General features: G+C 48.5%; 3 protein-coding genes across 3 annotated transcripts; 1 reads left to right on the forward strand and 2 right to left on the reverse strand.

The window, feature by feature from the left end:
• Positions 1–14,691: 14,691 nt before the first annotated feature.
• NCR3LG1 (natural killer cell cytotoxicity receptor 3 ligand 1) lies at positions 14,692–26,281 on the forward strand (the record flags this gene model as incomplete). The annotated part of the gene is made up of 5 exons (XM_061203741.1): positions 14,692–15,020; positions 16,256–16,603; positions 21,361–21,687; positions 24,113–24,218; positions 26,224–26,281. Coding segments are annotated over exons 1-5 (963 nt in total), but the record flags the coding sequence as incomplete, so codon positions are not given.
• Positions 26,282–29,102: 2,821 nt separating this feature from the next.
• Positions 29,103–32,322, reverse strand: KCNJ11 (potassium inwardly rectifying channel subfamily J member 11). Its single transcript, XM_061203092.1, has one exon. It carries the CDS (start codon positions 31,976–31,978, stop codon positions 30,812–30,814), a length of 1,167 nt encoding a protein of 388 aa, XP_061059075.1. The 5' UTR covers positions 31,979–32,322; the 3' UTR covers positions 29,103–30,811.
• A 4,109-nt stretch (positions 32,323–36,431) lies between these two features.
• On the reverse strand, positions 36,432–111,612 carry ABCC8 (ATP binding cassette subfamily C member 8). Its single transcript, XM_061203093.1, has 39 exons — positions 111,416–111,612; positions 109,982–110,123; positions 105,586–105,707; positions 99,907–100,073; positions 98,055–98,297; positions 96,976–97,164; positions 89,783–89,947; positions 86,500–86,655; positions 81,693–81,827; positions 81,201–81,363; positions 72,075–72,115; positions 70,738–70,883; positions 68,551–68,656; positions 68,260–68,376; positions 67,792–67,867; positions 66,931–67,036; positions 58,358–58,393; positions 57,003–57,038; positions 56,165–56,263; positions 55,010–55,094; positions 54,266–54,346; positions 52,839–52,976; positions 51,218–51,343; positions 50,197–50,296; positions 49,729–49,970; positions 49,463–49,635; positions 48,284–48,353; positions 47,631–47,788; positions 45,836–45,928; positions 41,828–41,930; positions 41,173–41,286; positions 40,702–40,822; positions 40,421–40,551; positions 39,486–39,564; positions 39,171–39,279; positions 38,656–38,759; positions 37,751–37,884; positions 37,224–37,286; positions 36,432–36,675 (listed from the first exon to the last, which is right to left on the reverse strand). Exons 1-39 carry the CDS (start codon positions 111,561–111,563, stop codon positions 36,538–36,540), a joined length of 4,755 nt encoding a protein of 1,584 aa, XP_061059076.1. The 5' UTR covers positions 111,564–111,612; the 3' UTR covers positions 36,432–36,537.
• Between the last annotated feature and the right edge of the window lie 5,072 nt (positions 111,613–116,684).

Genomic DNA, 116,684 nt, shown 5'->3' on the forward strand with positions numbered 1-116,684 from the left:
AAATCAACCTTTTAGAAAAGGGGAAAACAGGAAACATAGCAGTCATCTTTCCATAACAATTTAAAAAATACTGCTTGGCAAAAATAGCAAGGTCTCTCTGCTCTGTCCATAAATATATTCTTTGGTTTTTCTATTAGGCAACCCCTGCTTCACCTTTCTGGGAGGAACTCCCTTGTCTAATGTCCTCAGGGGCCCTTGGCATTGCCCTCTAGGATGTTTTTATTGCCCATTAACCTTCAAGGACACAAGTGGGCATTGGGAAATGTCCTCTTCTTGAAGGCTGGACAGTCTTCGCACTTCACTTCCTGTTATTGTGGGTTTGGGGCCTTGGGATTGTTTCAGATAGTTACAAGCTGTTTCAGGCCAGGTTTAGGGTTTTTATTTGTTTTTGTTTTGTTTTGCTTTTTGGCAAAACAGTTCCCTAAAAAGTTGTAAGTTTCTGGTCTGTTTTCTTCAATTATTACCACGAGAAACCACAAAGATCTTGTCAAGACATATTTAACAAAGAACCTCATCTTTTACTTGCTGACCTCTGTGTTCTTTTCTCCCGTTGGGTCTTAAATGAATGGTATCCACTTGGGATTGTTTTAAACTATAGGCTTGGATGGGATAACAGCAGTCTTAATCTGATCTTTTTCCTTAGGATGGCTCCCATTACTTGGCAGAAAATTCTTAAGGGAAGGTTCTTGGAAAGGTTGTGAAAGCTTTAGCAGCTTCCTCAGAACCTTTACTTAGAACTGTTTCAGTTTGGAGTACGTTAGTACAGTAGTTGACTTTTTCAATTCTTCAGGGCTCCAGATTTGGGACTTTATCAATTTATTTGGTAGATAGCAGTTCTCTCAGCAAAGCTATATTGCCTTCCATCTCTGCAGACTTGCTCACCTTAGCCCGAGCCACATCTCTCCTGTAGGACTTTTCTGAAAGAGGCAAGACGCAGCCCACACATGCTAGCATTCTGAAATTCTACCACCGTTTTCTCTGATACCTTAACCTCAGTTGGCATGAGGTATCACTGCCCCAAACCCTACCTTCTTAACTAAGCCAATTCCATTTTTCAGATCCTTTTACTTGCTGCACCTTACTTCTAGCTACCAAATTCTGTATAGGTTAAGATTCTTCATTGTAAGTAATAGAATCATCTTCAGCTACTAAACAGAATGGGATTGATGGGGGGGCAGTGTATAGATAGCTCACAGAATCTTTGGGAGGGTTGAAAGAACGGAACTTAGGCTGAGCTTCTAGGAACTGCATCATGAGACTGGGCTGCCAAAGAAGCTGCTGCTTTTGGAACAATCAAGAAGCTGCCTGCTAAATCAGGAAGCCACCTGCCAGATTAGGAAGTCATGAAGTTGCCAGCTCCAGAACCACACCACTTCTGCCTTGCTTTGTGTCAGCAAAAAATGGATATTTCATGTCCTGCTTCTCTCCCCATGTAACTCAGTTCTGAGTAAAAGTTTCAAGTGAGTACATCTGATTGTTTGGACCAATCATATCTGGAACCCTAGCTGCAAGGGAGGTTGGGAAATAATATTTAATTTCCTACTCCTGTAGTACAGGAATGCATGTTTAAAGCTGTTGAGTGAACAAATCCACTGTAATACCTCAAAAATTTACATTGTTTCTTTTAACATTAATAATTTTTAAAACTCTTAGTTCTCATTTTACAAATTTTAAAATAATCATTGCATACTCCTCCAAACACTTCAGATTTTTTTCCTTAAATCATGGATCCCAAAATTAAATATAGCAGTCTAGAAAAGTTCTGCTTATATGTAGCTTTAAAAAACCCACAGAAATCACTCAGCAGCGTAATGCTATGTTTCTTTAGAGATGGAGAAGAATTCCTATCTCTGTTGTTTAAATTGTAGGAAATATTTTTAAATGATCTGGGATATCCTTTTGTTGATGACTCTATCTGTAAGCGGTATTGTGGTAAGACAGGGATTCACCTAGGATAAATTTTTTTAGATGGTGGACTGGGGTCAAGTCAGAAAGTAATTGGAGACAATAATATTGTACTTTTATGAAATGTGACAAATATCAATACAACAGCAGTCATATTACAATATATTTAATATATCAAAGTAACACATCTTGCACCTTAAATTTACACAGTGGTATATGTCAAATATATTCAAGTAAAAAAATAGTAATTGGAGGAGAACTTAGAGAAATTTTTTAAAATGCTTTTTTGGCGTGAGTAGATAACGGACGGATTTTAATGTAGACATACCTCACAGTTTCCAGCAAATTATTAATTTATATTATTAAAAAAAGAATTATTAGCCTAAGATTATTTATGGACATAAGGAGTCCCAGTTCTTATGAGTATTGGGCATTTATGAGTAAAGATTGTTTCTTAAAGAGTTGCTAATAGTATTTTTTCCAGCTCTGTTAGAAAGTATTAAAAAAAAAAAAAAAAGAAAGTATTCATCCTGTGTTTGATTTATCCCATTCTTCTTCATATTCTTAGATATTAAGAAGTCTTTGGTTTAGTTGACTTAGTGATATGTATAAGTAATTTGGAACTTTGTTTCACATATGAATTTTCATGAAGCATGTACATTTTATAGTATACTTAGATATATATAATTAAAATTATATTTTAAAAGACAGTGGTCCTCTAGAATATTTGACTCTCACTAAAGGAAACTGCAATTTAGAAGTAGTGGTAAAAAATCCTTTGAGATATGGCTCTACTTTTTTTTTTTAACCAAGATCTGTTTACAATGGCATTTTTTCATGCTAATTGAACAGATTTGTATTACCATAAGCCTAAATGCAAATCTGTTTTTCACATGAGGAAAAATATAAAGGAAATTTTAATATTTGTGATAATATGACTTTTAAGATAGTCTAGCTAATAAAAGAGGGGGTAAGAAATGTATTTTCTTTAGGGAGAAATATTGACAAGTCTAGTTCTGGTTAGTGCCTAAAGTTTAATTTTTGTTTTATAGCTGTGCAATAAATCAAGAAGAAATTGATAAAGAGGCAGAGTTAGATGATGACCTTCATCATTTTCATGCAAGATTTTTGTCGCCTGAAAAAGCTGCTAGAGAAGATCATCTTTACCCTTAACCACTGCTGTCTCAACTTGATACTTGAATAATTCATTTGTTTTTTGTTGGAATTGAGAAACTAAGGTATATTAGGTAAAATGCAGAGTTCCTATGGGTGATACAATGGAAGACAGTAATTACAGCTTGTTTTCAAGGTATGAGATTTGAAGGAAATTGGATCTTTTCCTTGCTTTTTGTTTTTTTTAACACAATATCATTAGCAGGATTTCAGTCTTTCCCTACCCATGTTTTAATTAGTTAATTAATCAATTAATTAATTAAAATCTAACAATTTAGATCTAATAGGTGACTTTTTTCAGTTTTTAAAATTTTGTATTGAACTATAGTTAATTAACAATATTATGTTAGTGTACAGTAAAGTAATTCATACATATTTATATATGTATATATACTTTTCAGATTCTTTTTCATTATAGGTTATTATAAGATATTGAATATAGTTCCCTGTGCTATACAGTAAATCCTTGCTGTTTATCTATTTTGTACATAGTGTTGTATCTTTTAATCCCATATTCCTAGTTTATCCCTCTACCCCCCTTTTCCCTTTGATAACCATGTTTGTTTTCTATGTCTGTGAGTCTTTCTGTTTTGTGAATAAATTTATTTGTATTATTTTTTAGATTCCACATATAAGTGATATCATATAATATTTTCTCTGACTTATTTCACTTATTATGATAATCTCTAGGTCCATCCATGTTGCTGCAAATGGCAATATTTCCTTCTTTTTTATGACTGAGTAATAGTCCATTGTAGTGTATATATACCACATCTTCTTTATCCATTCATCTGTTAATGGACACCTAGGTTGCTTGGCTATTATAAATAGTGATGCCAAAAATCTTGGCTGTCTGTGCATCAATGCCGGAAAGAAATACGGAGACAGAGTTTTGGAGGAACAAGAAAAATGGCTTTAATCTTTGCCTGACAAAGGGGAAAACACAGCAGGCTAGTGCCTCCAGAACTGTGCACCCCTTCCCTGGGGAGTAGGGAAAGGTTATATAGCCTGGGGCTCGAAGTCTGGGATAGGTGATAAGGCTCAAAGTAATTAAGGTCTTGCATTTCTTTTCTTCTGCAAATTCATGGCCAAAGCTGGCATCTGGCAGCTCAGCAACCAGGTCTGGTGTCCCTGAAGTTATCAGCCCGTGATGTTCTTTTTGAAATGAAGAGTGCTACAAGGGAGTGTAGGGGGAGAAGAAATGCTAGGTGCAAAGGGTAATTCATATGGAATCAGAGTAATCAGCTTTGTGAAGAACAGGTCTAGCTACAAGTGTTTGTTAGTAGTAACAGCTAAAGAATAACCAAGACTGCTTAACTCTTTCAGGCCTGTTTATGTTGTTTCCCCAGCCTGTTCATTGTTTACTTATTTTCCTTGCTTATCAGAAAAGAAAAGTCTCATTTCTGTTTTGTTTTTGTAAGTTTATTTATTTATCTTGGCTGCGTTGGGTCTTTGTTGCTGCATGCGGGCTTTCTCTAATTGTGGCAAGTGGGGGCTACTCTTCGTTGCAGTGCATGGGCTTGTCATTGCAGTGGCTTCTCTTGTTGCAGAGCACAGGCTCTAGGCACACGGGCTTCAGTAGTTGTGGCACACGGGCTCAGTAGTTGTGACTAGCGGGCTCTAGAGTGCAGGCTCAGTAGTTGTGGTGCACGGGCTTAGTTGCTCTGCGGCATGTGGGATCTTCCCGGACCAGGGCTCAAATCCGTGTCCCCCGCATTGGCAGGCAGATCCTTAACCACTGCACCACCAGGGAATTCCCTCATTTCTATTTTTGCTGCAACAAATTCCCCACTGCTAGTTCATTCCCTCCATATCAATGGAGGAAGGGAAACGGGCGTCATTCTTGTCTGGCTGAGGAGAAAACTTCAGCTTTGCTCCATTTGATAAAACACCAGCTGTCCAGCCCAGGGGCCCATCTATTTCCTACTTCAATAGTGCTATAATTTATTTATTTCATTTTTTAAAAAATATTTTTATTGGAGTATAGTTGACTTACAGTGTTGTGTTAGTTTCAGGTGTACAGCAAAGTGAATCAGTTATATACATATACATATATCCACTCTTTTTTAGATTCTTTTCCCATATAGGCCATTACAGAGTACTGAGTAGAGTTCCCTGTGCTACACAGTAGGTCCTGATTAGTTATCTATTTTATATATAGTAGTGTGTATATGTCAATCCCAATCTCCCAATTTATCCCTCCCCCCACTTACCCCCGATAACCATAGTTTGTTTTCTACATCTGTAAATACTTGTGTTTTGTAGATAAGTTCATTTGTACCCTTTTTTTAGATCCCACATATAAGTGATAATCATATATTTGCCTTTCTCTCTCTGACTTACTTCTCTTAGTATGACAATCTCTAGGTCCATCCATGTTGCTGCATATGGCATTATTTTGTTCTTTTTTATGGCTGAGTAGTTAGTTATGCATTAGTAACCGTGCTTAAAAAAATTTAAGAACTGAGCCAGAACAAGCATCAGCAGCAAGTGGTGAAGACACCAAATTGAAAAATTTGGATTTATGGTTACCCGCACTACCAAACTGTTTAGTGAGATAAAAGCAAAGCAAAACAAAACCAATAAAACCTTTTATTTAATTTCAGAAATTCAGGGATTTTTCCAAATATTGCCTATAGAGTTATGTAGAAAAAAATTTACATTTCATGTTTACAGATATCTACAAATTTAGTTTATATTTTAATTGATATTTGACATGTTCTTGATGATGAATGCCATGTACCATCTTGGTTGTCAGTCAGCCCTTGACAGTGCATTTTTACTTATAGGCTTGCCCTTCCAGTTGCCTCCAAGCTCTGCCTGCCTGTAAACAAGTTGTTTTGTTTTGTTTTTTAACAATTTTTTAACTAGTTTTGTTTATAATTTGTTTACAATCTATTGTGAGCAATAGATATGACTTTTGCTGTGCAAATTTTCTTACCTCTTTTTTTTTTTGGCCACACCACACAGCTTGTGGGATCTTAGTTCCCCCACCAGGGATCAAATCCAGGCCCATGGCAGTGAAAGCACCGAGTCCTAACCACTGGCCTGCCAGGGAATTCCCGCTCCTTTTGTTTTATCCTTAGTAATAAGTATGTTTCCTAAGACTGTCCAGGATTATGAATATATATCTTGCAATTAAAGTGTTAAAATATTTCATTTTACAATTCTTATAATTTTGCTACTCCATGAAATTTTTTAATGAATAATGATTTATTTTTATGAATAATGATTTTAAAGTTATAACTTGTCTGAGTGTTTTAAAAATAAGGGAGGAAAAAATAAAATTCCATCTACTAGCTCTCTTTGCCATCTCCCATGAATCATTGTATTAAAATGTTATTTTTTAATTTTAGTCCATTTAACATCTCCTTTTTAGTGATATGAAAATATGTCATTTAATTAAATCCTCACCCTCACTTTAGATTCCCTGTGTATGGAGTAAGTAACACATGTACAGCTTATGCCATTCTATATTTGTTTTGTACCATGTGACTTTACCTATTTTGCTGTCCACTATTGCTCTTCACTTGTTAAAGTGATTTGAGTTTGCTTTACTTTTGAACTTTATCCTTTCTTTTCTTGGTGTTGCTACTTCGTAAATATTTCCTTATTAGAGTAGTGTTGTCTTATAGATTATTTCTTTTTTGAGACATATTTGCCATGCCCCTTAATGTTTTAAACATTTTTATGGTAGTATTGAAGCATTTTCCTCAAACACAACCATTTAAAACTCCTATATCTTTGTGTAGTGATTCCTTCTTGTTCTATAGCATTGAGTAATGTGTATTAGAATTTGTATTTTAACTTTTTCCTGACTAAATCTCAGTTCTAATCCTGTATTCATTTCTTGTTTCCTTTGATGTGTATGTGTTTTCACTCTCTTGATATTTCTAGTATGTTTCATTGAGAGTCAAGGTTAATCTTGGGGAAAAGAAAACTATGTCTGCAGAAAAGTCAGGTTTTCTAGAGCTCGTTAGGCAAGAAGGCAGTCCTTCCTAGAGTGGTTTCTGAGCACTGTGGAGAGTGCTTCTAACCCTGAAAAAAGCTTCTGACTCATGAGTAGAGATTTCCTGAGTCCTTCCCTTTAACAGAGTGAAACAGCTTACAGAGCAAAAGCGTCCAGATTGTGGTGAATGTCCGTTGTCCAATTCTTTAGCTGTTTTATACCCTCCTTAAATAATAATAGTATTTAAAAATACTTTGTGCATCCCAACAGACATTTTCCATCTTACAGTTGTTAATAAAGGAAAGTAAGTATTTTTTGGAACAGAAAGACCAGGACATGAATTTGGCAATCTCTGATTAGAAGAGAAGTAGCATATTTTATTGTTTCATCATGACTTTTGCCTGGATGATCTGAGTTTTAATTAAGTTCCTCTCTAAGTACTCTCCCATTTTTCTACTGTTGTATTGACTTTTCCACTATTGTATTTCTAATGCACCTCCTTAATCATTGGAGAGTTTCGAGGGATGTAGAATGTTGTAGCACCATTGTTAGAGGTCTTAAGGTTTCATAGCCACCAGCTTCATGGGGCTTATTATCCAGACTTTCAAATGAATTCTCCTCTTCCCTCACAATCCCAAATAATAATCTTTTCTCTAAGGAAGTCTGTTACTAATTAAGATTTAGAGGTGATTTTATTAAAACAGGATTAATTTCCAAAAGGTTTATATAAAAGGTAAAATAGAGGCTAAATCTTTTATTTTAAGGACAACAATTTGAAGCCAGTTAATGCTCAAGAGTGACTGTTTCATACATTTGGAATGTTTCTGGTGACTTCCAGGTAGTTTGGTCTGCCCCTCTCTATCTAGTTTAAGGGCCTAAGAATGGAAGAGCCCTGGAGGCTGAAGTACTGTAGCCAAGGGGGAGGAAGGAGCCCCCATTCTGCTGAAGGTGTTTCTTTCTCTGAAGCAGTTAGTCCAGGATCTATTAGCAAGTGAAAGTTCTAAGCCCTTGCAACTTTCAAAGTATCCGTCTGTGTACCAATTTATGTAGCCTCTAATTGAAAGATCATATTTTTGGAAGGAATATGTGTTTATATATAAGCTTGTGCCTAAAACAGGTCTGAAGGGAAGACCATTATTTATCCTGTGTTTTTTGAAAAAAATTGTCTTCTGAAATTAAAACATAAAAAACATTTTTTCATTATTGCTTTTCTTTCTCATGAAGGAAACCTGTGTTGCATAATCCATACTTTGTCAATATTTATTATGTTTTAAAAACCATTTAATAATGATGGTTTATATATCCTATTTTGTCAGAATTTTTTTATTAATTAATTAGTTTATTTTTGGCTACGTTGGGTCTTCGTTGCTGTGTGCGGGCTTTCTCTAGTTGCGGCGAGCTGGGGCTACTCTTTGTTGCAGTGTGCCGGCTTCTCATTGCAGTGGCTTCTCTTGTTGCGGAGCATGGGCTCCAGTTGCACAGGCTTCAGGAGTTGTGGCACACGGGCTCAGTAGTTGTGGCTTGCGGGCTCTAGAGCGCAGGCTCAGTAGCTGTGGCACATGGGCTTAGTTGCTCCGCGGCATGTGGGATCCTCCTGGACCAGGGCTCGAACCTGCATCCTCTGCATTGGCAGGTGGACTCTTAACCACTGCGCCACCAGGGAAGCCCTGAGGTCAGAATTTTAAATATCTTTTATTTGTTATTACTAATTCTGGGGGATTTTGAAAAGTTTTCAATTTAAATGAGTTAAAAAAGTAAGCGTTTATAAATATGTGGCCAGACATGTTCTGTTGATTTTAAACTTTGGAAAGAAATTTTATTAGTTTGAAGTATCCTCAGTTTAATTCTTCTTGGCTTATTTAGATATTTTGGACTATTTTTAAAACTACAAATAAATAATTGGATTTCAATTTGATAATTAGGAAGACAGAGAGTTTATACAACTTTGTTATTTTTTAAAATAAATTTATTTATTTTTATTTTTACTTTTGGCTGCGTTGGGTCTTTGTTGCTACACGTGGGCTTTCTCTAGTTGTGGTGAGCGGGGGCTACTCTTCGTTGCAGTGCACGTTGCAGTGGCTTCTCTTGTTGCGGAGCACAGGCTCTAGGCATGCAGGCTTCCGTAGTTGTGGCTCATGGGCTCAGTAGTTGTGGCTCATGGGCTCTAGAGTACAGGCTCAGTAGTTGTGGTGCATGGGCTTAGTTGCTGTGCGGCATGTGGGATCTTCCCGGACCAGGGCTCGAACCCATGTCCCCTGCATTGGCAGACAGATTCTTAACCACTGGGCCACCAGGGAAGCTCAACTTTGTTATATTTGAATTTGTCTTTTGACTATATGTTGTAAGAATTCTTCCAGTGCAATATTTGTTGGAAAATATTATTCTAGTCATCATTTGTATAGGTTTATATTTAATTATATTAAATGTAAAATCAGAAAAATATGTAATATTTGTTGTAATTTTCTGGGGAAAAAGACAAATTTGGCAATGTTGAAAGAATGGATTGTTTGCAAAACACTAATGTTGTACATTTTGGCTAGAATATTAAAATTTGTAATTTGTACATATCCTACATTGTTATTTTAATAGTATCACTAGCATACTTATTTTCTACACTAGATATTGAGCAAAAACATTTCTTTTGTGTGTGTGTTTCCAACTATCATGATAGATGCTTATATGCATGTATGTAAATGTAACATGGCTGAGCCTTTTTCTTTTACCTCAGTTTAAAAAATGCCAAACAGCACAATAGCCATAACTTAATTATCTACGGAGTGTTTACTTTGGAGGTGAAATAAGTTAGCTAACAAAAATACTTGAGAATAAACATAATGAAGCAACTTTTATACAGGGAAATATATTTCCACTTTTCAGAGTGCTTCATATATTCATAGAAACATTAGAAAATGTAACTCTGCCTAAATAATGCCATATTCTTATAATATAATTTAAGATGTTAAATTCAAATGAAGTGATTTATCATTTCTAAAAACAAACAAACAAGAAACACTAACGTTGCAGAGTCATAGAGCCTCAGGGTCTTAAGAGATCATTTACCTGGAAGGGACCTCTTCTCCAGCATTTCCTAGTAGACTTTTATCCAGCCCTGCTTCCAGTGATAGTATTGAAGTGGAAATCACAGTAGTTTCCAGGCTTGTCTCCAATATTGGAATCACCTAAGGGCTTCAAAAAATACTGATTCCTGTGTCCCACCTCCAGAGATTGTGATTTCATTCTTCTGGAGTACAGTCTGGGCTATGAAATTTTTAAAAGATCTTCAGGTGATTCTAATGTGCAGACAAGTTTGGGAACTGCTGGTAAATCATGTGGAAAACCAATCAACATTAGAGAATCTATGCTGGGGAGGAAACCTGACTGATGTTATGAAGGCTCTGTAAGCATTTAAATGTTACTTCAGTTACATGCACGCACACACCAGTGTTTGTAATGTGTAGGAAACATTTCCACTTAAATTCAAGAACCATTTAATAGCAAGATATCACAGTGACAAAGAATCCATGATAATGGGATAGTGGAAAGTACTGGGGGCTGGGTGTTAGGACCCTGGCTCTGTCATTCTCCAACTATATGATTTTTTTTTTCCTCCTAGTGTCTGGAGAAAAAACTCTAAAAGTTATAGACTGTGAGCTTTTACTAACTTTACTAACTAAAATTTCCTAACTTTTCCATTTGAAATCATTTCAGATTTGCAAAAAGCATGCAAAAATAGTACAAAGAATTCCCATAAGCCCTTCACCTAGCTTCCCCAAGTGTTAACATCTTACAGTTATTAAAATCAGGAAATCAACATTAATACAATTTTACTAACTAATCTGCAAATTTTGCCAATTATCCCACTAATACACTTTTTCTAGGCTAAGAACAAATCCAGGATCTCACATTGCATTTAGTTGTGTGTACATGTGTGTGTTTGTTAACTTTGACAAAAAATTATCAAGCCTATCCAAAAAGGTTGCAACAATTGTACAGCTAATTCTAGTGTGCCCTTCCCCTAGATATATCAGTTCTTAGCAGCTTGCCACATTTGCCTTCAAGCTTTCTCTCTGTATAATTCAGTTTTTTTACTGAAGCATTTCAGAAGTTTCAGACATTGTGAGCCTTACCATAAATATGTGAGTGAGCATCTCCTAAAAACAAGGACATTCTTTTATAATAATCGTCTTATAAAAATTATCCTCTTATCGAATTCAGGAAATTTAACTTTGTTACTATGGGCAAAGGATGTGGTCTGCCATTTCAATAAAGAAAGGATGTTGCTACCCTCAAGCCATCAGCCACCAAAGCTGCCCACAAGAGTGCACCCTGAAGGGAACTCAGGATGGAGATAAACAGGATACTAGTCCTTAGAGAGTCGAAGTGCATATCAAAGGCATGATTTCAGTGAGCCCAGATTCTTGCATCTTCCCATACATAGAAAAGTGCTAAATTCATTAACCTGAGATGTCTGGTTTTCTTTAATTAACGGTAATCTTTTAATGTTCTGACTACCTGTTTTTGTTTTTTTTGTTTTTTCACAAAAACTCCTGTACAGTATATCCTGGTTCCTCCCTCACCTCTTTGGAACAGCCCCTTGGAGCTATCTGAGAGGCTGTCTCCCGGGCTTCAGTCCTCAGTAAGTCCACTGAATAAAACATAATTCTCAACTCTTAGGTTATGTGTTTTTTTTCAGTTGACATTCTAATACTATTGATCTGTTATAACATCTGGTCCATATTCAGATTTCACCAGTTGTCTGAATACTGTCCTTCATAGTAATTTTTTTTTTTTTTGTCATCTAGGATTTAATCCAGAATCAAGCTTTGCATTTACTTGTCATGTCTCTTTTATTTCCCTTAAGCTGAAATAGCTCTTCAGCCTTTCTTTGTCTTGCATGACATTGACATTTTTGAAAAGTACAGGCCAGTTATTTTATAGAATGGCCCTCACCTTGCATTTGTCTAGATCAGTGTTTCTCAAAGTATGTTCTGTGACTGTTGCTGGTCTATACACCAGTGTCACCCAACAATGAGGGGTCAACATAGAAACTGAAATTAGTTATGCCTTTGAAAATAATTTTATGTCTGTTTTATAATAAAAATGGGAGCTTATATTTTTATGTCTTGATTTCCTTTTTCTAAGAATTCATTTTTGTTGTATTTTATAAAATATCAGTCCTCAATGGGTTGGATATTTTCTTTAAAAAGGTCCTTTGTCACAGCTACTTTGAGCAGCACTGGTCTAGATGAGCTTTTTGAAGCTAAAGACTGTGCTTTAGTCACCTGAATCCATTACATTCAGACCGTACCTGGCAGAGTTCAGTGAATGGTTGCCTGCGGGATGACTTAAAATGGCCATTCCTTTATTAGAGACACTTATGCTGAGTTCAAATCTGTCTCTCCATAAATTCTACATAGGAACCTTCCTTCTGCCTTCAAAAACGTATAACATGTCTACGCCTACGCTTATGTGTTAGCTTTTCAGAGATTTAAAAACTGATAATAAGTCTTAAAGCCCCAGTCTACTCCAGGCAAAAGTAGCTCCATTTCTTTTACCATTTGTAGTGATTAGGATTAAGTTTTGCTGAAAATAAGAACACCTCAAATAAGAATGGCTTATTGACTTCGTTTCTTATGTTCTGCAAGCTCAGAGGTGTCATTCTAGGGCTGGTAGGGAAGTTTCCCAAATCATCAGGGACCCAGCACCCCTCTATTTTGCTGTCCCATTGTCCCCAATGTGTGACTTTTACACTATAGTCCAAGATGTCTGCTGATGCTCTAGCTATTACATCTGCATTCCTGCCAGCAGATGGAGGAAAGGGTAAAGAGCTTATCCCTCCCTTTAAAGACATTTCCCAGAAAGCACAAAAAACACTTCCATTTATATTAATTGGGTCAGAACTTGGTCACATGGCCACAGTGAGCTTGTTCTGCAGATAAGGGAGAATGTAAATATTTGTTTAGTTACTGACAGTACCACTAACTCAAAATTCACTGTGCCAATAAGACTACTCTTTATTGGGATTTGATCCACAGCCCACAGGATACCGTAATTCTTAACAACAGTCCTGCAGGGAAGATTTTATGACCTGAATTTTAGAGAAGTGGAAATCGAGGCTGTCGGGGTAGAGGGGGTGAGGTAACTTGCCTTTTGTCCTGCAAAGAGCAGCTGCTGTAGCTGGCATTTGAGTCCAGGTCTGCCTGTGAGTTTCTGTAGGTTACACTCTTTTTAAAGATGTGAGAAAAATAATTAAATAGGATCAATGAGACTACTGGAATGCAAGATGCTGGAGAAAGAGATACGTGCATTTATAACAACAGCAAATGCCACTTGTGTTCTGAACTTGGCAGTTAAATTGATTTTAAAGGTGGTCTAGAGATTGTAAAACTAGATCACTGAGCATTTTGTTTTGCTTGGAGAGGTCAGAAGCCACGTTTTGGTTAGTAAGGGGAAATGGGCTGCTTTTAGACATTTGACTGAAGCATCCTGGAGATATAAATTTAGCTTTAGGTTTCAGTAATATAAGATTTTTTTTTTAAAAAGAAATGTAAGTTGGAGCTGGTAGCAGATGTTCCTATTCTATAATTTTGCTTTACAACAATATGAAAATAAGTGACATTCTTTACAGGTTGAAGGGTTTATTTTTTGTATTGTCGACTGAAAAAATACACACAACCTAAAAGTTATGTTTTTTTTTAACATCTTTATTGGAGTATAATTGCTTTACAATGGTGTGTTAGTTTCTGCTGTATCACAAAGTGAATCAGCTATGCATATACATATATCCCCATATCTCCTCCCTCTTGCGGTTCCCTCCCACCCTCCCTATCCCACCCCTCTAGGTGGTCACAAAGCACCGAGCTGATCTCCCTGTGCTATGCGGCTGCTTCCTACTAGCTATCTATTTTACATTTGGTAGTATATGTAAGTCAATGCCACTCTCTGAGTTATGTTTTATTCGGCGGGAATTTTTAGGACTTCAAGCCCGGGAGGCAGCATCTCAAGTAACCCTGAGAAAACTGCTCAGGGGCGGGTTTTGCAACAAAGGGCAGGTAGTCGGGAACATCAAAAGATTGTTAATTAAAGAAAACCAGATACCCCAAGTTAAGGAATTAAGCCCATTTCTATGTATGGGAAGATGCAAGAGTCTGGGCTCACTGAAATCATTCCTTTGATATGTACCTCAACTATCTGGGGCCAGTGTCCTGTGTTTTTGAAGGGAGTGGCTGCAGTCTGACGGCTGCTAGATGGCAGGTATTCTTTCCTTCCTGAGTTGCCTCAGGGCTCACCAGCTTACCTTCTGGTGGTGGCTACAATCCCCGGTGACTGTGACAGCCTCTGTTTACTGATATGGCAGGAAATAATCCATTTCTCAGTATCAAAATAAAGAATGACTTTTCAGAACCTAAAAAAAAAATAATAATAATAATGTTAGTTTATCATGCTGATGGTAAGAACAATTGCCCCCAATGCGCTCCTGCATAGTGGATCTTCCTTAGAGCAGCGCCCAGGCGATCGGATCCTGGCCTCAGTTTACAAAGCGAACGTAGAGGCTGACGCGAACCCCGTGCCCCTGCCGGCCGGCGCGCTCGGAGGCGGGGACTGCCTGCCCACTGCCCGCCTCTCCCACTCCCGGGCGCACGCGCGCAGCCGGTGGAGGTGTGACTGGGCAAGGCGCTGGCGGTAACTTTCCTTCTCTGTGAACGGAGCAACCAAAACGACTTCTCGCAGAGTTGCAGAAGGTGCAAATGCGCCATTAACTAATTCTGCATAAAGTTCCAGTCACCGCGCAAGAGATGTTCCGTCCACCCACTCCTTAGGTGCTGCCCACTCCTAAGAGGAAGAAAGCAACTAAGAGGAAGTTCGAGGATGCCGGTTCCGGGAGCCTGTGGCCATGGCTCAGAGGGCGGCCGGCCCCATGTGGTGGGGCTCCGTGCGGCGCTCCCGGTCCTGGTGCTGGTCCTGGTCCTGAGGCTCACGCTGCTCACCGCAGGTAGGGCAGGAGGGAGAGAAGGAAGGAGGCAGGGAGGGAGGAGGCGTGGCTTTCGCTACGCTGTGAGGTCCGAGTCCGGCTGGGGCTAAATATCTTAAAAAGCCCCAACCAACCCTGAACTCTCTATTGTGAAATGCGGATTCATTTACTGATTCAACAGTTGTATACTGACGCCTACTATGTGCAGAGTCGGCACTTGTACGAGCCTGTGAGCACGCGCTCTGATGTTCTGTAAACCTCTGCCTCTCTTGCATTATGCCAGTTGCTGGAACGGAGGGGCGTGAAATAAATTTACTCTGGGACTTCCCTGGCGGTCCAGTGGTTGAGACTCCACGCTTCCACTGCAGGGGGCACGGGTTTGATCCCTGGTTGGGGAACTAAGATCCCTCATGCATGCTGCCAAAACAAGAAGTTTATTTCCCACAGTTCTGGAAGCTGGGAAGTCCATGATCAAGGTGCTGACTGATTTGGTTCCTGGTGAGGGACCCCTTCCTGGCTTGTAGATGAACACTTTCTTACTATATCCTCAGGTTTGGAGAGATATCTCATATTTCTCATGTCTCTTATTTTTTATTTTTATTTATTTATTTTTTGGCTGCGTGGCATGTGGGATCTTAATTCCCCGATCAGGGACCAAACCCATGCCCCCTGCAGTGGAAGCACAGAGTCTAAACCACTGGACGGCCAGGAAATTCCCTCTCATGTCTCTTATAAGAGCACTAATCTGATTCATGAGGGCTCACCCTCATGACCTAATTATCTCCCAAAGGCCCCTCCTCTAAATACCATCACACTGGGGATTAGGCCACAACATATGAATTTGGTGGGGACACAAACAGTCCATAACACATCCCCCAAACACATTTGTGGATTAGAAGCAACATTGCTAAGATGGCAATACTTGCCAAATTGATTTACAGATTCAGTTCAATTCCTATTAGAAACTTAGCTGACTTCTTTGTAGAAATTGATAAACTGATTCTCAAATTCCTCTGAAATTGCAAGGCACCCAGCATAGCCAAAACAATCTTGGAAAAAAAAAAAAAAAGAACAAAGTTGAAGGATTTTATGTGGATTAATGAGGGGCCATGAACTAAGGTCCTTTGTATCTGAAGACCCCTCCCCCCGCCCCCACAAAAAGGGAAGTTGTTTCCAATTATATGGCAGTGTTTTAGAGCCCCAGGCCTATGTTTCTTCCAAGGGTCTTCCATAACAGAATTCTCATATTGCCCCAGGTTTTCTGGAAGTGGAGATGGCAGGGAGGACTCAGATGGTTTTCCTGAATGAAAATGCGACTATCTTTTGCAAGATCCCTGGTTTCCCACACCTGGACATCAACAGTATGGGTATCACCTGGTTTTGGAAGGCTCAGGTGTCTGAAACAGAGATCAAACTGTTTGAATTTTTTGGAGACCACAAAGTGGCATTCCGACCTGGAGCCAACGTGTCTCCATGGAGTCTGAAGAGGGGGGATGCCTCACTGCAGCTGCCTGGGGTCCAACTGTGGGAAGCAGGAGAGTACCGATGTGAGTTGGTGGTCACTCCTCAGAAGGCACAGGGGAGAGTCTGGCTGGAGGTTGTAGGTGAGTGCCTGAGGGCAGTGCCCTGTGATTCCCATGGTGATGGGGCTTGGGGTGGTGATGTAGGTGGGCCGAGTGGAGCAGAGCATGGGCCTAGGAGTCAAATAGACGTGGGTTTGAGTCCTGGGCTTCCATGGACTTCTAGACAACTTTGGACAAGTTATTAATCACGCTGAATCTCAATGCCCTTCCCTCTAAACAAATGTAATAGTACTTTTCTAAGAGGATTGATTGTAGGGAAGAGGCTATAAAAAATGCAAGGAAGATGCTTAGAATAGTGTTTGGCCCATTTTAAGTACGCAGTAAAAGATAGTCAAATTAATTATATAATTTCCCTGGTGTGTGGACAGTTAGTCTTAAATGAAGAGGTAACTCTGAAAGGTAGCTGGGGAAGGAGAGAGACTGCACTCTGGTTCCATGGATCTGAATCCTATTCTATCTAACTTTGTTGCTTCCAAACTGAGTGATTGGGTCAGCCATTTAACATTGTTACACGTGAATTTTCCCATGTGCAAATGAATTTTCCCTCATTTTGCATGTGCAAAATGAGGTGATAAGTCATAGCTGCCTCATAGTGTTCTGAGGATTACACAAGATCATGTATGAAAACGCTCAGCCAGTGCTGTTGTGAGGTAGGTGCTCAGTCAAGATTTATAACAACACTTTTCCCTAAATACGTTTTTGAGCTCCACTTTCTTCTATTATAAATAGGTCAGATACTCTGTGGATGAGCTTGGGGCTGCCATAACAAAACGCCACTGACTGGGTGGCTTAAACAACAGAAATTTATTTTCTCACAATTCTGGAGTCTAGAAGTCTGAGATCAAGGTGACAGCAGGGTTGGTTTCTTCAGAGGCCTCTCTCCTTGGTTTGTAGGTGCTTGTCTTCTCCCTGTGTCTTCACCCCCTCTTCCCTCTGTGTTTGTGTATCCTAATCTCCTCTTCTTATAAAGACATCAGTCATATTAGATGAGGACTCAACCTAATGATCTCATTTAACTTACCAACCTCAATAAAAACCCTACCTTCAAACATAGTCACAGTCTGAGGGACTAGGATTAGGACTTCAACATATGAATTTGGGGGGGGCGTACAATTCAGCCTGTAACTGAGGGGCAGTGTCTGTGAGCCCTCCATAATTGTACTTAAGACTTTGAATGTTTTGTACATATTAATTTTGGTAATGGGCATGTATATTAGAATTCATTTCCTCTGCAACTGACAGAAAGCCTAAAATAAAAGGTATTTTTTTCCAAAAATTAGATACACTTTATTTTTTAGAAGAGTTTTAGATTTACAGAGAAATTGGAAAGATAGTACCGAGTTCCCATATTACTCTTGCCTCCGCACCCCACTTGCCCCATTAGTAGCATTTTGTATTTATGGTATATTTGTTATAATTAATGAACCAATATTGATACATTATTATTCATTAAAGTCCATAGTTTATTCAGATTTCCTTAGTTTTTTTTCCCCTGATAATTTTCCTTGTTCTGAAGGCTACTTTGAAATTCATATAGCTACTCAAGTTCTCTTTGGGTTAGTATTAGTATGGTATATCTTTCTCAATCCTTTTACTTTTAATCTATTTGGGTCCTCATATTTAAAGTGGGTTTCTTGTAGAAAGCACATGTTTGAGGCTTTTTTTATCCACTCTGACAATCTCTGTCTTTTACTTGATGTAGTTAGACCATTCATTTAAAGTGATTGCATATATAGTTGGACTGATATGTATCGTGTTTGTATCTGTTTTCTATTTGGTGCCCTTTGTTTTTAAAATTTTTTAAATTTAATTTTCCCCCTCTTTTTATGCCTTCTCTGGTTTTAATTGAATATTTTATATGATACCATTTTCTCTCTTTTCTCTGTATATCAATTATACTTATTTAAAATTTATTTTAATGGTTGTCCTAGAGTTTGCAGTGTACATTTACAACTAATTTAAGTCTGCTTTCAAATAACACTGTATTGCTCCATGGGTAGTACAGGTACTTAATAACAGTATTTCCAGTTCTTCTCTCCCATCTCTTATAACATTACTGTCATTCATTTAACTTTTTCATATGCTATAACCACCCAGTACATTGTTGCTATTATTATTTTGAATGAACACAATGATCTGTTAGATCAGTTAAGCATAAGAAAAATAAATGTTTTATTTTGCCTTCATTTATTCCTTCTCTGACACTCTTCCTTTCTTTTTGTAGATTCTAGTTTCTGACCTATATCATTCTCCGTCTCTCTGAAGAACTTCTTTTAACATGTAGCAAAGCAGGTCTACTGGTGACAGATTTCCTCAGTTTTTGTCTATCTGAGAAAGTATACTTCATTTTTGAAGGGTAATTCTTCTGGATATAGGAGTCTAGATTGGTGGGGTTTTCTTTCTTCGAATACTTTAAATATTTCACTCCACTCTCTTCTTGCTTGCATTTAAGAAGTCCCATGTCATCCTTATCCTTGTTCCTCTATAGGTAAGTTATTTTTTTCCTCTGGCTTCTTTCAAGATTTTCTCTTTGTTTTTTTGCATTTTGAATACGGTATACCTAGGTATAGATTTTTTTTTTCTTTTTTTGGTATTTTTCTGCTTGGTGTTGTCTGAGCTTCCTGGATCTGTGCTTTGGTGTCTGTCATTAATTTTGGAAAATTCTCAGCCATTATTTTTCAAAATGTTTCTTCTGCTCCTTTCTCTTTTCTTCTTCTGGTATTCCTATTACATATGTTACCTTTTGCAGTCATCGCACAGTTCTTGGATATTCTGTTCCCTTCTGGTTTTTTTCCCCATTCTTTTTTCTCTTTGCATTTCAGTTTGGGAAGTTTCTATTGACATTTTTAAGCTAGCTGATTCTTTCCTTGGCACTGTGAAGTTTACTGATGAGCCCATCAGAGGCATTCTTCATTTCTTTTATAATGTTTCTGATTTCTAGCATTTCCTTTTGATTCTTTCTTAAAGTTTCCATCTCTCTATTTACATTATCCATCTGTTCTTGCATGTTGTCTGCTTTTTCCATTAGTGCTCATAACATTTTAATCATTATTTAGAATTCTCTATCTGATAATTCTAAAATCTGTGTCATACGAGAGTCTGGTTCTGAGGCTTGCTTTGTCTTTTCATACTTTTCAGCATGTCTTGTAATTTTTTGTTGAAAACCAGATATTATGTATCAGGTAGTAAGAACTGAGGTGAATAGGCTTTTGGTGTGAGAGTCTGTGTTGCTTTGGCTAGGTGTTAGGCTGTGTTTAGTGTTAATGCTGTACCTGTAGGTGCCAGAGTTTTCCCCCTTCCTTGTTTTGTTTTAATTTCCCTATGAACACCTTAAACAGAGCCTGTTTTTAACAGCTCTCTCAGTTGTAATCTACTGTTATCATTCTGGAGCTCTGTTGATGTAGTGGTAAGGTGTTGTGGAGGAGAAGCAGTCTATAATCTTATGGTTAAATCTTATTCTTTGAGTTGCCTGAACCCCTAGGCTGTCTCACCTTCAGAAGTGTTTCTAGGTGAGGCGGGCAGGCTAGAGGGGGCTGGAGTTGGCCAATCATCACTATCCCAGGTCAGGCAAGACTCTGGCAAAGTCTTTTCCCTTGAGAGCATCCTTTATTATGGAGAATGCACTGGGTATATTTTTAAATAGTTACTTTTCCTCTCCCCACTGCTCAAAATAGGAGGGAATTTTTCTTGGATCTTCACAGTGAGAGCATGGTGGGATTCTGGGAGGTAAAACTCATGAAAGTGTTGTGACTCCCCCCTAAGACTGGGCCTTTAGGAGTTTTTAATTCTCAATCTTGTCCACACTTATCCTTTAGCAATTTGTCAGAGTTACTGCTTAAGTGTGTCGACCAGTTTATTACTCCAGTACCTTCTGCTTAAGGTTTTATGATCTCGGCTGTAATTCTCTCAATCTGCCTGTCTTTTTTCAGGGTGGTGGTTTGCCCTGTCACCTCAATTCTCTGATGGATGTAAGAAAAGCTGTGGATTTGCAGTTTGTTCAGCTCAGCTTTTTTTTCCTGTTATGAGGATAGAAGTGATGAATTTAGGTCTTTACATGTCAGAGGGAAGCCAGAAGTCAATAGTGCTTTTAAGAAGGTAGTTTATTTTCCTTTCACAAAAATGTAGCCAACCCAGGGCATGTATGGCAGTTCTGTGATCATCTAGGACCCAGGATCCTTTTGTCTCGTCACTTTGCCATCCTCAACCTGCATTTCCACCTTGTGCTTGGAAATGGCTTCTCCATCTCCAGCCATGACGTGGTATTGCAGCCATTCTGCAGGAAGGAAGAAGTGGAGGGGGAGAGACACTGTTCTTTTCTTTAAGATACCCTTGTTATTTCAGGAGACTTCTTAGAAGCTGCTCTCACTACTTCTGAATACATCCAAACTTCCAGACCCTTAGTTCACATGCCTACACCCAGCTGCAGAGGAGGGTGGGAGAAGTAGCTTTAACTTGGAGGTGTCATTGAAGAATGGAGATTCGCAGCAATTAGCAGTCTCTGCCACAACACTGTTCCAAGGCTTTCCTCAGATTCTCAACGGTGTCTATGACACAGAGGTGCTTAAGAAACTCTGCTTTATAAAATTGTGGTGAGTTTCGGGGTCACAGCATATCAGCACCCTGCCAGCACTGGGACCAGCATACCCAGAACATTTAGCCTAGGCAGAATACCATTCAGTTTACTCACCTTTCCTGAAGGCTTGCTGTGGGTCTGACATTGGGCTGATAATAAGCAAGTCCCTACCTACCCTCAAGGCATGATTTCTCTCCCCTGGCAGCTCACCCAGTCAGTAGCTTGTTTCTGGAGCAAGCCATGGTGAAAGATAATGAAGACAAACATATTTTGTGTAAGTCAAGTGGATTCTACCCAGAGGATATTAGCATAACGTGGAAAAGGTGGACCCAGAAGGATCCCCAGTTCCAGGAGATTTCTGAGGACATCATCACTGGCCCCACCATCAAGAATGAGGATGGTACATTTAATATCACTAGCTACTTGAGGCTGAAGCCCTCTCTGGAAGACAATGTGACCATCTACCAGTGTGTGGTATGGCATGTATCCTCACTCATGTGCCAGAGTTTCAACTTCACCCTGATTCTGATAGGTAAGCATCCCCCTAGACATTTCCCCAACTTTTCTTCTTGAGGGGAGTATAATATCAACTTTGGTTCCCACACAGTCTAGGGGAATATGGGGGCCAATAGGGAAGGAGAGAAAGCTTGGTCTGGTTTAACTCAGCCCCAGAGTCAGCGGTCCAGATTAGGACCTTAAGCTGGGACAGATGGTCTAATAGGTAGAGAGTGGTGATGACCTGGCTTCCAGGGTCATGGCTCTGGTCCTGCTGGTCCAATGCATCTGCCTAGAGCTGAGGGAGGTAAGGAAGGCAGAGGCTAACTAGTGGCCCTGGGGAATGTGGTCAGGGTGTGCCAGATGGGGCTTGGGATGGCCCTGAAGGGAGAGAGAAATTGTTCCTGGAAGTAAGGACTAGGGATTGTGTGGGTGGGTGGTGTGTGCAGGGATGTGTTTAGGATATGTGTGGGGCATGGGGAATATGAAATTGAAATATGCTTTGTGTGTATGGTATAAGGGATTTGTCTGGGTGATATGTATATGTGTTAGTCCATATGGGCTGCTATTGGGTTGGCCAAAAGGTTCATTCGTTTTTTTCCATAAGATGGCTCTACTAGCACTTAGTTGTCTTTAACTTCATTCAAAACAATTTTGTTAGATTGTACGTGACAGCATTTAAAAAAAGACATCAAAATTGGTGAATTTTTGTGTAGCCATTTTAATACTGAAGATGGAAGAAAAAAAGCAACATTTTTGGCATATTATGCTTTATTATTTCAAGAAAAGTAAAAATGCAACCGAAATGTAAAAGAGATTTGTGCAGTGTATGGAGAAGGTGCTGTGACTGATCAAACGTGTCGAAAGTGGTTTGCGAAGTTTCGTGCTGGAGATTTCTTGCTGGACGATGCTCCACGGTCAGGTAGACCAGTTGAAGTTGATAGCGATCAAATCAAGATATTAATTGAGAACAATCAACATTATACCACGCGGGAGATAGCCAACATACTCAAAATATCCAAATCAAGCATTGAAAATCATTTGCACCAGCTTGGTTGTGTTCATCTCTTTGATGTTTGGGTTGCACATAAGTTAAGCGAAAAAAACCTTCTTGACCGTATTTCTGCATGCAATTCTCTACTTAAACATAATGAAAATGTTCTGTTTTTAAAACAAATTGTGACGGGCGATGAAAAGTGGGTACTGTATAATAACGTGAAACGGAAGAGATCGTAGGCAAGCGAAATGAACCACCACCAACCACACGAAAGGCCAGTCTTCATCCAAAGAAGGTGATGTGTATATGGTGGGATTGGAAGGGAGTCCTCTATTATGAGCTCCTTCCGGAAAACCAAACGATTAATTCCAACAAGTACTGCTCCCAGTTAGACCAACTGAAAGCAGTACTCGACGAAAAGCGTCCAGGATTAGTCAACAGAAAACACATAATCTTCCCTCAGGATAATGTAAGACCACATGTTTCTTTGATGACCAGGCAAAAACTGTTACAGCTTGGCTGGGAAGTTCTGATTCATCTGCCGTATTCACCAGACATTGCACCTTTGGATTTCCATTTATTTAGGTCTTTACAAAATTCTCTTAATGGAAAAAATTTCAATTCCCTGGAAGACTATAAAAGGCACCTGGAACAGTTATTTGCTCAAAAAGATAAAAAGTTTTGGGAAGATGGAATTATGAAGTTGCCTGAAAAACGGCAGAAGATAGTGGAACAAAAGGGTGAATACGTTGTTCAATAAGTTCTTGGTGAAAATGAAAAATGTGTCTTTTATTTTTACTTAAAAATCGAAGGCACTTTTTGGCCAACCCAATACAACAAATTGCCACAGACTGGGTCACTTATAAACAACAGAACTTTATTTTTCACAGTTCTGGAGGCTGGAATTCTGAGATTAGTGTGTCACCATGGCTAAGTGAGAGCCCTTTTCCAGGTTTCAGACTTCTCATGGTGTCCTCACATTGTGGAAGGGGCAAGGGATCTCTCAAGGGCCTCCTTTATAAGGCACTAATCTGACTCATGAGGGCTCCACCCTGATGACCTAAAGCTCCCCAAATCCCCACCTCCTAATACCATCATATTGGGCATTAGGATTTCAACATAAGAATTTTGAGGGGAGATAGACATTCAGTCTATAGCAGTATACAAGTGATATAGGGTAGTGTAGTAGTATGGAAGCTTTGAACGTGTGCATGGCATGTGTATATTGTATGTGGTGTTTGATATTGCGGTGTTTTTCTGGCAAGTGCTAAGCAGGCTGTTTGATGTGTGGAGGTGTTAAGTGATAGGATGGAGGACTCAAAGACGTGTGGCAGAAGGTTGGTGGTTCTATCTCTGACAGGGAAGATGACACACAACCACACAGATCCTAGAAGCAGTCGTGTGGTCTCTTTGGCCCCTACTAGTAGGTTTCCTCTTAATGTTCTCCTCTTCTTTCTCTCTGCAGGATCTGAGAAGAAAACTGACTCGTGGATTGTTTGGTTGTGTATTGGATTGATCTTTACTGGACTGATCTTATTAATTTTATTTTTATATTTTTTTCTTTGGAAAAGGTAAGAGGCTGCAAAGCAAAGTTTAGACTTATGTTTTGGAGTAGGGTCTGGGAGTTGAGAACTCACGGCCAATGCATGGTGTTGGGGACTTCTCAGGGTTGATGCTGGGATATTCTAAGTGTGTTTATGGTGTGTGGCTTTTTCTGATGTGTTGGGGAGGAACTGTCTCATTTGGTCTCCATGTGGTGGCCTGGGACTCTGGGGAGATGCATTGTAAAGCCCCTCTGCCTTCTCATAATAAAGTCTCACTGTAAATCAAACCTGACCTCATTGTTCACACCAGGCCTGTGAATGATGTGGGCTGCACTAGTGTTTTCACATATAGAATCCATAGCTCAGAGAGGGGAATTCCTTCCCCCAGTTGCTCATATTTTTTTAATAGCTCAATGAGATAACTTACCACCCAGATTTTACTTGTTTAACCAAGAACTTCTAACCCTAGTGAGGGTGTTTCCAAACTAAAACATGTTTCCAAACTTGCTTATCCCTCTGGCCCACATAGCAAATAAAATAACTCAAGCTGTTGTTGAGACCAGTGTAAATGTGTTGGTTAAATGGTTCTAGATAATAAAATTGCCTCCAGTTATTTATGAGCCTGCCAAGGCAGAATCTGTGCAATAGCTAATATATCTCATTATAAATGCTTTAGGAAAAGCAGAACAATCCATTAATCAAGAAAAAAGGCTGTTTGTCTAAAGTTGGCCAACTGATTCATAGAGCCTGCTGGAGGGTGAGAGACACTGGAATCAGAGCCTGCTAGAGGATGAGAGACCCTGGAAGCTGGAGCTAGTTGCTCTAGTGGTAGATCAGATGACAGTCACCAGACATGTAAGCAAATCTAGCTAAGATCATCCGCACCAACAGAACCAACTCTCAAATGCATGAGAAATACTTATTTTTTCTTTTTCTTTTTCTTTTTTTTGGGGGGTGGGCTGTGTCACGGCATGTGGGATCTTAGTTTTCCTGGCCAGGGATCGAACCCGTGTCGCCTACGGTGGAAGCGTGGAGTCGTAACCACTGGAGCGCCAGGGAAGTTCCTTTTTTTTTCTTTCTTTCTTTCTTTTTTTGAGAAATACTTATTTTTTCAAAGCCATTGTGTTTTAGGGCTTGTTACGTATCAAAAGCTAACTGATACAGCTCCCCAGGAAGTTGAATTTTGACCCAAAAGTGTGGTTGCCATGGAGATGTGCTGCTGAAACCCCCTCCAAGACAGAGCCTGCTATGAAGAGTGTACTTAGCCACCATGTTCCAGCTATGGCATCTCAGGGATCTGCTGTAGCTTTTGAGCTTATGCCATGCTCTCCTGGCCAGCCAATGGCTGATCAAGGCAGGAATCTTTGGAGCTCCCTGTTGGGGTGGCTGAGATTTTCTTGGAGTTGCACTGTCATCTGACGCTCTTGCTAGCCAATCGTCCTTTCTTCCTCCCTTCACAGGTATCAGACCTATGTCAAAGTTTCAGTCAGAACTGTAGTTATTTACTTCCCTCTGGTTTACCCTGGAGTATCTTCCCTTCCCCAATAATAATGGCATTATGGGAAAAACTGGAGTTGATCAAGTGAAGAGTACACAGAGGCAGGGCTGCGTAATAAATTGTGTAGTGTATCACTGCTTCACTCATTGGCATCAGTGCCTGGAAGGACCTAAGTATGGGGGAAAGACAGAAGTTCACACTCCTGTACCCAAGTTGGCCAGTCTAGGTGGCCTGCCTTTCACATCACTCCAGAGTTGGGCCAGCCCAGAGTGGAAATAGAGTAGGGTATAGGTAGATGAAGATGTACAATGCCCCAATCAGGTGGTCCTGGCATAGAGGATGCCAGTAATCTAGATTCTAATGCAACAAACCCACTCTCTGGAACTCAGTTCTGACCTTAATCCCATTGTTCGGCCTTTCCGCAACTCCTTTCAAGTTGGAACAGATCTGTTGTTCTTCAGGCCTGCCCCAGTCTAGGGTCAGCAGCATTCATGTCTTCTTCCCCCAAGTCTTCTGCATGTCTTGGTACAATAGGGTGTCTGACACTGGACCTGGAGAGACCTCAGAGGTGAGCCCAGAGATGTATGGGGAGCCAGGGCTACTCCCTGCAGCAAGCTCCCTAGGAAAGTTCTTCCTAAAAGAAGATGTTGGAGAGGAACTCAAGAGCAGGACAGAGCTGGGAGGATGCTACCTGAGGAGAATGGGTTCCACAGAAGCTGGGTGAGTCCTCCCCAGCAGAAAGGCTGGAGGTCCACCTTAGTGGGCCACATGTGGGCCATGCGGTGACTGGCTGGAGATGCCAAATCCAGAGGCATTAGGCCTGAGCAGGTTTCCAGTATGGCTAGTGGGCTAGTTTTTCCAGACTAGCAATTCAGTTTCACTACTGGAATAGGGTGGCTTGGCTTCCCTCCTCTCTTGAACTCAGGACTGAGGCCCAGGACACATGTCACAACACCTTGTGTTTTGGGGACAGACAGGAGTGGCAGATGTGCCCCATTAGTCTGCATTGCCACCTGACTGACCGTGGGGAAGGTAGCCCGGAAGGTAGGGACCCCAGTCCATTTGCAAGAAGGCGGAAGATGGAGGGTTCATCATACACATGGGTGGGGGAAAGTGTTGGTGAGGTCCTGTAATAGGGAAGAACCTTTGTATCCTATTACAAGTTAATCACTAAAGGGATGTTGCCTATAAGCTTAAATTACACATAATGGCCCGTCCCTGGGAACCCTGCCTCCCACGTGATGAGTATTAAGCTAAAATACCTTTGTTTAGCTCAAAGGAAACATCCTGACCAGGCCCACCTGTGAATGACTGCAGGAAGGAAGAAATTAACACATCCCCTCTGGAGGCTGACTGGAACCAGGACATGTTTGACTTTACCCCCTCCCCTTTTAGTATAAAAGAAGCCTGAATTCTAACTCATGCAAGACGTTTCTTAGGGGCACGAGCCCACCACCTTCTCCGTCTGCTGGCTTTATGAATAAAGTCGCTGTTCTTTGCCCCAACAACTCGTCTCTTGATTTATTGGCCTGGCATGCGGCGAGCAGTACAAGCTTGGACTCAGTTAACAGTCCCTCTGGCTCCCTTGGTGCTTTGGACGTGACCTAGGCTGTCACTTATCATAGCTGAGTCTGTGTCAGTCTCAAATCTGGGACCTTCCTGAGTTATGCTTTCCCTTCCTGTTCTTGGTCTAGAGACATGACAGTTGAGAGCAAGGTGGCACCCCTAGAAAAAGGTGGCGCTCAGGAAATTGGGACTGTGCAGCAGGGGGAAGGGAGCAGGGCTGTGGTTTGAGACAGACTCGGGTTCAAATCTTGGGCCTGCCACTTACTAGCTGTGAGATGTTAGCAAGTTAACACCAAGTCTGATCCCGATTCCTCATCTGCAAACCCAGAGAACAGTGCCTCTGTCAGCACTGGACCACAGTGACATGAGCTACATCCTTGGGATCTGGAGAGCCAGTTCTGCACACAGGGTGTGGACGAGCTTGGACTGCTCCACCTGCTCTCATGTGACGCCCAGTGCTGTCCTGGAGGCGGAATATCAGAAACAAAATTCTCACAAAAGTTCCTGCTGGGCTGAGTGGAGCTCAGGGGAGCTCCCTTGTCTAGTTTAGACAAGTGCCTTAAAAAGGGGGTGCCCCCACATGGTGGGAGTGCTACCAGTGGACAAGAACATCCGGTGGAGGGTGTCAAGGAAGGGCTGGTCCAGCTGTCCCTCCATGCCTGGAACTTTCCAGCTCCTCCCTGAGCTAAGCCTAAAGGCTAGGGGTCTCAGAGCCGAAAGCCTAGGACCAGTGGTTCTGAGTTTTGGGGATCAAGTAGGTCTTGTCTGTGGTCAGCAGGTGGCGCTGAGCCCTCAGTTCTGCCGGTTCACTGTCACCAGCTGTTTAAGGTGCATGAGGGAGTGGAGGAAGGTTACTCTGGATGGTCCCCAGAGAAGGTGCTGCCCAGGAGCTTCTCATTAGTGAGTCTGGCCCCCTCCTCTGGTCTTAAGGACAGCCAAGCTGAGTCCCAAGAGCCAGGCACTGTCCCCAGAACTCTGGGCCAACTCTGAGTAGCTTCTCATCCCTTCTTCCTCTAAACCAGAAACAGGTCAGCTCAGCAAGGAATCAATGTTGGGGGTCTGTGGGTGCAGAGAGGGGGCATCTTAGAGCTTCGACCAGCAGCTTCCTGGCCGTTCAGCCCTGCCTCTGGAGTAGCCTGGGACAAACTCTCACTGATCCAGCCAAAGCCCTCTGCAGGCTTCAAACTGCAGCATTGACCTTGGCTTGTTGTCCTGTACATTATCCATCATTCATTCATTCATTCATTCAGCACTTACTCAGGGCCAGTCACAGTGCTGAATCAGGCACAGTCCCTGACCTCAAGGAGCCATGGACTTGGGGATGGGGAGACGGACCCATAAACACAGGCAAAAGTAGAATGCCCACAAGCACAGAGGAAGGGAAGGGACCATCGCTTCCTAGAGGAATCAGGGGAGGCTTCAAGGAGGCATCATTTGGCTTGGACCTTAATGGATTTCAACAGGTAGAGATGAGGCTTGGGCAGTCCAGGCAAAGGGAATAAGCAAAAGCTCAGATGTAGGAAGATAAATCCAAGGAGGGGATACTGAGGCTGCCAGCGGGATGGCTGGTTGCACAGTGTCCTGGCCAGAGAACAGTAAGCTGTAAGGCTGGAAAGCAGGCAAAGCCTGAAATGACTGGTCACAGGTCTAACCTTGACCAGAAGGTGATGAGGAACTACTGGAGGCACTTGACATTGGAGAGAATGATGTCTTTTAATAAGACCACTCTGGTGGCTACATGGCAGATGGTGTGCAGAGGATGAGATGGAGACAAGAAGCCCAGGTAACAGGTGCAGTCACAGCCCCTGTCATCGGGGTCTGAGCTGGGAGGGGACATTGTGTAGAAAGTAAGACCAGGCAGAGAAACGCATCACCAGGGGACATATAATAGCACCTTCTCTCAGCATTTGCTTGCTCAGTTGTCTCATCACGTGGCTGATTGAACAGCAGTCTCAACAGTTAACATTTATTGAGCACTGGTTATGGACGAGGCACTCAAGCATTTGACATAACGCTTTTCACTTACTCCAACAATTCTATGAGGTAGGTACTATTAGTATCCCCACTTTATAGATGAGGCAACTGAGGCACAGAGGTTAAGTTATGTGACCAAGGTCTTAGAACTCAAGCAGCTGTTTTGAGAGCTAACTCTCCAATTGCCACACTAATGCCTGTGACATACCCGCCTCTCTCCTTGAGCCCCTCGGCCTTCCATCAGTCCCCTGGGAGTGGAGGCAGGGCTCAGGGCTATAAGCCTGATGGGTGCCCAACTGAGATGGTCAGACGGTCTTGTAAGGCTGGGCTACCGAAGGCAGGAAGGGGAAGTCTCTGAACTGGGGGAAGAGGGCCAGCCCCAGGTCCCTTTCCTGGCCTCCCAGCTAGGGTCCATGGCACCTCTGAGATGTAGGCTGGCAGCTGCCAGCCCCTGCTCTCCCTGCCCACCAGCAAGAACAGCCCAGAGTTTAGGTCACGAAGGGGGAGGCTTTATTGACAATGGAGAAGGCAGAATTCTGGGCAAGTACACACAGCACTGCTCCAAGAGTCCGGCTTGGGGGTCAAGCCTGTCAAGACCGAGGGCCTTTTTGCCTCAGGGACCTCACCCACCCCCTCCATCCTGAGCTTTCCAACATCTTTTCTAGCAACCCAAAGGCCCTCCGTGGCCACCCTCTGGACAAAGTGAGTGGCAACCACTGGCGGGGAGCCAGGCCAGAGTACTGTCTGAGGCCTGCCAAGCATGGTGGGCCCAGGACCCTAGTCTCTCCCCAGCCTCTTTCAGCTTGGCATGCCAGGGTCCGCCCCAGCCCACTCCAGCCTCCCAGGGCCAGGGACAGAATGGAAGCAGGCAGGTGCAGCAGCCCCAGCCCCTGGAGCCCCCATTGAAGAAGCCTTGGGGTCAGGGGTAAGGGGCCCGTCTCCCCTTCCCCATGCCTGGGCAGGGCTCAGCAAGGTAAGCCTCCCGGTGCCATTTCCTCTCTGCCAAGCCCGCCCCAGGGAGGCTCCACATCTCCAACCCTCCAGCTAGACTGTGCTCCCTCATTGCCTGCCCTCCCCAGCAGGCCAGGCCCACCCTTTTGGCCATCACCTTTTCAGAGACCAAGTAGGGGCTGGGGCCTCACCACAGGCATCTCTCAGGGCCACAGAAACAGAGCAGCAGGCCTCCCATCTGGGGACTGTTCGTCCCCAGCCACCTGCCCGGCTTGCAGCCGGTCGGTTGTGGGGGCCAAGGACTAGATGGGAGTCCCAGCTTTAGGGCTTGACACTTCTCACAGCTCCCCTAGCCTGGGGCGGGGTCGGGGGGAAAGCCAGTCCTGAGTTGGGGCTGGGAGGAGCAGGGACAAAAATAACCTGGTACAGGCTCCTGCTGAGGCCAGAAATAGAGTAGCGACAAGTGCCTTGCAACACCCTGGGCGAGCAGCAGGCGGGGAGGCTGAGATGAGGAGGGCCCAGCCTCTTAACAAGTCCTGTCCTGGCCGAGGGGCCCGCACCACGTCCGCTCTACATACCATGCCACACTGGCCTGCACACACATGAGGAGGGGGGTCCAAGGGAGCAGGGCTCAGGACAGGGAATCTGGAGAGATGCTGAACTTGGCCTTGGCCTTGGCCACGGCCATGCTGCGCTTGCGCAGGGACCCGCGGGCGAGGGTCAGGATATCCAGCAGGCTGGAGTCCTCATCCAGCTGGCGGGCCGTGCAGAGCGGCGTGGGCACTTTGATGGTGTTGCCAAACTTGGAGTAGTCCACAGAGTAGCGGCCATCCTCCTCAGCCACGATGGGTACAAAGCGCTGGCCCCACAGGATCTCGTCAGCCAGGTAGGAGGTGCGGGCCTGGGTGGTGATGCCCGTGGTTTCCACCACACCTTCCAGGATGACAACGATCTCAAGGTCGTGATGGTGGTGCAGGTCGCAGGGCGCCAGGTCATAGAGCGGGCTGTTGGCGTCAATGACGTGGTAGATGATGAGGGGAGCCACCAGGAAGATGTTATTGCCACCCACACCATTCTCCATGGGGATGTCCACCTGGTGGAGGGGTACCACCTCGCCCTCAGGGCTGGTGGTCTTGCGCACCACCTGCATGTGGATGGTGGCGCTGATGATCATGCTCTTGCGGAGGTCGCCCACGCGCAGCATGAAGCAGAGGCGGCTGTGGCGCAGGGCAATGACGGCATGCTTGCTGAAGATGAGGGTCTCAGCCCGCCGGTGGGCCTGGGCAGTCTTCATGAAGATGCAGCCCAGCATGATGGCATTGATCATGAGCCCCACGATGTTCTGCACAATGAGGATCAGGATGGCCAGAGGGCACTCCTCGGTCACCATGCGCCCGCCGAAACCGATGGTCACCTGTACCTCAATGGAGAAAAGGAAGGCAGATGAAAAGGAGTGGATGCTGGTGATGCAGGGCACAGCAGCACCCTCACCAGGGGCCAGGTCACCGTGGGCGAAGGCGATGAGCCACCAGACCATGGCAAAGAGCAGCCAGCTGCACAGGAAGGACATGGTGAAGATGAGCAGCGTGTATGGCCACTTGAGGTCCACCAGCGTGGTGAACACGTCCTGCAGGAAGCGACCTTGCTCCCGGATGTTCTTGTGGGCCACGTTGCAGTTGCCATTCTTGGACACGAAGCGGGCTCTCCGCTCACGGGCACGGTACCGGGGCTCTGTCGGGTCCTCTGCTAGCCGCGTCAGCACATACTCCTCAGGGATGATGCCTTTGCGGGACAGCATGGCTCCAGCGACCACCAGGGGGAGGTCTCCCCCATGAGGGAGGAGCAACCACCTGACTGAGCCTTCAACCTACTGTGGGGTTTCCGCCCTGGGACCACCCTAAGTCTGCACCGGCCTCACTTCTGAGATGCCTCCCCAGCTAGACTCATCCTCACCTCCACCTGGCCCCTCCTTCACTTTATACCAGCCTCACACCTAAGCCCACCTGCCCACTGCCTACTGAACCCCCCACTCTGCCTGTTCCCCACCTGGCTCTGGATCCCAGCTCAGCTCTCCACTCGCTGACCACCCCTGGGCGTCTCCCTAGGACCCTTCTCCCCACTCAGCCTTCTTTCTCAACCCACCTCTCCCACCTGGGAACGTCACACCTCCGGATCTTACCAACCGACCACACCCCACACAACCCGCACCGTGTTTCCCGCCTCACCCATTTCTGCCCCGGGCTCCCCTCCAAGCTCCAGTTTCATACCGTCTCACCTCCGGGTACCTCTTTCCTACCCCACCCTCCGTAGCGCTCTCGCCGCTCTCCGATCTCCCTCTAGCTCTCGTCCTCTCTGTCTCCTTGGGATCCTCCGCCCTCCAGAGTCACCACCCCACCCAGCTCCACTCCTGATCCCCTCGCCCCCAGCGCGACCTGGCTGGCGGGGCCCACTCTAAGCCGCGGCCTCCCGGCTCCGCGCCGGCAGCACGCACGCCGGCGCCGCGACCCCGCCCTCCGCTCCGTCCCTGCCCACCCCCGCTCCTCGCCGCGGCACCTGCTCCTGCTCATCAAGCCGCAGTCCTCGCCTCCCCGCCCCCTCCTGCTGCCCGGGCGCTCGCGGAGGGCCGTCCTCCGGTCCTTCTGTGTGTCAGTCAGCCCGCGGAGACCGACCTGTGCTAGGTGGGGTAGAGAATTGAGGACACCGAGCGCCGGAGGCGTGGAGTGGGGGCCGGGGGCCGCCAGGGGGAGCTCGACCTATTCCTGGGCTGGAGGGCTGGCGGGCACAAGTGCAAGCCCCGCCCCTCGCCATTCACCTCCCACCGCCTTCCTTCTCCCGGCTCACTTCGTCTGGCCTTGGGAGTTTGACCAATCAGATGGACCAAAGAGGTTCCTCCCAGACCACGCGCTACGAAATTAGGGCAGGGCAGGGCAGGGCAGGGCAGGGCAGGGCGGGGCGGGGCGGCGTGAAGGGAGTCGTGACCCGCCCTCCCATTCTGGGGACAGATGCTCTGTCGCCCTGGTCCCACCGCAATTTTCCCATCCTGGGTTGGGTCAATATCCGCCTGGGCTTTGTGGGCTCCCAGCGAAAGGAGGTACCGAGGAGCTGTGTCACCAACCTGGTGACTGGGGTTGGGGCGGGGAGATTAGGTGGCCCGAGGACTCCTAACTGACCGCTTCTTTTCTTTGGCGATGATTTTAGTATTTTCAGAGTCACGAATCCTTTGAGGGTCTGATGAAAGCCACGGACTTCCGGGGGGGGGGTGGAGATGTACCTTAGTAGGTGTAGAAACATAGTTTAACACCCACTACAGGGGATGCTGGATGCTGCAGCCCAGAAGCCTGCGTGGTTGCATCTTCTCAATCGTGACCCACACTTTCAATCCCACCCCTGCATTTTATTTTATCTTATTTTATTATTTATTTATTTAAAATTTTAAAAAATTTATTTATTTTATTTATTTATTTTTGGCTGTGTTGGGTCTCGTTGCTGTGCGTGGGCTTTCTCTAGTTGCAGCGAGCGGGGGCGCCTCTTTGTTGAGGTGCGCAGGCTTCTCATTGTGGTGGCTTCTCTTGTGGAGCACGGGCTCTAGGCACTTGGGCTTCAGTAGTTGTGGCACGCAGGTTCAGTAGTTGTGGCTCGCAGGCTCTAGAGTGCAGGCTCAGTAGTTGTGGCACACGGGCTTAGTTGCTCCGTGGCATGTGGGATCTTCCCGGACCAGGGCTCCAACCTGTGTCCCCTGCATTGGCAGGCGGATTCTTAACCACTGCGCCACCAGGGAAGCCCCCACCCCTGCATTTTAAAGGGGGTTTGAGCTACTGGCACTTGCTTTACACCTCCTTACACCTGCAGCCTGAGGAGCTGTGTCAGGGCTGGCTTGGGCACTGGGGGTCCTAAGCTCTTGGTCTGAAGAGGAGTGACATTTCTACTGCAGGCATCAACCTAGGATTGTCCTGTGGCTTAGGCCCCCTCTACTACTCATGGTAGATCTTGGGCTATACTACCAGAGATGCAGTGCTTAGGGTGGGGAAGGGAAAATAGGGTGAGCAGAGAGGGCAGCTCAAGGAGACAGAGTTACACAGGAAAACTCTGGGGCAACTACGGCTGCTCAGCCATCAGAAAAGGAACCTTGGAGAGTCTTCCCAGGGAGTTCAGATACTATCGCAGAAACCCCTGTGGTCCAAGGAGGATGGACTAGTTTTTTTGTGTGGTCCAAAGTATAAACCAGTATAGACACTGGAACAGAGGCAGGCTTTGATTTCACGTATGGAAGAGTCAGTTCTAATTACCAGAGATGACCCTCATCTATGGGGTATCCAAGTTGAGGCTGGCACACCATCAGGGGTGCTATCGAGGAATTTGGGCTAGGATGGCCTTAGGCATCTCTGCAAGACTTCAGTGTGAGCTGTGACGTGCCCCTGTGCCCTTGCTACTTCCCTTTAATCCCTTGGCTGGTCGTAGGCATTGGGAGTGGGGGTGGGAATCCTCTTTTCCCTCCTTAGACTCTGCTCCTGGGAGGCCCAACAGTGGAGGGAGTGCTGGGCCCCCAGAGGCATCTCAGAGCTGGAAAGGTTAGGACTTGCCTCACAGTGTGGCCCTGAGGCCTCGCTTGCCAGGAAGGCGAGCCCGCCACCAAAAGGGCTCAGCCTCCTGCTCTGCTTCATCCTGCACCTCCTCATACTCATCTCCCCCAAACACTGCACTTGTCAGGTCCCTTTCGCATTCAAAAACCTTCTCCACTTCCCTTTTGTGCATAGGCATGTCCCAGACTCCTTGTCCTGGCATTCAAGGCTCTCTGATCTTATTCCCCCTCTCCGTCTTGGGCCCTTTTCTCTAGCTCTCTGCTTATCTAATTCCCACCCTTCCCATGCCCAACTTAAATCCTGCCTCTCCCAGGCAGCCTGCCAGTCCTCACAGAGCTCTCCCTTCCCGAGCTCCTCTGGCTCCTGGAATAGCCAGAAGGGTCTGTGCTGGACCCCTCTCCAATGACTGGTGGATTTTCTTTACACTGTATGACTCTGACCCCCTTGCATACAACAAGGATGAAGGCCCAAGACTCCTGGGTCTGCACTCCAAGGGCCTGGTACAGCCAGTACTGAAGGCAACATGTAAATGATAATAAAATGATATGTAAACAAGCACCTTCCTTTCTTGGTGGGACAGGTATACACTTGTGTCTCATGATGCACGTGGAGTCTGAGGACAGCTGTTTTTTAGTCTCCCCAGTGTCTGGGCCCCAGTATGTCCCAGTCACTACCTGGCTGACTTGTGGCATATGTACTGTGCTTTCTCTCTGAAGGGCCACGCTTCTCCCACTTCTGAATGTCCCTATGTGTGGGATGGAGATGGGGACATGTGATTCAGGCCCCTCTCTTTTTCAGAGGGGTAGGATGTAAGCTGGAGGTGCTAGTGGCCATCTGTCATGGGGGAGGGAGAGGAAGATGGAATTCATCACCCCTGATGTCAAACACCTGGATCTAGCCGTGCTTGAAGTAGTATACCTCCTGGTCTTCTCAGTCACATGGGGTAATAAATTCCACTGTTTAAGCCACTTTGAGTTGGGTTCCTGTCATTTGCAATGGAAATAATGCTAATCCGGGGTACCTGGGGACCCACAATTTTAATCCAAGAATTAAACTGAGAAGGAAAAGGGACCAAGCTATATGCAGATCTGCTACCTTATCTGATGAGATAATCACAAAAATACTATAACTCTGTTATGGACTGAATTGCATTCCCCCCAAAATTCATATATTGGAGCCCCTGCAATGTGATAGGGCCAGTGAAGAGGTAATTTAGTTTAAACGAGGTCATAGGAGTGCAGCCTCATCCAATATGTCTAGTATCCTAATAAGGAGACAGAGAGAGATAAAAGGGGTGTGCACACAGAGGAAAGGCTGCGTGAGGACACAGAGGAAAGGCTGCGTGAGGACGCAGCTAGAAGGTGGCTGTCTGGAACCGAGGAGAGAGGCCTCAGGAGAAACCAAGCCTGCGACACTTTGATCTTGGACTTCCAGCCTCCAGCACTGTCAGCAATAAATTTCTGCTGTTTAAGCCACCCAGGCTATGGTATTTTGTTACAGCGGCCGAATACAACCTAGCAGACTAAGACAGCCCTCATGTCACAGATGAGGAAACATGCTTTTGCCCACACTCACAGAGCTTCCTCAGGTCTGCCTGATGCTAAAGTCAGACAGCTTCCATGGGACCCACGGTCCGCCCCAGTCCCTGCCCACCAGACCCACGGCCTCTGGTAGGAAATAACCAGTCTCTTTATTTACAAGTGATTTTACAGTTAGAGAACCCAGGCGGGAGGTGGGGGCAGGGTGGGGCATGGGATGGCACTTGGGCTCTGGTAGGTCACTTGTCTGCACGGACAAAAGAGGCAAAGACGCTGTCCTTCTGGCTGAGCAGCTTCTCTGGCTTGTCGAACTCAAGGATGGCGCCGCGCTTCAGGACGATCACCAGGTCTGCGCTCAGGATGGTGTGCACACGGTGCTGGGCGGGGCAGGAGGGGCTGTCAGGGTTGGGGGGGGGCCGGGCTGGGGCAGCAGAGGCATCCCTCCTGCAGCTTGGAGGAGGAGGCATGTGGCCAGAATGTCTTATCTCTGTGGTGACTGCCCTTTCCCGGGGTGGCTGTAACTCCAAACCCTCCATCTGCTAATGCCACCCTCTCCCTCACCAGGTCTCAGCTCTGCCCCACCTCCAGGCTTCAAGACTCAGAGATTCTCCCAACGCCCCCATCTCCCATTTGCTCTGGAGAAGTAACCCTAGCCTAGCTCACAGGGCCTTGGGACAGGAGCGGACCTTGGAACCTGGAGAAAGAGGGGAGGTCTGAGGGAAGTGCGGGCGCAAACCCTCCTACATCCCAAATCCTGCAATCCAGGCTCCCTGCAAGCCCTCCAGACTCCTTGCCCTGCACTGCCACAGGGTCCTCTCTTGATTACCAGGCGCAGGTGAGCCCAGAGGCTGCCCACTGATGACAGCCTCAGGAGGCCAGCCATCTCCCTGGGTGTCCCCCCTGCACCCCATCATGGGCCCCTTACCGCGATGGTGACCACAGTGCGGTCTGCGAAGGCCGTCATCACCACCTTCTGGAGGATGTTTTCCTGCCAGGTCGAAGCAGCAGCTGTTGGCTCACCTGCCCAGTGGGTGGGGTCTGGCCTGGCTTCTGGCCCAGCTCCCATCTGACCCCAACCCTAGCCCCACCCCCTCCCTCTGGCTCTAGTCCCCATAGGACCAACCAGGTTCCCAGTGTTCAGGGGCTGGGTTCCGCCTGTTGGGAGCTCAGCTGTGTGCATGTGTGTGTGCTGTGAGTGTGTCTGGGTGTGCTGGGTTGTGGGGATGGGTGTGAAATTTGTGGGTCCGTGTGCAGCTTGTGTGTATGTGTGTTATATTCCAGCCTTAAGACTAGCTGGAATCAGGGTCCCCCAGCCCTTCGCCTTTTCCGCTCCATATGACTCTTGATGTTAAAGGCAACTTGAGTTTCAGGACTACTTTGTGCAACCTTCTCCCTAACACCCCCGAAAACCCTCTCCAAGACCCCCACCCCATGGGTGTGCCCAGCACCGACCGTGGCCATGTCGATGGAAGCCGTGGCTTCGTCCATGATGAAGATGCTGGTCTTCCTCACAAAGGCCCGGGCCAAGCAGAACAGCTGCCTCTGGCCCTGGCTGAAGTTTTCCCCTCCTTCCGTGATGATGGCATCTGAAAACAGCCCCAGGAAGGGGGCTCAGGGCTGAGTTAATTCTGCATTGTGAGTTTAGTGGATGGAGTGGCTTGGGGTTTCAGGAAATGTGTGTACAGGGGTAAATATGTAGGTGTGTGTCATGAGTACAGGTGTGCACAGTGTGGCTGCACCTTACACAACACAGATGCCGTCTGCTGGAGTTACAAAGAGAAGAGCACTCCCTGGAGTTATGCACGGCTGTGGCCCTGGCATCAGCACAGAGTGTGTCCGTCCTGCATGTGTATGGGCCTTGGTGGGGTGATTTTCTGAAGCCAAGGCTTGGCCGGCCCCCACTGTCCCAGGGGTTTCAACAGATACACCAAGGTTCTGCTGACCCCCGGGGTGGGGACACAGTCTTCCCAGTAGCCTTGATGAGTGACCTGTGCCTGTGATTTCCAGTCAGTCCTCTCCTCCCTCAGGGCAGAACTGGGCAGGCAGGTGGATGTGGAGGGCAGGGCCGAATATACCATCATGGAATTGGGGACTTGCAAGCTCTGTCTCCTTACTGCCCCCCCTGTGCCCTGTAGGAGAGGCCAGATCCTGACTGACCAGTTGTGTGACCTGGGACAAATCACTTGACATCTCTGAGCTCCTGTATAGTGAGAAGTAGAACTTAATGGTCTCTGGGATCCTGCCAGACCCCAGACTCTAAACTCTGGGCAAAGCTAAGATACGGGTGTGAGTTGTCCCTTCCCAGCCCTTACAGGCGTCCTTTAGTACCCGGCCTGTGCTCAGCCAGGAGTAGTTACCAAGGCCTCCTGGCAGTGCCTTCACCACCAGCTTCAACTGGGCTATCTCCAGGGCCTCCCACAGTGTGCTGTCAGAGCACTTCTTCTCCGGGTCCAGGTTAAATCTGGAGGGTGACACACAAAGCCCTTAGAGAGGGGAGCAGGGGCCTGGCTCTATTCCCAGGGGATGCGCAGAGGGTGAGGCTGGTGAAGGGAGCAGTGAGTGGGAACTGATTGACTTGGGGGCCTGGCTGGAAGAGGGCAGCAAGGTGCTGGCAGTGGGTGGAGGAAAGCATCCCAGGCTTGAGGGTTGGGGGACCCCTACCAGTGCCTAGGCCTAATGGAAAAGAGAAAGGCATGAGGGTGCAGCTTTAAAGAACCCACACCAGCCCTTCATGCCCAGAGCTAGAGCAGGGCTGCTTGCCCAGGGAGGCTCCTGGCCTCGTCCACCCCTTCCTCTCTATGCCCCAGATCTGGAGGAGCGGAGCCGGGTCTGGGTCTGGGGTGGGCCTGGTGGCAGGAGTCAGGGGGCTCACCGGATGGTGCCGCTGAAGAGGACGGGTTCCTGCAGGATGATGGAGAGGCGCGAGCGCAGGGTGTGCAGCGGCAGTTTGGCAATGTCGATGCCATCGATGATGATGCGCCCTGCATGCAGACAGTGTCACAGGTGGGGCACCAAGGAGCGGGGAGATGGTGGCGCTGGGGACAGGGTCTGCCTGGAACATGGGTCCCAACGAGGATGCGGGGGAAGGCAGTGATGGCTGGGCCTCCTGTGACGTCTGACCATACCCAGGACTGAGGTCCCATCTCGTGGCTGTGGGTACATGAGGGGTGCCCGTCATACAGCTCACCTTCGAACATGTCCACCATGCGGAAGAAAGCAAGAGAGAAGGAGGACTTCCCACTGCCTGTGCGGCCGCAGATCCCAATCTGGAAAGAGAGGAGCAGGTACGCTGTGGGCACCTGGGGTGTCTGGGAGCCTCTAGTGCTGGGCTGTGCAGGCGTGGGAAGCCCCAGCATCTCTTCTCGTCCTGGTGTTCTGACCAGCATCTCTTTAGCCAGGGCTGGGCCCAGGTTTGGGCTTGTTTCCTGCAGTGGATCCAGAGGGGGCTCCTACTTGTCTGGCTGGGTGTGGTACATGACTGCAGGGGAGCTGGGGCCACTGGTGTCTCTCTATGTGCCTGGGTGTGGCGGGAGGGCACAGGGGTGGCTGAGCGTTGTGTGCAGGATGTACCGCACCTTAAACTGGAGTCATCTCTCACCCCATCGCGTCCGATACAGTGACAGAGGTGGTGATATAGAAGGATAAGAGAGGCAGGGACAGAGGTACATCTAAAGGTCAGAGATAGTGAGACAGACAGCCACAGACAATGACAAAGTGAGAGAGACAGAGACAAAGAGACAAGAGGAGAGGGGCAGCGTCGGAGCAGAGGGGGAGAGAGGGGGGAGTCAGTCAGAGTTGGATCAGAGTGCAGACAGGAGCTCCCTCCCCAGGACAGGGCCTCACTTTCTGCCCCAGGACCCTGCTCTGAAGCTCGGGGTACAGTGTCCTGGGAGAGCCCCTGACCATTTGTGGGGGGCCCTGACAAAGCCCCTCTGAGTCAGAGGAGTCTGGGGGGTCCTGTCCATCTCCTTGGTGGGTGAGTGAGGGCAGCAGGAGGAGAAGGGGAGAGGCCCGGGGCTGGGAGACTGGGGGTCTGAATGGGTGTGAGGCCTGGAGGGCCCTGAGGGCCAGGAGGTGACTCTGTGAGGCTGTCCAGCCCTCTGCCCTCCCCGCCCCCCTGACCTTCTGTCCTGGGGAGATGAGGGCATTGACGTGCTTCAGCACTGGCTTCAGGGAGCTGTCATAGCGCACACTCAGGTTCTGGATCTGGATTTTCCCTTGGTCTGGCCAGTTCTTCGGGATCAGCGATGGTGCTGGGGGCCAGGCTGGGGGTCAGCTGCCAGGTGTGGGCCACAGCTGGTATCCAGGCATGCCCCCCTACCCCCAGGCTCCCCGTGTCCCCCGCAACCCAAACACACATCCACGCTGGGCCCTTTCCCCAGAAGTCCTCCCGCGCCCCTCACCCAGCAGCCCCTCGTAGCGCTCCGCTTCAGTTTTCAGGAGCCCGTGGATGCGTTTCACGGCCCCCATCTGGAGCTCCATGTCCGCCAGGTTCCTCACCATCCAATTGAGGTAGTTGGACACCTGTGGGGAGCAAGCCGGTCACAGCCAGTGATCACTTGGTCCTGACCCTGGCCACCAGGATGGCTCTTCTTACAGTTGAGGATGCCTTTTGCTGCCCACCGCTGACTGTCCAGGGGGCCCTCCATGGGGGTTACAGTGAGTGTGGACCCTCACCCACCCCCATCTGGGGCCCAGGCCTGGGTGAAGGGGCAGGGACCTGCAGTAAGCCCTCCTGCCCACATGGTCCCTCTGGCATCAGACTCGGTATAGCGTGGGGTAAGGCCTGGGAGCGTCTCAGTCAGGGAAGGTGCCCTGAGCTTCCCCAGGGGCTGGTGTCTGACTCCTCCCCTGCCCCACCTGCTGCCACTCACCATTAAGGCATAGGTAAGGCCCAGGCCCACCAGGCCGGCAGAGAGCTCCCTGTGCAAGGAGTTGGAGATGGAGGTCACGGCCGCGATGAGGACCACACATGCACCAATGTACTCCTGCAGAGGCAGTGGAGTTGGCCTGGACCCTCAGGGGCTGAAGCCACAGCACCCCAACCCCTCACTCCCTTCAGGGCAGAGAGCAGCTCAGCCAAGATTCAACACCAGCCCCGCAACACATCATCAGACACACAGGAGGCTGTGAAGGCTGGAGCCCCAGTAGACAACGTGTGCACATAGCTCTGCTCCCCCCGCCCCCAAGCCCAGCACGCATGCCTCATCAGCTGGTCCATATCTGTCATATGACCCACTTCAGACACACCTGTCACAGCTAAACACACAACTGTTCTCGCTCTTGGCACACACCTCAGACACACAAGCCTCCAGGCAGTGATATAAGGAAGAGAGGGCTCAGGTCAGACACAGGGAGGACCACCAGAGGTGGGAAAAGCAGGAGGGCTCGATGCCCACCCCGTATGCACACCGGGCCGGTATCCGTCCTCTCTTCCCACCCTCCGGTCCCTGTTTGGCCCTTGCTCTGGCTGCACAGCCCTATCAGAACCCCCTGTCCCGGGGGTGCGGGGGGCTGGGGGGCACTTGCCATGCGAACTTCGAGCCACCTGTTGGCGGCTGTGAGGAAGAGGGAGGCGATGTTGTTGGAGTCCGTGTATTCAAGGAGCTTCTGCTGGAACCGGGCCTCGTACCTGGAGGGAGGATGGGGAAGGTGAGGGGGAATAATCTTGGTCCATGTAGCCCTCGGGACTTTCCTCACCTGCAGAGGGGGCTGCCTGGGCCTCAGCAGCCCCCAGACATGCCACTTCTGCCACCTTATGGATGCCATTCCTTCCTGGAACTCCTTCCCACCTCCCTTCTGCTTATTCAAACCTGTCAAAGGTGCCACCTCCTTCAAACGCTTGTTTTCACCCCAAGACCTGTTCTCCTCTGCAGGGCTTCCCTGTAACAATAAAGCGCACCTCCACCCACCCAGGTGCTCAGGCTGGAAACCCAGGAATCATCGGGATTCACATCCAATCCCTCAGTCCTCTTATTTCTTTCTCCAAAATAGCCCTGGCCTCTGCCTGCCTCTGGCCTGCTTCCTGCCCACTGCAAACTCACCTGGACTATTGTATCAGCTTCCTGACAGGTCTACCTGCTATCTCCCTACAGTCTACCCTCCACACAGCAGCCAGCATAATCTTTCTAAGTCATAAATTGCATCCTATCTCTCCCCTGCTAAGAATATGAATGACTTTTAGGATAAAGAACCACCTCCTTGCCAGAAGCCTGTGTGAGCCAGCTCCTGCCAACCTCACCCACCTCCTTCCATGCCACAAATTCCCTTGCTCACTGTGTTGCAGACACAGAAATTACAGTAAAGTAATTTATTACTTTACTTGCCTTTTTTCAGTTTTGTGACAATGCCAAGTTCTTCCCCACCCCAGGGCCTTTGAACATGCTGCTCCCTCTGCCTGGAATGCTTTCTCCTCTGCTCTTCCCAAGGCTGACTCCTCTCAGCTTTAAGGCTTTACCTTAAGTGGCACCTCCTCAGAGTGGCCTTTCCTGGCCTATTTTTCTCCGTCTCTGCAGCCTGTTTGTTTCATAACCTCTGCTCATATGTTAATTTCTCTAGCTGTTTATTGTCCATCTCCCTCACTAGACTGTAAACTCCATGAGGATGGAGACCATGTTTGTTTTGGTCACTAATGTATCCCCAGCACCTGGCACTGTCAATAAATATTTGTCGAATGAATGAACCTTCCCTGACCCTCTAAGATAGATGGGACCTCTCTGTACAAGGAACTCTGGAGGCTTCTTTCCTGCCCTCGTGCCCTCATCACGTTCTCCCTTGTGTTACTTTGTATGGATCTGCCTCTTCTCTCTGACAAGACTTGGGCTCCTGGTGTCGCTCTCCTTGGCCACACCTTCAGACTTTGCGCCAGGCCTAGAGGAGGGGGCAGGTGTACTTGTTTGATGGTGAATGAAAGAATGAATGAAAGCTGTCTCAGCATGGTCTCAGGGAAACAACCGAGGGGACTCAGAAGAACTCAAGATGGATCTCGTGGGCATTTGCTTTTCACTCCCAGAAGCTGTTTGTTCTGCTTCGATTTTTTCTGGGTGGAGGGCCTGTGTCTGAATCATGTGTCTGAGGAGAGCAAAGCAAGTCTCTGAGTTGTGAGAAGGTGTGATTGCCCAGCCACAGGGTGGATGTGTGTGTGGGGGTGATGTGTCTGAGGGGAGTGTGAAGCCATCGGTCTGAGGGTTTGTGTGAGTAAGTGGGTGTTGAAGATGTGTATGTGTGAGTGCATGTGTGAGTGACTGGGGAGTCTGAGGGGTGTGTGACTGGCCTGAGGGGTGGGTGTGCATGAGAGTGTGTGTGAGATGGGAGCTTCTGTGGTAGGCGTATGACAGTGTAAGGAATGTGGAAAGAGCCCCAGTTTTGGGGCCATGTGGACCCAGGTTGGAGTCTGAGCATTATTACTTACAGGCTGTGTCTCAGAACCAAGGCTCAGTTTCCTCACCAGTAAAATGGGGATAGTAATAGCTCCTACATGGACTGAAACAACCATTTAGTGTTGGGCATCCTTGAAACTTTTCTTGGGAAAAAGCAGGGCCTCCAAAAAAACCCAGAAGGTCAGCCAGGTCTGGGTTCCAAGCCCAGCACCAGCTCTCACTGTCTGTGTGACCTTGGGCTGGTTACTCAGCCTCAGCTGTAGAGCGTGGCTTCTCCTACCTATGTCATGAGGCTCTTATGAGGATTAAATGCAATAACCCACACACATACCTGGCACATGGGAAGGGTATAACCAATAAATGCTAGGTAGCTCTCAGCAGGACAGACCTCTGGGCAAAAAGCCAATGAATTCAACACATTCAGGGATGATTTAAAAAGTCCTTCACTCAAATTTAAAACTCACTGACCATGTCAGTGCAGGGTGTGGGAGGCCTCCCAGGCAGCAGTTTCTCTGGCTAACCGCTGGCTTGGTCTGAGGCTGGTTGCAGGATGCGGGCATACACTCAGATCCTACTGAAGGGTCTGGCCCACTCTAGGAAAGTCGCACTCTCTCTGCCCCAGGCCCTGCCCGAAGGCCTCCAGGATATCAATTCTAAGAGGAGCATCACCGAAACTTAGAGTAGAGGTTGGCCCAGGAGTGTTGAGGGGTCTGGAAGGTGAAGGAACTGGGGAGTTCAGGCTTGAGAAGAGGAGGAGGCTGGAAGGAAACCCTGGAGTCATGCCAGGCTCCAGGGAGCTTCTGTGGGGAAGACAGCACAGGCTTGCACAGTGGCAGGGGATGTCCAGGGAGCAGAGCCAAGACCACGGCAGAGCTCTGTTTTGCTTTGCTTTACTCAGACAAGACCCCAAAGAGGACCTCCCATCAGCCCCAGATGCCCCAGAGAGTGAACCGGGGCTGCGGTGCTGCGCCAGGAGCCTGGGCACCTCTCCCAGGGCAGCAGCTGGACTTTGGGGGTTGAAGGGAGGAGATGCAGGCAGGCCTCCTCGGACCCTGTCGGCTGACCCTTGAGTCCTAGGGTTACTGGACACAAGGCTGGCGTCACATGGTTACTGTCATGCCCCGCACAGCTGTGCCATCCTAAAAATAACCTAGAATCATTCTCTGGGTGAGGCTTAGAGGCCAGAGCCCCAGTATCTGGGTCAGGGGTCTCTGGCCTGTCTATCTGGAGGAGGGATGCCCTAATACTTCAGACAGAGACTGAGGTGGGGAGCAACAGCCCCCTCCACTCCCAAGGCAGCCTCAGATGCTTCTGTCAAGCCCAACATCAAAACTCAGAGTGGCAAGAGGATGGTGGGAGTTTTGGAGGAACTGAAACTGAAGTTTTGGGAGAGTTCCTCCAGCCTGGTGAACTCTTATCTCCTCTTTGAGTCCTAGCACTAATGACACTTCCTCAATGAAGCCTTCCATGACTGCCTCCCTTCTATGCTCCCAGAGCCTGTGTCCCCCTTTCTTTCAGAGTACTTGTCACATGGGTTTGTCCTGGCCTGCTCAAAGCCTGGACTGTAAATGCCTCCAGGGCAGGGACTCATCTGACTCATTTTTGTCTTTTTAGTGCCTGGTATGGGGCTTGGTGAACACTCAGTAAATGTTTGTTGAATGAACAAGCAGGTTCAAATCTGTACTTTGTGGGATCTTACAGAGAGCCTCAATTTCCTTATCTGAGAACTGGGAATAATCAAGCTTTCCGTTTCAGATTGCAGTGCAGAATGAATGAGATTGGCATGTAAAGTACTCAGCAAAGTGTTTGGCTCACAGGAGAGTCTCAATGAAAGATGGCCTCAGGGCTGGCCCACACCATGTAAGGGCCTTTCCAGCATTGATTTGTGAGGAATTGTCCCAGCCTTTTCTCTTTTCATGTTTTACTTTAGTTCACGGAGGCCGTGGGCTTGGCTCTAGGCCTGAGATTCTCCTCTCTGGATCATGCTGCTAGAGCCCACTAGACCTGACACCTTGGGTGGACTGGCCTTGGGGCCTGATGAGGGGTTGGGAGACATGTGTCCTGGGCTTTCCTAAGCAGAGCCCTGAGAATTGAATCTCATGACCTGTGACCCTCGCTCCATCCCCACCCCCCTAACCCCCCAGGGTGAATCTGGTACCTGAAGGCCCGGATGGTGGTGAGACCTTCCACGGTTTCGGCAAAGTGCGAGAGCAGGGGGAGCTGGGTGGTGTCGTCCAGCTGCTGCAGGTCCCTGTGCGGGGGAGCAGAGCCGAATGGTTAAGAGGGCAGCTCAGGGCTCAGGCTGGGTCTGAATCCTAGCTCCACCTCCTACTACTGTGCGGGCAAATGGCTTCACCTCTCTAGGCCTCAGTTTCTCGCCTGTAAAGAGGGAAGACAAGGGTACCCCCCCATCAAGCAGTCGTGAGGACTGGATGAGCTCGTTAATGTAGATACTTAAGCAGAGCATGCTGAACGGTTACTGTTATCCTGGGCATCATCCACCTCACGTCTGCATCTACCCATTTGCTTTGCCGCACAGCCTCACTCTGCAGCAGTGTTAGTTCCCTTTCACAGGCGAACAACTTGAACAGCTAGTCAAAGGAACAGAAAGACCAAACTCCACGCTTTCAGTCCCCTCCCCGATAACCACCACAGGCTTTGGATTTAAAGATCTCCTCGAGAGGGAAAGGCCAGTGGTTTCCATGGCAACAGAATGGTTCCTGCTCCCCACAGCTGCACCTTGACAAGTGTATTAGTGCCAAGGAGGTCAGCTTGGGAATGCAGGAAGCAGCCTTCCTGGACAAACTGTCCCCAGGGCCAGAGTGGGTGCCAGGGGAACAGGGTGGTTTCTCTGGCAGAAGAAATGAACCTTGTAGAACAGCTTGTACAGTGTTTAAAAAGCCACTGTGATTTTGTGAATATCAGTGCACTATGTTCCATGTGGGTACCAGGGGATTCTGGATCATCCAGGCAAAAAGCCGTGTATACAAATCGTGATCCTTGTGGGCAAGGTAATTGTGGCCAAAATGTATCTAAATTTAATTATTATTATCATAGCCAATCAGTATTTTGACTCATTTCTAACAAACTCTGTGTACTTGAGAGAGGTACTTAACCTTTCTGACCACAACTCCTAGTAAGAAACACATTTTATATCACGAATCAGTACACACACAGCCCCATACATGACCAAAACAAAGGTTTCATCAAGCAAAGCTTACTGTTACTATGTGAATACAGTCTGATATTTTCTATTCTATTTCATTAAAAAAATTACTGGTTGTGATCTATGATATTGATTTCATGACCCACTGATAGGTTGTGATTGGCAGTTTGAGACACACTGGCCTAAAGATTCTTAAAAATTGTCCCTACAAATCTTTGAATCTATGAGCTTAACAGAATCACTCCCAGAAAGAACTTCCAAGAGAACATTCTTAGAAAATTTTGAGTAGGAAAGAGTCATGCGTGGCTCCAAGGCTCATGAAGGCGAATGTGATCAACGCGAAAGGCTGTGAGAGGCTCCCTCAAGTCAAGGCTTCCAGCCACGCTCTGGATCCACGTGGGCTGGGAGGTCTGGTTGCCATAAGACCCCTCACATCAGGTGCCCTCTGATTTTATGCATCAGCCATCAGCCTGTACACTGGAATCATACAATCCTCCTGGGAAGCACTTTGGCAAAATGAATGAAGGGCATAATCACGTGCCTACACCCTGACCTAGCAATCCCATTCCTGAGCATATCACCCAAGGAAATAGTTCAAATAGTAACTGCAGTGTGTGCGTGCTGACAGATGGTTATATTAGGATAGTGGAATATGAATATTTCAATTTTCCATCGTTTTGGGGGACACGACTCTACTACTTCTACGATGATGATTCTAATAACAGTGCTGAAGCGCCTATTGCAAAGAACTTCCCATCCCTCACCCCCTGGCAAGTGCTGCCATCACCTGGATGCCACCCGGAAGTACTTTTGGATGAAGTAGCACACGACAGCCAGGGGCAGGAGGGCCACGAGGAACACAGGTGTGACATAGGAGATGACGGCCAGAGCTGAGACACAGAGCAGGGTGGAGCGGCTCAGGCACTCCAGCGTGGACGGGATGTGCTGCAGGAGGGGAGGGTGAGAAAGGGAGGTGAGTTTTGGTATTTGATCACCTTCAGTGTGTTACCTGGCACCATATTTTGCTCTCTTCCTTTATTACGGGTGCATGTCTTACCCCTGCAGCTACACTGTAGGCTCCCTGAGAACAGGAATTAGAACTTTGTTTTTCACCATCTAGTATGATGGCAAATAAAGAACACAGGCTAAATCAAAATGAATATTCTCCACAAAATCAGTCACCTTGGTTTAGAGTATGCTTGGAACCTTATTGTGAGCCAGAGTGGGCTTGGATGGAAGTCAAAGGGATGTGGTTTCCTTCAGCCTTATTATGAGGGTCTCCCAGGGGAGGCCCCAGGTCCTGAGGCAGCATTATAATCAGATGGGGGCCACTGGGTTCCTACCCCAAGGCTCTGATCTGGGGAAGCCAGCACCAGGCAGGAAAAGCTCCTGGGGGCCTGGCCTCTCTGAACTGCGGAAATGCGTCGTGGTCCTGTGTACCTGGTCGATGGTGTTACAATCGGATGAGAACCTGTTCAGGATGCTTCCAAGGGGTGTGGTCTCGAAAAACCTAAGAGGTAACCAGAGGAGCAGTTACTCATTTGTTTACTGATTTCCTTCCTGTTTACTGAAGGAGGACAGTTATTTCTTTCGTTTCAATGTCTATGGGGTCATCCCCAGGTCTGCTTTCCCAGGGGCATTCGCCTTTGCAGGTCTGTAGACATCTGGCCTGTGTCGCTGAGAATTTGTGCGGCCGCCCAAAGGGGTGCTGGCCCCTCCCCAGCCTCTCTGACCCTACAGCCCATGTGTGACCACTGCCTCCGTTCTCAGCTTATCGCTCTGCCTGACTCACTCAGGACTCCCTCTGTGTCCTCCCGGGGACACAGAGTTCTCTCCAGAGGGACAACTCTCCCGGGGGGGGGAGGGGACAGGGCCCCGGGGCAGCTTGTCGGCCGGCTGACCCTGCAAGGCCACTCCGGTTGTCAGCACTCCGGCTGTGACCCAGAACTGGCACAACCCCAACAAGAGGATTTCAAAACCACAGATCTGGACAAATAGAGGGTAAGTAAACCTGGAGGCCGTGTCTGTGGGCCACAGAGTGCTCACAAGGCTGAAAAGTAAAAAGTGCAGATGGTGAGGTCTGGCATTGAGGAGGGGCCATATAAGCTGTTTGCCTACTGTGTTTGTAAACCGAGTTAGCCAGCCAATTGGGCTGTGACAGCTTTAAACCTCTTTCACACCAAGCATCCTTTGGGGTTTTTATCCATCCCATTACGGAGGATGAGAACAGCTTCCCTGTGTGTCCCTGGGGTCAGAACCTGCAGAATGGCTGCGGGCGGAGAGAGAGGCAGGGGAGGTGAGAGCTGAACCGTGGGTGGTACCTGCCTAGGGAGGGGAAACTAACATTTACGCAGAGCCTGCAGACACTCGCTGTGAAGGGCTGTGGTGACAATTAGATGAGCTAACCATGTAAGATTCCTAGCACCATGTCTGGCTGAGTAAATGCCAGTTTCCCTCTGCTTTCTGCACCGAGGAGGGCACTTTTCTCACATCATCTCCTTGAGTCACCCCTAGAAGCCTGCGACAGAGATCGTATATCCCCATTTTATTGATGGGAGACCTGAGGCCCAGAGAACAATGACTTGCCCATAGCCCAGCAAAGCCAGGGGAGAGGCCTACCTCATGGGAGCCAGGATGATCTGGTTTAGCAGGCTGCAGTGCAACCTCTTGGCCACCTTCAGCCCTGTCCACTCCACTGTGATGGATGTGACAAGGCACAGCACGATGCCCAGGCTGCAGAGCACTGTGAACACCATGGCGTAGACGGTCTGGTCGAGGGAGCACTCCTGGGCCTGGTAGAGAATTAGGCAGGGTCCTGCAGGGGGGGGAGTCCATGCTCAGCCCTCCCCCCGCCCCAGTCCCGGCACTGGGGCTGCTGGCCACACCTGGCTGAGGGAGCAGTTCCTGGCCATGGGGTTCAGGCTCAGGGCGCTGTCAGTCCACTTGGCCAGCCAGTAGTCAATGGCCACCAAGACCATGTGCTTGAGCAGCTGGGAGAAGACGAGCAGTGAGAGAAGCAGAATGCCGGCCGAGGACAGGTACTTGGTGCAGGCCCGCCACGGGATCTTGGCGCGCTGGTGCAGCACCGACGACAGGTTGTCCTCCTCCTCACTCTCGGCCACCTCCTCTGCAGGCCGCAAGAACCCTCCCTGTGGCTTCACATTGCACACCCCTCTGAGGGGAACCAGGGGGTGTGTCAGCCCCATTTACAGATGGGAAGACTGAGGCACACAGACGCGATGGGATTTCATCAGAGGCACACTATCGCCCCACTCCCAGAACCCCAAACCTTTGTCTCCTCATGGTTGATAAGACCTCAGGCCATGATTTCACTCCAGTCCCACTGTCTGTACCTTCCTCCTCTTCCTCATCCTGCAGGAGGCCATCTCTCGAGGACATGGCCCGGGGCAGGCCCTGCAGTGGCTCTGTGGCTTTTCGCTCCACAATGGTCTCCTGAAAGACAGATGGGTCTGGCCGATGTCCTTGGGGTGTGCAGAGGGGAAAAGGGAGGGTAGGGGGGCAACCACCCCCGGTGATGTCCAGTGTCAGTTTCCAGGTTGCCCCTGCCTGGGGGATGGTCCAGATGGACACGTGTTTGCCTGCCAGAATTTATTCCTTCCCCTTCATCAGCTACTAGCACCCCAATATCCCTGTGGGAGACCACCTTTCCCCTATTCTTAGTCTCTGTGATTCAGGGGGGCTGATCATTCTCCCTTGCTCCTGGGGTGTGCACGTGACCCAGGACTGGTCAATCTTCACATTCCACATCCCTGACCACAGTGATTTGTTTGGGGTGGGCACATGACCAAATTGGACCAATAAGAGTCAGCCCTGGGACTTTTGCTAAACTATCATGAAAGAGGCACTTTCCTTCTGGCAGAGTTGTTGACCTGGGAGAATGGAAACCTGAGATTGCCAATGGCCCTCATTGTTATATGAGAATGAAGCCAATGTGAGGTGAGTAGAGCCAAGGGATGGGGAGAAATAGATTCCTGATGATATTGCTTGACTACCTGGATCTAGCTCCACCTGAAGCTATGGCATCAACTTTCCAGTTTCTTGAGCCAATAAATCCTTAACTACCCACCCTTTTTTTCTTTGCTTAGCCAGTTTGCATTGGTTTTCTGAAGCTTTGTAACTAAATGGTACCTGACTATCTCCGGATAAGGGGAAGTCATCCTCCCGACTCTGCCTTGGGTAGCTGGCACAGGTACTGGCTCTCTAGTAGGAGCAAGGTCATGCTCAGCTCCCACATCTGTCCTTTGTGTGTGGGGGGGGAGGGGGGGCTTCCTGGGGCCAATGAGGGCAGGAAGGCCTTTATGAGTTCAGGCTTCCCCTCAGAGGGTGGCAGACTGGCCCCCAAAATACACCCACCTTCTCCAGCTCTTGGTCCTGCCGGTTCATGAGGGTCTTCCAGTGCTCAAAGAGCTGGCACTCAGACCTCTGGAAGTCCTTGAGCGTGCCCTCCCTCTGGATGGTGCCGTCCTTCATAGCAATGATCTGGAAAGGCAGAAACAAACCTGGCGGGGGGCTGGCTGGGGAGGAGGAGTGGAGGTCACACCCCTGCCCGACCGAGAGGTCTAAGATGGATGTACACAGAGCACATATCTTTTCCCCACCACGAACAGCCTCCAGCTTGCCCACTGCCCTCAGCAACACACTCCAGGATTTAGAGTCTGGTACATCTTGGGGGGGTATTCTCAATGGTTGCCCCGTGGTCGATAGGAGGGTTTACAGAGCAAATTAGTGCATCCTGGTCAAGCTGTCTGGTTATCCCCAAGGACTCCAGCAGTGAGAGCTGTTTCCATACACTGAAAGGGCTAATAGCACATTACCCTTAGCTCCTCCTTGTGGCAGGTCTGATATGTTCCACCAGTGTTTGGCAAAGCACCTGTTGGTCTAAGTGTGTGTGGCCTCTTTGAAATCAATAAAACTTATTTTATTTGAAACATTCAATGTTTTATACTCATGTAGACCCATCAGTAATTCAGAAACCCATCCTGCTCCTCTCACCCCCACCCACCCCATGCTGGGGTTCAGGGACGGATGCCCAGGAGTCCTGTTCACTGACACCTTGAGGAACAAGGCACCTCTGTGTCTGCCTTCTTTGGACTAAAGATTGTCCTGAATTGTCTCACCAGAGTCACCACAAAAACTCAGACACAAACCTGTACCTGCTTTAATAGCTTTTTAAAAAAATCTAATTTTTTTTCTTTTTTCTGCTTTAATATCGTTTTTGTAAAATCTGGATTTTTTTTTTTTTCATAGTAGAGGGAAGATCTTACCACATGTAGAAGAAAGACTTATTTGGGGGGAATTAGCAGGGCCGATTAACACAGACCTGAAGCTTAGGAAGGACCTCAATTTCCCCGGACAAATTTCTGTAGGATTCAGGCAAGACCCAGATTTCACAAGTCACATGATTTCCATCTTAAAAATTAAATGCTTTCCAGTTATTTGAAAAGTAACTATTGTCTTCATGTTGAGGAATATGGGAATTTAATTGATGTGGGATTTCACAAAATTGCATTCTATTGGTAATATTGAAGTTTCTATTACTACTGCCGTTGTTTGTTTCCATATTTTCCATTTGATCCTAACTTGAATCTGATGCACTAGTGGGCAGGAAGATGGCTCTCCCCTCCAAATGGGCACTCCCCAAGGCTAGGGGGGTGAGTCATCAAACTGGGCAGGAAACAGAGGTAAGAACTGAGTGTCTGCTTCTTTTTGAGACTTCTTTGTGCCAGCCTTGTGTGTACCCACATGGGCCCCGGGTCAGGATATGGATGTCTGCAGCTCTAGGTGATACCAAACCCTTGGGCTATGCAGGTTCTCCCTGATAGGCCCAGCCTGTGTGAAGCCATCCATTGCTGATCTCTTCTGCTTTGTGGCCCTCAGCAGTCGCTACTGAGACGTCTGATTGACTCCTTTGAAGATGTCCAACTGCCTCTCCCACCTCAGCCCTCCACGGCTTGACCCCCTTGTGGCCCCTCACCCAGTCTGCATGTGGCAGGTACTGTAGCTTATGCGTCACTAGGACCACTGTCCGCTTATCATCTCGGAGCAGCTCAAGGATCCCAGCCTGCATCAGGTGGTCACTCAGATGGACATCCAGAGCTGAGAAGGGGTCATCCTAGGCAGAAGGGAGAAGGTAGGGACACATGTGGGAAGAGGGGATAACAGTGAGTGTAAAAACCACCAGAGTTACATCAGCTCTGGTTTAGGGACTGACACTAACCCAGCCCACTGTGTGGTCTTGGATAGTGCAACCAATCTTTCTGGGCCTCAGTTGCCTCATCTTGAAATGGGGCTATCAGTTATGCCTCTCAAGCAGATCTAATCATAAGCATTTCCTGACTCCTGAACCTCCATCGACTCCCCGTAGTTTATTAAGTCTGAATTCCTTAGCACACTAATCCAGGCCCTTTACCACTTGCTCAGTCTTCCTTTCCAGTCTCACTTCTCATCTGTCTTGTGCAAGCTCCCTACACTCCATGTTTCCAGGGAATTTGCCATTCCAGGCCTTTGCCCAAGCTGTTCCCTCTGCCTGGAGTGCTGATCTGCCTCTTGTCTGTCTGGTGAACTACTACTCATAGTAATAGTGGAGGGTGGAGAATAAAGCTGGGGTCAGAGACCTGAGGTTCCTTCTTCTAACTGTCTGTCCAAATGGGCTTCCTCTTTCCTTCTGTTTAACTGACTCACTCTTCAAGACCCTCCTCTAGGAAGCCCCCCCCCCGATTACTCTAGCCCTCACAGTTGTCTCCCTAGACATAGTCTGTGTCACACAGTTTGGCTTTCAAGTGGGCTGTGGCTCTTGAGTGTGGGTAAGCTCTGTCTCCCTAGTCAGACTCTCAACCTTTGAAGCCAAGGGCTGGGTCATAGAATTCTTCAGTATCAACTAAGGCACCTCACACAGAACTTGGCATGAAGTAGGGCAGATATAGATAAGTTTTATCTCATGTTTGATTACTAGTGGTTACCTGGAGTGCTGTGTTGAGAAGGATTCTGAGGCCAAGTTAAGTTTCCATGGGAAAGAAAGCTGTGATCAATTAGCAATGTCTGCTCTGGGCATGAGATGCGAAGTGGTAACTCACCTTCCATGTATTTGCCATTTTTATAGTCGGGCTAAATAAGTGTTAATAGGTTGGGGCTGTCCTACAGGGAGGAGGCCTATAATTACTACTCACCTCCTCTCATGGCTACTGCAGAGCCCAGTGTGAAATCCACATGGGTCAATTGGACTAACCTTGCCTCAGTTTCTCCATCAATAAGATGGGTAGGTAATATCTCTGGCAGGAGAGGATTGCTCCTGGAGTGGGAGGTTGTTGGGTGATGGTGTGTGTGTGTCTATCTGTGCAGGCAATGAGCCAAGGTGGCAGCCATACACGAGGGCCCCAAGGAGGTACCAGCTGGTGCACTCACCAAGAAGACGACGTTAGTGTGCTGGTAGAGGGCTCGGGCCACGCTGATTCGCTGGCGCTGACCACCGGACAGGTTGATGCCCTGCCGCCAAAGGGGAGGAAAGGTCATGCCCTCACAGCCCTTCAGGAGAGACTGTCCTGGCCCCTACTTGTGAGCTCTTTGGGAGGGAGGCCTGGCTCTATGCACCTCTTTGCCCCCTCCACCTGGCAGAGAGGAGGAACTTGTACATGTTTACTGAATTCATTCAGAAGCGGGGAGAATGATTCCCAAGGTGCTAGGGACCATCTGACCCATGAAAACCAGGATGGAGGAAGGGCGGATTTAAATCACACACAAGGAGGACAGCCACGGAAGAACCCTATTTGTTTACGCTTATGGAGGAGGGACCCCGCCCGGAAAGGGAACAGGAAGAACAACGCTGAGTCTAGCGCAGTGCCGTGCGGGCTCTCAGTACATACTGGGGGCATGAATGGAGATGTCACGTCATCTCCAGCCTGGGAAAGTGCTAAGCTGACCTCTGCACCAAGCAAGACTGAAAACTTTTCGAGGACAGCCACCAACCCAGGGCTCAAGGAGATCATTTTGATCCCACTGCAGGCAACTCTTCAGCCTTCCCCCTCTCTCATTTCTCATTACCTGTTCTCCCTGAGAAGGATGTCAGGGCATGGTAATGGTGATGGGTGGGGAGCAGGGGAGGCTGAGGGCCCTAACTTTGAGAACCACCCCCTGGAAGCTGCTACTAACCCGTTCCCCAATCTGGGTCTGGTCTCCATGGGGCAGGATGTCGATGTCTGGTTGCAGGGAGCAGGCTTCGATGACCATCTTGTACCTGCAGTGGGGTGGGTGGGGACACAGCTGATCAGCCTGGCCAGAGGTGGGCCTGGGCATTTGCAGAGGGTCATTATCCTCCAGGCAGACATGCCCAGGAAGAGCAATGGCTTTAATGGGCCTCCTGATGGGTGTAAGCAAACACCCCGTGAGCTTGAAAAGAGCTGCGGGCAGCACCTGACACCATCATGAAGAAAGTTAAATATTTGAAAGATGAAATTGGATAGGAGCAAATAGCCACATAAGTGACAAGAGAGGGCCTGTGGCCCCTGTGCAGTGGGAAAAGCTGCAGCCAGAGCCCATGCTTGGAGCACTGCCAGGGAAAAATCACTGCTGGTTTGCTTAGGCAGTAAATGATGATGGCTGGTCAAATATTTGCCCAGCCTACTCCCCTCACACTTCCCTGGTCAGCTCTCAGCCTGGGCAGGTGCCAGCCAGAGTGCATGGAGGCATCAGAGTGTCTTGGTGACATGTACTTGGGTGTCAGGAAGACTTGGATTTGAAACCCATTTCTGCCACTTACTGGCTGGGTGGCCTTGGGAAAGTTACCTAACTTTCCTGAGTCTTGGTTTCCACATCTGTAAAATGGGGATAATAATAGTACCTGCCTACTGGGATTGATGTGAGCATTACAGGAAATCATGCATAGCAAGAGCATCTGGAAAGAGCTCCATGGATGTTAGCAGTCATTAGCACTGGAGGGATCTGTGTACAAGCTGCGGAGCTGGGGGTAGGGAATCACGAGAATGGAGACTCACGGAGGGCTGGGCGAGCCTTTTCACCAACCTCAAGAGACGGCACCAGGGTTCCTGCACCTCCCTCCCCTCCTGCCCTCTCAACCACGGGAGTTGGACTGCCCTGATGCCCGGCACATCTGGATCATTTCCAAATGGACCATATGGAACAGGCTGGAATCCAGATAAGGGGGCTGGAGAGCAGGATGGCTGGGTGAGGAAGATCGATGGAGGAGCAGGCAGCTGGCTGGGCTTGGGGGCTGGGGCAGTGGCTAATGCATGACCAATTTCTCCCCTCCCCAGCTTGCCCCCCAACCCACCTCCTCGAGGCTTTTACCGTTGTTTGTTGAAGGGACTCTCAAAGGTGATGTTCTCCTCCACGGTGGCATTTAGCAGCCATGGTTTCTGAGAAGCATAGGCCACGGGGCCTCTCTTCCTGGAAAAAGCAGGGCAGGAGTAGGAAGGTATTCTCAGGGGGTCATTGTCAGAGGTGGTTGTCAAGCTGATGGCCTAAACTGGGGCAAGGGGGTGGGGGCAGCACTAAGATGAGGAGGTGCAGTTGGCAGAAATCTGCTTTGTGTGGCTCCTGGTGGCCTCTCGTTCCCCAAGGGCCCGAGGCAGGCTTGGGTGCTGGGTCTTAGCTGGCTGGGGGATAAGGGTCCTCAACCCCTCCCTGCTCTCCACCCCTCCCTATCCCACCCTTTCAGTCTGTTCCCCTTCTTAAGTCTCTACCCAGAGCCTGGGAAGACCCCAAAGTGTGAACAAACTAAGTAAATACTTGAACCCTGATTTCCTCCTTCCTTGAGTAGCCCTCAAACCACTCGACTTTGATGTTAGCAGGTAACACTCCAAATGGAACTTTTTAAAAATGAAGAGTCAAGGAAATCACATTTAGTGTGATGTGGTTTCTGAAGACAAAAAAAAAAAAAAAAAGGAAAGAAAGAAAAGGAAAAGATGACCACCAGACAAAAATGATCTGGTGTGAAGGGAGCAGCTTGATGCACGGAAGCAGCGGTGGCCTCCGAACCACCGCATGAAGCACAGCGCCTTCCCTGGCCTCCTCTGCAGCTGGGCTGGACCTGGGGGGCTGCCTTCCAGAGCTCTGTGGCTCCCTTGGCCTGAGACCCCCTCTGAGGAAGTCTGCCCTGGAGGGCGGTGCTCTCGGGACACAGTACCTGACATCCGAGTCGGTTGCCGTCTCCCGCTCTGGGCTGCAGCAGGGGAGGAAAGACGTACCTTCAGGGTTCAACTGAGTAGACTGAGTTCTCCATAGACATTTTGAGCTCCCTCAAACCCAGCGTGAGTGCCTTTATAATCCCTGAGACCAAGACTGCAGCCACAAAAGCCACACGCCATCCAGGGGGAGCCTCCACGGCCTGAATACACGCGGCGTGTGTGAGGAAGGCCTCAGGGGACCTGGTTAAGTTACGAGGGAGAGTGGGGGGAAGGCACCATTGGTGTAGGCTCATGGGGGTGGTGGTGTTTCCCACATCAGAGGAGCGTGAGGCCCAACATGTGGCTCCTGCAGACCCAGCCTCTGCATCAGGGCGCGGATGCACTGGCCGAGGTCTTGGGCTGACATGGCTGCACAAATATCTGGGGCAGGAAGTGCGCTTTGACCGTAGCCAAGCCAGGCCGGGCAGGCCACCATGGGTGCCTGCAGTCTGGGGATGGTAACCCACAGCCGATGGAACTCAGTGTGGCACCTAGAGAGCTGAGAAGGGCTCCAGGTGTGATTTGCAGCCCCAGGTCCCTGTCAGAAGACAACCATGGAGCCTGGGGGATCTGCCGAGAGGGACATGGTCAGCTGTGGTGCCCACGTAGCCTGGACAGACCCCAACTGCTCCAGTGTCAAATACTCCGTCCCGTTGTGCTCATCCATGCGTTCATACTTGTCACATACCATGAGGTCTGATTTTTGGCTCAAGAACTATGGTCACTATGGCTAGAGAGTCTGGGCTGTCATCATGCCCTGGCACTTGGCGACAAGGTGGGAGAAAGGGCAGAGAAAGTATGGGGAAGTGAAACCTCTGTGGTGTTGGAGAGTGAAGGCCAGAAGCTTAAACGGATTTCCAAGGTCAAGTCAACCTCCCACTCCTGACTTCCCACCACCTCCAGTGTGTCTCGATTGTCTTGAAAGAGGTGTGGTTAGGGAGGGTTTTGAAGGTCTTAGAGCCACATCAATCTATTTCACTTGGATGTTTCAGACGACCAGAACATAAAGCACATTGAACATAAAGCAACACAAAGCAACACGACTGAATTTTCTGTCTCCCTGGGGGATACCCACCTCGCTTTTTATAGCTTTGTTTCTCAACTTTTTTTCTTTCTTTCTTTTTTTTTAATTTACTTTTTTTTTTTTATCTTTGGCCACTCTGTGCAGCATGCGGGATCTTAGTTCCCTGACCAGGGATCGAACCCATGCCCCCTGCACTGGGAACGCGAAGTCCTAACCGCTCGACCGCCAGGGAGTTCTCCAAGCCCCTTCCCTTTATTGGAACCCACTTCCGACCGAGCTCCAAGGCTGTACCTGGGGTCCTCTCCCGTCTCGCCGTCAGGAAGGCTGCTGGGGCACAAATGGGAAAAAACAATACCAGTTACTTCTCACTCCATTGTCTTCCTCTCCATCACACTGTGTCTTTGGGGAGAAGCAACCCCACAATCCCCACCCCTCCGACCCATCCCCAGTGTCCCCAAGTGGCTTCCTTGGGTGCAGAAACTGTTCTTCTCAATCTCTGTCCCTCCCGCAGCAACTGGATAGGCCCCCTCCAAACAGCAAGGGCTTCATTAGTACTCCTGGCACAACTCCAAGCAGCAGTGAAGCTGGTTTGGCATCAAGACTGGCTTATAGTTGGGAAAACTAAGGCTCAGGGAGGGAAAATGACTTTCCCAAGGTCGTAATCATTTCATACAGCATTTTCCAACTGTGGATTGGGACCCGAAAATTGGGTCTGAAACAAGTAAATTGCAACTGCACTTAAAAAGAAAAGAAAAGAAAAGAAGAAAATACCAATGTGCATTGCATGTGGTCAAGATGTGTATTTTTTGTGTGAATTTTTTTTCTCTTACCTATCAATGCATAAGTGTAGTGGGCTGTGATATAAAATGTGTTTCATACTGTGGATTACAGTAAAAATTTTTTTGAAAAACACTGAGTGAGGTGACCTGAATTTTGGTGCCAACTTTGTCAGTGCTCTTCCTCCTGCCCCAGGCCACCTTTCAACCTTCCAGAAGCAACTTTCTGCCAATGAAGTATGTACTTCTGACATGCACATTTGGGGAAAATCAATCTGTTCTGTCTTCATGCAGATCTTACTTTAATAATAGTAAAACCAGCTAACATTTATTGAATTTTTTGATAAGCACTGCAATAGTATTATCTATTTTAAAGCTCAAAAAAACCATATGAAGGAGGTCCGCACTTTATAGACAAGGAAAGTGAGACTTAGAGAGGCTAAGTAACTTGCCCAAAGTCACACAGCCAGCAAATAGCAAAGAAAATAGATCTAACTCCAAAGCTTCATGCTCTTAATGACTATGCTACATTGCTTCACTGTGATTACCCAGGCCATACCTCTGATAAATTTCTTGCCAGGAAAACAGGATGGACAAAAACAGGGATGGAAAGAAGCCTGATGAAATTCTCTTTTGTCCTCTGCTGAGGAGCAGAACAGAATGGACCCTGATGGATATATAATCACCAGTTCCCTATGATCCTATTTCGCCCATCTTTATGGTTTCATTTCACTCCCTCAACTCAACCTAACCTCATGTTCCCTAACCATCAGACTGCTGTAGTTTATGGACAAGCTGGTAATGTGAGACAGATTAAAAAACCCAAGCTTACAAATTCCAACTCTGCGGCCACAGCCCAGATAAGCTCATCGCTGCAGTCTTCTGCCTTGACTGCTTCCAGGGTTGCAAAGGCTGTTATTTTTCTAGAGGGAAGCACATCTGTGGCCTCCCTGAGGACCCCAGCACACATTGAACTCCCTCGGCTCTAACTCAGTTTGCATCATTATCTGGGCTGTTCATTTAGCCCTTATAATGGACTATCTTCTTCTCTAATCAGCTCCTGTGTAAGTCTTTTATCCCCAGTGGGATTTTAAGGCAGGAAGAGCATCTTTTTCAGCTCCCACAGTGCTTAGCACATGACAGGTCTGTAATAAATGGAGGTTGTTAACAGACATCTTTAATCATTTGGGAGGAAGGAAGGGAGGGGGGCTAGCACTCAATGCGGGCCATCCTCATGCCAGGCACTGTGTGAAGTTGTTTGTATTCATCACTTCATCCTCACAACAACTCTATAAAAAGATGTTAGTATCCCCATCTTACAGATGGAAACACTGAGGCTTAGGGTTTGCCTGATGTGCCCAATGGTACAGAGCTAGGAAGAGGGGAAGCTGGGATGTGAATCCAGGTTCATCTTCTCCTCTTTCCAGTGTAGTTCCAGCCTTCCTAGAATGAGCCCCCTCATTGTGTGTGTATGTCTTAATCTGAAAAGTAAAAAACGGTATGTGTGGCGCACACTTCCTCTCATTGATTGCTGGGCTCTTAAATGAATGTTCCTCTTCGGCCTGCACTTTCGGGACCAAGCACTGAGCTAAGAAGATGATCTCTCCTTTTCTCTGACCCACCTCCTTCCCTGCAGCCAGCTGTGAGCTGGGTGCCTGTGTGCATGGCAACCTGAATCACTGCACAGAGCCTGCCCTCAAAGGGCTCACCGTCTGGCAGAGCGAATCAGATAGGTACAGAAGTCAGAAAGTTATAAGGGCCAAAAGAAAAGGAGGAGCAAGAAAGTACTATAGAAATTTGGGGGAAAAGTACACACAAACACATATGCAAATACGCAGAGAAAAGACTGGAAACTTCTGGGTGGTGGGATATTAGGTGGTTTTTAATCTTCTTTATACTTGCGTATCTTTTCTCATTTAATGTACATTCTTTTAGAGTCAGAGAAAAATGTACTTTTTTTATTTTTTAAAGGAGGGTTTTAAAAATATTTTTTATAAAGTTTTTTTTTTTTTCCTTTTCTTTCTTTCTTTCTTTCTTTATGGCTGTGTTGGGTCTTCGTTTCTGTGCAAGGGCTTTCTCTAGTTGTGGCAAGCGGGGGCCACTCTTCATCGCGGTGTGCGGGCCTCTCACTATCGCGGCCTCTCTTGTTGTGGGGCAAAGGCTCCAGACGCGCAGGCTCAGTAATTGTGGCTCACGGGCTTAGTTGCTCCGTGGCATGTGGGATCTTCCCAGACCAGGGCTCGAACCCGTGTCCCCTGCATTGGCAGGCAGATTCTCAACCACTGCGCCACCAGGGAAGCCCGAAAAATGTATTTTTTACAAGTAGTTTGGAGGAGGAAGAAATCTGAGAAAGTGAGGAAGGGCTCATAGAAGTTACAGGTGAATGGAACCACGAAGCGGGAAGGATGGAGACAGCGGAGGTGGAGGGAGGGAATTCTAGGCTGGAGGAGGAGCCTGCATGAGTGCAGGCAGTGTGAGAAGTGGAAAGAACATGGGCTCTAAAGTTTGTATCCGATGGGCTTCTCTACTCACTGGTTGTGAAATCTTAGGCAAGTCCCTTTCCTTAGGGGAGCCTGTTTCCTTATCTATAAAATTGGGGTAATGGTAGGAACCTCACCATGACTCTGGGAGAATGTATTACCAACCTAGCTCATAGCTGGTTGGAGGGAAGGACCTGGGTGGGGTTCGAGAATGAGGGATGGGGTGGGCGGGAGATCATCCTTTCAGCTCAGTGCTTGGTTTCAAAGGCACAGGCAGAGGAGGAGTCCAATGGCCCCAACATTCATTTAAGACCCCAACAATAAATAAAAAGGAAAGCGGTGGAAATTGAGGTTGGAAGGGGAAGTTAGACTTATGGGTCTCCATGGTCCATTCATCCTGCCCCAGAGGTGCTTGTTGCTGCCCTGAAATGTTACCTTTCACGCACAGTGCCCTTTCCGATTGATGTCGTTGGGTCCTAATGCCAAATCTCTGAGGGAGGAAAGGGTTTTTCTTATTGTTCAGATGAGGAAACTAAGACACAGAGAGGTGAAGTAACCTGCCCAAGGTCACACAGCTATCGAGTGGCAGTCAGGACCACAACCAGAGACTATCTAGTTCCCAAGTCGGGCTCGTCATGTCCACATGGTGCCCCTGCTGTCTGCCCACCATCTCACCACACCTGCCTCCTGCAGGAAACCTGGGGTGCCCTTGAGCCCCTGACCCAACTCCCCAAAGGCTCCAAGGAACTGTATGAACAGATGGGATCACAGAGTCGTCCTGAGACAAGCCCATTTTTCACCCTGGGGAATCGGGGGTCTCAGGAGGCAGCCTTCACACCACAAGGCAACAATGTCCTGAGGCAGGCTCAGAACAAGTAGGGCCCGGGGCGCACACCTCCGGGGGTGGCAGGGGCAGCAGGGAGCTCCAGAGAGGCCAGTTTGCAGCTCCTCGTGGGGAGGTACCTCAACGCTTTCCTCGGATCCCTGCTTCCTGCTGTCTCCCCAGGGCTGTTTAAAATCAATCTACTGTGGACATTAATGGTCCTATTCTTTACTTCCAGGGAAAGAATTTGACTTGAATATATCTGCTAATTTTGAGTGTTTATCAGAATGTTTTCCTCTTAAAGATTAAGGAGAGAGTTTGCAAATTCCCAGGTTAACAGTGCATCGAAGCAGAGAGCCAGGCAGGCGCAGGTGACTATCAGTAAAGTGAATATTTGGGAGCCGCACGAGACCTGGGTTCTCCCAGAGACCTGGAGCCGGGCAACAACCGATGTGCAGGAACCACTCAGGGCTGCCTCAGTAACTCTCCAGCCTAGAATGTAGGGCCTCACCCCTTGAAGCCCCCATGCCCATCCTAGGCCTCTGTCCACCCAGGACTGGTGAGCCCCCTGAGGGCAGGGGGCCAGGTCTTCTCCTTTGTAGCTTACAAAGAGTGGTTCACAAAATACACATCCTGTGGGGGGGCACCTGGGGCATGGCATGGAATAGCCCTCCAGCGCCGTCTCCAAGGAGCTCAGTGTCATGGGGGAGACATGCCCCAGCATACGGTGTGAGGCGTGCACGAATAGGATTTGCACATTCCAAATGCTGGTGGAGAAGTTGGGTGGTGGAGGTCTGGGTGAGGGAAACAGCTTGGACAAACGCATGTGGGAAGGAGAGAGAGGTAAAGACGCATTTAATGGCAGTCTCCTAAAGGTCATAAGTTGTTCCTGGTTCATTCATTTAGCAAATGCATTCATTTAGCAAAGGCGCTGTGGATTCAGAGAGACAAACAAGATATGATCTTTATCCCCAGGGAGCTCACTACAGTCTCTCCTGGAGACAGGCTGGAGTATAATTAAAGAGCAATAGGGGAATTTTGTTCCTGGAATAGAAGTACATCGTCAAACAATAATATTTATAATAATATTTATAGGGCATTTGCTACATGCCAGGTTAAGCCTCACATTAACTCCACGGGTAATAAGGGAAAACTGGTACAGAAGGGTCACAGAATTTCCCAAAGCACAGAGTCCAGATTTGAACCCAGACAGCCTGCCTCCAGAACTTTTGCTCCTATCCGCTCAGCAATACTGCTCATTTTTTTCAAGGAAGGAATAAATGAATGCTTGTACACACAAAGCAATCTCCCCAGAGCGTTCTCTGTTATGCCCCTCCTAATCTCCCAAATCCCTGCCTTGTGCCTCCTGGAACTCTTTCTGGCTGCCTGGTCACCAGGTCTTGGCCCTGGTATGGATGAAAAACACCAGAGCGGCTTGGCATCGCCCCTGCCTCTGGCTGCAGACAGGCAGGTCTGCGGGAGGGGCTGCTGGGTCAAATGCTATTTTACTCTTGGCTCACTTTGCAAGCGCATCGTTGCCCTGCAGCCCTGCAGCCCAGGGTCTGAGGCATGGAGCTCCTGCAAGTAACGGAGGGGGGCCTCAACACACAGTCCCCACACTTAACTCATTGCCCAGGGTAGGTGGGCCAAGCAGAGCTGTGTACGTGTCCAGGATTTTGAGAGACAAACAGCAGATGAAGCCAACTGAGCCAGGTATGACCAGCCTCCTCCTTCTCCCATCCACTGTAACGAACTCCTGACTGGTCGCCCTTCCTGCAGTCTCTTTCTCCCCGATCCCTCATCCTGTATCACCAGCACGTTTCTCCTACAGCCTTCAGACTAAATCTTGTTTCCCAGGCCAGGTATACAGGGTGTCTGACCTCAGCCCAGCCCACTTCTTTAGTCCTGTCCTTCACCAGCGTCCCTAACACCCACTGCTGCGGGCACCAGAACCACACCCTCTTACATGATCACGCTTTTGCCCACGCTGATACCCTTGCCTGGAACACTTTCCTCTCCCACCCCGGCCTCTTCCATCTGATGAAACCATGCTCATCCTTCAAGGCTCAGATACCATGTCCACGTGAGCCTTCTTTCCTTGACCACAGAGTTCACTGTTCCTCTGTGCTCGATGGTGGCACTGATCTCCGTTCTCCTCCCTTGGAAGCAGCGGCCACGTCTTCACCACCTTTGCATTCCTATTGCTGTGCCCGGGGTCTGGCACACAGCAGGTGCTCAGTAAATATGGGGTGAGCGAATACATCAATGTAGAGAAGCCAGAACATGAGTTGAGTCATGAACAAATTCTCACAACGTCCTGGGGTTGGCTGCAGGCTATCCTGATGCGCTCGCTATGCTTGGGAGGGAAGCTGTGCTGTGGAGGAGGGCAAAGTGGATCCTGGAGAAAAAAGATCCTTTCACCACCACCCCCTCGCTGAGCCTGGAACAGAGCCAGGATGTGGGGCCCCAGCTGCCGGTCGAGGAGAGTGAGTGTCAATGCAGACAGAGCTGTGAGCTGTGCTGCGATGGTTCTGCTGAGGTGAGGCGGTGGGGTACCACAGCCATTGAGGCTGCTGGCCTTCAGAGTGGTCAGGCTAGCTATTTCTTCATGTTGCTCTCAAGCCCCTTCTCTCTCAGCACACAGTGGAAAGCCCATGCACTTGAGCACTTAGGGGCACATCCCACTTCTGCCATTTAAGGGCCGGGTGGCCTTGGGCAACTTGCTTCACCTCAGTTTCCTCATCTGTTAAATGGGGATAATGATAATGCCTACTTCACAGAGTTTGGTGAAGACTGACCGAGACAATGAAGTAAATAAAGTGCCTTACACAGTATCTGGCACACAAGAGGCGCTCCAGCACCCTGGAGAGGCCCCTGTACCCCCTGGGGCTGGGGCAGAGGTTTCCTAAGAGAGAAGAGGCAGCAGTCAGACCCTGAGGGTTGGCACAGCTTGGAGAGGAGGTGGGGGCTGAGGCTGAGCTGCCTCTGCAGAGGCCAGAGAGGTGCTGACGCGGGTGTGACAGCACCTGAGGGTGAGGGCGGTGGGGAGGAGATGAAGGAAGTGGGGCAAAGGGAACACGCTCAGAGGGGATCTGATTCAGGCTGAGTGGGACACAGACAGGGGAATCTAGGGGCAGCCCCAGTCTCTGGGCTCTGTAATCCCATCTAGGAAAGGTCTGCCCTGAGAGAGGGCCTGGATCCAGTTTGCCCTCCACATGGAATTTGGAGAACAATCCCTGGAACTAGGACCCAAGGTACCCCAGCCCAAGGCAGTGGCCAGGCTTGAGGGAAAGAGCCCAGGCTTGGGACCCTGGTCTGCACGCTGACCAGTAAGTCACCCAACCTCTCTGTCCTCATTTCTTACTTCTGTGAAATGGGGCGATAACACCCAGCGGGAAGCTTCAATGAGATCGTGCTTGCAGTGCACTTAGCAAAGGGCCTGCCCATAGCAGGTGCCCAATAAATGATCAGTTGCTTTCTTCAGCTCACAGTTCACTGGGGGCTCCTGTCTTCCCATCACAGACACGCACAGGCAGCCAACGGACAAGGGCTCCTCCCTCCAAAGCCCTGAGGGGCAGTTGGCACAAGGGCCTGGCAACGCAATGCCAGTCAGGCTGTGTTGAGAAACACCCGAATAAGACGGGGAATGGATGCAGAGACCCTCTGTCCCCAGACATACCACATCCCCAGTGGAATCAATGTTCCAGAGACTAAGGTCATGGGAAACCCAAGGGGCTTGTTTGCCAGCCCACAGCCTCGTTGAGGAGGGAAACTTGCCAGATGTGTTGGGTGCACCATTCAGGGACATTTTGGAAAAACAGGAAATGGGGGTACATGCAGGTGTTCAGACACTGGTCCAAGGCCTTTCTCTCTGCTCAGTCTGCACTCAAGCTTATGAAAAAACCTGACATCTTGCCCTCTGCTGAACTGGCTGTGACTTTCATTCCTGAAACCTCAGTCGGATCCCTCTTTCTCTTGGATTCTTGGATACTGGGGACGGGGAGGTGTTGGGGATGAGTGTCGGTAGGCTCCAAGCCACGTTGTGTGTTGACTGCAGTAGCCATGTTCTGTCCAGGTTTCTGAACACCTTTTCCACCCTCTTCATTTCTTGGCTCTTCTTTTCTTACTTTTAAAAAAGCCTTTATTTTATATGTATCTTTAATCAACTAGTTTCAAGTGCTTTTTGGAAGTAGGTGGGTATAAATAATAGATTCATGATTGACTCAGCCTAGGGTTCTGGCTCTTTAATTAGGATAGTGATCTTTGCCCAGAACCCACATTTGTCTGGTTTATCTCTGGCTCCTTGAAATACCCACTGAATGGTCTGTATCAACTTTACTGATGACCGAGCCAGAAACCAATGTTTGTGTTACGGTCCCTCACACTGGGAGGCAGTGCGGCTGAGTGAATGCGGAATTTGGAGTCATACAGAACTGCGTTCGAATTCCAGCTCTGCCACTTATTAGCTGGGTGAATGAGGGCAAAGAGTTTGGCCCTTCTCTACAAAACGAGATCTGTTAACAGTACTTACCTTGCTGGTTCTCATAAGGATTAAATGACATAGTGTGTGCAGAGGACATCGCAAAGTACCCGGCACATAGTGAGGGCTTAATAAATACTAATGATGGTAATGAGAATAACAATTCAGTGCTTTCACTGAGTACTCGCTGAACACACTCAGTAAATGCATGATGCATCCTCCACTGAGAAGGATGGTTGAAAGGAGGGCTTCCGCCTGCCCACTGTCTTTCCCCACTAACTGAGCCCGGAGGATGCATGTAGTACCTGTTCCAGAAGATGGCCCCCGAGACCTTCTGCATCTCCCCCAGGGTGGCTAGGAGGAGCGAGGACTTGCCGCAGCCCACCTGCCCCACGATCATGGTCAGCTGGCCTGCAGGGAGGGAGGGCGGCAGATGGGACTGGGGCCAGGAGGGAGTCTGAACAAATACCACCCAGAAAGACAGACAGACAGATATACCCAACCCTGGGGCCCCCATTTGCTTTCCTCCTACCTAGAAATCCCAGGGAGTCCTTTCCCCCTTTGAGCCTTTCCTTCTGGAAACCTACATCCTACCTCTGGCTCCCCAGGTCCTTCCTCCTTCCTATTGTTGATCTCCCCGCCCCTTCCTAAGCACCTGCTTCTCCTTCCAGTGCTCTCAAGTGTGAGCCCAGAGTCTCCCAGTCCCAACAAAGGGCACGCTTTCCTTCCCACTTCCATGCTTTGCTCCTGCTGCTTCCCCTGCAGAATGTCCACGCTGCCTCATGGCCCGAGGCACCCTGCTCATTCTCAGAATCCCCACCTCTTCCACTACGACTTCCCTGGCTACTGGGGATTGCTTTTCCTTTTGTGAAGCACCCATTCTGTCTGCAACAGATGGTTTGACATCAGGGCTCCGCTGTCTTGCCCTGTCCTTGCTGCTGCACTCCTACCTAACACATGGACTCCTCGGGGAAGTAGCCCACCCCCTCTCTAGCCCTCATACCCTAGAGCACCCACCAGGAGTGCACATAGAGCAGGTACTCAATCAATCCTGATATTTCTTTTTCTCCCCATGTCACTCATGGGGGCGTGGGGAGGGAGCACTTCAAACACGACTCCAAGGGGGACACCCCCAGACCATGATAGAGGGGTGAGCTGGGCCATACCTCGGGGGATGCAGATGGTGATGTTGGACAGTGTGGGGATTCCATCAGGGGTCCACGTGAAGAAGCCTCCAATGATCTTCATTGGCGGTACCCCAGCCCCAGAAGAGAACAGAAAGGCAGCTGGGGTCTCAGGGTGAATAGTCCGTCGCCTCCCCTCCCCCATGAAAGCCAAAAAACACTGACTCCAGTCCCCAGATCACTTCCAAGGCAGGGGAGTGGGGGAATGGCCTTCTCGTGCAGACCTCTCTGCCTGAGGCACCCTCCCCAGAGGACTGCTACAGGTCCCCCCACTTGGTGGAGATGGAAGCATTGTCCCTGGTCTCGAGACTCCTATGGACTCTACAGGCGGCCAGGGTGACCTCCAGGGCAGAGGGCTCAGCACACACGTCTCTGGCCCTTCAGATTTAGTGTTTCCTCCTGGAGTTGGCGCTGGGTGGCGGGCGTCGGGGTGCGGGGTCTCGGACTCACCTGGACACAGCAGTTGTCAGCATCCCCATCCGCACCGGGGGTCAGGCTCTGCAGCGGGCCCATGAGGCCCCGACAGTCCTCCCAGGCTGGACGCTTGCGGTTCACAACCTTGAGGGGCTGGGGATGGTTAGGAGGAGGTGAGGGCCCAGGGGCTGGGAGCTGTGCAGGGAAGGGAGCTCCCCCGCAGTGAGGAAAGGCTGAGGCAGGACCAGCAGGGCACGAGCCGCAGGCATTAGAGAAAAACACTGTGTGTGGGGGGGTGTGTGTGGCAAGGGGACGCTGGGCACTCACCACCGCCTGGTACTTGCTGGCCTGGCCCTGGGGCTCGGGCTCCCGGGCGGCACACTGCTCCTCGCGGATCTCTGCGCTGGACAGGAACTCGCTCAGCTTCTGCACGCTGCAGAGGAAGTGCAGACACCCCTCACCCTGCCCAGGGCAGAGCGGAGGGGAGAGGGAGGAGGGCGAGGCCTGAGAGAGCAGCTCTGAGAAGATGCCAGCTTCCAGGTGTGGCCCCCACAAAGCCCGCACTGGAGGGGACAGACAGGGGGCATCCCATGGGGGGCGATAGGTGTTACCAAGGCTGGTTAGGGTCGACTAGTCAGCTGGAGTAGGTTAGGGTGTGGATCAGGTGGGATTGGCCAGTTTTAGGGTTAGTGTTAAAGTTGATTAGTCTTGAGTTATTAGACTGAAGGATGTTGGGCTTTATCAGTTCCTTTTAGGTTAGTTAGGATTAGGATTGGTTATCAACCACAACTGGTATTTTTTGATCACGTAATATACGTCAAACACTGTTAAATACTTCATAAGCACATAATTTAATCCCCATAATATAATTTGATCTCGCTGGGGGAGGTGTGGAAGAGGTATTATTCCTAACTCATGGAGGAAAAGGCTATTCTCCACCCCTGGGATTTCCTTATGGACTCAGAGGATGTTCCAGAAGCTTCACTCTTTTGATTCATTCTCTCTTATCCCTGGGGGTGGGCAAGATGCCTGGGGAATCTTGAGAATTGTTCGCGTACCCCTCTCCCACCTTTTGCTTAAATGTCCAACAGCCTGGGGCCACCCCCAACCCTGTTTCTGTTCTGGGCATGACACCCCCTCCCCACAGCAGGAGCAGACAGCCAGCCTCCGCCCGCTTCCCCCTCTGTCCTTGTTCCAACACGACTTGGCAAGGGCTGGGGGGGAGGGGAGGAGCTGGCCTTGGGGTCAACCGTCAGGCTGTGTCCTGTTCCCACTTTCAGCCCAGAGTCTGGTCTCTCTCTTTAAAAAGGCCTTAGCTATCCTGATGATGGTGACATGAGAACGGTTTACATAGAAATACTTCTGACTCAGGCAAGGGATTTCCCATAGGTGTAGCATCCTTGAATCTGTGGGTTCTACACAGAATCACAGGCTGGGGTACGGGTGAGGGAGGAGGGCTGATCATTATAAGTCACAATGCCACGGCCAACAAAAGTGAGTCAGCATAGCCGACCCTGGAAACGGGAGCTAATCCCCTTCCAGCCGGCTACTCCCTAGTCAGATACTCCTATGACCACAGTTCTACTGCGTTATGCCCCCTTCCATCCTTGACCCTCCTTCCATCAGCTACTTCATTCCAACAGCTACCCCTCCCTGCCAGCTGCCTTGGACTTGCCAGGGTCCCCGAGACAGGGGTGTCACTTCCCTCAAGGCTGGAGGGGCTTGGGTACAGAGGACATTTGTTACTGTCTGGTCCCATTGGTGATGAGAAAGGACATAGCCAGCTCTCCCCAGTGGCACGACTGGCCCTTGCTTTCAAGGAGCTGTTTCAAAGGCCTAAGGAGATCTTCACACTCCAGCTGTGGCATTCTCCAGCCAGAGCCTCAGCCTTCTACCTTCAGGCTTTCACTCTCAAGAAGGCAATGCCTCTGGGAGAGTGGCAGAGTCACCAGTGGGCCCTAGAGCCCAGAGGTGGGGCCTCCCAGAGTGCGAGCCAGCTGGGGACAGTGTGTACAGGCACCTGGAGGAAGCTGCTCCTCTGAGCGGGGCTGTGAAGGCGCTGAGACCCGTGGAGAGAACAGGGGGTGTTCAGCTTGGGGAAGACCGAGATTTGGGGGATACCGTCCGAAATCTGAGGGGCTGTCACGTGGGGGAGGGATGGCACTCATTCTGTGTGGCCCTGGAAGGCAGAACTAGGACCAATGGTTAGAATTGATGAGGTTATACCAAATTTGGCTCAACGTTGAATTTTTCTTTTTATGGAGTTCTCTTGGAGGTGACACTCTCCTTGGAGGACGTAAGCACGTTGGCTAGTCCTTCTCAGGGACTAGAGGGAGGGAAGCTACACATGGCCCATGTCCCTCTGACCAACCACAACCAGCTTCAGTGAAGCCCAGATCAACGGGCAGGCATGTCCTGGGACCAAACAGCTGTGGTTGTAGCAGTCACCAGAGTGAGCCCTGGGGCCGACACGTGAGCGGGCTGACCACTGCCCTTGCTGGACCCTCCTCTCACCTGACCAGAGCTTTGACTGTGGACCGGACCACACTGGACAGCAGGAAGAGTGGCGTCACCAGGATGTGGAAGAGGGAGAGGGAGGCAAAGGCTACCGAGGGGGAGAAGTCGGCCTCTTTGAAGAAGCTGACGTGGCCCACGAAGGTCTGCGGACAGAGGCACAGATGAGACAGAGCAGAGCGTGACTCAGAGTGTGGGCCCCTCCCGCACTGGCAGCCCTCAGCCCTGGGAAGGAAATGAGAGGCGGGAAGCCGGGGACCTAGGGGACCTTTGGGTTGGAGACACCACCATCCTCACAGTCATCTCATGGAACCGTCCCTCCCAGCCCTGCCTCCTTCACTCCAGGAATGACCAGGGAGGAGCCCTCAGGTTAGGTCAGCTCTGCCCCCTCTCAGACAGTAGTCCTCAGTCGGAAAATGTAAACACGATACTTACAAACCCACCTCGTAGTCTGTCGCCTGCCCCCCAGCCTCCGAGTTCCCGGCTTGGCTCCGTGGCCTCCGCTACCCAGAGTTCCCCAAGGAACCAGGCCAGGAACCAACTCAATAAATCATGTTGAAAGTGAATTCCCAAGCGTGACTGACAGGCTGTGAACTCGCCACAGTTCAGGGACGCCGGCCCCGGGGGAAAGACATGCATCTTTTTAAAGAACTGCAGAGGTCACAGAAGCCAGGGATGGGAGCCCTGGGTGAGGGTCTGTGGGCGTGTGGCCTTTCTGGAGGGCTGCACTGCCGGCCCCCACTGCTCAGCTCCTACACAGCTTTGGTCAAAATTGCTTTAGAAAACCACCATTGTCATATTTAATGGCATGGAGAATTCTTCGTGTCATATTCTTACATTTTAAAAAGCAGTTTACAAACCTGCATACGAAGCACAATCCTAATTTTGTAAAAATGCCGTATTCTGTGAATCAAAAAAAGACTGGAGAAAAACACATTAAATTTGTTGCCAGTAGGATTATGGGTGATTTAAGTTCTCTTTGCCCTTTCCCTTCTGTATTTCCCAAAATTTCTACAAAAACATGTTTCACTTTTATAATGAAGTTTGATAGCAGTTTTTTTTTTTTTAAAGAAAGTTTAATTGCTCTAGAGACTAAGCATCAGGTCTTCCAGGCCGGGAGGCGGAGGTCCTGTCTGCCTGGAGTGGGGCAGTGGAGGAGGGACAGGCTGCATATATAGACTCTCCATCCGGCACCCTATTCTCAGTCCCGCTGCTGAGCTCATCTTCCGAAGCCCCTGTGCAGAAAGGCCAAACCCTGGGCGCCTCTCACGCCAGACAGCCTTCCCCACCCCCCCCCAAACAACTCCCACCGGGAGACGGAGAAAGGATCCACTTACGATGAGGACGGCTGCAATGGGGATGGCCGTGTTCATGAAAACTGCGGAGGAAGCACAGGGGGAGTTTAGTGGGAGGAAGGAGACGGCTGGAAGTGAAGCTGCCCAGGTTGGTCTGAAGGCAGGGCAGCCTCTGGGGTCCTTTCCCCAGCCTGCGGGGTGGAGCTGGGCAGAACTCTAGCTCTGTGGCACCTCCAGATCCTAACGTGTGTCCCTCAGGACGCTTATCTCCATCTCTGAGACTTAAGCCTTTAAATAAAGGTTGAAATGCTCTTACTCTGCTCCATGTGGACAGTGTGAAGAAAGCCCTGTGAGGAAGTGGCAGGGGAAGGGATTGGAGAGCTGGCGGCCTGTGGTCAACCATGAGGTCAGCAGCACGTGTTTCTGGGGGCACCAAGTTGCTACTCCTTCCTCTGCCTCTGGTCCTTGAACCCCCGCAAGCCAGGCTCACTCGGAGGCTGAGAGGCTTCCCAGTCTCCCAAGGCTCTTAGGAAGGATTTCAAACTCACTCACACTGAGGTATTAGTGACTGAGGACAGCTGGAAGCAGGGTCTGCCTTAGCTCTAAGGCTGCGAGTCCATGCCCAGGTGGGACAGTTGGTTTGCTGCAACAGAGGCCCTCTCCTTATTCTGTTCACAGCGTGGCCCTCAGACTCTTCATAGGGACCCCAAAGAGCAAAGAGATCTGGACTTAAAGTCAGAGAAGGGCGGAGTCCCCATTATTTCTAAGCTGTGTAATCTTGGGCTGATCGTTTACCTTCTCTGAGCCTCGGTTTCTTCGCCTGATTTTTGTAAACTTATACTTACTTGTTCACATACTCTGGCTCTCTCCAAGGTGAGAGCAGGTAATGTAGGGAACAGGCCTCTGTGATGCCTCAGTGCTACCTGAGTATTATACCTCACGGGCTGCTAGCTTAGCCCTGCTCCTCTGATCCCAGCTGTGAGATGCCCGAGAGTGCCCTGACCCCAGGCCAGAACTTCCAGAGAGAGCAGCCCTCCTGGAGTAAGAGATGCCCATCCTAGCTGCCACCTTCCCACCTCCTCCTCCTTCCTTCCAGGAGCCTCTTCCAGGCCAGCCCAGAAAGGAGTCTGGTTCTGCCATTAGCCAAATTAAAGGAGGAGCCAGGAGCCAGAAGCCAGAGGCCAAGGGCTGAGCCTGTGCACATGGCCCCTGTTTAATGAATGGAGAAGTGTCTGACACTCTGAAGAATTCCAGACCGTCAACACCATTCCAAGAAGCTGATTGTCTACTTACTCCAAGAGTCCTGCACCAGCTAGCACATATATGGTGTGTGCTGGAGATGTGGAACCCCAAGGGAGTGGAAGAACATGGTCCCTGTTCTCAGGGGGCTCCCAGTCTGAGGAAGGAGACAGGAACTATGCTCCCAGGGGACACCTTATAGGACGGGGAAAGAGGGAACATGCCCATACAGGGTTCCCAAGCAGATAGGAAAGATATTGTGCTCATCTCTGGGGAATTCCCAATCTATGCGCCCTGCCATTGGAGGGCTCCCTGTCTCATGGAGAAGATATGGCTGGAGCCCTTGGGTCACTGCCAATCTCTCTGACCACAAGGCTTTTTATCAACACTAATAACACATATGACGGTGATTTAATTGCCCTTCTTGATGAAGGTTCCATGGTCTCCTGGTGCCCACCTCAATGCCACAGCCCTCCCTCACAGCCCTCTCGTACTGAAGGGGGCAGGATAAGCATTATTGGTTTTCCCACAGCATAAGGAACCCAGATCTGGGACATAGGACACAGCATGGCCATCACTGGCTGGGGAGAGGGAGGGAGAGGAGGATGTCCATCAGGCCTGGGCCATTGACCATCACCAACCATGAAGCTGTAAAGACAGGTAGCCTCGCCCCTCCCCTCCAAGGCAGTTCCTCCAGGGAGCTCCCTCAGGCAGGGGCCACCTTCTGTTCCTCTCCTGCCCATCCTGTCAAAACGTACCTGTGCACCCCACCTCGGTCCCTGCCCCAGGCCAAGACCCCTCCCACACACACGGGGGCTCAACTCCCAGCTAAAGAATAGGCTTGGAAGTTAGATTATAAATTCGTACAACTCGCTCAGAAAGCAATCTGGTACATTGTAGCTAGAGCTGCACAGAAGTTCATACTTCTGATCCTATGATCCCTCTACTGGAAATTTATCCGAATAATCACTCAAGAGAAGCACAAAGCCCTCAGCAAGATGGTGTTAGCTGCAGCACTGTCTGTCACAGCAAAACAAAAACCACAGCCACAGCAACGAACCACTGAAACGAAGTAAACTGGAAATATCCAACAGGAGCAGCTGTTTTAGTAAATGAGGGAAAGCAACTCCAGGGAGATTCTGCAGTCAGGAAATGTGTGACAATTGACATTTTGTTCTTCTGCATGTTTTCCCTGGTCGTGATTTTTTGAATTTTTTTTTTTTTTCTATTTTATTGTCCTTATTCTTGCAGCTGCCTGAACTCCTTTGAGGAGTGAGACAAGCTATACATAAAACTGAAAAGGAGCATTCCAAAGCTGATGCAGCAACATGGAGAATGCATATAATATAATTAACTTCTGTCCTGTTCTGGCTGTTGTATGGAGATGCTAAAGAATGAAAATGTTATTTTCCATTGTCCTCATCCTCTTCTGGAAGGATGGCCTTTGTACAGAGAGCTCTGGGTCCCCTTCGGGGTGGGTGCTGGGGGAATAGACTCACCAGCTGCTTGTGTTTTAAAGGCCTCTCTGAAAATCACCCCATTAGGGTCTGGGGTAAACATGGCTGGAACTGGGGATGTCAGTGCCGGAGAGTGGGAGGCCTGGGATACTACAGGCTCTGGCACCTCTCTGGGCTCAGCAGACACCTCTGTGCCTGAGTTGAGGGAGGGGTGCGGTGGGGAGGGAAGGCAGCTGGGCATCCCAGCTCTCATGGCTGGAAGACCTGAGAACTTGCCTCCATTTTCCTGAACCACTTAAGGGCCAACGGGACATTAAAGGCGGTGAAGGAGTGGGAAATATAACCAAGAATAGATTTCTCTCCAACTTTGGCATGGGGTGGGCTGACTCACTTAGATTTGATCTAGGGAAAAATTAAAAAAAGAAGGACATGACAGTGCTCAACTCTTGAATGTTAGGGAGTAGGGAATACTGTTAAATAACACTAAGTGAAAGCAGAGGATTATGAAACGACATTTGAGTGTGATGCTGCTATGGAAAACTTTAGTTGCATGTAGGCAGGTCAGAAAGGCCGCCTTCAAGAGGGAAAGTCTTTTTGTAATGGAGTAGAGATAAGGGTACCTATTGTTTTAATACTGCCCCTCCAACCTTTAAGAAATATTCATTCAGAAATTCTTTTTTGAGGGTCTCCTCTGTTCCCAGGCATTGTGTTGTGTTCTGGGGGTTCCGTAGTGAACAACTGTGTCAGCTTTTCATACCCCCCAAACAAAACAAAACAACAGATCAACTGAAAACAAAGCAGGGCTCAGATCACCTGCTCCCCCGCCCTCTGGGCTTTGGCCAAGGAATGCTGCCTGGCCTTGTGGGTGGCAGTCCCCCCCCCCCGCACTGCAATAGCAGGAGCTTTTCATTTGCAAAACATTGATAAATATTTCAGAAGCCATGCATGGGAAGGCACAGTGAGCCATTTGTGCCTCTGGTTAACTTCACCCCCTCCCCTACCCAGGGCCAGGGGAGGAGCTGCCAGCTCACAGTAACTGCAGGCTGCACCTGTAGGAGGGGAAAGGCATTTCGAAGTGAACAGAGCTATTCAGTCTGGTAGTCAGTCTGAAGTCAGCAGAGGGAAGGAAAGTAGGCAGTGGTGTGTCCGGCGCTGGAGGTGGTGGAAGCGAGGCAGGGAGGTGGTGGAAGCGAGGCAGGAGGCTCACAGCCACACTGACTGCGGCTTCCAGCTCTCCCTCAGACACCCAAACACCCCGCCAGGCTATGCATCAGCAACCCACTGTGGCTGTGCCAGCTGGTGGAAGGAAGGGCAGACGCTGAAGTTCAGAGAAGCTGGAGAAGGAAGGGGGACCAGGTCTGGAGGTCTCCTTGTCCCCGCACACTGGCCGTTCTGAGTCAGGGCCTCCGCCGAGGAGGAGAGAGGGAGCATGAGACTTGCCAAGAATAGCCAGGCCCTGGGTTGCGGGGAGGGGCGGGTGCTGGGTGCCCTGTGAATGGGGTTCACAGGCACCATCCTGCCCACTCCACACCTCCGTCCAAGCTTGGGGGCTTGTTTTTTGCTTTTCAAAACATAGCATGAGGCCAGTCACATTCATTTGATGTAAACCACCTGACTGTGGTTCAGACCCAAGTGGGAAGAGGGAAGACCCCTGACCACAGAACACTGGAAGAGATGGCAGACCCATCTTTCCTTTAAAATCCTTCAATGCCTCTCCTGCCTCAGGAGAAAAGCCAGCACACAAGGTCCTGCATGATCTGGTCTTGTTACGCTCTCCTCACCGTGATATACTCGAGTCTTGAACACACCCGTCATCCTTTTCACCTTTAGGCCTTTGTGCCTGGAACATTCTTCCCCTCACTTGGCTGACATGTGATCCTCTGGGCATCAGCAATGGGTTTCACCTAGCACAAGGCTTCCTGGACACCCACCACCCCTATGACAAGGTTGGGTGGCACTCTGATGGATTCCACTTTCTGTTCCTGTCACTCACGACACAGTTGCCCGTCTGGCTTCCCTACTAGACTGTGAGCAGCCTGCCGCATCCCCCAGGCCTGGCATAGGGCTTGACACATAGTGAGTGCTTAGTAAATATTTATTAGATAAGGGAACGAAAGAAATAAAAGAGGCCAGGGCCAGGTGTGCACCATGAAAGAGAACACGGGGGATTTAGAACTGACCCTGTGGCTCTAACCATAGGCACGGCCCCTGTTCATGGCATGGTCTCCCACAAGACTGCGAGGGTGAGGACCGTGCAGCCTCCTCTCTAATGCCCAGGGCCTCAGGAGAGTCTAGCACAGACAGGAGGCTCTGGAATGGGTGCTGCACAAAGGACAGAATGAACTGGCAGCATGTCAACTGGTTGACAGTTAGGGCTTGGGACCCCTGTGTCACCCCTGAGAAGCTTGTCCGCAAATTTATGGCTGGACTGGACACCTAGAGCTATGCGGGTTCTGCAAGGAAATAAGGGTTGAATTGGTTTCTAAGGGGAGTGACCACAGCACTCGCTCGCAGCTTTTCCCCACTTTGTCTTCTGCTCATTGAAACCCTGCCTGTGGCAGATGCAGCCACGCCTCCTTTTGCATGAAGCTCCGTGTGAACTCTGAGCCCGTGCAGGCTTCCTTCTTCTCTGTTCTCTGCCATTTATTGGCTGAGGACCTCAGAGAGTCCTTTCACCTCCCTGAGCCTCAGTCTTCCATGCTGTAAAATAGGACAATAGTGCTAAAAACCTCACAAAGTCGTTCGGAGGGTTAAATGAAGTCAGGTTTGCTGGGCAGCAGTATGGAGCAGGTCCCCGGGGTCGAGAGCTCCCTGCCACACTGTTTCACGTATGTTAGCTCTGACTTCTTAGCAGAGTATAAACTCCTTGAGAACAGGAGCACATCTTTTGGTCTCTTGTGTTCCTCCCAGTGCTCGGCACAGGGCAGGGCTCACTTAACGCCCTCTGAGTAACTCACATCTGTTTTTTTTGAGAGGAAATGCTGATTCTGGATTTTGATGGCAGGGAAACTGTATCATTTCATTTTCACCCCCTTGCTCTGTCCTGCCATGCACCAGCTCAGGGCTCCACAAACAGGAGCTCTCAGTGATGCCACTGTGAGACCATCAGACAGAGTGTCAGAGGTAACCTTGTCTTCCCGACAATCTGCCTGGTGTACAATGACCAGACTGAAAGCCCAGCAGGCAGCACCAGGATGGGCCCCATCAGGAAACATGACTCCAGGCCTCCTTTGCGGCGACAGGACCCCATGGCTGGTGCCAGAGGCGAGAATGAAAGATGCCCCATTACCTCAAGCCTAATGACCTGTATCCTAATTCTGGGTGACAGAAAGCAGAAGGCAGGAAGTCCAGGAGGAGGTAAATGAAAACACACTCAAAGCATATAACTGCAGCCTGGCGGTGCCCTCACCCTAACACCCTGTCTCTCCCCATCCCACTGCCGACCAACACAAAGAAACCCATCCCAGGAAGGGCGAACACAGAGCAAATAGCACTTGGCTTTCAAAGCTCTCTCTCCCGGAGGGCTCTTCCCCTTCCTCCTCTCTGCCCTCTTCCAGGGACCAGCCTGGGCTGCTCTGTTTATCTCTCTAGGTCACCAAGTACTGGACAGGTGAGGGGCCCTGGGGAGACCCCTGTTTAGCTCCGGAGCCATTGTCATCTCAGCTCTTGACAACACAGACCCTCCTTGCCCCAGGTCCTCCTGGCTCCGGACCCTTCACAAAGCCATGGCTAGTCTTCTGGGGGCCCCATAGGACAAAAAGCACCTACTAGACAGGCTTAGTGGGCTAGCCTGGGAACCTAGGCATCTTATGATGTTGTTTACATAGGAAACATGTCCCAGCAGGTTGAAGTTTGGATTGCAGGAAATAAGCATACATCTCTTAGAAGCAAAGTAGCTGCCACCTGCCCCCACCTGTATGACCAGAGGCTGTCCCTACTTTGCTGTCAGGAATCTTGGGGATCCAGTGCTCCCAATTTCCTTATGGCTTCCCTTCCCTCTCTCCCGTCGTATCAACAGTGAGCCCGCCCTACTCCACCCTGCCACGTTATTGCCGGGAGGAGGAAGACCTCCCCAACCTCGGCAGCTGTTCCGCCTGATGGGGTGTCTGGAAGCTAGGTGTCTGTAACTCACGGGTCTGTACACAGCGTGGGGTTACTGTTACCACGACCAGGCTCAGGGGTAGGCAGAGCTGACAGAGAGACTGAAGAGGGCCTAGGGTGTGGACACTGGTTTCTCTAAGCTCCCCAGAGGCTCCTGTCTAATTTCTCCTGTCCTATCAAGTGCTCAGCCCGGGGGTGCTTGGAGGCCACAAGGTCACAGCTGAGGAACCTGGAGTGTCTTGGTGAAGAATCTAGGAAGACTGCCATGCTCATCGCTCCACTCTGAGAAAATCAGCTCCTGGCAGGATTTTCTGCAGAAGGGTGCCGTGGCTGGTGCCATTATGGTGGGTGGCCTGGCCACTGGTGCCTGGACCAGGACGTCATGGTCTGACCGGACACAAGGAAGTGCTCCGTGCAAGCCCCACCTTGTGAGAACCTTCAGGTTGGACGCTGGCCACTTGACCCCACCAGACCCTCTTGCTAGGCAACGTGACTGCCAGGAATACACAGATGACCTGAGGGACCACCTCATTCTCCATGTACCTCTCTGGGAGACACATCTGGTGCACCCTCCACTGCTGCCCAGCACTGCCATGCCCACAGGTGTGTCTCTTCCTGCCCCACCAAGAGAACCAACTTCACCTGGAGTCGGGGGTAGTTGTAGTGTCTACCTCTCTTAATTTCCTTCCCTATTTCCCACTCCTGTCAGAGCCCATGCTGCGTTGTTTCTCTTCTATTCAGAGACAATACCCTGAAAATGGTGCCCATTGTGCCCTCAGTTTTCTTCACCCCACTTAGGTTCCTGGCTCTGGGTGGAAAACAGCATGAGGCTGGGAGTCTAAGAGATTCCAGAGGATCTACTCTGAGCCAAGCCATTAACCTCAGAAGTGACCTCAGGAAGATGTCCCCCTCTGGGCCTCAATTTCCCATCTGTAAAATGGTTCTCCCAACTTACAAAAACATGTTCCATTTATCTCTCCTTGCCACATTCTGTGTAATTTCCACAGATCTATCTTTTTATTCACAAATTCTCTCTTCAGCTATGTTAATTCATTTAACCTGTACACTGAGTTGTTTTTTGTTTCTTTTTTATTTTTTTCTCTCTGGGGGCTTCCTCTTGGCCCTTCCTACCAAAATGGCTCTTAAACTGGACAGATCAGGGAATCAGAATGGGGTTTCCTAGCTGCTAAATATCTACATCCCAATTATGCACTTGGGCAGTAACCACAAAGGGGTGGATCCATGGAACCACTAGACCAACTGTGAGATAAACTTGGGCCAGGACTCCATCCATCACCTGACCTCTATATGCTCACTCTGACCAGGGGGCCAGCTGAATTAATTTCAATAACTAAATTCTTAATTTTTAGAAGTTCTTTTGGCTTTCTTTTTGCTGTTTTGCCTTGTGCCTTCCTTTAATTATTTTAACACACTTATTTTGTTGGTTTTATTTTGTTTTGTTTTTTGGCCATGCCGTGCAGCTTGTGGGATCTTAGTTCCCTGACCAGGGATCAAACCCGGGCGCTCAGCAGTGAAAGCACTGAGTCCTAACCACTGGACTGCCAGGGAGTTCCCTTTAACGCACTTATTTTATTATCTCTTTCAGACTATTCTATCATCTCGAGGTATTGAGGAACTAATTCTTCTATTTGCTGACTCTCACTCTGGTGGTACATCTTTTCTGGAGGATTTTTATTTCTTTATTATCAGCTCATTGTTTAACATGAGTATTTGCCACTGGAGTCCTATGCTCTCTGGAAAATGGTTTTAATATGCGTGTCTTCTGGGACCATAGGAGTTTTACCAGTTTTGGTCTTTTTTTCTCTATTTTCAGGGCTTGGGGTTCCCAAACCACTTGGTTAATGTAAATTCAGTCCCTACACCTGTGAGTACCTCAAGCTTGAGCTTTTGTTCTTTAAAGAGAAATTTTCTACCTCTCATGGCCCCAGGTAGATGAAAGCTTCCTTGTAGCTTCCTTAAGGCACTGGCAGCTCAGTCTGACTTATTGAAAAGAAGTCCTCAGACTTGGGAGAATTCAAAACTGCTGTTATTTATTCACTTATTGCTGCCTCTCAATAACATATCAGCTTAATAAGACATCAAAGATCACATCTGTCTTTCTCATCACTGTACCTTGAGGGCCAGCCCAGGGCCCTGCACGTAGCAGGCTCTCAATACGTTTGCTCGATAAATGGCTGAAGAACACTGATTTCTGGCAGCTCTGCTACAAGAGACAGTTTGAGGCTCTCCTGGATGGGATGATTCCCAAAGTCTCCTGCTTCTGCCACCCCTACCTCCTCCCCCAGCCATGGCACCCTATCCTGGCATGTAGGCAGCAGCACACAGGGCTGGCTGGTTGCGGGGGACTCACTGGAGATGGAGGTGTAGACAGCGAAGGCCCTGAGGCTGGTCATCTCCTTCTTGCGGGTCACCTCCACCAGTGTGCGGAAGATGTTCTCCCAGGCGTACAGCTTGAGCAGCTTGATGCCACGGAGCATCTCGTTGGTCTGCTTCAGCCTCTCGTTGGAATATTCCTGCCAGGAGTCACTGAGTCAGAGAAGGGTTTCTTTTGTCCCCATCCCACCCAAGAGGAAGGAGGTGAGTCAATGCCCTCACCATTTTACAGCCTACGCCCAGCCTCCGTCTCCTCGGGGATGCTCCATTAATCCCGTTTCACAAAGAAACTGAGGCCTGGACAGCTGAAGTGACCTGCTTAAGGTCAATCATAGTGTGGATGTGTGTGGGGGGCACTGTTTGGTGACATCTGGGGGAAGAGTGAGGAGACCCACTAATGTAAGGGGAGAGGGAGCAGGATGGGGGAAGGATGGGAAAAGGGGGCGCATGCACACCTGCAGATACTTACCAGTGTGCTCCGCTGGGCCTGGGAGAGCTTGGTGGCCACAAAATACTGGACTGGAGCCAGCAGAATGATGACAGCTGCTCCAATTAAGGCACTGATTCCAAGGATGTAGTAAAGGAGAATCACACCCACGATGATCTGAGGGAGGGTCATGGGAATGAGTTCCCTTTGATCTGGGGGCTTCCCTGCCAGGGGGTATTGGCAACCCCCCCCCACCACCCCGTATCCCAGTGCCCTAAAGTGGGACATGCCTTGGTGTCCAGCTTTCAAAAGTTTCTTGGGGGAAAGAGGAGGAGGTGTTACAAAGCAATTTCAGAAGGAGGGATTAACATGATGGGCTCTCACACAAGCAGAGAATTTCTGGGCTGGTAACTAACTGCATTTATCTGCAAGGCTGGCTGAGGCATTAACTCTCTCCATGTCTACTTTCCAGATGGAGGTCTAAGAGCTGAGTTTGCACAGTGAGTGACAGCACCTTTTGTTCTGTTTGCTGGTTTTCAAGGCTGATGGTTCACTCTCATTGGAAAAAAGTGATACGTGAGCAAAGGGGCAAAATAGCTGCATCCATGCCAGACAAAACCAGTCCAGGGTCTAAGAGTTTACTTTTCATCCTTATGCTCCTGGTGTCTTTAATTTTTAGTGAATCTGGTAGGTATCCTCTAAAAAGAGAATTCATTCTGTTTCTAGCTTTATGTAAATGACAGCTGGCTTCTGAATATTTATGAGAAGTATAAATTACTCTTGCCAGCCCCCAAAGCATCAAGATGACAATTTCTCAGGTCGCCTTCAAAGGCAGACGCTTCTAAATTCAGGGCTTATTCTAGAGGAACAGATGTGCTGTCTTCCTTAATTGAAAACAAAAAGTGTCTGGGTTGGCCCTGCACTCCCTGAGCCCTACACCAAATTGGCACTAAGCTCCTGCACCATCTCAAGGGCCAAAGAGTGGGTGGGTGGCTCTGTTATGTCTATTAGTTAGAGAATGCCTCCTGCATTAGCAGGTTCCTAGGGGGCTGGTAAATGACCCCTTTACCACCTGCCTCCCAGTGTTTAACTGATGTTAAATGCTGGCATGGATGGGCAGAGGAGCACATTAGGAGATGAAAAACCTTCCTACTCTTGCTGGCCTCCACTCCCATCATCATTCTGGAAAATTATCCCTGGCATCCACTCTTTCCATTAGCTGTCCTCATTTGGAGGCATTCGGGGTGTTGTTTAGCAGCTTGGGTAGAGCAGGATACCAGGGAAGCTCTCAGAGCACTGCCAGAGTCACCGCCAGGGCCCCGGCTGGGGGTCGGTATCTGCACGCCCACCACCTCCAAGGCTGGCAGCTGCTGGGGCAAGAGCTGGGGATGTGACTTCTACTGCCACCAGCCTCCTCCTCACCCTTCAACCACCCTTTGTCACGCTCCCCAGACCATTCTGCCCCCTCTGCCCTTCTGCAGGGGTCTGAATGGACCCTGTGAGAGAACATACCAGAAATCAGGGATTCTGAGTGTGCAAAGCAAGTGTGGGGAATAAAAGGACTATTTTATCTCCTAGTCTCAGGCTAGGAAAGCAGTCTCGTGTAGTGGTGGGTACATCACAGTCCCAGGAGTCTGCAGCCGAGTTTGAATGCAGTCCCAGCATTTACTGGCAGTGCAATCTTGAATCTCAGCATCTTCATTTTTAAAATGGTGATCTTAATTGCCCCCTTAGCAGGACTGTTGTGAAGATTAAATGAACATATATATGATAAGAACCTAGACTAGTGCCTGACACTTAGCTGGAGACAAGGTGGCTGACCCTTTTTTAAAGATCTTTTTTTGACATGGACCATTTTTAAAGTCTTTATTGAATTTGTTACAATATTGCTTCTGTTGTTTATGTTTTGGTTTTTTGGCTGCCAAGCATGTGGGATCTTAGCTCCCCGACCAGGGATCGCAGGGATCCAACCAGCACCCCCTGCATTGGAAGGTGAAGTCTTAACTACTGGGCCACCAGGGAAGTCCCTGACCCTCCTTCTTAAAAACAAACAAACAAGCCTCATGGGACCTCTGTCACTAGGGAACCACAGAAAGGCGATACCTGGGTATGGTGCTGCTACCAGCTCACTGTGTGGCCCAGGGTGAGGTCCCTGCCCTCTCTGGGCCTCTGATGCCCATGGGATGAGGAAGCACAGAGGTCCTCACTATGGCCACGTTCTTTGACATGGTTGCCAATAAGCTTCAGGGGGCCCACAAAGCCCCTTAAATTGTAGGCAAAATGTGTGAATGCACATTTGTTTTTCTGAGAAGAAAGTTTCATTAGGTTTTCAAAAGTATATGTAGATCAGTGGTTGCTTAGAGCTGGGGGCAGGGATGAGGAGTGACTGCCAGTGGATGTGGGTTTCTTTTTGGGGTGATGAAAGTGTTCTAAAATTGTGATGATGTTGCACAACTCTGTAAACATGCTAAAGTGAATTGTACACTTTAAATGGGTGAATTATATCTCAATAAAACTGTTATTTAAAAAAGTATATGTGAATAAAAAAGATTACAAATCAGGGAGAGCCCCTGGAGACAAAGGAACAGGGGCTCCTGAGCTAATTTCAATACCATCAAAAGCCTCGTGCGCCCTGTGGCCAACCAGGCTGCACATGGAATCCTGACCTGGTCGAAGGAATTGTATCAATTCCAGTGGTAACACTGTGTCTTGAGGGCTGGTCAAAGCTATAAGGGCAAAGGTACAGTCTTTGAGGAATTAAAACAGAAAATCAAATGATACTTCATGATAAATAAGGAAAGGTAAGTACTTTGTGGAGGTAAAAATTCTTACCTAATCTCCCACCCCCATGCCCCCCCCCCCACCGTGTTGTGAGAGTTAATTACACAAGTGAGACAGGCTGGGCAGGCCAGGCACAGGGCAGGGGCTATCAGCTATTAGGTTTGTTAGCAATGGTACATGTGCAATAAACACTATTAATGATAGTAACCAGGGACTTCCCTGGGGGCACAGTGGTTAAGAGTCCGCCTGCCAATGCAGGGGACATGGGTTCAAGCCCTGGTCCAGGAAGATCCCACATGCCACGGAGCAACTAAGCCTGTGCGCCACAACCACTGAGCCTGTGCTCTAGAGCCCGGAGCCACAGCTACTGAGCCCGTGTGCCGCAACTACTGAAGCCCGTGTGCCGCAACTACTGAAGCCCGTGTGCCTAGAGCCCGTGCTCCACAACAAGAGAAGCCACCGCAATGAGAAGACCCGCGCACCGCAACGAAGAGTAGCCCCCGCTCACCGCAACTAGAGAAAGCCCACGCGCAGCAACGAAGACCCAATGCAGCCAAAAAAAAGATAAAAATAAATAAATAAATAAAATTTTAAAAATAAAATAATAGTAACCATAACAATGCAGCAGGTCTGGTGGACAAAATCTTCCAATACGGGTTGTTCAAGGGAACACAAGAGAAACAATAAAAGGCTGTGACTGTATTAGATGAGCTCTCCAGGCCCTTCTATAGCTTCTGTAGTCACTGATCCATCTTGGCAGAGTGGAGGGGGGCACAGGGATCTCGGTGTTGGTCAGTGGTAATAGGGAATGGTGTATATGGCTGTTCCCATAAAAAGGACCATCAGATTTCCTGCCCTACATCCAATCTTGTCTAGCTGCCTCCCTATGCAAGCCTCTCCTTCTGTTTTTCTTTAGTGTCTCTTACACATAAACTTTACAGGTAAGGAAGACCAATAAAAATCACTTTAGATTAAGGTTTATGGAATCTACATCCCAAGAAGCAATGGATTCTGGATTGGTAAAGTTCTTACATCAAAGTGAGCAAGTTAGAGGGCTCTGATGTTTACTTAGTGATCACTCTATGCCAGGCACTGTGCTTGGTGCTTTGCTTACATTACCTAATTGAATCATCAGAACACCTCCAGAGGGTAGGAATCATCCTCTTTTCCCAGATGAGGAAACCGAGGCTCAGATAGGTTAAGTACTTGAATCAGCCTGCCTCACCCAAGTCCAGACACTTTCTGCTATACCAGGCATCCCCCATGAAGCCTGCAGGCCCTCTGGGAATGGATCTTGGATTTCAGCTTCTGGCCCGAGCACCAGAGTGAAGATTCATCTTCAGGCACAGGACAGGAATCACAGACTCTGTGGTGGAAGAACTCCAGATGGGAGATGGAGCAGACGAGGCCAGGAGTCAGGTAAACCGTGCCGGGGATTCTAATTCTACTGTTGGGGGAGAATGTGCCTCCTCCAGAGCCAGTCCCAAAAGTTGCCTGGCTTTAGGGAATGCCATGTTTTAGATTTCCAAAATTAACACAGGCTTATTGGAGAATTTAGAAACACATAAACAAAATAAAAATCACTTGTAATCCCACCACGAGGACTTTCAGTTCTTTTTTTTCCTGTGTGAATCTGTGTAAATATATACATGTGTATATTCCAATTTAGCAGGAAGCACACTGTGAATACTATTTTTAACTTACTCTTTTTGCTTAAAAATACATCGTGAACACTTTTCAACGTAATTAAGTACTCTGCTATAACATAAATTTTAATGTCTGTGACAGTGTTCCACACATGATTATTCTATACTTTTTTTTTTAAGGTTGGCTACATTTTAAAAGTCTTAGCGACACTGCCTTCTCTGATCATCAAGAGAGATGGCTAGACCACTTGCAGAGTATAAGACAGTATAGACACCCAGGCATACACTCCATGGAGACCCCAAGGGGATAGAAGGTACAGGCAAACAAGGAATGGAAGATGGTGAGCTCCTGGCCACTGGGCATGTACCAGCGGATTCTGGTTTTGTGTCCCCCAATCCCCAACAAAGCACACATCCCTTACCTGTACTGGCATAGCCCAGAGGTTTGGGCACAAGAAGAAAAACCACATGAGCTGGTTGGTGTCGATGGCTACCAGGTTACAGATCTGCCCGGCAGTCATTTCCCCCATGGATAGGTTGGAGGTGGACAGGTGCATAATTTTATTGTAAATTTTGGTCTGGAAATGAGAGCAGAGTATTTCACATTTGTCATCATCAACATCCTAATCACCACCCCAGGTGCCATGTGTCTCTAAAGTGCCAGGGGCTTCTCAGACATTCCCCCATGGAGCCCCAGCAGCTCTGTAAAGGGCACTGCGTGATTGTTCCAGTTTTACAAATGGAGTAACTAAGGCTCAGAGAGGTAAAGGGCTTTGACTATAGTTCAAGCAAGTCAGAGAGGCAGCATTCACGTGAGGAATCTGTGCTAGCATGACAAGCTACTTCCCCAGCAAGCAAGGCCCTTCCCTTGGAGACAGGACTTAATTAGCTTTTACATCTTAAAAGCAGATTTTCACGTCCAGTTGTATTCTTGATTTACCGGAGGTCCGTGGAGAACACACTTTAGAGCCATAAAAATGATGAAGGGTGGCAGCCATCTGTTTTAATGCGGCTTCTTCAACCGGGAAAGGGGGTATGCTCTGGGGCCAAGTCCTGTCTTAGTTGAGCCTTTAAATAAAACAAGGATTCAGCCTGGGAAGGTCTTCTGTGAGAAAAATGCTTGTGTCGATCAGCCCCAGCACCGTCCGGAGTCTGGCCACCCCAAGGACCTTGTTCTACTTCCCCAGGGTAGATGGGGAGCAGCCATGGTAATGGCTCCCTGTGAACTCCGAACCTAAAAGCTCTATGTGCGCAGTGATTGTGCCTCCCAGAAAGATGGCAATTGTCAGGCTCTGTGCCCTTAAACAAAGAAAAATGCATTCCTTTTAGGGATGCCTGCTCTTGAATGAAATTCTACTGTGCATTCTGTTGCAAGGTGGATTCCCAGCCCTTAATTCATCTTTTGTGTAAACCCAGGCTTTTTCGTGGGTCAGGTCTGCTTAAAGCATGAACCTGTTCTGTCTTTTTCGAGTTTATATATACCATGGATAAGGTTTAAAACAATGGCAATGACATTTTTTGACAGATCTATGCTCATCCTAAGTTATGTGCAATCAGTCTTTAAAGAATAATAATAAATCTAGTTTCAGTGAAGTAGGAACATACAGTAAACTATCAAATAAAGCATTATTAAGACCAGGATACAGAGAATTACACGACCGAAACCTGGTATATGTCAAAAATTATATATAATACAGGAATCTTGCTTCACAACTTTTCATGCAAGAACTGTGGTTGTTCTCAAACTCATGAAGACATAAACCCTTATCTATAAATTTCTGTAAATCTCTGAAAGGAAGAAGTTTTTTTCTAATTTGCTCCCATAATTAATGCCAGCATTTTCTTTCAGGGACATAATGAATTCGTGCAAAAGATTCAGACAGTTTAATAAAAATTATTACATGCTAATACATTAAAAAACCATATTTGGCTTTTTTAGTATAATTGGAAAATATTGGGCTAGTGTGTGATTTATGACAGAAATAGAAAGTAGATTTAATTACAAAACTGCTTGACTATGAAATTGGCTGCTGTTTGTGGTGATACATGCCTGCCTGTCACTGGAGGGGTCTGGACAGAGTTTGGGATTTTAGAGAGGTTTTCTGAACTAGCAATAGCTTGGTTCTCCTAGATCTGAACCCCTACGAGTCTTAGAGGGTCTTAGATTTTCCTGGGATCTTTCTACCATTCTCACTTGATGACATTCATTAGGAAATGAAAAACCACTGGAGATGGACAGCTTCACAAGCTGTGCACTATACAACTCCAGGGGGCGCCACTCACATGGACTATACCAAGATAACCAGAGTTTGGACCCAGACACAGTCTCCAGCCCAGACTATACCCTTCTCTTCTCAGTTCCTTTTCTGCAATGCCTCTGATCCTGGCTCCCAGAGGACCAATCAATGTTCATGATTCTGAGAAACATTTCTGAAGAATGAGCTGGCTTTGGGATTTAGTCACAACTTCCTAGTGTTCTACTGACTTCATGGGAATTGCTGGGTATGGCAGAATCTGCCAGCTGTCCCCCACTATCCATTCTCTTTTTTTTGTAAGAAGAATTTCTAGCGGGGCATATATGGCTGTCAAGAATAAAGACCAGGGACTTCCCTGGTGGTCCAGTGGTTAAGACTCCACACTTCCACTGCAGGGAGCACAGGTTCGATCCCTGGTTGGGAAACTAAGATCCCACGTGCCGCGTGGTGTGGCCAAAAAAAAAAAAAAAAAAAAGAAAAAGAATAAAGACCACACTTTCTAGCTTCTCTAGGTATAGCCATGTGGCCAATTTCTCCCCAGTGGGATGGGAGAGGTTCTGTGCAACTTCCGCATCATGATTTGAAAAGAAGGCAGCATTCCTTTCTATTGTCCCATCTTTCTTCTTGTTAGTTTAAATGTAGACACGATAGTGGCAATTTCAATAGTCTCATTAAACCATGAGACAAAGTCATGTAAGAAGGCTGGCACAGCAACATTACAGAAGCAGCCAAGGTCTCTGATGATTGTATAGCTGCCGCATCAGCCCTGACTAAATGTGCAAAACAAACTTTTATCCTATTTAAACCACTATCACACTTGGTCTCTCCATTCCAACAGTGGAACCAAAATTCTAATGAAAACACTGGGGCTCATCACCACCTTGCCTAATGGGGCCCTGAATCCTTCCTGACCTTGACCATCCTTTCAACCGACTCTGAGAAGGAAGCCACAGCAGACAGGAACAAGAACCTAGACCCAGGGACTTACCAGGCTGGATACGTCTCTCTCGTCATGACCCAAGATTTAAGAGTTCAAATAGATCTTACAGTCTATCTAGTCTTGGTATGTCAAACATGCTTCTTTGTAACCAAAGAAGACTGTCTGGTAACAAAGCCCTGGAACAACATTTATAGAAGGATTCTTAGGCTGCACTTGCAATCAGCAGGAAAAAGTGCTGTGATTGATTAGTGATGTCCGTCCCATTCAAGGCTGAGCAGTTGACATCTCAGATCTAGTCCAAGGCAGAACTAGGGCTAGAACTACTACATTTCCCAAGACCAGCCCAAGGCACTCTCCACTATGTCACACTGCCTTGTCAATGGTTATTGTTTCAAAACACTGTTAAAGGGCAACAAGAAAATAAATTCACAGCAGAATCATTCTTGAGTGTCCATGAGGACAAATAATGCAGTTCTTATTGTGAAGTGAAAAGAATAATCATTCAAGTACCTGTATTGCTCCTCTCAAGTTAATTCCAGTTTCAATGGCGACATAGTAGGATGCTTGCAGAAATGTCCTTTGCAGTAGGAGGGCAAGGAACAGAAGCACGGCTAAGACGTAGGCATTAGCAAGGAACTCTTGGGATGAGACAAAGTAAACCCCGAGAAACTGTGTCTGTTGGAAAGAGAAATTCAGAGGTGGCAGTCGTTGCCAGCAAAATGACTGTCATTGGTACCTGTTACTGGGCCATAGAGGCCATTATTATAGGACCCTCCATGCTTGCAAGCCTTGTGCAACTGTTTATGAGTGAAAAATCAGACTAGCATTCTTCTAACTATAGGGAGGATTGCCCATACTCTCTCCATCAATAAACTTAAGTGAACAGAATGTGGCCCAGTTCTAACCTCATGCCCATAAATATGACTCTCAGCTTTGTGGCCACCAGGCCAGGGGAGCTCACTCTGAATAGGACAAGAATAAATAGAGCGAATCACAGAGCACCCAAAACTAGAACTGCTAGAACAGATCCCACGACGTGTGTTCTCTGCTACAAAAACAGAATCAGCTGAGGCCTTGTCCCACATTCACCAACAGCCTGAACTGTAGAAACTTCTGGGGAGAAAGACCAGCAGAAAACATGGCGGTAGTGTTCCCAAGCGAGAGATGGGAACTCATTGCCTATAATTGACTATTTCAGACCCAAGCGCCCCAGCCTTGTGGGCTCCTGGGACCTCCTTTTAAATGTAAGGCTTCCTGCACCTCCAGCAAGATCTCAGATGATAAGCAGTGGGGGAAAAAAAAAACAAAACACTTTGACTTCATTGCTAAAGATACCAGGGAACAACAGCACGTGTTTCTAAATTCATCATCAATAGCTCCCGGGAAAACTTTGATCTTGATTAAGTCCATCGCTCCCCAGCAGAGCCACATCAGTGTTTCCATGAAGACATAGCTCTCCCCTTCCGGAGACTCTGCCCTGAACTTTGCAAGTGATTTGGAAGGGTGTGGGAACTGCTGCTGCGGGATAAAGAGTGGTGGGAACAAAGAGATGAGAGGGAGCCTGATGGCGAGTCCACACCAGAGCAGGCTGAAAGGGTCAGGATTCTAAGCGGAGTCCTGTTCCTAGAGTCAGAAATTCCTGCATCCTGGATACAGGCCTTTCTGATGGTAGAGAAGATCTTGCCTCTTGGTTCAACAAGCCCCTTTAACCAGCCCTCACAGCTCCATGGAGCTGGTCCTGGTTACAACTGTATGGCCCTTCCTCTGTGGGATGGGGTCTGTCCCTTTTGGGGAACAGCAGGAAGCAGATATAGGGAGAAGTGAGGTCTCTTAGAAGGGGGTCCTACTGACACCTGAAGCCCCTGACTCTGTCTCATTTGTTAAAGTACAACAGGGAAAGGGAGAAGGAAGAAGGGAGAGAGGGTGGGGATGGCTGGAAGCAGCAAAATGGACCTTAAAACTAGGCCATGTGGCTTAAGAACCTGACCTTACAGGGAAGCAAGGGGCAGGATACAATATTTACCAGGTGCAATGCTCACAATACGCAATGAGAAGAGTACCATTATTAGCCCAATTTTACACATGAGGAAATGGAGTTTCAGCATGGTAAGTGGCTGGCCCAAGGTCACATGCTGATAAAGGAAAACACGTGAACATGAACCTGTGTGAGGCCAAAATCACTACCGTAGATCCACTACTTAAGCCTCATCCAGTCTTTTGCCCTTGAGTCTCCTACTGTCAGCTACAAGCTTGTGACTTGTGGGGGACTGAAAGATGCCCACCTGGATGGTTCTGGGTCAAAAATGTAGTCATCCAGGCTTGGGAAAAACCTGGTCCTGTTTAACATGCCTTGGAATTCTTCTGTTCCACCAGCCTCTGTAGAGACCCAGCTCTGGAGAATAGAGTCCATTATTTTAAAGCCACAAAGCACATCATGGGGATTTATCCCAAAGGAAATAATTTAACATAAGGAAATAGCTGTATGTGCAAAGATGTACTATCTCTGGATTATAGCAGGGGGAGAGTGCAAAAACCCATGTAAATATCTAACCACAGGGAATGGGTAAGTATATTACGATACTCATGGGAACACTATGCAACCAAGAACACCAGTTACCATGAAAGCTCTCGAGCAGCATGGAATGACACTCATTCACTGTGTCACAATGATCAGAAAGCACATACGCTGGAGAATGAGGGCTAGAAAAATCAACCGATCTCATTGGTTAAGCTATGGGTGCTATTTATTAAATGCACTCATCAGTATTTGTACATTTTTCACAAAGCAACAAATTCTCTTTTTTCAGGTCTAAAGGCAAAGCCTTGACCCCTTCCCCTAACAACACACACACCCTGTGGTCAGAAATAATATTTATTTGGATCAAGAATTTTGTGACCTGTTAAAATGAAAATCTGCTTGCAGGTATAAGTCATTGATTGGGTCATTATTTGATCTCTCTTTAAAGAGACAGCGTAAAAGAGATGGAGGCCAGAATAGCTACATTTTGATTAAGAAGTGGGTTCTAGACTAGCCAAAGAGGCCCAGGATGCTGCCCAAGGAAGGCAGGCCCTGGGAAGCTTCAAATGGCTGTGAGAGCACTGGCATTGCTCAGCACCTTGAAGACTGGAGAGAAAAGGCCAAGGACTTACAAGTTGACATTTGGCGGCTGGTAAATGCTTTGGAAGATCAGATGCCCGTCTCACATTTTCACAAGCTCTCAGGGAGGAAATTGTGTTTGTTTCCAGGGGTTTCCCCAGTAGCGCTCAATAAATATATTTTAAATTAATCAATGCATATGATCTTCATCCCCCATCTACTTTTTATAGAAGCTATACATTTCCCCATTTTACAGTCGAGCCAACAGAGGCCTGCAGAATGTAAGTGACTGCTGAAGAGCACAGAGGGAGCTTGTTGCAGAGGTAGGCCTAGCACCCAGGACTCTTGATTCTACAGGTCTGACTCCCGTTGCCCCTGCCTGGCCAGAGGTATGACTGGAAAGGCTCCTTTCCCTTGTTCTCTGGAGCTTAAAGGAGAGGGGGACACTTGGGATCTTGCTTCCAATTTTGGCAAGGGCCAAAAAGTGAATTGCTTGTAGGTCCCAGTTCTGGGAGGCCCTGGGTAAAAACACTGAGAACTGTCTTTGACCACTCACAGACCAAGGCACCCACCGATCCATCCACAACCATTTGACATCATGGTTTAGAGCTTAGACTTTGAGGTTAGCCATATCTGAGTCTTAGCTCTGACTCATTAGGTTAGCTACTATGTCCTTAGTAAGTTCCTCAACCTCTCTGAGCTTCAGTTTCCTTACCTGTAAAATGAGGCCATTAAGGGTTTCTACTTCAGAGAGTTGTTATGAGAATCCAACGTAACAATGTAGGTAAAAAATTTTTTTAGTAAGTGTAAGCAGTAACAGTAACATCTGCATTATTCATTGAAGAATCATTTCTCCTGTGCCTCCTGGGTGTCAGGCGTGGAGCTCGGCACACAGAGGTCAGACAATGCAGGTCTTGTCTTAGAAGACTCAGGGTCAAGTTGAGGAAAAAGAAAAGGGGTGCTTTGATGGTGCAAGCGTAGGATATTATGGGAGCACAGAAGAGGAGCATCTAATTCAACCAGAGGAAGGCTTCCTGGAGGAGGTGACATTGGAGATGCATCTTGGCAGCTGAGAGGGGGTTAGTGACGCACGCCAGACCAGAGCAGCTCATGGGCATTGTCGTAAAGAGACCAACCCACACGCTGACATCACAAAATCACAGAAATGCATGAGTTTTCAAAGTACCCACAGTGATAGCCACAAAAGAGGCGTCCAAATGGGGACACAGATATACACAGAAAGAGACATACCAAGAGACACAGGGACAAACAGAAGGACATACGCATAGACTTATAAGCAGGTCTCAGGAGAACTCATTCAGAAACAACACACACTCACTAACCTACACATGACTCCCACGGAGGTTTAGAGGCCATTCGAAGCTTTGGCCCTGAGATCAAACCCAGACTGTTCTTTCTTTTTTTCTCTGCTCAGCTCACAGCCTAGAGCAGTGCTGGCAGGTTTCAGATGCCAGCAGTTTTTCATAAATCCTTGCCCCCCTGACAGATCAGAGGCATCCATGGAAGGTGACAGATTGTTGGTGGGGGTTGGGTGAGAGAGGGGGCTGGAAAGAGATCTATTGTGGGTTGTGCACAGCCTGGGTCCCAGCTTTCCCTGGGGAGTGGCATGGGGACAGGAGTGCCAAAGACCTAGCAGGCTATATGATACTTCCAGCAATAAAAGAAGAGATAAGAAATGCTTGTCCTTGAAGATGCCAAGGGCAGTATGATTCTTGTCAACTGTGAGTATCCTGGCAAGGGAAGAGAGGACAGGGCAGCCACTGATAATAGAGTAAACAATGGGTGCCCGGCTGTGCTGACTGCAGCAGGATGGATTCAGGCTGAGCGGAAAGAAAGGCTTTCTCACTGAGAGGGTTGTTAAACACTGTGACGTGTAGCTAGAGAGCTTCCTTCTTTGTTCATAAAGACCAGAATAGCACCTGTCTCTCTGGGTTAGAGCTGCCTGCCGGGAGGTAGGGGGGTGAACCAAGTAACTTTAATAAATGACCCCTTTCCCCCACTTTCTGGGTCCAGAAGCCCACATGAGAATTAAGCCATATCCCAAGCAACCACACGATTGAGGACTCTTTGTTGCTGACACTGGAGACTATATTTACATTCAACTCTCGTTTCTATGTCTGTAATTTGCTGATTGTATTTGGGCTGCAGGGAACAAATATTAAATTTGATAAGGCCTGCTGCCACTGAGGCAGGGCCATCTGTCTCGGCGATTTATGTGCCAACAAGTAACTGAGACAAGAGCGTTCCAATGAGAGGGCAGCAAATCCCAGGGTTTGTGTATAAACAAAGAGAAAAGAGAAGGCAAAGCTAACATTCAGATGAACTAATATTCTAAGTGTTGTTCTCACCATCTCTTTGACACATCCGCCCTCAGAGTTCTTAGGAGACTGGCATAAGAGTTTTGGGAAACATAGGAAGAAGACGACGATGTGGACAAGCTGATAAGGGCTCTGGCTGGTGTCACTTCCCCCTAATATTAACAACTGGCTCCATGCTGCTGCAGTTTTATCAATGTGGAGTATTTGGGGGTCACCTAAGGTCAGACTGAACCTGAAGGTGACACTCCTGTGGACAAGAGAAGCAGTCTCTTCCCCCTTCTTTTGGGGCCAAATAAAGTTCAGCGGCTCAAAAGGCACTGAAGTCTAAATAAGCAAAAAGAGTCCTCAAAGTTTTTTGTTTTTTTTTTAAGGCTTTCTCAAGTTTATTTTTTTGAGAAATTGATACATTATATAAGCATTTTCTAAAAGCGAAAAAATTGTGAAGTAAAGTTTTCATAAAATTTATTTCAAAGTTTAATAGTCCTCACATTCTTGATTGAACAAGAAATCTACCCATCTTAGCCTAGCCAACTCCTATGCATCTGTCAAGGCCCCATTCAAATACCCTCTCCTCTACGAAGCTGTCATGATCACTGGCTGAGTTAGTCACTCCTTCTTCCCATAGTTCCTTGTATCTACTTCCGAGTAGTAGTATTTAACACATGGTATAAAAATATTTTATTTAGATTTCTCTCTCCTCCATTGGGTTTCACAATCCTTGGAGCCAGCAGTGATGGCTTGATAATAATAATCAATTTAGCATCATGATTGTAAATGCCCAGACTATGGAGTGAAAGAGACTTGGTTTCAAATCCTGACTCTGTCACTAACTAGCTGAGAGACGCTAGGGAAAGTTACTTAACCTCTTTGAGCCTCAAGTTCCTCATCTGTAGAATGGGGATTAAAATACCTACCTTATAAGTTGTATGGTTATGTGAATTATATCTCAATAAAACTGTTACAAAAAAAACTTACCCTAAAGGGCTGTTTTAGGGATTAAATGAGATAACACATGGATAACTTCTGCACACAGCCAGGCATGTATTCAGCAGTCAATAAATGGTTGTTATTATTGTTAATCCTCCTCATCGAAACCATTGCCTCTATACTCTCACAGCCTAACCCAGGTCTGGCACATGGTAGGGTTCAATAATCATTTGCTGAGTAAATCAGACAAACAGACTTGGAGTGTCTCATATTCCCGGCCAAAAGTACTCAGCTGATTAATTATATCTCTGGAAAAAATTCATATGACCCTCCTGAGGATTAAATGGTATCTGCAATTTTGGAGCCCAGGAGATGAATAACATTACACAAGGGAGAGTCGTAAATTAGTAGTCAGATCCCTAATTAGTAATTCCCTGCATCATTTTTGGACTGTCTGTTTGTGGTTAAAAGGTTATAATGATGTTCCTGCTGGGAAAATAAGACTCTGAATTTTATTAGAGGTGAAAAGTTTTCCGTTTCGTGACCATCTAAACCTAAGTGGCAGCAAAGAAACAGATGGAAGAATTAAGTACTCCACCCTCACCCCCAGAGTGGATGTTATTGTCCCAAGGAAGGAAAATAAACCCCAGAAAGATTTTCTGTCTCTGTTGTCCGAACAAATTTCAGTCTGTAGCATCTTTAGAGCTGGAAAGGCCATTGGATATCATCTAGTCCAATGGGTTTCAAATATTTTTAAGACATGGAACTCTTTTTTAAAAAGAAATTTTAATGGGCAAGTCTAACATATTAATAAAACTGGGGCAGCTTTTAATAAAATTTGGAGTGGAGGGAGAAAAAGCCCTACACACGGAGGTTTCCCACTCTCCTCCCCCCAACAGCAGCCACCAAAATGGCCCTGCAGAACATTGAGTGCTGTGCATATACAAAACTGAAGAAGATAGATTCGCGAAAAGTTATTTAGAGTTTGTTAAGATGACATGAACTAAAAGCTAACAAATAGAAGCTCTAGACACTGGATAAACAAATGCACTTCCTGCAACTTTCTGAATGATGACATAACTGAGAGAGGTATTATGGTGATTATGGTATGGTGAAAAGAGCAGAGTGCCATAAATCCTCTAGGGGCACAAGCTTGCCTTCTAACATTTCTGTTGACCAGATGCAGAGCATCTCCTAGAGGGGGATATGGCTAAGGGTCTGTGCATGGTAAGGAGCTGCCCCGGTGTAGCCACAGATCACACACATCGGCCTCTTGCCCTTTCTCACCCGTGAGTGAAAACCTCGCAAAGGGTGCCCTGCTCTACCCCTGGGTGGCCTACCTTGGGCTGGAAGACGTGATTCTCCTTCCCGAGGTGGTCCACGATTCCAAAGATGCACAGTGGCCCGGCGAAGCCCAGCAGGTCAGCCAAGATGCGGAAAGTGCTGCTGAGGACCAGGCGCCTCCCGAAGGCATGGCAGAGGGCCTGCCAGATGGCCCGGGCACCCTGTGTGCTTTGCATGTCCTTCCGCTGCCCAGAGAGACCCATGGCCAGGTCAGAGTGGCTGAGGGCCCATTCACAGCAGGGCCCAGCCTCCCAGGGAGCTCCTGGCTCCTGCTGCCTGGGGAAACCCAGTGGCATCTGCTGCAAAAAGGTGAACTCCAGGAAGAAATTATGGAACCACCAAGTGTGTGGTTGTGTGGGTCCATACGGGGACCCAACATGGTCCAGATGGGGAAACTGAGGCCAGATGATGGATCAAGGTCACACAGCTGGTCAGGGACTACGTGGTGAGCAGAGCACTGTAATGAGGGAGTAACATATGCCAGTCCAGTGCCACTGTGTCTGCCTCAGTGTCTCCCCTTGATGCTAGGGCAGAAGCAGCGAAGGAGCACTGGACTGGGAGTCAGGCAACTGGCTCTACTACCCACCAGCTGTGGGCCAGCTCTGGGGAGGTCACAGCCTTTCTCAGGGCCTCAGTTTCCTCATCAGTGATTTGGAGAGATGTCTGCCTGGCCCAAATCATAGAGTTATTGTAAGGATCAGGCTACTAATGCCCCTGCTCTCCAAATGGGTGAAAATTCCCACCTTTACAGTCACTGAGCTCCAAAAGGAAGAGCACAGGGCATGGGAAATCAGTACCTCCCTTCAGGGCCTCAGTTTCCCCACATGGACAATGAAAGTGTTAGACCAGATGAGCTAAACTGTGAGGGCCATTCCAGCTGTGACTGTCCTATGAGTCTTTGGTCTTGGACTTGTCCCTGGTTCACTGTGTGACTTAGGGCAAGCCTCTCCCTCTCACTGGGACTCAGTTTCCCCACTGTCCCATCAAGGGTTTGACCTGATACTTTCTGATGTCCCCATCTGTGACTCTAAACCAGAGGGCAGGGAATGGATGGTGTGGCCATGCCCCCACTGACCGCCTGGGCATCGAAGGCCTCGCAGAGCCGCTGGTAGTTGGTGAGGGCCCTCATGGCGATGGGCAGCTTTCCAATGGCTCGGAGATCAATGGGCTTCTTGTGGGCAGTCTTGATGAAGGCGTTCATCCACCAGTAGGTGCCTTTGGACAGCAGGTTCACGAAGGGCTGCAGGAAGCGCACCCCCAGGTCCTGCAGGTCCTCTGGGGGCTTCACTTCCCTCGGCATCTTGAAGAAGATGTATCTCTGTAGGGCACATGGGTCACTGGGGATGGGTAAGTGCAACTTCTCACCACCCTCCATTCTGCTTCAGCAAAGATCTGGGGTTGTGACATCCCACCCTTGACCTCTAATAGATGGGGCCATCGTTTGCCTATTCCCAGGAAAAGGATCCCCCAACTCCTCTTGGCTACCAGTGCCAGGGCCTCCTGACTCATAACTCTTCATCGAGGGCCACTCTGAATCCCCTGGGGTGGGTTGGGTTGGGGAGGAGCAGGAATCTCCCATATACCATCTTCTCCTACAATTCTGAAGATGCCATTGTGTTTCATGTAGGGTTTGCCACACAGACCTGGGTTTGCATCCTGCCTCCTCCGCTTACTAGCAAGGCGTCTTTGGACACATCTCATCTAAAGTGTCTCCTCATCTAAAAAGGGGATCATGTGAGGGTCAGTGGAGGTAGGGAATATAGAAGCCTCTATAGCCTGCAAATCACCAACTAAAGCAGAGGAGTCAGAGAATGCAGATTAAAGTAGCACTTTTTGCTCATCAGACTGGCGCAAATTAGAAATGGCTATAGCCCTCCTTGCTGGTTGGAGAAAGGGAAAGCGCTTTCTGATTCATTGCTGGTAGGTTACAGCATTTCTGGAAGGTAATCTGTAGCATCAATTAACATTTAAAATACACAGACCCTTTGAGCCAGTAACTCCACTCCTTGGATTCTCTCCCATAGAAATAAAAGCAGCAATACATAAAGATATAGGTATGTTGAATATGCCATTATTTATGAAGGTAAAAAGTTGGCAACAAAGTGAATGCCCATCACTAGGGTAATGGCTGAATAAATTATGGCTCATCCACACGATGGAATATTATGCAGCCATTAAGGAAGCTAAATTAACCATATCAGACTTGGAGGGAGTCCCAAGGGATATCTGTTAGATGAGAAAAGCAAGCTGTGAAAAACTATGTATAATATGATCCCATTTTTAGAAAACGAATATTGAAAGAAAAAAACAATACTTATATGTGTTGAGAAGAAATTCTTAACAGATACAAGTATGTGGTATTATATTAATAAAAGCAAAGAATGGAAGGACACATACTAGGCTGTTAATCTGGGTTACCTGGGGAGAGAAAGGTTGGGGGAGGGGAGGGTATGACTCTCAGAGAGGGAAAGGGAGCAAGCAAAAATGATAAAAAAAACAAAAGACATGTATGCAGCCACATTTACCACATTTACTCATTCATGTGTAACTATATGAATACATTAAAATGTCTCCCTGACCTCAAAAAGAAAAAAAAAAATCAAACAAACTTAGAGAAGCCAGTACCTGAAGCTTTTATTTCCTCTCTGTGGGATTAAACCCAGAATCCTACAGCCTCAGCTGTCACTTCCTCTCCCCCTGGGAGCCTGGGGTAGAGGGCAGCTAAGCCGGATGGAATGTTCCTCCTGAAACTTTTCCCACTGGCCTCAACTCTCCTTTTGGGAGTAGGTAAAAGAAGCTGACTCCCTCTAGGGCTTGGCTAAGAAGAGGGTGCGGACCCACACCCAGGCACAGGACACAGGTCAGAAGCCCCGCCCTGGCCCAGGTGTGTCCTCAGGTGGGTGGCAGCCCAGGAGTGGCTTGCTTACCCTCACCCTGATGACGTTGACCTCCACGAGGAGTAGCATCCCGTAGAGGATCACCAGCAGCCCCGTGAGGCAGAAGCGCAGCTGCGAGAAGCCGATGTCGTGGTCGTAGAACTTGACAAACTTGATAGTCTTGGTGATGAAGGCCAAGGTCCAGTAGACTAGCAGGGCTGCCGAGGAGAGACAAGAGAGCACGGAGGATGTGTGTGCACGTATTCATGTGTGTGTGTGCAACTGTGTGGAAGAGGACAGAAAATAAGTGTGTCAGGGAAGAGGTGTGTGTGTGGACAAGCAAGTGTTATGGGTGTGAGTATGCACATTTCTGAGTAAAGGGGTGTCCGTGTGTGTGAATATATGAGTGTGTAATTTTGAGACGATTGTGCATACATTAAAACATTCATGATAGGCATGTTCAAAAATAATAATCATCTTGAAGTCAAGTGGTCAGCCAAATTTCCCTTTACAATAAATAAGAAGAAAAATAGTGGAATTATTTCTTGAATTTAACTAAGTTATAGGCACCATACCAAATAAGCACTTTAAACATATTTATCTCATTTATTTCTTACATTAGCCTTGTGAAGGAAGTGCTGCCGTCATGCTCAGTTTAACAGACAAAGGAATCGAGGCTCAGAAAGGTTTGGTAACTGATCTAAGGTCACACAGCCATTAAGTGGACTAGCCTAGTGCCAGAGCCTGTGCATGTAGGCTCCACCCTACAATGGCTTCCTTGTGGAATTCCCAAGCTGGGAAGATCTTAAAGGTCCTTCAATCTAGCCCTTTCATTTAACAGATGAGGAACCTGAGGCCCAGAGAGAGGAGGTGACGTGCCCAAGCTCACTGCAATTTAGTGACAGAGAGAGGGTGAGGGCCTAGGTCCCTGGCCCCCAAGTCCAGAGTCCACTACGGCATGATGATGCTCCTCAGGGAGCCTGGGGAGTGGGGGATACAAAAGAATAAGTCACAGTCCTGAGAGGCAGTGTGTATAGTGGTTAGAGCCGGGCCTACAGCCAGATACGCCTGGGCACAGATCCTCTGACTTAATAGCTATGTGACCTTGGGTAAGTCATTTAACCCATCTAGGCTTCAGTTTCTTCATCCATAAATGGGAATAATAATAGTACTACCTCAAAAGTCGTCATGAGCAATGTATGGAGAGCATTTAGCACAGTGAGCCTGGCACACAGTGGGTGCTCTTTGGATATCAGCTGTTAACATATTTGTTATCTCCAGATTTCAGACCTTGGACCCTAAACATCAGGAGCCATCTGTGGATTCTATCCTGTAAATTCCCACCCACCCCCATCCAAATCCACCAATAAACCACAGTCAGCTGGTGACAACAAAAGACAGCAGTAACTAAGTCCCCCTTTAGGGGGTGCTTTAGCACAAGCAGTCCTTCCCCAATCACTCCCTAGAGTCATATGCTCTGCGATATATGATATATATGATCTTATATGTGATATAAGGTCAGCCTAAATGCCTAGAGCTCCTCTCTAGAGGAATCACAGAGAGGGAAGGAGACTGTCACCCTGCCTTCATCCCTAGGTGGGCCAGGACATAAATGCCAGGGCATCTCTTGCGGACAAAAGCTGGGGTCTGTCTCAGCCTGGCTCTGGGCTGGGAACTAGGTTGAGACATTGAACTGGGGAGGGACAAATGCCACCTGAGTGAGAGCATTAGGATAGAGGGCAGAAGCATCCGCTTCTGGTCCCAGCCCTCAAGACTGGGATGACGTCCCTCAGCTGGGTCAGATCTCCAGGTCACAAGGAATCCCCTAGCTGGGGGACATCCCCCTGCATCCACACCTATACTCTCCCAACAGACTCTATCCCAGGCACCTCTTTAGACCTTCGTGAGGGTTCCTCCTGGGGCCAAGACTTGAAAATATGTCTCAGATTGGTCTTGCCTCTAACACGTAACAGATATGGTTTGATTTGATCTTTATAAGAACCCTATGCCTTAGGCAGGGACTTACTATTCCTGTTCAGATGGGGAAACTGAGGCTCAGAGAGCCTGAGTGTCTTGTCCAAGGTCACACAGGGAGTTAGTTGTGGACCCAGGACTAAGCCCAGGGGTTATTTCCACAGTCCCATCCTACAGTGCTGAGCCCTCAGCCTGTTGCCAGACACAGCAGCATTCGGTAAAACCTTAGTGCATGTCTGAGAGAAAGGAGAAAGGAAAGAAAGTAGTAAAACACAGGGGCTGCTGGTGAGTTTTAAACTCTGAATTCCCATTACCTCTGCTTCTTCCCTCCCTTTCCTCTCCCTCACCCCCACATCCTACCTATTACCAAATTATATTTTACCTCCTAATTATCTTGAATCCACTCACTTCTGTCCATCTGGGTGGCCACCTGGGTCAGGTCACCATCATGTCTCCCCTGGACCACCTTAAGAGCTTTCTCATGGTTTCCCCACTTCCCCTCTTGCCCTCCTCCAACCTAGCCTCCGTAGAGCAATACATTTAATCAAATATGATCTCAACAGACCCGTGTTCATAGCAGCATTATTTTTAATAGCCAAAAGGTGGAAGCAACCCAACTGCCCATTGATGGATGAATGGATAAACAAAATACGGGGTGTGTGTGTGTGTGTGTGTGTGTGTGTGTATATATATATATACATATATATATATACACACACACACACACACACACACACACAATGGAATATCATTCACCCTTAAAAAGGAAGAACATTCTGACACATGCTACAACATGGGTGAAACCTGAGAATATAATAAGTTAAATGAACCAGTCACAAATGGACAAAATAGTGTATGATTCCACTTATACGAGGTGCCTAATGTAGTCAGATTCATAGAGACAGAAAGTATTATCGAATGATGGTTTCGAGGGGTTGAGGGGAGTTATTGTTTAATGGGTGCAGTTATTGTTTAATGGGAAGATGAAAGAGTTTTGGAGATGGATGGTAGTGATAGTTACCCAACAATGTGAATGTATTGAGTGCCACTGAACTGTACACTTAAAAGTGGTTAAAATGGTAAGATTTATGTTATGCATATGTTAACACATACACACACACATCCCAATCCTCAACGGCTTCCCATCGCCCTTGGGATAAAGAATAACGCCTGTAGTGTGGCCTTCAAGGTCTTGCCCCACCTGCCACTCCAACCTTCAAAGTTCAGCTCCCTTCTGTTCTCTGCACTTCAGCTGCTGTTTTTTGCCCAGACTTCCTAATGCGCTTTGCATCTTCTGCCTCTGGGCCTTTGCACACGCTGCTCCTTCTGCCTGAAGCATTCCCCTGTCCCTTCTCGTAGTTAGTTCCTACCTATCCTGCAGTTCTCAGCTCAAACATGACTTTCTCACAGAACACCTTCTGATCTCACCTGGGTCCAGGAACAAGGTTACTTTGCAGGACAATGTAAGCCGCATCATGGGTCACCTTTCCGCAGGACTCCAGACCTGTGACCGGACAGTAGCTTCCTCAAAGGGCCAACTATTCCCCTAATACCCGCTGCCCTGCAGCTCATGGGGTGCATCCTCTTCCCTTTTCCCTGTTCTAGAATTTCTGGCTTTGTGGAGAGCAAAGCTCTACCAAAGGGGGGACTTAGTCTTTGTTCCTTGGAGAAGGACTGGTCCATCCATGGGTGGTCATTTGTGCTCTGCGGAGATAACATTATGCACTTTCTGGAGAATGAGAAAATGAACTCGTCAGATGCCCAGACAGGGTGTTTCCAGGGGCACCGGTCAGCCAGGCCTCGTGGTTAATGAGAGGTCTCTGTGCATGAGGAGCTGCTTCAGACACTGGCGCGGGAGGCTCTCCGAAGCCTGTATTTAACACCTCTCCACCTGCTGCCCCCTAGTCCCCCAACCACACTCACTGGGGGGCCCCTGGGGTGGGGGCATCACCTGGATGATCCTGATGGAGCCAGCTCCCACCTTACACAGGAAGGTAGACCTGTGATTAGCTTGGGAAACATCCTCTACCCACTCATGACACCCTGCTGTCTCTGGCTTAGCACAGAGAGTTCCAGACTCCAGATATCAATTAGATGCTATGATTCCTAAAAATCATAGTCGGACTTAATGACACATGGTCTGACCACAGCCTAATAGTCAGATGTACAGCCCTGGCCTTAGACATGCAGACTGAGCCCCACACAGAGGCAGATCTGTGGATTTATACCTCTGGCCTAAGCACAGTCTGAGGACCCTTAGACACACAGTCCCAGCCTTTTTAAGAGCCTGCTTGGGTGCCAGACTCCTGGGATCTAAACCTCGTTCTGAGCACTTCCCTGGTGATCCCGCGGTTTAGAATCCACCTTCCAATGCAGGGGATGCGGGTTCGATCCCTGGTCAGGGAACTAAGATCCCACATGCCGCGGGGCAACTAAGCCCGTGCGCCACAACTGGAGGGCCCGCGCACCACGACTACTGAGCCCGTGCGCCACAACTAGAAAGAAGCCTGCGTGCTGCAATGAAAGATCCCGCATGCCACAACTAAGACCCAGTGCAGCCAAATAAATAAATAAATATTAAAAAAAAAAAACAAAAAAAACTTGGCTCTGGCCCTTGACTAGCTGGGGAGACTAGCGCAAACCACTTAACTTCTGAGCCTCGGTCTCCTGATCTATAAAAGGGAAATAATAATGGTACCTACCTCATAGAGTTGTAAGGATTAAATGAGTTAATATATGTAAAATGCTTAGGATCGTGCCTGACACATAGCAGGTGCTAAATGAGCGTTCATTGTTATTATCTGTAACCTCTCTGAGTCTCAGTGTTCACATCTGTAAAATGGGGATAGCAACAGTACAAGAGGGAGAGTGTGGGGGTTAAGTGAGATAATGCATGGAGGAAGCTTAGCATTGAGCCTGGCACACAGTACACACTCAGTAAATGTCAACAGCCATCACCGTTGTTTCTGACTGGGACCCCGGCCACATGGTGTCAGAAGGTCTAAGCGGGCACTCCTAAATGTTGGCAAACCACAGGCTCTGGTCCTGGGGCCCTTCTCTTTCCTCCAGGTTACCTCATTTGGGCTCAAGATGCCACCTATAAAGCCATGACTATCTTAGACCTCCTCTGGAACACCCAGCTTGTTTATCTAACTGACCGCCTGACACTTGAGCTGGCTGTTTCAAACTCAACTGTGGCCTAAACACCCCAACTCCTGCTCCTTGGCCATGTCAGTTACTAATACCACTGTTCACCCATGTACTCTGGCCCAAAGCCTAGGAGTCTTCCTTGTTCCTCTCCTCATGTCCTACCATTCTTCCCTTTGCTCATTTGCCTTCGCCCATACTAGCCTCTTTGCCAAGTTTGTTCCTATCAGAAGGCCTTTGCACTTGCTGTGCCATTTGCATGGAAACATCTACCCCCAAATCTCTGCATGCTCACTCTTATCAGAGACCTCCTCTGAGCATCCTATACAGACAGCAACACGGCCTTCACTCTCTACCCCTTACCCAGCTCTATGTTCTTCATAGCATCATCACTACTTATTTGTTTGCTTGTCTGTTCACTGTATTTGCTTGTACGTCTCCTCCACCAGACTGGAAGCTCCACAATGGCAAGAATTTTTCTTCTCTAATTCTGAACTTCTAGCACTTAGAACAGTACCTGGCACATAGTAAGTCCTCAGCAAACATTATCTGAAGGAACAAATGGAAGTACCTATCCCTCCCCGTTTCCCACTCCTCCCCTTTCCCTACCAATCAGCAGCTTGGGGAAGTTGGAGGTCTCAATGTTGTGATAGTAGATCACAGAGGTGACAGCAGCCATGAACGCCATCCCGGCTGGCATGTACAGGTGGAGATGGCGGGACTCGGTCACCCTGAGATAAGGGCAAGAGAGACAGAGAGAGAGAGAGAGAGGGAGAGGGAGAGAGAGAAAATGTAGATGAGCTGCGTCATACCCTAACAGAGTAACCCAGGCCTCGTGCTTAGGGCACAGCACACAGTGGGGCCTCCAGAACACACATGCCATATAGTTCCATACCATATGCTGGCAGCTCTGCCCAGCCCATACCCCAAACACGCCTGTGAACTAAGGGGCCCAGGCGTTCACACAGACATGCTATGAGAGCTCGGTGTTCAGGCTTTGAAATTCATGGCCTTCTCTCTCTGGGTTCACGCTTACAGAATCTGGCATAGGGGAGCTGACCTTGGCAGTCGCAGCTGCAAAGCTTCTGGCTTGGAACCAGCTTATCCCCCTACAGAGGCCTCAGTAGGTGGACTCTGGTCTGGTGATAAGCCCCATAGGGAGCCAGAGCTCCCTCCCAGAACTCAGCTTCCCCACGACTGGTGAGGAGGCTCAACTTGACTGGTCCTAATCATGCCCTTCCAAGGCTCCCTTCTACAGAAAGCAAAACTCAAAGGCACAGGTGATGTGGCCTCAAGCCTTTTTTCCAGCACTGCCCAGCCTGCTCTTTCTAGTGAAGCTACGGTTAGGAACCCCTCCATTCCCAGGAGGCCTCCTCCAGTCTTCTGCTTCAGCGCTGCCCTTGCTTGTGCTGCTCCTTCTATCCAGTGTGCAGAGTCCCTGCCCTCGAGAAGCTGACAGTAGGGAAGGAAGCAACCATGCTCAGAGCTAACCGTCTGACTAGGCAGTCTAGGGAAGTGGTATTGCAGATGGACAGAAGGCTGAGAGCACACAGGGGAGGGTGGGCAAGCAGGGAATGCTTCACAGAGGAGGTGGCACAAGGCTGAACTTTGAAGGATGAGCAGGAGTTCAACAGAGAAGGTGGGGGGCATGAAGAGAGCCATGTTGGGACCCCAAGTGGTCTGGTAGGACTAGGATATAGCATAGAGGCAGTGTGTTTCCCTTCTTCCTCGCTAGAAGAACCACAAGTTTGCTCCAGCAGCAATGTGCCCAGCCCCAGGGAATGGATGGTGATTGGTTCAAGCAGCCATGCAATTGCACACTTCTTTGTCAGTGATTGGTTTAAGAGTGGCCATATAACCCAATTCTGGTCAATGAGATGTAAGGAATGTCTGTAGAAGATGATCTCCTGCATAAAGAAGAGGCTTGTGGGCAGCATGCTCCCTTTTTCCTTGCTTAGTTGATGCCTGGAGTTGGGCAGCCATCTTGTAACCATAAGAGAAGATATGGTGGACACACAGAGTATGGTATAGAAAGATGTGGAGAAGCTGGGTTCCTGATGCCATTACTAAGCCACCACACCAACTAAAAAAGGTGGCCTCCAGATTTCTTGTTAAATGAGACTGTACACGTTGATATTCTTCAAGCTTGATTAGTGGATAGTCTCAGTGCAAGGTCTTCGCACTGTTACAGGAGGTACAAGGCAGTCACTAGTGGGGGCACTGGAAACAACCAACACCCTGTCCAGGAGGTCTTCAAAACTCTTACCTCTGTACTCCTTGAAATAATTTTGAAAAACTCTGTACTCCTGCATACATTTTTAAGTGACATCTAAAATGTTATTTCATAAGTTTAAGTACATTCATTTTTTTTGCAGTAGAAGGTAGAAATGATAAACATTTTATAAGATGAAATAAGACAGTGAATAACCATAATTGAAATAAGTATTTTATGACAAGACTTAAATAGATTTAGGCTGCTTTACTGAATAATATACACTGACTTAGGTAAGAAATTAGGTAAAAGTTTTATATATGGCTTTTTTCCAGTGTATGGTGGTCTGGGAAAACATTCTATATTTAAAAAAAATTTCTAAATAACCTATAGTGCTTTGGTTGTTCTGAATTCAGAGCATCACAGAGAAATAATACTTAAAGGAAGACAAGAAGCCCTACAGGTTAGATGCCTTAATTAATCACTAAATGAGGCTTACCTTAAACTAAACTCAAGTTTGAAGGCCACTGCTTTAACGGCCCCCCTCTCTCATCTGCCCCGTACACTTCCGGCAAGTCTGCCAACCCAGGACAGGGACTGTGGCTTCTCCTCATGTCTGTTCCCCTTCCCATCCTCCTTCATGCTCCCCTGCCCAGGGGTGTAGGCCACAGATGGAAACCAGCAAATACCAGATAACTGCTTATTGAGGAGCTGACCTGCTCTCTGGGGAGGAGATGGCGATTTGCACTGAGCTGGAGAGGTTTGGGATACAGGTGTTGCCCCACACAGAAGGGGCTGCTGGACAGCCAGCAGGACGGAGTCCCCAACCGTATTCTATCCAGTCTCCCACATTCTGGGAATATACTAGCTGCCCAGGGCTCTGCCACTCTGCACTCTGCACCCTGTCTATGCTCTAATTTCATCCGCCACTGCCCTATGAAGCAGGCAAGGCAGGGATTATGATGCTCATTTCACAGGTAGAGAAAGTGAGACCCAGAAGGGCTGGGTGACTTGTCCAAAGTCCCACAGCTGGTACGTGGCATAGCAGAAATGCTAGCAAAGACCCAGGTCTACCTTCTCTGCAGGAAGGGTATTTTCCCCTCTGTCGCTTTGTTCATTACAGCCCGGTGCGTATGTTCTGGCCGGAGGGCTCACAAGGCATCCCTCCTGTCTCTAGCATCTGTACTGCTTTGGAAGGGGTGTTGGGATGGAAGGCGGGAGGCAGACTTGTCACCTGCTAGTTATGTGGCAGTATGCATTCTGGTCCTGCTCATCTGAGGGCTTTGATAGTCAGGAGGAGGCCCAAGGCAAGCAGTTACCACAGAGATTACTGCTGAAGCCAGGATGCAGGGACATTGGGAGTGGGAGGGTGAGGGAGTGTGTGTGTTGGTGGGGGTGAGGATCCCATCCTCCTGCCACCCAGCTGCAGGAGCCAGGGCTGGCAGGAGTGGAATCTGGGCATAGTCTGATTCCAGCTCAGAGGGATTGGACCTCAAGTATTTAAGCCACCACCCTCTACCACCCCTTCACCCAGGCAGTCACTGAGCCTTGCCGATCCTTCCATTCTTCCTTAGTGAGATGGCTGCTTCACCTCCTCCTCATCTGCACCCCCAACTGCTGACACACCGCTTTTGGCTGCAGTTATCTCTCACCTAGACTACTGCAATCACTCCTGAGTGCTGTTTCTACCTCCAGCCTCTCCCTGCTTCCATCCTGCCCTCAAGTTCTCACCTAAAAGTGCTGCGCTGATTACATCTCTTCTCTTCCAAACTGCCTACAAAATTCAACCCAAACACTCAGCCTGGCATGTGAAGCCTTCCTGCAGATGCCCCCAGTTTCCAAATCTCAGCCTCCATCGCTCCCACGTGTTTCATGCTTCAGCCCCGCTGCACTGCTGCACTGCTCCCACCCTGCCTGCTTCCCCTCCCACCCCTCCCCACTCGCCCGTGGTACCTTTCTCACGACTCCCCACTGGCCCTCCCTCTCTGGAACTCCTCTGCCTGTCAGAACCCTAGTCATCCTTCCAGATTCTGCTCAGAAGTCCCCTCAACCATGAAGCTTGCCCAACTCTACCTTCCTTTATCTTCCCATAGTACTTACTTGTAACGTTATTTCATTTATTCTCTTAAGGAGTCACTAAGGGTCTATGGAGCTGTCTCATGTGCCTTGCACTGTGAATACAAAGATGAATGAAATGCAGATTCCAACTCTGAGGCCTTTCTGACTTAGGGGGGAGACAGTTTGCAAATAGATATAAATGTTAACATACAGTATGATCTGTGCTGTGGCAGAAGTGTGAAGAGTATGCTGTGAGGCCCAGAGGCAAGGTGGGCATGGGGAGAAGGCCCTTAGGAATGAGGCTAGAGAGAGGGAGGGCCGACTGTGAGGAACCTGGATGCCAGGCTGAGGACTTAGGACCTTGTAAACAACCGGGAACCAAGGAAAGATCTTAAGCAAGAGTGATTTTTTTCCCTCCAAGAAGGTAACCCCAGCAGCTTGTGGGAGAGGCTGGGCATATCCACTCTAATAGGCTCTAGGATTATTTCACCAGGTCTTGGTGTGCAGATCTGGGTTCCCTCCACCCTGCTGCACTGAGAGCAGGGCCTGGTTCTCACTGTCCAGTGCCTGGCACAGAGAGGCTGGCACACAGATGTTGGGTAAACAGTTGCTGGATTTATTAGCAAATGAAACGATATTGGCTCATGGAATGCAGCTGAGCTGGGGTCTCCCTGGACCTTTTAGGAAGCACCCTTGAGTAGACCCACTCTCCTGGGTCCTCTGACAGTCACTCACCCATCAGACAGGATGCCCTCCGCGATCTCACACACCAGGACGAAGAGCAGCATGAAGGTCAGGATCCAGCGCAGGTTGTGCCCCGGGAAGTGGAGCCATGTGCTGTGGTGGATGTGCACCTTGGAGCTCTGACTGCCCCATCCTGCAAGGAGAGACAGGAAGAGGTGGGAAGCCTGGCTCACCTGGAGGAGGTTTCGTGAACCCCAGGGGGGTGCTTAGGCATTGGGTCCATGGTGGGGATGAGGAGTGTACCCAAGACAATGCCCCAGTCTGGTACACATGAACTAAATGTCCTTGCATGAAACCCCGGACCCACAGAGGCCCACATGTGCAGGTACCCATTTTATATGCGGACATCTTGTGTGACAAATAACCGCGTAAATAAACCGTTTGGTTGAGAGCAACAGTGTAAATTCTGGTACAATTTTTGATACACATGTGAGCATAAGCTTTCTTCCTATTTCTAGCTGTCTTTGTCAACAACTAGCAACTTTTTGCTTCTGCAGCATCCTCCTCTTTTTAATTTTGTAGCAATTTTTCCTTTCTTCTCAAAAGCTGTATATGAATCTTAAGATTTGCTTTTTTTTCTTACTTAGAGCAAATTAACACGTTTTGGGGGAGGCAGGGAACACCCTATGAGTTGACAGCGCTAGCTAGCTTGGGAAATTCGAGGTCTTGGAGAGAGATAAAGGGGACCCTAGGAAAGAGGCACACACGACTGTCTGGGCGGTGACGCCGAACTCTGCAGAGGGCTTTCAAACAGGGGCGCTGGTGGCCTCCGTCCGGGTCGCTGCTAAGTCGGATCGGCTCTGCCCCGAGCGCGAGAAATTGCGCTCCGGAGACGCGCGCGCCGCGGTGGAGTTAGCTGGGGAAGCGGAGCCTCTTCTCGATCGGGGCGAGTGGAAGCCCAGGATTGCCGGAGGCTACTGACCACTGTCAGGCTCAGCCCCTGGGAAGCACAGGGTTCGCAGGGCCTCCAGCCCAGCCTCTGAGGCACAGGCTGCACTCCTCCCTGGGCCCAGCTGCGGCTGACGAGAAGGGTGCCTTGGGGGAGGGGTGGCCCGGCTCCCTACACAGCGCCTCTGAGGTTACAGCCCGACCCCCTCCCGACCTTTCCAGCGCGTACAGAGACCCCTGCTTTCCCCTTTCTCCACCCCAGCTCTGGCCCTGCGGTGGCAAAACTTGGGGGCCCCCTGGGTCAGGAGCTTCCCTTGTGGTGCGTGCGGTTTCAGGGACACCCCGGGAGTGAGGGCTGTGCGGGTGTGCGAGCGCCGGCACCGCGGGGCATAACGCAGAGCAGGGGACCCCAAGAGGGAGGCGAGCGGCGGTCGCCTGGCCGCAAGGGGACGCGGAGCGCTGCGGCGCGCAGCGCCTCCTCCTCCTCCCTCCCGACCTCCGTCCTCCCTTCCTCCGCTGCTCGCCCCGCGTGCTCACCGATGAAGAGGATGGGGAAGGTGATGAAGAGCAGGAAGACGTGCGGCACCACGTTGAGCGCGTCCACGAAGCAACCGTTGTTGAGGACGCCCTGGTCCACCCGGTAGGCGGCCGAGTGGTTCTCGCTGCCGCAGAAGGCCAGGGGCATGGCGGCGCGGGCTCGGGCTCGGGCTCCAACTGCGGCTGGCTCCACGCGCCTCCCGCGCTCTGTCCCCTGTAGCTCCGCCGCCCGGCCCGGCCGTCAGGCCCCAGCCCCCACCCCGCGGGCCCCGCCCCGTCGGCGCTCCGGCTCTCCCACCCCGCCCCGCTCCTCTACCTGCGGGGCCTGGGGGGCGGCGGGGAGCCCAACCCGCCGGGCCGCGCTGGGGCCGAGTTCCAGCTGTGGCGGCCCGCACGATGCGCTGGGGGCCGCCTTGTGAGTGCCCCGCTGCGCGCGTGCGCTGGGGAAGCAGGGAAGACAGGCTGGGTGGGTGGGCATGCTCGAGTCTGGATGGGAGGGTGAGGGGTGCAGAAGAGAGGAGGAGGGTCCTCGCGGCTCCGGAGTGGGCGCGGTCGGAGTCTCGAGTGTGACCTCCCTGCCCGGGGTCTGAGGTGTGGGCTCACCTGGGCCTGGCTCTTGTGGGTATAGTTAGAGCGGAGGGTCCTGGTGGGGCAGTGTGGGACAAGCCCCACCCCATATGAATAGGAAAAGCATTCAAAAACATTACCTAGGGGGGAGCTTCGAAGGTTTTCGAAAGTGGTTCCAGGCGGGGGACTTTCATAGGTGCTTTACAGCGTATCCCTCGCGTTCACAAACGGAATCTTCCAATACTCCTGCTAAGTACAGGTTAATTGCTCCCATTTTTCTGGTGAGGAAACTAAGGCTCCGGGAGGTTACATGACTGACCCAAGGTCTCACTGCCAACAAGTAGGGAAGCATAACTTGAACTCAGCTCATCGAATTTCAACCCGCACTCCCCAGCCCCCATCTACCTCAGCCATGCGTCTATTACATTATTGAAACCTCCAGTGACTGGCAGGTGAATGGATAGAATATATCATGGCCCAAGGTTGAAAAAGAGGTGCTTGTGGAATTGTATCCAGTGAAGGCAATGGAAGGCAGCCAAGAGGGGTAGAAAGAGATAATGTCACCCTAGGCTGTATCCTTAACCTGACACAGACAGGCTTAAGGAGTTCAAGAACCTGGTGAAATCGTAAACACAATATTATGCCTTCCTATACTTTTTGGAGAAATTCTCACAGGTCTGTGACCAAAAAAGTTTACGTCCTATGAAGAAAGAAGACAAAAGGGGATTTGGGATTAGATTTTAGAAGAAATTTCTGAGTTAGGGATATGGAGCATAAATGCATCTGTTCTCAGGAGGAGCTAGGGGGTCCTCAAGGAAGCTCTCTTCAGCCCTTTTCCCTATGAGCTTCTCTGAGGCTGTTCTGAGGCTGCTTTGAGGCTCGAAGCCTTTACAAGACACTGTCAGGCAAGGACTCAGCTTTGCCTTAGGACTTGAGAGAGGCCAGGGCAGAACCAGGAACCAGAGCAGAGGGCAGGTGGGGCTGAGAGAAGAGCTTGGGGAGGGCAGGAGCTCAGGGTTCAAAGTCCTCAGACAGTCTCCGACTTTTTGGGTATCTCTCTGAGGCCAAAAGATGTTTCCTGCAGTATCAGCCAAAACAGTGAAAACTTGGTGGCTGTAAATGTCCCGTACCAGTGGCAGGAGTTAATTAATCTGGGTGAATGAAGCCACTGAAAAAGTGATTGCTGAGTCTATGTAGTCAAGTGGGAAAAGCTTATGAGACAATGTCAGGTGATAAAGGAAGAAACAAAATTGTGTGTTTCCTTTGATTACAGCCATATTAAATATGTATGTTTGAATGCAAGCCCACGGGGGAAGCTCAGACTTGGAAATGGCTGTTACGTTAGGGTGGTACGTAGTATACATTAGCTACCGTTGCTGTGTTTATAATTATTGTTATTACCATTCTCTTTCTGTAAGAACGAAACAACTGAGGTTCAAAGAGATGAGGTGGGGAATTCCCTGATGGTCCAGTGGTTAGGGCTCTGCACTTTCACTGCTGCCGAGGGCACAGGTTTGATCCCTGGTTGGGGAACTAAGATCCCACAAGCCTTGAAGCACGGCAAAAAAACAAAACAAAACAAAAACTAAACAAACAAAGAGATGAGATGATGTGCCCTTGGCCACCTAACAAAATTGCTTTTAGGTTTTTGTTTTCAGCTCCAAGTTTTTTTTTCAAACTTTCTGTTGCCATTTTGTTTTTGTAGTTATAATTTTAGTTTTTCACACTTTCAGCAGTGCTGTTTTTCCTTTCAGTGGTAGATATATATATATATATATTTAAAGTCCTCAGTCCTGGCTCCACCACTATTAGTTGTGTCATGTAGGACAAGTTACCATTCTGTGCTTCAATTTCCTCTTTTCTAAATGGGGAAGATAGTAATACAGACCCCAGAGGATTAAAATGAGGTCACAGTTATAAATGTGCTGTGTAAGCCTGGAAGATGGTCCTGGCTACCTCATCCTCTGGGTGCCCACCCATGGGACCCCCTCAATCAATCATGGTTATCTAGTGGTCTTTCCCTTCCTTGGCACGCAGCACACAGTGCCTGGCACATCCCACACACTTGCCTCTTCTGGGCCATTTGAAATAAACAAAAAGCCTGGTCCAACCCAAGCTGGACCCAGGTGTAAAGGACAATTAAGGGATCACCAACTGGGACTAAGAGGAGGCTGGAGGGGGGTACCACGTTTGCCGTCTCTAGCACAAACCTACTGCATGACTGTGGGCAAATTCCACCCTTTCCTACACCTAGCTTTCCAGTGAGGATCCCCATCACCCTGCCCATCATGTGGGTGTTATCTCGAAAAGTGTGGAGTCAGGTGCATAAAGAGGCATGAAATGATTCCTGCTGTAACATGGATTGTGATCTTGGAAACACCCAAATGTTCATCAATAGAGGGCTGGTTAAAATAAAACTAACACACGAACAAACAACATGATAATTCCATAATGTGGAGTACTGTGAGGCAAATACAGAGTAAAGTAGGGTTATGTACACAGACACAGAAAGATGTCCAAGGCATAGATGTAGAGCAGTCAGTGAAGCATGAAACCATTTTATTTCTGCAACAGAAACAGACGCAGAGCTACAATGTCTCTGTGGGGAGGCGCTGGATCTCAGTCACGCTTTCCCATCTCCAAAGTTGCTTGCTCGCTTCTGCTGCAGGGAGATGGAAGAAGGATTCACGACGGGAGCAGGCTTGGAGCAAGGGTATTCCCCTTTGAAAATTCTCAGCCTTCCTCATAGCAGAATGGAAAACCTGGGAAGGATTTCACGGACCTGGATCGTTGCGCTCCCGGGCCCACTAGGTGAGTGTGGTCGCAGGCAGGGCCCCTCCCCTCCTTTGTGCAGGGAAAGGAAAGCTTGGCGCAAGGCTTCAAAAAAGTCCCTTCTAGCTCTTCTAGCAAATTCCAGGTGGAGAACAGACAACTGGTGTATCAAAGAGAGAGTTCTTGAGATCACGAGACTGTGCTCAGCCTCCCTACCTGCCTGTTAGTCACTCCTTAAAGGGATGCTGAGGGTACTGAGGATTTTACTGCCTCTCAGTCTTCATCTCCTGAGCAGGGAGTGCAGCCCCCAAAGAACAGACTTTTGGGGAAACCTGCACATCTGTGCATTATGCCTCTTCTCTGTGTTAGAAGCCAAAGGAAATACCCAGTCACGGCGTAAGTCACTGGCATTAATCAGGGAGCCAGATGGGAGGACCTGAGTGTGAGGGGGTCCTGCTGAGTGGGGCCTCACCTGTGGGTGAAGTAGGCTCACAAATGACCTGGCAGTGATTTGCTTTGGAGACAACTTCCATTAGTGATGGAGGGGAATGATTGCATGTGAGCTGCATGGGGATCCCATAAGGTGCGCTGGCCTGCCCCTCTCCCCACCCGAGGCCACACTGCAGCAGGATCCCCATTTGGGCTCAGCCAAGGAGGATGCCTCTCTCTGGCACAGCCTGGCCCCTGACAGGTGCCTCTGGCAGGTACAGCACGGCCTCAGCTCTCTGGGCCTGGAGGGCCCTGCCAGAGCAGGAGCTGAGGCCAGGCGGGTGGGGGGGGGGGCGCTGCTGGGCCACCTGTCTTCCCTTCAGCTTCTTCCCTCCCCCCCCACCCCAGAGGGACCTCACCTCCTGTCGCCTGAGGAGAGGCTCCTGGACCCAACTCTATGCTCGGGAAGTTCAGGTCCCAGCTCTACCCCGACCAGCCACGTGACCTTGGGCAAGTCAGCCTCTCTGATCCTCAAAGAGGAAGAGTAAGCCCTCTCTCGTGGATCAAATGTGTGAGAAAGCCTGGCAAACAATAGACCTCATATGAAGCTTTTCAATTCTCAAATCAGCTGAGGGCTTCTTATCCAAAGATAAGACACTGATCAAGACACTGATCTTCCCCCTGCTAGTTTTATTAAATGTAATTGACATAGAACATTGTATAAATTTAAGATGTATGACATAGTGATTAAATATATGTATATGATTATCCTTGTGTTTAGTTAACATCCATCTCCTTACATAGTTACAATATTTTTTCTTGTGATGAGAATTTTTAAGATCTACTCTCTTAGCCACTTTAAAATATACAATTCAGTATTGTTCACTATAGTCGCCATGCTGTACATTACATCCCCAGAACTTATGTATCTTATAACTGGAGGTTTGTACCTTTTGACCACCTTTATCCATTTTCCCTATCCCGCATCCCCACCCTCCATCTCTGGTAACCACCAATCTGCTCTGTTTCTATGAGTTCAGCTTTTTTAGATTCCACACGTAAGTGAGGTCATACAGTATCTGTCTTTCTCTGATGTATTTAACTTAGCATAATGCCCACAAGATTCATCCATTTTGTTGCGGAGGGCAGGATTTCCTTCTTTTTATGGCTAATATTCCATTATCCATTTTCTTTATCCATTCATGCATCGATGGACACTTAGGTTGTTTTCCATGTCTTGCCTATTATAAATAATGCTGCAACACTTACTGATTTTTAATAATTGATTGAGTTCCTACCTAAAACTTAAGTGGGCAAGAACAAAGTGCCAAGCCCCTTATAGCATTATCTAGCTTGATCATCATCTCCCTTTAAAGCAGGTGATAGAATCATCATTACACAGGTGAGCATAAGGCAGAAAGGGAAAGTCACTGGCCCAAGGACCCCCAGCAAAGTAGGTAGCAGAGCTCAGGTTGGAACATCCTGCTGAGAAACAGGGGTG

This window comes from Eubalaena glacialis, chromosome 10 (genome assembly GCF_028564815.1).
Source record: "Eubalaena glacialis isolate mEubGla1 chromosome 10, mEubGla1.1.hap2.+ XY, whole genome shotgun sequence".
NCBI classification, from domain to species: domain Eukaryota; kingdom Metazoa; phylum Chordata; class Mammalia; order Artiodactyla; family Balaenidae; genus Eubalaena; species Eubalaena glacialis.

Bases quoted from the DNA above. Each gene is read 5' to 3' on its own strand.
- KCNJ11 (XM_061203092.1), bottom strand. From the start codon at position 31,978: ATGCTGTCCCGCAAAGGCATCATCCCTGAGGAGTATGTGCTGACGCGG.
- ABCC8 (XM_061203093.1), bottom strand. From the start codon at position 111,563: ATGCCCCTGGCCTTCTGCGGCAGCGAGAACCACTCGGCCGCCTACCGG. The intron at 110,124-111,415 runs GTGAGCACGCGG...CTCTCCTTGCAG, and splicing joins CTTCCCCATCCTCTTCATCG to GATGGGGCAGTCAGAGCTCC. The intron at 47,789-48,283 runs GTACACAGGACC...CCCCTCCTGCAG, and splicing joins ATTGTAACACCATCGACCAG to CACATCCCGTCCACGCTGGA.